General features: G+C 33.2%; 4 protein-coding genes across 4 annotated transcripts; 2 read left to right on the forward strand and 2 right to left on the reverse strand.

Annotated features, from left to right (window-relative positions):
• Nucleotides 1–45,081: 45,081 nt before the first annotated feature.
• Nucleotides 45,082–50,896, forward strand: LOC128206399 (uncharacterized). The gene is made up of 8 exons (XM_052908810.1): nucleotides 45,082–45,280; nucleotides 46,030–46,133; nucleotides 46,458–46,577; nucleotides 46,834–46,910; nucleotides 48,255–48,522; nucleotides 48,690–48,829; nucleotides 49,414–49,611; nucleotides 50,245–50,896. Exons 1-8 carry the CDS (start codon nucleotides 45,107–45,109, stop codon nucleotides 50,463–50,465), a joined length of 1,302 nt encoding a protein of 433 aa, XP_052764770.1. The 5' UTR covers nucleotides 45,082–45,106; the 3' UTR covers nucleotides 50,466–50,896.
• LOC128204897 (uncharacterized) lies at nucleotides 50,837–54,149 on the reverse strand. Its single transcript, XM_052906299.1, has 5 exons — nucleotides 53,990–54,149; nucleotides 53,204–53,341; nucleotides 52,779–52,927; nucleotides 52,216–52,322; nucleotides 50,837–51,794 (listed from the first exon to the last, which is right to left on the reverse strand). Exons 1-5 carry the CDS (start codon nucleotides 54,109–54,111, stop codon nucleotides 50,916–50,918), a joined length of 1,395 nt encoding a protein of 464 aa, XP_052762259.1. The 5' UTR covers nucleotides 54,112–54,149; the 3' UTR covers nucleotides 50,837–50,915.
• Nucleotides 54,150–58,440: 4,291 nt separating this feature from the next.
• LOC128204898 (uncharacterized) lies at nucleotides 58,441–65,089 on the reverse strand. Its single transcript, XM_052906300.1, has 2 exons — nucleotides 65,026–65,089; nucleotides 58,441–64,490 (listed from the first exon to the last, which is right to left on the reverse strand). Exon 2 carries the CDS (start codon nucleotides 64,402–64,404, stop codon nucleotides 58,441–58,443), a length of 5,964 nt encoding a protein of 1,987 aa, XP_052762260.1. The 5' UTR covers nucleotides 64,405–64,490; nucleotides 65,026–65,089.
• Nucleotides 65,090–90,247: 25,158 nt separating this feature from the next.
• Nucleotides 90,248–99,889, forward strand: LOC128206396 (melanocyte-stimulating hormone receptor-like). Its single transcript, XM_052908803.1, has 2 exons — nucleotides 90,248–90,349; nucleotides 95,612–99,889. The coding sequence occupies exon 2, from the start codon at nucleotides 96,141–96,143 to the stop codon at nucleotides 97,353–97,355; it is 1,215 nt and encodes a 404-aa protein (XP_052764763.1). The 5' UTR covers nucleotides 90,248–90,349; nucleotides 95,612–96,140; the 3' UTR covers nucleotides 97,356–99,889.
• Nucleotides 99,890–125,903: the final 26,014 nt, after the last annotated feature.

Genomic DNA, 125,903 nt, shown 5'->3' on the forward strand with positions numbered 1-125,903 from the left:
ATTGATACATTTATTATTTCTTGTTTTTACGTATCATGCAGAGGAAACCTAGTTGTATTATATATTGTCAATCATAAAGTGATAACAATTCAGGTGATCAACATATAAGTCGCGTTTAAGCCCCGGTGGTCGTTTTTCTCGTTTAATTCTTAGTCGGTAATATGTTGGTATTTAGTTGTTGTTTTTTTGCTGCTGTATATTGATGTGTATAATTTATATGGTCGTATATTTCATGTGTCCATGTTTCTACAGCTTCATACGCCTATAGTGGGGTATTTCATTCATCGTGCATATAAACAATACATCATTGCATAATATGAATATAAATACATAAACTATTCAAATCATGTATATAGTGATACTTTTAGTTATGATTCAACGAATGTATCTTCTTTTTAATTCTCGTATATTATATTGTTTATGCATTTCTAAAAAAGAAAATAAATAGTTTTCTGAATAAGGTCATTGAATCAAACAAATCATTTCAGTACAGTTTATAAACCCTCACCGTGTAAAGCAAATCAGAACTAGAACCACGTCAAGTTGTTGATCAAATGAGATGAGCTTGTTATTGAGATATACCCTTCTTCTTTCACCTCACCAGGGTAAAAAACCCTCTTGATTTTAAACGTAAATATGTTTACTGTGTTAGTGTGTTATGATTCAAGACAAACCATAGCGGTAATAGTCCGGATATTATCTAAGTGGAGCCAGATGACAACCGGATATGAAATCCATACATTTAAGTTAAAAGCACATAATCAACATAGAGATACTTATCTTGGTTTGTGTTCACTTTGTATTTTTTTCTCATATCAGATGCCATCGTGCAATAAGTAGCAAACATATAAATAACAACGATATGTCAATATACGCACGCTACTAATTGCCATGTAAGCTTGATGGTGAACATAACTCGCGCTTTGAGCTCGTTGCGTATAATTTCAAACAATATGGTTTAATATAGTGGTTGATCGGGCTTAAATAGGAAGCAAAATATATTCCATCAAATTATATGAACTACGTGTAGTCAAGTATATTTATCCTATTTATATATTCATAATTCTTAGCCAGGACACTCATCGAAATGAGTTTTCCCGTCATTTGTCTTGAGATTGATATTAATTTTGAAGATAGTAGTGAAGCAATATGACGCTTGATCGTCGCATATTGATTGAAAACTTTTATGGAAGGTAAGTGCATCAAAATTAAATGTTGGCTATGAGGTGCAGACTATCTGTCATGTATCATGATTTTAAAATTGTGTTAAAATCCCGCTTAATAAAACATTAATAAGCATTATTATATACATATGCCAAAAGAACGTGCGCTTTTTGAACGCCTCTTTTAAAACATCTAACCTACAATAAGTAAACCCTGGCTGTTAGGGAGCATTTTATATAATAGACAGGGGCTTGTAAATGCAGCTGTTTTAAACATCGTCAAACGTCTTAAACTTTTTGTTCTCTATTCCTTTGTAAATATTCCAACTGTAATGCACATTATTTTGTGAACGCAAAAATCTGATATTCTCTTCTATTACTTACACCCTCAGCTAATCGTATTGTCTCAAGTATACTTGTTAATGTTTACAACACACACTCTAAGAATAAAAAGGTAATGATCAGACTCATAAATCATATTTTGCAGCCGCTTGGATGTCAAATGTTAATAGTGGAACGACCAATATTAGGGAAATCCGATAAGCATTTTGTTTTTCAGGACAGTCCTTTGTTGGCATACGAACAATTGAGAGAAAATACACGGTCTGCAGCTCCGAGTGTTAGCGAAACACAGGATTAGGAAAGTTATGAAGAGACCGTATAAAAGTAACGAACAAAAACATGTACCTGTCATTAAGAATGAGTGATGAAACGGAATCGAGAACGAGACAGCAATATAAATTAAAACGATTATTCAACAAAAGCAATGAGAAGGAAAAAGTGACAAACGAATAAGAAGGATAAGGTGAAAAATGAAAAGTTTAAGGATACAGTGATAATAAAAATAAGGAAGACAGGATGAGAACACAAACAGTCATTTTGACAAATGAAGTCACATAGCAGAGAAGAATAAACACATGAAATTGTAAAGTGACTTAATTGGTACTTTTGTTACAAAAGCTTGAGATATGACTATAAGACGGTAGTATCAAATACGACCAAGTTAATAGAGATAATGTAAATAAAATGGAATAATAAGTAAACAAGAATAACCGATGAAAAAACAAAAACGTTGAACACAAAAGCAATTGGGCAATTCAATGAAAAGTAATTATGTTTAATTCAACAACTACATTTCTGCAAATGGTGAATGTGACTAGTATAGAATATATAACCGAACACCATGGTTTCACGACTCCTTGCCACCGTGGTGAATATGAAGGCTATACGGAGCCAACAGAACGTCAAACTAATAACGATAGATTTGTTTTTTAAGCAAGTGTTTTCTCAATATTAACGTTCCTCGCGATCAATGATTACTCTGATATTTAATTAAGATTTATCAGATATCATGGTGATACGCTCGTGTGTATTTCACGGTGTTATTATGCTAACAAATAACCACCATTCGTGCAATCCAGTCTTGCGAAAGATGCTCCTCGATATCGCTCTGACGTTTTTAGTATTCAACCTTAAGTTAATGGCTGTATACCATTTTGTCGCCATTATGAAGGCCTTTAAATACGATTGCTTCTTCTCCAAGAAGAAAGTGAGCATCATCATTGCAGTTTTGTGGTTCACAAGTACTTTCTGCGGAGTGTTAGACTTGTTTGTACGTTTACCAAGCTTTCGACAAGAAGACACGACATATCTTGACCATGCAAATAATAAGAACAATACACTATTTAACTTCGAACTGGTCTCAATACTATTTATTGTCATTGTTCTACTTGGACTGTTAATCATCGACACCAGGATCTGTTACCAAATGAGGAAAGTTGTTCATGATGATACACTAAAATCCCCCACCGGGACAAGTGGCTATGTCTATGTTTATGTATATTGGAAGTTTGTACTATTTGTATTAGACGTGGTCATACTTTTTCGTACTACCGTGTTCATGGTCATTATTTGTAAGAAAGGTGTAGAGACATTCCTGTTAGAAATACAAACTTAGGCTTCACTAGGCTTACATTTTATATTTATTAAATATTGATATAGTGTGAGGTTATGACCTTATAAACTAGTTTAAACACAAAGTAGATTCGTGTTGCAGTGAACAAGTGTTCCACTGACAATTCCAAGGCCTTAGTCCCATCATTTGCATGTGTATGCCTTGAACCTCTTAACCACTTTATTTATTCTCTGAACGATTGCGTATTTAGTATTCGGAATGCAGCTACAACAATATTCCTCATCGATTACAAGCGTAATTGTTATGTTTATAATTGCACTTTATATTGTAATTGTAATATATACATTGTGTATCACTCGGTGAGTTTATATGATGTCATTTAACAAGGCCACAGTAATGTAATTGGCTAGTGGCCTGCTCTATTAGGATTCAATGTATCATCCCATATTTGAATTTAAGACATATCATCATAAAAAGTAATTAGTGGCTTTTTGTTTAATTTAAATTAACGGCAAGTAATTTATTTCAAATATGTTTGATTTTTTTCAAATTGCTGTTAGTGTCTGATTTTAATCGAATAATTGCTTCTAAGAACACAATATAAAATGTCCTTGTTCATTTCCTGCTGTAATATTGCTCTTATTCAATGAATTAATTCTGGAATATGAGATAAAATATTTTTGCAGGTGAATTTACGAAAAGGACAGACTACAAATAATTACTTAATAGTTGTTATTTGCATAAAAGATCGTTTGAATTATGAGCAAAACTGTTTCTGAAGAGTATTAGCAAACAGACATCCAATAACGCAGCGGTTTTTTATGCAAAGAACCGCACACGTTCAATGTTAACTATTCTGGCAGCCCCCACGCATAGATGACAGTATCATTTAAAGATGAGTATATTTTTATATACAATTGTGCACATAATTCGAACTTGATGTTTTGAAGCAATAAATTATTGTTATTGTCTCAAATGGGTTAATTGAACAAACATGTTCGTACAAACGTGTACACATACCTCGTGTATAAAGGTTAACGAGAAATATGACGTTTAAGGCTGTTTATTAAAAATGTTAATCCAATTAAAATGTTTGCTAACGTAGTAAAAATGTCCTCTATACGGTATGAAACATTATAAAATCAGGACTATGAATGAGCACGATTAACTATGAAATCACACTGATCAGTACTTACACAATATCCGCGTTGGTAATTATCAGTAAACCAGCAAATATACGTTTTAATGTTGATATAACACTTTACTTACCAGAAAATGACCTTATGAATCCGTCTATATACGCCTTTAGGTGTTGACTAGCGGATACTTTTAATGTCATAAGACCCTCAATGGTGCGTAATATTATATTTTAACATACCAAAAATATCTTATCATCAACCTAAAACTGGTTTTAATAATACAAGGTAAACTGCAGCTAAAACCTACTTAGTATATATGTTTGCGCTTGTTTACGGGCATTACAAAGTCAATAGCAAAATCATATGACCATCAGTGGTGTGTAATAGGTCTGACGTTTTGCCTTAACACCCTTAAACAGTCAACAGGTCCATATTATCAACGCACGTATCGATCGATCGCTTTTTCAAATTAATGTTTCTGGGTATTTCGAAAATAAAAGCTAACATGGACAGTTTAGGTGAAGTATATTGGATTTTGCCCTTATATTTTTTAATTTAATTTGTAACACAAAATACTCTCTAACCAAGATTCTTGACTTCACGATATGTAGTCGTAATTTCGTTGATAAGATGACCCCAATACACCCTATAGACAATCTCTTATAGGGATTAATTTTTACTTGGACTGCCTTCCTACTATAACGAACTATATACTATAGTTTTAAGTATGTTGTGTTTAATAGTTTGTTTTACAATTATAACACAACCAATGCCTAGTTTTGAAGATTGAACCATTATACTCTTGAATATAGTGTGCTAGATGCCTCTGTATCCACACAGAAAGTGTATGTGCATTTTCTAAAAAACAAACAATGACTGTAAAATCAAAAAGGTCGTCAACTTTTGATGAATTGAAGATATACATATATACTAAGGTCCTATATCAAGATTTTGCAATTTTTATTCGTTTTATATTCCTTTATTGATTAAGGTCTTGTCGTTTATCAATCATACACACTATTTTTAAATGAATTTGTTTGATACTTGCTATAAATTATTAACGCTTTATTTCTCCAATGTTTAATCGTATAAATAATAGGCGACCGTATTTATAATTAACCTAAATACTCCCTTTTAAGAAAGCTCATACAATAGGACATTTGATACCATGTCTGTCTAGCAACTCATTTATAATTCATGATTCAGCATTATTTTACAAAACGTTAGATAATATCACCATCTCAATGCATTTCAATGGTTTCCACAAATTTAAATTTCGGCAGCCGTCTATCGTTTTATATATTTTTGACGTATATTTCTTATAACAGTACATTATAAGACATATTTCATACAATGCACATCTTATTCACAATGTTGCCATATATGTGAAAAAAACACAATATAAATGACAAAACATAAACATGTGATAACATAACTCTTGATATCTCAATTTCAAAATCGGTGTTGTTTAGATAAAACAATATATCAAAATTGACATGCATACCAGTATCACTTTAAAAAAGCACAACAAATACCAAAAGAAAATAACGATGTATACATTCCATACAATCTAAACAGACAAGCGTATTATTATATATTGTATTATTCAGATGGATAAATTTAATAAAAGGCATTATAAAGCAGACAAGTAAACAATGCTTAATAATTTTATGGATATTGAATTTTTCATTTGATCACGATAACTGAACACTGGCAGCTAATGGCAGAGGTGTAAAAAAATGCTTAAATTGTGACAAGAAGGTCAAGGTTATTTCTGTAACTGAAGTGCAGAAATCAAAGAACAGACTAAAGCTTATACAGTTATTGAAAATATATTATCTTTTCTTTTTTTAAATTTTGGTTGAATGCTTCTTAATCGTATATCTTCGTAGAACCATTTCTTTGAAATGAATAGGGATTGCCCACTGACACTGTTGCAATGGATATATTTGTTTTATCTTTGGCAAATGAGCCTACTTCAAAAGATTGAAAAGTATGTTGTCGAACATTAGAAGCGTGGTCTTCTACATACCCCTAGATATTGCAAAATAAAATCCATGTGCTGTTTAGGCAACGATCTTCATAATAAATAAAAACACAAATTGTGATGCCAGCAATGAGATCTGCATGCGCAATCAATGTTCCAAGTTGATCAAAGAATCCGACTGGAATGATGTTTTTTTTTTATTTATTACATAACAACCACCGGGCCAATAAAATACGGACAAAATAAAAAGCATTTAATGAAAATTAATATAACTTTGTGTCGTGATATAGAAATGAATTAATGATTTGTAATAGATATGGTTTAAATATCAAGGACAAAATTGCTTATTAACTTTATATATTAGGATTTAATTTATCAAATGAATAGAAACACATTGCTCCATTATCCAGTGGATTTACTGTCATAAATATCGAAACTTTGCATTCAATTTTATCATACAGAGTGTTTGCCTTCAATCCAAACTTATACACACATATGGGGTTGATGATGAGAAGCTTAATATACTGTTTTTTTGTGATAAGGTTGACCATATACATGTACAACGTGTTTCCACAATGTAACGAGTTACATTTTTAAATACAAAATACAGGGAAAAGCCTAGTAGCCGAAAACTCATAACAAAATCCTATGTAGAGGCATAGGACAAGGACCCAAACGACAATGAACTGAAGACACAATCGTACAATTACCAGACACATTAAAACAAACAAACATCACAAACAGAACACACACGCATTAACAAAGCTTAACCGATACATGATGCGATAAACGCCCTGGATCGATCAGTTTTAAACACATTAAAAACATTTAGTCAAGTCATTCAAAAACAGTGAATATATCGATGGTTCTTACTACATAATACTCATTTAGCACCTTGTCCTATTGCTTTGGCCATAACCATGTAGTTTACTTCGTATTGTAATTCTATTATTGCATCGTCCTTTATTTGGCCGATAAACAATGCGGCATAGATCGGTAGTGATTCGATAAAAATACTTGCGACCCTTCCATGAATTCAGAGAGCAGGGAATGGGACGTTATTAAATTTCAACAGTAACTCTGCCCACTTACTTTAACATGATATCACTTTGACATGATATTTTCCTATCTGAACAAATGTGTGTATTTTGCTAGAAATTAAGGGCATATGGCATTCATATAAATTCAAAAATGAGATGATCGCAGACTTAACTGTTTATATATATATAAATGACTGCAATTTTGTTCAAAGGCATACACATCAAACATAACAAGCAATTCAACACACAAATATTTTGCTTCCATAGATTAGGCTGAATAGTGTAAGCGTTAAAAGATAAAAGAAACACACATATCGTTATCAACTATATCAACGTACAAACATATAAACTCGATGTTTTCAGTTTGTTTTCACTCAGACTGAATTTCTAATGTTTTTATGTGAAATGAAGTAGCCAGGATTATTTTGCTTTATTATGTAGGGAGTCGTCAACAGTTATTTCCCGCAGCTGTCACTTACACGAAGCATTAAAATGACACCATATGCCATTAAACGCTTGTAATAAATGTTATTGAAGGCATAACATGATGTTTTTTTTTGTTAATTGAATTTGAATAAACGCCTGATATGCATAAGCATAGTGTGGAAGTAAGTCACTCACAACCAAGAGAAAGGGAGCATCAAACATACAACCATCCACACCATCCTCACCACCACTACCAGCTACCTCAAGCATTACCAACATCATCGCCATCACTATCAGCTACCCCAAGCATTACAAACATCATCGCCATCACTATCAGCTACCCCAAGCATTACAAACATCATCGCCATCCCTATCAGCTACCTCATGCATTACAAACATAATCGCCATCCCTATCAGCTACCCCAAGCATTACAAACATCATTGCCTTCACTATCAGCTACCCCAAGCATTACCAACATCATCACCATCACTATCAGCTACCCAAAGCGTTACCAACATCATCGCCTTCCCTATCAGTTGCATCAAGCGTTACCAATATCATCGCCATCCCTATCAGCTACCCTAAGGATTACAAACATCATCGCCACCACTATCGTCATTGATATTACCGCAGTGGAACATAACATCAGAGCATTTTCTGTGCATTCAAAACGCCTTTTCATTTATACGTAGAGCTATACGAATGGAGAGGAGTAATCTATTACAAAAAAATGAACCTTTTAGGGTTTCTTCTAGAATCGATAATATCAAGGCAAAATTGTTAATGTTGTTAAACAATCAATTGTCAACCACTTTGTCACATATAAGGGTTTAATTTAAAGGGGACGTAATTCCTTGATATATTTTTTAATGCTAAGGCATTATAACTTGTAGCTTTATTGTTTGCATATTTTGTTTATTGTCGCGTTGTCGAGTCTTCTTTTTATATCTATTTTCTCGTAGCAATTTGGTTTCTATACTATCTAGACATCGGTACAGTAGAAACTACAGCACCCCATCGTTAGGCTTAACATATAAAATATCGGTATTAGAAACTCTTTGTTTGCAGGATTATGCTACTCGACTGGCGTTCAATGTTTCTATTTAAATTTTTAACATTTTAGAATGATTTCTGTAATGTTCTAGAGAGTGGTCAACTAGTATTTCTTAGCTATCAATCAGTTGAAACATTAAAACGAGACGATCTATATAATATTTCTTTATCATGAATATCATTCAATACATAATACCATGTCATTTATCTATTCAATTTAAGAAAAATACACCTGATCTGAATTGGTCTTGCGCCTTCGTATATCTGGACTTGTTCTGGTACAAATCTGAACGACATCTCGTAATGAAACTAAATGCATAAATAGCCAGCCCATCTGTGTGAAACATGCAATGAAGTTATTTGCATTTAATTATGTTTTGTAATAAATGAATGTAGCCCGATGTAATCAAGTACATCAACATGTGTTGCATAGCAGTATGCTATCAATCAATTATAATATGACCGACCTTCAATCAGCACTTAAACACGTCTCAGTTGATAATGCCGGACCTCAGCGTAGCATAGAGTACTATCGCTCACTATGAAATTAACAAGTATATCATCCCCGTCATCATCAATACCATCATCAGAAATGAATCACAACCACGGTCATCATCACCACCACAATCATCATCAACACCATCATTGGCACAACTTTCATCACAATTCCAATCAATAAAATTACCCTTAACGCCCCCACAATCATGGTTTCATCATCTTCACCAACAATATAATCACCCGCAATCATTATCACCACTGCTTCTATTACAACCACTAACATCATCACCACCATTATCGCGCCGTCATCATCACGTCCATACATAAACACCATCATTGCCTGCACCATCATTGCCATAACCATTACCATCACCATCATCGCCCGATGATCACCACCACAATCATCTCCCTAAGCATCATCTCCTCATTCATCATCGCCCCAACCGTCATCACCTCCATCATGATCACCAACATAAATATCGCCTCAACTATCATCGTCTGCACTATCATCAACTCCATCATGATCAACAACATGATCAATGCATCTATGTTCCAAAACAAACAGTAATTGCACGAATGTATTTTTAAATTTAAAACGTGCATGAACATATGATTAAATTACACCGGTCGCCATTTTCTGAATTACCAAATACGGATTCACATTGTCCATAGTTTTATACTTTGTTTTATGATACATGGGTATTCAATCACCCCTCCCTGTCATAGACCAATCTGATTCGCTTTAAGACGGGTCGTTTTCCAGATCAAGCATGAAAAGAAGGCTTGGTGGTTAACAAATTTCAAGGCGTTGTTCAGTGATTTGTTGTGTGAATTTTCCGAGAAGTTCGTAGTACAAAGTTATTTTTTTAAAAGATATTTGACAGACAAAATGTATTGCAGATGTTTTCGTCAGTTGTTGGTTTTAGTGATGAAATGTTCGAACAGTCAGCTACAAGAACACTTTTAATAACAGGATAACCATTTTTCTAATGAACTTCATTTCCAAAATATATCTGTAACGGAAATGGATGTTTCGGAAATATTGGATTCGGTGGAACTTAGGGATTGTTGGATAGTTATGGACTTATTGTATGTTTACGAACAATATAAAAGGAGTATATTTGAAGAGTAGAATAGTTTTTGGATTGAGTAAATATACATCATGACACTCTGTTAGAGTATTACCAAATTAAACGTGGTTGAATGTTAGACTGTTTTTCTCTTGTTTATTCTGCCCAGAATTTTAGGCGCTATATATCTTTATTTAAACATATACAACCTCTTTTTAATTTTAAACTATTATTTTTAGCAACATAGTCTGGTTTAAACGTGATGTGTTTAGATTTGAAAAAAGGGAAGTGGCTGCAATGGATTTAAATGTAGTTCTTAAAGTAAATATTTTCAATCATTAGTTTGCAGTGAAAATTTCTTTTTTCTCTGATGATATCTATCTGATACATTTCCATATTTCATCGAAAAGCATGAACGAAATACAATTCGATACCCTTACTAAAGTAATTCAGTTTCAACAGGTTTTCATTGTTTAGTAACAGTGACCTTGAACTTGACCCTAGGGATCCCAAACGCAATCCCATGAAAGGTATCAATGAACTCTCCCTATAGACCAAGGTTGGTCAAGATATGTCAACCCTTACTGAAATTATTCAGTTTTATAGCTGCGTTTGACGTCGCCCGGCCGCCCGGCCGCCCTGCCGCCCTGCCGCCTACCCGGCCGCCCGCCCAAACAACGACGTTCGTCATTCTAATAACCAGGTTACACTCTGTGAAAACCTGGTTAAAAACTACATATGTTTATCAAAGAGTGTTAGGTACCGCCTTGGAACGGTCAGTAAAATGTAAATTTATTGGAGCTTTAAACCTCTATCATATCCCAACAATCCTAAATAAAGAAAAAACGTAAAAGGGTAAATCTTATCATAATATACATTAACTAAAACCTTACATTCTATGGGAGGTAAGTGTATCAAAATTTAATATTGCATATTATCATATTAAGTGCAGAATGTCTGTTAAGTATCATAACTTAAGTATTACATTCAAATCCTGCTTAATAAGACATTTATCAGCATTATAAAACATAAATGCCAGAAGGACATGAGTGTCTTGAACACCTCTCTTAAAACAATAAACCCACAATAAGTAAACCCTGGCCTCAAGGGAGCACTGTAAATAATAAACAAATGTTCGAAAATACAACTGTTTTAAACATCGTCAACGGTCTTTTTGTTTCTCTATTTCTTTGTAAATTTGCCAAAATGTAATGCACTTTTATGTTGTGAATGCAAAACTCAGATTATGCCTATTTTCCTCTATTACTTTCATTTTCTGCTAATTATATTGTCTCAAGTATACTCGTTAATGTATTCAACAGACCCAGAATAAAAAGGTTATGTTCAGACTTATAAATCGTATTCTGCAGCTTGGATGTCAAATGTTAATATCAGAGCGACCAATATAAGGAAAATCCGATAAGCATTTTGTTTATTTCCTTGACAGTCCTTTGTTGGCATATGAACAACTGAGAGAGAATACACGGTGTGCAGCTCTGAGTGTTAGCGAAATACAGGATTAGAAAAGTTATGAATATTCCGTATAATAGTAACGTACAAAAACATATACCTGTCATATAGATCAAGTGATGAAACGGAATAGAGAATGAGACAGTAATATAAATTAAAATAAGTAATTCACAAAGGAAATGAGGAGGGAAAAGTGACAGTAAGAATAAGAAGAATAAAGGGAACATGAAAATAATACGAATGAATTGACAATAAATATAACAGAACAGGACGAGAACACATTTTAACGGATAATATTCCACAACAGAAAAAGGTAAACACATAACAGAAGTTTGAAGAGAAAAATATCGTATACAGTGACTTTATTGGTAAGAAGCTAGCTTAAAATAAAGTGGCATTAGAAATAAAAAAAAAGAATAACTGATGCAAGAGAACTAGTTGACCAGATAAGCAATTGGGCATTTTAATGAAAAGTAATTATGTACAATTCATCAACTACAGTTCTGTAATTATTAGATGTGACAGGTATAGAATATATAACCGAACACATTGGTTTCACGACCCCGTACCACCATTGTGGTGAATATCAAGGTTATAGTGCCCCGAACAGAGCTTTGAAAGCTAATATTGATGTTATTTGTTTTTTTCGCAAATTCTATTAATATTGGCTACGTTAAACGTTATTCGCGATCGATGGTCACCGTGTAACACTCTGATTATTAATTAAAGTGTATCAGACATTATGGTGATACGATCCTATGTGTTTAACGATGTTATTGTGCTATCAAATCACCACCATCCCTGCACTCCAGTCCTGTGAAAGATGTTCCTCAATATCGCTCTGACGTTTTCATTGTTCAACCTTGCCTTGATGGCTGTAGACCATTACGTCGCCATCATGCAGGCCCTGAATTACGACCGCTTCTTCTCCAAGAGCAAGAAGGAGGACTTCGTTTTCTAAGAACACACTCATTAAAAGCCACTTGATATTTTTGTGTTTAATTAATAATGATCTTGTGTGTGTCCGCAAAAAAATATGTCGCTGATTAATGCGCACAATGCAATACACACAAGATCATCAACTAAACAAACGTGTGCCATTTAAAACAATATATATATATTACCGGTAGGTGTCGTTGTTGTCGTCGGCGGTGGCAACGGTGCCTTCGTTGTCCGCTCGAGCAAACGCTAACCTAGACCAAAACCAAACAAAATCGAGATATTTTAATTATACTTGGTAATCACAAAACACACATGCATAGTAAGATCCATAAATATTGTAAATAGTAAACAACACAGTATTCAGGTATTCAATTGATACATTAAAATCCTCCACCGATATAAGTGGCTATTGTCATGTTTTTGTGTATTGTTAGTTTGAACTTTTTTCCTTAGATTTGGTCAAACTGTTTCACACTACCGTTTTTATGGTCATTATTTGTATGAAAGATGTAGAGACAGTCCTGTTAGAAATACAAACCTACTAGGTTTATCATAAGTTGTTTTTTAATGTTTGATATAATGTGAGGTTATGGCAATGTAAACTATTTAAAACACAAAGTAGATTCGTGTTGCAGTGAACTCGTGTTTCACTGACCATTCCAAGGCCTTAGTGCCATCATTTGTCGCTAAAACTGTTTTGATTGGCTGGTTGTCTGTTTGTGGTATTTGTATTTGAGTGTATGTAAACGCTTGAATGTCAAGTATATGCCTTGTACCTCTAGACAGATTATTTATTCTCTGAATTATTGTGTTTTTATGTATTCGGAATGCAGCTTTAGCGATAATCCTCATCGATTACAAGCGTTATTGTTGATATTTGTTTAAAATGCACTTAAAATTTACAAATTCTCAATGGATAATTAAACATTCAAGGTAAACTATGTGTTTATATTAAGATCTGCCCAAACAACATAAATATACAGTACGATTTATACAAATATTATTGTACTTTGGATCTCTTTTTCAATGGTTTGTCAGGCATCGACGATCCGTTAGCTCCGCCTAGTAATATAGGTTTGAGCCAGGTTTTAGAACAGACAGGTTGGTGCAGAAAAGCGGCAGCGTGCTTATGGTGAAAGAGACTCTTTTTTGGGTAGTTTTCATATACATATGTGAAAAACTGTGTTTAATTGAAGTAGTGCTAGGTTTCAACTGCCAGATATATTAAATATGTATGTAATTTAAATCAATTAATAAGCATAAAAACAAAACGAAGGAAACATTTGATTATCTTTTTAAATTAATTCTAAAAAAGGTCGAAGCGTGCCCATGCTATATGAGGGAAGTATGGGATAACACAAAACTGACAGGGTAAATCATGCTAATATAACTCTCAAACTAAAGTATTTAACATTACCCACGGGCTAAGAGCCATCACTTGGTTTGTGATTTTCCCATATAAATAATTCCAAATCAAATGGGATGAAGGCCGCACAATATGCATTCTTTCTATCATGCACTTCAATGTCGCATTGCGAGGTTAAATGCATTAACATATTTGAGGCCAGATTTATATACCACCTCCTAGATAAGTGACTCCTGAAAGCAAAACACTGCTTTAACAGCCGGTTCTATGGCTATGAGCATGAATATATCGACCTTTTCACATTGAAATTTATTATGATGTATGCCCGGTTATTTGTTTGTGTAAGCCATTATCTCCACTGAATATGGAATAAGGGGGCTGCATTAGTTCTTGAACAAAAATTGTTTTAATTTACCAAATACAGTGCGTTAAATGTCCTTCTTGTATAAATACCTTATTTTCTATCATTATATGTTAAAAAATGATGTGTTTTTTATTCCCCTAACAAACACAAGAGTAAGCAGCAAAATAAGGTTGTATCCTTCACCACGTTGAAAGTATGTACCTGTTATTAGTACGGCAAAGTACAATGAGAATTTGCTCATTTTTAAAAATACTTGGTAATTTCCGTGAATAACTGTTCAAATGATTGAGACAACAAAAGGCTTTGTTAATTTATTTACCATGATTCAAAGAAAATTCAGAAGAAAGAAATACAATCTAACGACTTAGTTTAAATCAGATGTTTTCAAGCTAGAGAATGGAAAAAAGAAATCATGGTCCCGTTTGTACCATTTCAAGGCAATAGCTGTAGAGTGAATAGTGCTTTCTGGCTTAAGATTGATCGAAGTCGATAAACTATGTGATATAGTTTGGTAGATATTGGATAACTATTGAATGAGTGACAAGGTTGATATTAAAGACACCACGGAAGACGACGACATCAGACAGCATATCTTTATATCTGCGATGCTGAACACATATTATAGTGTTTCAGAGAATAGTTGGAATATCATAATTATATGTTAGAATAGTAAGGTACTCCGTTCACCAGTATAATCTTTAGAGTATCCAGGGAAATGTTTTGCTCACAAGCACAAAATAATGTGTTTTCATGTTAATATGCCTGAATCTTTAGAGCCATTTTTGCTTAATTTGAATTAACGGAAAGTAAATCATTTTAAATATGGGTTTTCCAAATCGCCATTAGTGTCTGATTAAAATCGAATAATTGCTTATAAGAACACAGTATAAAATGTCCTTTTTCATTTTCTGCTGTAATATGGTTCATATTCAATGAATTAATTCTGGAATATTAGATAAAATATCATTGCATGTGAATATACGAAAAGTACAGACTACAAATACATACTTAATAGTTGTTATTTACATTTTATAACATTTGAATGGTGAGCAAAACTGTTTATGAAGAGTATTAACAAACGGGAATCCAATAACGTAGCCGTGTGTTGATGCGTACAACGTTAACTATTCTTGCTGCCCCCATGCATAGGTGACAACATTCATTGGAGATGAATATATCTTTAATATGCAAATGTGCACATTATTCGAACTTGATATTTTCACGAATAAAATACTGTTATTGTCTTAAATGGGTTGAATAAACTAACATGTTTGCACAAACGTGTAAAGGTAAACCAGCAAAATCACGTACACATATTGATATAAAACTTTATCCTACAAAAAAAAATTACCATCTGAATCTGTCTATATACACCGTTAGGGTTGACTAGCGGATCGTTATAATGTCATGAGACCCTCAGTGGTGCGTAGTATTATAGTTTAACAAACTGAAAATATATTAACATTAACCTAGTTTTAATAATAAAATATAGACTATAAATTAAACGTTTTTTAGTAAATAGGTACTCGTTTAAAGCCATTACAAAGTCAAATACCAAGATTATATGACCATCAATGGTATGTTATATTTCTTACGTTTTGCCTTACCATCCTTAAATAGTCAACAGGTCCATATTATCAACGCACGTATCGTACGATCGCTTTTTCGAAAAACAATTTCTGAGTATTTCGAAACCAAAAGCTTACATGGATTGTTTAAGCGAGTGTATTGGATTTTGCCTTTTAAATTGGTATGTAACGCAAAAGACTATCTCACCAGAAATTTTGATCTTATGATATTTTGAAATAATCTGATTGATAAAATGACCCCACTATACTTAATTGAAAATCCTTTACTAGGGATTGCGCTTTTGTCTTGGCCTGTCTTTCTTTTATAAGTATTAGGTATCTTAGTTTTTAGTTTTTTTGTTTAATCGTGTGATTGATAACTATAATATAACCAATTCCTCGTAGTTCTCTTAAACAAGAGGCTACCATATTTATTATTAACCTAGTTGCTCCCTTTTAAGAAAGCTAAAACAATAGGATATTCGATACCATGTCTGTCTCGCAACTCATTTATAATTCATAATGCAGCCTTATTTTACAAAACATTAGATCATATCACCATCTCAATGCATGCCAATGGTTTCCTCAAAGCAGAATCACAATACTATTCAGTAGATAGAGCCGTCCATCGGTTTGAGGTCTGATATCCGATACGTTTTAATGTCTTTTTTAACGGTAATTCGTTATTACGGTGCAACAAATATTTCATACAATACACATCTTCTTACAATGTCGCGATGTGTATAAAAACAATAAACATGACACTCAATGAAGACAATGCATAAATATGTGAAAACATTAGCAATGAAACCAAAACATACACATACTAACTGTGGATACTTAAATTTCTAAATCACTGTTGTTAAGTGAAAAATATATCAGATTGATAGTCATACCAGTATCTCTTAAACAAACAAACAAATACCGCCCGTAGGCATAATGCTATTAAGGTGAAATGGAATATGGTTGATAAGTTATGCCCATAATAGTGTGTACACATTATAATATTGAATGAGAGATGTTACTGAGATAATAGATAACATGCATTTGGCCAAATTGTCAATATCTAAGGGTTAATTCGAAACCCGTTATCCCAGGGACCCGTCAAAATACTTGGAGCTTCGTCAATATTGAGCGAAACGGGAATACTTACATAGAGTAAACTTCAGTCGGTCTTCAAGTTCGAACCAACAAGAAAATTGTGCCAAGCGATATCGAGCAAGTTCGACCGCCCAACAATGTAAAGCTTTAAAATCAGAGGAGATGCCAATATACAGTGTGACATAGTTCGGTAGCAAACGTATTAAAAACGCTTGTCACCCTTATATGAATTTAGGGAGAAGAAAATGTGACGTTTTTTTATTTCCACAGCCACAGTGCCCATTAATATCATCGTTTCTTAACTGAACCAATGTGCTTATTTTGCTTGAAATAAAGAACATACGGATGACATTTCAACAATGGGATGATTAATGGCTACACTGTTTAAATATCTTTGTCGTAGAACAATTGAAGGACTGTCCCCTTTTAAAGGCATATTAATCAAACATAAAAAGCAATACGACATAATATTAATTTGCTTTCATTGATTAGGCTGATTAGATTAAGCGTTTACAGATAACAGAAACACAAATACCGTGAAACTATATTTACTACATCAAACTATTAAAATTTAATCTCATTGTTTCAGGTTTGTTTCTAGTCAGCCGGAAAATGTTTGTTTTTCATGTGTAATAAAATAGGCTAGACTATTTTTTTTCGTTCTGTAGGGTGTCGTCAAGCGTTATTTTCCACAGCTGTCACTTACACGAAGCATTAGAATGACACCATCTTCCTCATAGTGATTATAATAAATGTTATTGAACACATAACATGTTGTCTTTTGATTGTTGAATTTGAATAAACGTCTGATAGGATGTATGATTTGAGCCCTTTCATATTTCAAATAATGCTGGTATAAGCCGCAGCTGAACGAAAGGTCATAATGAAAAATGATGAAATTTACCATATAATCATTTAAAATACTTTGACAGTGAAAATGTGTAAATAAAAAGAACAAATTTAAAAGCTTTTGTTTTTCAAAATTCTAGTATCTTGAATATTTTATTGGTCGTTTTACAGCCGGGGTAATATATTTACAATACAATACGATATACAAAACATACATTTTTACTACACTCAGGCCATGCATACATGATAACTTGAAGTCACACAAGATGAGACAACAGAGTCCAAAAAACAGTTAATATTACTTATACGAAGTAGAATGACTTTGTCTGGAGTGGCAGTTATTACATCTTTCATATATTTCTTTAAGTTGCACTCTCAAATTTACCGATTTTCCAACTTATTTTAATCCTTGAATGAGCATATTATTTGCGTAAATATCTACAATCCAGTGATAAAAAACCCTGACAAAAGATCCGCTTTAAAGACGTATTTATATATAAAATAGTTCTATAATATTGGAAAAGATAGATATTTGAAATAAATTTACAGAATAAATGGCTTTAAAAATGGACAATAACCTGTAGCTTGTACACAAATAACGTAACTATTTATGAAAACCAACGGTACGAGAAAACGCAACTTAATGGTGTCAATTAAACAAAATAAGAGGAATTTACACTGGTTGACTGACATTACATATTAAACGTATCACAAAAATAGATCAAATATATTTTATGCAATGGTAATATATCGCATTCGATAAACATTTATAGTACAATAATCATGATATATGTTTGTATAATAGTTGCCTATAAAATGACAAAACTCGACCAAAATAACAAACAATATAACTATGTCCAATGTCTAACCATCTTTCCAATCTTTACAAAATAATGTCCTACTATTAACTGATATAAAATTTCAACCTATATTAATACGCAACCTCATTACACTCTTCATGTGTGTGTTGCTTTCCTGAAATGATCAAAAGTAAAACACAACAACATTGTATTCGCCCTTGTATTTACGAGTAACAAAGTTTATTGACATAACATATCCCACACATTTGATATTGTATCTATCATATTGACCTTAAATGCGTACACATAAAATGGCACTCTAATATGGCTAAATGCTCTTTATAAACCAGCATAAACATGCCTGAAATGATTAAACAAAAAACACAGGTATTAGCACTTGATCAGAAGGAATAGTTTCTCGATATACGTATTTGCGTGAGATCGTAATTATGTCCAGTGTATTTGTGCTTATTAACGCATGGAAGGTTACATGATATGAATATTAAATATGTAAAATGACTGATTTTTTTGTTTAAGGTCAAAGTAAAACAAATAATTTTGCTTATAATAATAGGACAGACGCAGGAAAATTCATTCCAATGTGTAGATTCCCTGATTGAATAGTGACATACAAGCTACTTGTCAGAGTATTTGATTGACAAAAATAAGTTTACATAGAGTACCATTTTTGAAAAGTACAAAATAACACAATATATTAAATGTTGCAATCAAATCTCATATAATTCCACGACCTGTCAATAAAGAAGATATACTACCTCTGAAAAGTAGGCATCATATACACAAGATAAACATCAACTAATTAAATCACCCAGACATACTTGAAAACACTGCGCTGACACTTTTGCCTATCCCATATTTATCAATTCCAATAAAATTTGACTAAACTGTTTGAACATATATCACTTAGCATGTTCAATACATTTAATGCGATTTATAATGCCTATTATGAATTCAATACGTAATTTCAGAGATACTGTTTGTTCACTTTAATGACTAATGAAACATGTTTTGTTTAACCCGGAATATATAATGAATTGGAATGGAAACGCTGTCATTTAATAAATTTAATAAAATTTACTGACCGTTTCAAGGCGGTTATCCCAACATTTCTTCTGATGCCTGTGTGGTCTGTCTGATGTGTTTGTTTATGTGTATGTGGGGTTTATACGTTTGTGTCTGTATTTCGTAGTCGTTCGGTTCATTGTTTTTCATGTAGCTGTATCTGCTTTTTGTTTTGCATTTTGGGTGCGAAAATGTTGTTAATAAGTTATACACAGTAAACATTTACTTCATTGTTTTGCGGTGGTTTCGCAATTGTTGTCGTTTCACTGCGGGATTGGTTTTATAAAAGCTACAGATAAAGGGCTTCATTCAACTGTTTGCAGTTTCCAATACTGGTTCTCAATATATTGAATGACATATTGTATGTTTTACTTTGATTACATTTATAATTGGTGAAATGGTGGAATTCATTTGCTTCTGTTCTAAAGAAAAGTCCCAGTACTAGGTCGAGCATTTCAAAAGTGTTTCATGAATGGCCAATAAGCATGAACTTATCGGAAAATATTGTTTGTAGAACATAAATGTATGATACGTTCCGTCTTGTCATATACAAAATATATATATATATATATATATATATATATATATATATATATATACAATTGTAGATTGAAATCGGAATATACATTATATAAAATAACAAATATGTATTAGAAACCCATGAGTAGTTACGAGGTACATGGTTGACAAGTATTTCGTCAAATGTCATTGAATATGTATATAACATAGACTTATGTTGAGGTAATTAAGAATAATCATAGTATCGATTGAGGCCAAGAAAGATATATCGTTACCGTTATCACAAGCTAAAATTGACGTTGCTAATAATAGCAGTCTATTCGTGTGAGCAAGTTAAATAGTTGTTTAACATTTCCAAACTTTATGTTTTATTAAAAACATAGTGAAGCAAAACAATACAAATAAATACAACTATGATTAATACTATATTTAGTGTAAATATTTTTGCTAGTATTATTTTTCTAATATTATTAATGAACCATTATATAATACTTATTTACGAATTATAACGAACAGGCACGTGAATGAAAAAAATGCAAATATCCTTTGAACGCTGATTAGCATTAGCTTTAAAAATACACCTTTGTCAAAGGTTACAACTGGATTCCCTGATTCTAGTTTAAGGTCCATATATCCAAACCCGTGTTGTCGTTTTAAGGGGTTAATTGCAAAATACATATAATTTCACGCTTGAACGGTCACAAAGACCCTACCACCAACCTCCAGACCTAGACTATGTTTTGAGCTCCGTCAACGAGTGGTAGTGCGCTCTAAAACAATTAATAAAATACGACACTAAAAACTATACTATAAAACTCAGTGTCAGCAAAATAAACAACTAAGTTAAATACATGGAAATTGGTATATACAGGTTTAAAGGCTTGCATTGAAGTTTAAAATAGAAACTGTAAACTATTAATAATCATTCTGTCTTATTATAATAATGATTTTGTTCTCCACTTGTCCATTTAAATTAATACAATCAGATATAAATTACACAAGTCTATGTAACCGCTGTTTCAATTTTTCCTTATCGAAAAGCGCGATATCTACGAGCCAGCAATATAAATATGCAAAAAATTTAAACATAATTAATTTACTTCTCACAAACACTAATTGTTTCGATTATTCATGAACACCTCAGCTCCGATTTCCAAAACCTATGTTTATAAAATACCAGATGAATAGCAGCGGTGATCAATCCCAAACCAGCAGTCATCGCGCCAGGAGTTCAGAAGGTGCTTGTTATGTTTATAAAGTAGACGATATCTGATTGTGTTGGATATATTTGGTCGTGGTTCGTATCTTTTATATATACATACGATGTATAGTATGTTTTTAAATCAACAAATTACAAGTTTACATTAAGTTCAGTATATCAAAAACAAAAACATTAGGATATCAACATGGGCATCAGTGATTAGGAAAATAGAGCCGCTTCGCATACACAAATATGTTCCCAAATCTTATTTACCATCTCATTCTACAACCTTTCTATTATTCACATATAGTTTTCCATTGAAAATTAAAAAAAATACCTCTGTTTTGTGGAAGTTTATTCATGCTATGTTATATTGACTCATCATTCAATGTTTGTTTTTGTGTTGGGAATCGAAAATCAATCTTGAAAAAATAGTTTAATAACAGCAAACTAATGTCGTTCTACAATCAAAAGTCCGTTTTGTATAAATGTAAAATAATGTGGTTTAACTGTTTTTAAATATGCAATCGCTCGGAGAGTGCCTGCAGTACCTTTAACTTATCAACTCGATTTATTTATAAAAAACATGGTTACAGATGGCGATCAGTAACAAACGGACCACTGTTTTTGACAAACTAAGATATAGGTATGTTTCCATTGCTATCAGTTCTCTTTTACAACTTAATGTGGGATGAATAAAACGCCTAACTGACCGTAATAAAATTCTGATCATACCCGCGGAATGTTCATTAAATATAAAAAATCAATCATATTAAATGCATGAATACAGTTGCAAATGCTGTTAAAGTGATTAAGGTAGATAAATTGTTTCAAACCTTTTTCTTACCTCGGTTTTTATTTAATTTGAATCTGCATCATACTTAAAACTCGCTTCAATCATATTTGTATTTTTCATTACTATGCTTACTCAAACTAAACCAGTAAACGAACATTATTCAATTGTCCATTATAAATTTAGTTGATATTGTGTTCATATGGATTGAAGGGAAATTATGTCGAACAATCATTCTTCTTTATTTTAAACATATAAAAACAACAAATAGTTTTCGCTATTCGCTCGCTTTCGGGTTTAATAAAATTACAATATTGTAAAAACAGTTATCGTTAGCTTCAAAATCTTAAATTTAGACCCCACGATCACACATAGGGGAAAACATTTAACTAGGCACATTATTTAAACCATGTATTATGCCATGATCTTTTTGTATGACCCATAACTTGTTTACCGAAGGAAACTGGTACATGTTTCATGAATAATTGAAACATCTATAAACTGGTACAGATGTACATTTAAAATCCATTGCCAACAAACTTACTGCCTTCTCATTCATTTTGTATTTCAAGTCAGGCGTCTGTACAAATTGAAAATAAATTGATGAACACTAATCTGCCTGTAAAAGTGAATTTCTTAGACGGTATTGTAATACCTTCCGTGTACAAATAGTTGGGAATATGTAAACAATTTTTAAACAGTAAACAGTTAACCTATCTCAAACACATAAGTTTGAGAGTTTGTGACTAGTTTGAAAGGGAGTTATACATTTAGTTGTTGAAGGTTAAACCATATTTGATACATTATGCTCTCATCGGTATAACATCTATCCCTGCATCGGAAACATTGTCAAACACGGATCCATACTAGTAAACATATTTAACAACACAAAAGTTAATCAGATATATTTTGAAATTCAGACTATCATGATATCGAAAAGGTTTTCTTGCATACTTTTGACAGTTTTAAGACAATTGGTTCAGTCATTTTGCATAAAGTTAACAATGGAATATCCCTATCAAAATTGACGTTTAAGTGATTTTAAAACATACTTGCAAGTTTAATGAAGAGATGGTTTCTCGACAATGAAGACTTTTTAACTTTTTTTAAATGGTACAATAAGAAACGATATTGACAATATTACAAAGTAACCTTTTACAGCAATGGTTCCACAACGAAATCAAAATTTAACATTTCTTATACACGTATTACTACTTTATCTTAATTGTAAAGTGACTTTTTCAGAACTTTTCTTTCAAAACAAACTATTTTATTCACTTAAATACAAATATTACCAAATACTCCTCTGAACATACTTGCTGCTAAGTTAAGGTTCTATACCATTATGTAAAAGTTTTAACCCCTTTTGTCTTTTAAAGTGATCTTTCATATGTATTTTACAGTATACAGTTCGCAGTTTATACATACTTATTTAACAACGATTGTGAAACATGCTATTACAAAATCACTCTCGTAGGCACGATTTTACGCGAAAGTGTGGTCTTGTGTTTTGTGGGAAAGGGAGTACTGGGAGGAAAACCGAATTGTCCGGTTTGGTAACCACAAAACAAACCCAAAAGTGCCCAGGCCGGGAATCGAACCTGGGTCGCCTAGGATAGAAGCGAGTGCGCTAACCACTCCGCTAACCGGACAACCAAATACAGTTTTTATAATTACACCTCAAATAAAAGTTACTGCCGCTATTAACCAATAGCTTCGCATTGCTATCACAACTGAGCACATGACTTTGTTTATATGCACTTGATGTATCAACGACCAAAACATAACTTTAGGCACCTGTATGACTTAGTCCCTGAAGTATTCTTTGTATTATTATAAATTGGCCCTACCTGCTGGACCTTTCAATTGATACAGAGTTTACCTATCGGTATCGATTATGTATAAGTTTGATTAAGACTTTTGTCGATAACGTGTACAATCCACCCTGTCTGTTGTTTTGTATAGAAATGAGATCTGATCCCCATACTACAAAAATACTTATGTATCGTTTCAATTGAGAATCGTTGATAAGCTTTTGATCGACTAAACGACAGATGCTCTAAAATGAATCAGACAAATTGTGTTCGTTATAGATCACGAGTGGCTGGCAAATGTCCTACTTCTAGAAATCTAATTTAGAAAACAGTTGCAATTTAAATGTTTTACATTCATTAAACAGACACGAAATGCAAACATACGGCTGTTATTCAGGAATGGGTATTTTGTAACTGATGGACTATAACTATAATTAATTACATTATAATTAACTGCTGGGAAGGTTATTAACCTAAAGCTATTTTTATTGCACTGGTAATTAATTGATTTTTTCAGTTTAATCACATATACAGGTTTTGTCCAATACGCACTCTTTTTCAATTGTATTTTTTTTTTTACCTCTGAACAACAATATTAACGAGTTAATAACGGTCGGTGTTGGTTCAGACAAGGAATTTTTGATGACCCGAAAATCAATGTTGCAAACAACAAGCAACAAGAAACAAGAAACAAACAATACATCATCCAACAAAAAACATATAATACAACAAGCGAAAAGAAACATACAGTACTGAAATCAAGAAAAAGCCACAATACAACAATCGATAAGACGCACAAAATTAAAAAACACTTACAATCACACGATACAGCACACAACAAAAGCCACAGAAAAATCCATCAATAGAAACAAACAATATAACAATCATCAAGGAACACACAATACAACATGCAACAGTAAGCACATAACACTACAGGTAAAACACAAATAAACAAATACAAATTAGCAAAATATATAAATTTCGCTTTTAGGGACTCATTTACAGAGTTTATGATGGCAACACTTCTTTTAATTTGTTCAGATTTTACTGACTTTATGAACAAACAACAATCATTCACTGATAAATTTGTAATAGCGTAAACACTTTTTGGCAAAAACATATGTACTGTGACAGCTTATTTTTATATAATTGTTAACAACAGAGGTCTTCCTTAATTTTGTTGCGATGTTTTATCATATTGGCAATAATGTTGTAACTTATTCCATCACTTTATTACAATGCCTGACACTCTTTTTACTAGGAACGACTTTCTTTACTTTCAATAAATGTAACGCATAGGAACTGTCAGCGAAATAATATAAGCATGTGACCAAGAAATAGCTGCTTTTAGTCAAGATAAATTGAAATAATTAAAACGTTTTAATGATCATTAAAACAGAACATGAATAAGTTGGTCAGTGTGTTTGGAATACAACCTTCATTTTAAGGCAATAAAGGCTACGCTCACTCAGCCCATTCTTATTCATTACGAATTTACTTCATGTTATCTAACTATTACTTACTACAGGATAACTGCAATAGCAATATGTAGTAAAGTGTGTTACGTTCAAATCTATGAAGCTGAAGGTTATTTTTCTACTGTTTTATTTTCATATGTTTGTATAATTATTATTTACACTAGCACGTAGTATTAGAATGTCATCAACTACCCAACACATCCCATTGGTTTCTCTTGAATAATGTTTACCTTTCCGAATATTGAATAACGAGATCTGTCAAAGAAAATGTATCAAACGAACTTATTCTCTTTGGAAAGCATGGATTGAAGACATTTCTGGCTAATTTATTCTCATATTGAATTCTATTTTGTCTCAGTCAAATAAAAACAATAGACAGCAAAATAGACAAAATCAAACCAAACTTTTAACACGCAGGTTATAAACTGACAGCCATCAAGTTTGACATAAAAAGGTCAGACGCTACATCGTCATGGCAACTGTACGTTCCGTTAAGTGTTGTTTTGTTTTTTTAAATAACCAACATATATAATACAAAATTACATCCATGGTTCAGTGCGTAAAATCAGACCAACGCGAATGTATGCATTGTGAAAACATGAGCTACATTCATCAAACTCAAAATCAGATATTATAGCGAACAATAATAAACCTTAAAATGTATGAGAAATGGATGTGGAATGTTTTGTTGCAGCTTTATGTCGTGAACACAAAACTCAGTAACTGCCTTTTAAATTAATTATTCTATTACCCTAATCTTTCTTATTATTTTGTGGTTGTATATATATCAATAAACACTCTCAGAATTAAACGTTGATTTTCCGACTATTGAATTATATTTTGCAGCCGCTTGAATATCAAATATTCATTTTAGAAGAACCAATACTAGATAAATACATGTGTTTATTTTCAGGATAGAGCACGAACGATTATAGAAAACGTACCGGCAGCAATCAGAGCATTTACAAGATATTGGACTAGAAATGCAATGGATGTTCAGTAGAGTCATGAATAACCAAATATTTAATCGAGGAAGAAAGATCAAGTTACGTAAGGAATAAGAACATTAAACGCAATAGAAGTAAGAAATATAAAGTGACAGTGTAAATAAGAAGGAAAAAGTGACAGTGAAGAAAAACAGTAAAAGATGAGAACAAAAATTAAATAATAAAGTGACATGATAAGGAAGAACAAACAAGTAACTGTTTGAACGAAAAGAATAAAATGAATTAAGTCGTAAAGATATACACAAATGGTTCATACGAGTGGCTTATTAAATGCAATAAATTGTGTTGAACTACGCAAGGGTAAAAGGGCGTTGGAAAGTAAACCGGATCAATAAACAAGAGAGAACACGTTACCAGCAAAGTAAAACAATTTTGCACTAAGGAAAAAAAGGAATATGTACAATATAACAACTTCCATAATCCCCTTGGTGACTTTGACAGTTGTGAATAATGGAACAGAGAAATTTGATAACAAGACGTCTAGCAACAGTGGTGAATATCAAGGCTATAGAGAGCCCACGGAGATTATCAAGCTAATATTGATAGTTTTCGGATTTTTAGCAAATGTGTTCTCAATTGTGGCTACTTTGAATGTTCCTCGCGATCGATGGTCACCGTATAACACTCTAATAATTAACTTGGGAGTGTCTGATATCATGGTGATACTCTCCTGTGTTCTTCATGATATCCTCATGTTTACAAATCGATTTCACCCTTGCACGCCTGTTCTGAGACGGATGTTCCTCAATATTGCGCTGACGTCAACATTGTTCAACCTTGTCTTGATGGCTGTAGACCACTACGTCGCTATCATGCAGGCGTTGTATTACGATCGCTTCTTCTCCAAGAAGAAAGTGAGAATCATCATTGCAGCTTTGTGGGTGACAAGTATGTTCTGCGGAGTGTTGAATTTATTTGTAAGTTTACCTAGCTTTCGGAAAGAAGAAACAACATTTTGTGATCATGTTAATACTGTGAATAGAACAACATTTAACTACGAATTTGTCATTGTCTTATTCATTTTCATCGTTCTGGTCGGACTTTTGATCATCTACACACGGATCTGCTATCAAGTGAGGAAACTCGTTCGGGATGACCGCCATAATCGGTTAGAAAGCTCCCATTCATTGAAAGCCATTGTCACAACATTCCTTATAATTGGATCATTTGCACTGTGTTGGTGCCCAATAGGATTATACCACACCGTACTGTACATATTAAGACCCGACTTTTCCAAAATGACTAAAGCTTCTATCGACAAATTGCTCTTAGTTAACTCCATTCTGTTCCTGCTAGTCATATTAAACACACTCTGCGACCCTGTTATCTACGCCGTGAGAAGGTCCGAAGTGAAACTTGGCTATATGCGAGTTTACAATAGACTTCTACGAAAGAGAAGGAGTTCTTCATTTTATGAAAACGAAATGCACTCACAGTGCAGACGCAGAAATGATTCGCGTGATATTGAGAATGCCGACTATACGATTGTTACAAGACTGAGTATCTCCGACAAGACATGAACTTCACATTGCCCGTCGCCCATTGACAGCAGTGTGCAATCCAAATTTGGGTTTGAAAGGGACACTTGATCAGATCATTAACAGATGGCAATACTAATCTTTACTTGTTAAAATAATGTTTACTGAATCATAGTAATATTATAAAAAAACATATCATAATATGTGTCAAATAACGTAAATAACATTACGTCATATTTACATTAAAATATATTAACAAAGAAATGAGGAGAAGTTGGGGGGAATATGTGAAACTGTTATTACAGGTAACAAAAATAACGGAAAAAACATAATCATATCCATGTTTTGTATGTTTAAACCTGTGAGTCATTTATTTGGTGGTTATGCACATGCACTGACCGAAACTTTACCATTTTGTGTTATCGTCTGGGTTTTTTCGAAAAAAACAAGGTATTGTCATAGCCTTGTTGTCGTTGTCGACGATGGCTTATGCATCGGTTTGGTAGTTGACAGCATCCAAAACATCTTAATTGATCTTTAATATAATATTTTAAGAAATTCGAATTAATATTTGTACAATTGAAACACACATGCATAGCGGAAACTATAACTCTAGTTTTAATGAATGTCGAGAAATGTCCTTTCCTCCAAGTAAAAGAGGTTTGTTCGCGCTTGCTAAGCATTTTCTCTTCTTAACCATAATATAGCGATTATTATCAAATTATCGATGTTGATAAAAGTGTGAGGAAAGATTCTGGCTGATTTCAGAATATATTTAAGTTGGCATTGACTGATTATTCCATTTCATTAATACAATGCAAAACCTGTGAACGATTACACAATTTACACGTTTATTCATCGTTAAAAAAGGTTTTATTGCTGAACAGACCGGTGTTGTTAAAACTGTTGTGGCCCTTATATAATTATTATTAGCGTGTTTTCATGATTTGCAAAAGAAGTATTAGACCTATTAGTTTTTTTACTTCTCATCATTGTTAGACTATACAAAATAACTTATACTGCTATGTGTGTTATAATAGGACATTACTTATTTCAAACTCGACACAAAGATATTGTTTTACAAACTAGACCTCGTACTAATTATATGAAAGCATCGTTTACATATTACAGCAGAATTGTTTGGAATAATATACCTTTGGAAATACGAGAATCAAAAAACTTTAATACGTATAAAATAAAGGTCAAACAGTACCTCATAGGAAACTTGTGATTATACAAATTGTGATGTTTTATTCATAATTATATTTAACTGAGAGTATCTGTCTAATATTGATTCAACATCATCATCATGTCATCATATGCATCATTATCGTCAGCATCAACAGCATACTTATGATCATCATCATCATCGTCATCGTTGTTAGCATCGTCTTCATGTTTGTCTTATGATTATTTGCCATATTTTCATTCTGTTTCAGAGGGCCATATCGAAAATAAGATTCTGTAGTTTTGTACATGATCTTAATATGTCACCTTCTTAAAATAAAGATATTATTATTATTATTATTATTACACCTTAATGTGTGTAATAATACGGGCTAAATTCGATACATCTTTAAGAAATTATTATATTTACCCCACATTCAAATGCATTTAATTAAAAAGCATTTTAAATCCGACAAGGAAACAAGGCACACCAAACACGTTGCTACATTTAAATGTTTCACATTTAGAAAACACTATATCTCAGAATAATTGAAAATTATGTTTTTTCGGGCATTAAATTGTTTGCTTTCGGAACTTACTTTTGCAAAAGATACTTATTTATAATTTAACAGCGATCGTTTTAATTTTATATCAAATGTTACGACAAAACGCTTTGCACATGATGTTACTGTTGCTTATATCTACATATTGCAACGGGAAATGTCCTGAACCAAAAAACATAAACTGATAGACCACCTTTGGAAATAAAGACTCTATACAAAGCTTATGATAAAATCAATAATATTATGAGCCATTCTATAAGATTTTACTCGGTAATTATTTGTTATACGGTTTCACGAAAAAATAAATGTTCAAAAACACTAATTTTCATTGCGGATTTTATGCTATTACTTTTAAGCTATTTGTGTAGACTGCGACTCAAAATTCAAATTTAAATGCATTATGCATATTGTTTTATATTTCTGCTTGTATTGAACTATTGTATTTTCCACAATAAATATCGAAAACAGATGATTACAATTCTTTCACATCACAATCTTTCGTACAAACAAACATACAGTATTTTGAAATATACTGTGAAATGTAATCTTGACATTGCCTTATGTTTCAGGCCTGTTTTGAAATTTCTCTTTATGGACATTATTTTGATTAAAAAATAATTATGGGTAGAGCTGATTTGACTGCAGCTTTATACTAAACTATTCAACTGGATGAGTTTAATCATATAGTGTAGAGTTATGTAAGAGACGATGAAGCGACCTAGATTAGTAATTTCTATTGTTATATCTCAAAATGTATGCGAAAAGCCCCAGAAACAATCTCAGTAGCAAAAAGTTTAAAAGTTTAAACATAAACTCGGTTTAATGGCACGGGGTAAACACCAAAGACATAAAATCACAAACAAGAAACATGGAAGAACAGCACAAAACTCCACAAGCAGCACAGTGCATACATACTAAATATAAAAAACTAGGTATGTTTATCAAGGATTGTAAGGTACCGCCTTGGAACGGTCAGTAAAATGTAAATTTAAAGGCCATTATTTTAGAATTAATAGGGTAATCAGTCTGACATCTTTTTTATTTATTATGCAGATAAGCATTCGCACTATGTTTCGTTAATATATGCACAAGATAGGGAGAGGAAATGGTGAATAAAGCAGTGTTTTACAATGTTACGATTTTAACTCCATTTGCGAATAGTGTGAAATCTGGATGTAAATCAAATTTGGATCAGATGGTTTTCCCACAAAATGTTGATGAAGAGTGGAAACAAATGATATGATAGTAAGAAGAGAGCCGATAAAGTAAATTTGGTCACATTTAGGCATGCCAAAGGCCATAACTCTACAATATAACAGAGGGATCTGATTGTTTTTGATGTAACAATGCCATTATATTATGACAATTTGCATTATAAATGTATATGGTAAATATTGAGTTACACATGCTTACCATAGTAGAAAGTGTAATACCGCTGTCTGCTGTGTTGCATGCACATTGCAGGAAATGACAGTGTATACCCAACAGGGCGAAACACAGCAAATCCAAACAAAAAAGAAATCATATTTGTTTACGCACTTACCCACGTTAAGGTGTTTTATGCACCTCTGAAACTTTCATATTCTAATTGTTGAACATATCAAGTATTTCATATATGAAATAGTGTTCAAATAAACCTGAAATCTCACTCGAAATACCTTGACCTTTTTTCATACTTAGTATAGTATCGTTTTAATGCACAGTAAAAAAGTTGAAACTACGAGTTTATAAATGCTCAAGAAATAAAGAGAGATTTATTGTTCCGTTAAGGGTGAGTGAACACAAAAAGCTATATACGATATTTACCTTTGGTGTACACAGGGTGAAACGTATTGCCAACTTACACTGAAATATTTTGCGAGCATTGTCAATATAGAGTGAATCGGCCCCTGTGCCATTAAACAGGGTTTATGTTTAAACTTTTGGATACTGAAGTTGTTTCTTTAGTTTTTCATATAAATATTGATATTTACAGCATTGCTGTGAGTGCCGTGTGGAAGCTGTAAAATATCTCACCGCACTTCCATTTAATGTTGTCATAATTTCCAGTTTTACAGAGACTGAGAATGGAAGTCTTTAGTTTACATATTCGAACACTATGCCATTAAACGGGGTTTATGTTTAAACTTTCGGCTACTGAGCTTGTTTCTGTAGTTTTTCATATAAATATTAAATTGAAAATGCAAGCGCATTATTTTTATCAGATGCAACTATTATAAACAAGCGTATTAAAACACATATATTTTCATATAAGTGGCATGAACAATATACATGTACAGTATGCTTCGTGTCAAATGGCAAAATGTTTATACAAGGCCAAAAGTGTTCAAATGCAATTTTAAAGCCATTTAAAAACGTAATTATAGTAATTGTTGTTTAATATATATTTAACTGAATGCGTAAACAAAAAATAATCTGTATTTCCATTTACCCGACCGACCCTATTTTCTAGCTTGCGTAGCTACAAAATGAATGACACTATAAACAGAACAGGGACAAAAGAGAAAATCAAGACTAGAAATTAATAAATATGTTATCCATGTAAATGTCAAATATACCAGTTAGAAGCGCTTATAAATGGATTACAATTTAACGTCATATCTGTACACACATCTATCAACTAAACGAATTAAGAATACCACATGTGGCCTTTTCTTGTGTAAATAAACATTTGTATCGCAAGCGTTTGGCAAGTGGCGTTTTCCTTTTGTTTCTAATTTATTATCCAAATAAAGTATATTGAAAAAATGCAATGCCATCTGAAATGTGAAGTATTCATACACTAACTTACATTTTCATTATCTGTTGCTTGTCAGACGCATTTGTCTTTTTTAACAAAGATAAAATTTTCATGAGAATTTAAATTATTTGCTTTATTAGCAACCTGTTTAAACAGGTTTGATAAGAATTTATGTATTGGCAGTAGCCCTAGAAATGTATTGTTTATTTATAATTGTGTGAATAATTTCCTGAACTGAAATAAAGAAATACAATTTTCGCACCAACTCATTTAAATTATTATAGTTTATAAATACAAGATAAATACTATTTTAGAAAGTAGTCATGGTTTGATTGAGGCTGCTTATTGAGTCCAACAGGAATACTTTTATGGCCTTTAACAAAAGATATACGTACCGGTTTCTACACAGAAAGAAGAACCAAGTGTGATTTATATCATCATACAGCGGTCTGTATAATCGAGCTAAAACCAATTGATATGAAGCAACATAGCGGTCGTATATTTGAGCTGAAATCAATTAGTATAAACCAACACTGTCAACGCCAACAAGTATCGTGATCATTTCACTGTCGGAGAAATACATGACGACTGTTTATGACCTCAATACATCACAGTAAGCGATACATTTATTCGGGACCGCTGATCCATCGAAAGTACATATATCATTTAAATCAAACGAAAATAATTTTTGAAAAGCAAGATAAGTGCAATAGCGGTTTGCAGAGGACTGTTGTGAGGACTGAACAAATATGTCGTATAATACCGTGATAGAAGTATAGGGCAACTCTTTTACAGTAGCCGCACAGCAGTATTGATATATAAATGCCCGCAAAACCGACGCAAATAATTCAAAGATGAATGATTTGTATCTTTAGTTCGTACCTCCGTTTGCAACAAGATAGTAGAATGGTTCATAGACCATGATATTAGATGTCTGTCAACAAACATTCGAGGCCTATGGGGCATTTTAAATATTGATAAATAACTTTTTTGCTTTTGAATTATTTACTCTTTGCAATCCTTCAGTGTATATTTTTAGGATCTGAATTCAGCGTAGAAATACGAGAAACGGACCCAAAAGGAATTGTTTGCATAAAAGGCGCATTTTAAACAGTTATCATCACATGTAAAGCTTACAACAAATGCCTTTGAGCATTGCTATCTTAAAATACAAGTTCTGTTAAAACACTCATTAAATGTTCGCAGAATACAATGTTCGATTTATTTTTTGGATATCGGAAGATACTTGTTTCCATGTTTGTCTATCTTTACAACTAACTGCAAGACTAACGAACATCACATGCACGTAACAATTATACTAGTAATAAGAAACAAAAGAATAAGAAACCGACAATGTTGTGTATTGTACTAATATATATCGGTCGAGACAAGTATTGGTCAGATAAAATACGATACCTTTTGCTATATGACTCTACAGGAAAGCTGCCATTAATCTTGAAGTAAGATTGTTGCTGTAGATATTTTCATAGACATGGCAGCAGCTTTATTGTGTGATGTTTTTGAAATGCTTAAATTCTGGGAAATCATCTCGTTAAAATATCCATATTGCCCAGTACAACTTAAGTTATGTTGTAGTGTAGAAGTATCTCAAACAACATGTTTGTTCAGCTTAAAGAGAAAGGAATAAACACAAATTACAATTCCAATTTTATATGTATATGGCATTGTTGAACCCCTTTGATTTTAATAAAGGTCACACTTATTCCCTTCAGTATCCTTTCATTAACTTACAAGGTTTTAGTGTACAAAATAAAAAGAAGATTTATTCAAATGATATTTTTATGTGAATTATTGGTTAAAATGAATGTCAATAGGTCCTATGGCTACATAGTTCAATGACATTCCACGCGAACAGTACTATATGGAAGTAAGTATGAATACTATGACGGGAAATTAAATGTTGCAATTCAGAAAAATTGTCTCAACTGATATTTGCCATATGCCATTCACTTTTGAAAAATGCAATCCATATTTAACAACGAAGTCAAACTACAGTAGCAAAACCAAAAGCAAAACATAAGTGTCTCATGTTCCCCGTGAGTCCATGGATCAAGCAGGATAATGGGCATTTCATCGGTTTAGTGGACAGTGTGTTTTTCGAAAATAAAAGAATTCATTAACAATTGTCCCAGCGGGTTTTTGTCATATGCCCTTCACTTTTAATAGGTCAACAATACTTAATTTCAAATTTAAACAACAATAACAAGACCATAAGCAAAGATGCCAATTTTTGGACTAGAAAAAGTCAATATGTTTGTTGATCAGGACCTCTTAAACTCACCATCTTACGCGCCAATTTTGTGTGGCTTTTGCGGAGGGAGGCGTACGCCGTATGCTGCGCTCTTAAAATGCCCTTAAGTTTTTTTTTTCTGGATATGTCCCAGATTTGACTAATAATGATTATTAAGAAAAGTCGCCTTGTCTAATTGCGCTTGTAACGCACTCGTATATCTCAAAGAATGTTTTTACAAATCATCGACATGTCGTACTGAGATTATCTGCATTAATAACCGTCTGTAGAAAACATGCTATTGGTTTTTATTAAAACTAGTTCTAGTAATTGATTATTAAATAATTAATATTAAAAAAATAAAGATACTCAATATGCAGGGCAGTATGCCTTTAATTGATTTGCTTTTCCATCCACGCTTAGAAGCTTACACAGTACCACAGCGTAGCGTAGAGGACGAATGACTAAAAGGGCACATTGGCATCGTTCTAGTCACTACCTATTTTTGAAAAACAAAGGGTTAAAACAAAGGATTGAATGATGTTATATGTCTGTTAAATTAGATCATACGTGATTCAGATATAACCCACATACATTGTAACTAAGTTTGGTAAAGATTGGCTAAGAAATTTTCAGGCTTACGCCAATAATGTGAATTTTTATTATGTTCTTAAAATCGAGTTATCGGAAATAATCGGCATGATCAAACTTTGCTGTTTTAAGTATTTTAATGTCAGCGAACAAAATCCTACAATGCAGCTTCACAATCGTGTTCCTTAAAATAAATTTATCTACATTAGCCATTAAGGAAAGTCACAACAATCAAAGAACACGTAATACACAATTCAGTATAGTTTAATTTAATTTCTATGGCTTATCAGCATCACAGACACCATTCGATGTCATTGTTTATTTACTGAACAAGACACCTAATCTGAATGTGCATTCTGCTCCCTCGCGTGAATTAAATTATGTTGTTACAAACTGTATGAACATAAATACATTAATAGCCAGAGCATCTGTGTCAAACGTGTAACTCGTCTACGTTTAGTATTTCCTAATCAAGTAGTTGATATTAATCTGATGAAATAAAACAGATCAATTTAATGCAGAACAGTGTTCCTCTCAATAAAGAGTTCGATGAAGTTCAACGAACAAACGCAGCTATGTGCCCTTATTGATACCGATAGTATCGACTAAAGCAATAGTCAAAGTATCATAAGAATAAGATACGAGTTGTAAAGAATCGTTTAGAGGATAACTGTATGGTTTGGTTTAAAATCGAATAAATTTCCATTAATGATAATCAAAAGCTAAATTTTACGTGTGGCCTGATCAGAATGACGGTTTATCATAGGTTTCGAGAAAGACAGGCAAAAAAGTATACAAACGTAACGTCATCTCGGAAATGACGTCCTTTGTCCCGGCCCTGTGCGCGCTGAAGTGGTGTTTTGGCTTGAGAGCTGGCGTAAATTTCAAAGCAGTGTGAAAAGAGTGAAATGTCATTTTATATCACTAACAAACCACATGAAAGCATAATTATATATACATTGTTAAAAATATTGCAGCCTATGAAAGTTAAATATATCTAAATATATATATATATATTATATTTTAATATGTTATGTTGGAAAACATTAATCATTTTGAGGAAAGTGCATCAGGTTTTACACTCTAGCACATTAACAATTAAAATTTAATTCTGATTTCAGTTTTTTAAAATTACATGCTTGAGCGCTTTTTTATCAAATGCAATTATTATGAACAAGTGTGTCAAAGGAAACATAATTTTGTCATTGATGTGGCATTAAGGATAAACATGTAAAGATTTCGATGTAATTTTCGACATAGCCAATTATATTCTATTACAAATTTTATAACCATATAATTTGTTCCGTAATAAGAATTAATGTTGTTAGTATTAATGAACCTAGCACAAATCTTATTTTAACATCACATTGATCGCATTTGATAATCAATCATCAACTACTATAAATGATAATATCGTTCACAATTCTGAAAGAACTATCATTTCAAAGCAACGTAAGTATTATAATACAACAGTGTTACACTTGATTTATAGAGATATAGTGTAGAAGCATCAATTCTTGAATAACACCAAGGAAAAGTTATCAAACAAAACAGCAAATTGGATGTTCAATTTAAGAAATGATATCAGAGTAAGCATAACAAGCAAGCCAATAACATAATCGACAAGTCTTTTTCGGGTTCGCTTTCATTTTATATCCATTTTACTTTCACGTTCGCATTTGTTCCGTTGTGCAGGATGTATGCACGTAGGAAAATACATGCACATCTTATACATATGATATAAGTAAAATCACCTCCATTTACAATTCTTATCTTTCGTACTGAAAATGGAAGTAATTGTATTTCATATATACAAAAGGTTTGCCGTGGGTCAATTTCCTTGGGATTCAATGGCGCTTTTTATTCAAACTACCTTTTCCAACTTTCAAATGTATGGGGAAAATGTAAAAGGACGTTCGGTGATGTAAGTCATGTCTAATGCACTTGTTGAAAGCCGTGTTTGAAATACAAATCATTAATAAAAATGTTGATAAGTAATGCTGAACTATAAACCTGCTGGTTAGGTTAAGAAATAATTGTGTTTCATGCTTTACATTGTGTTTTCGAGATTGCCATTTTTCTTGTCATCTATAACAATCAAACACATGTAATTGAATATCATTATAACATTATACATTACAGGAAAGTAAAAAAATGAAAGTAGGCATTGTAATTAAATATACACAGATACAGACCAGTATTTGTAAGATTGATTGGCAGATAGATCTTACTTTCAGCCAAAGAAATATGTTGTCGTAATATCATGACCAAGTTCGATTAACTATAATTTCAATGTATACAATCAGGTATATAAGTTGTACATACTTTTATATCTGCAATCTAGATTTCCAATTTGGTTTCATTAATGCAAATAACACCAACATACCTATTTTCATACACAACAGTTGTTCGCAAGTATTAATGAACACCAACGATCCGCTCTACAAAATAAATGTGTTTCTAAGAGAACAGCTGAGCAGCAGCGCTGATCAATCGCCAACGAATGTCAGCGGGACAGGAACAATCTGTATTGCAGCACACATAAACCATATAGGATTGCAGAAGGTGCATGTTATATGCATGTAACAGAAACAGTCAACGGTGTTGGATACATTTGGTGGAGGTATATATTTTGTAAATATACATACGGCTCATATAATTTGATTTTATAAATCTCTGGTGTAAATGTCTTTTGAACCGCTTAAAACGTATTGCGTTCACAGAGGAAAAAATACATACAACTATGTAAGGAGAAGATAATGTTTCAAAAATGGGAGCATTGTGTGGTCTATCTACCTTAGTTCAGTGTCATGTCAGACTTATCGCTAGCAGTTTACAAACACGAGAAGTGTGGGCTATATGCCTTTCACAATCGCTTATTTAAAGCAAAGCAAAACCTCCTAAATACGCAAAAGCAAGCAATGTTCTTTAGGAATCCGGCTAACAAATAAGCCAGCGTTTGGATAGCCTCATTGATCTTAATGTTAAATGTTGTTGCCAGTTGACCATATATAATGTTGGTACCATTTAGAATGTATTTGATGCTTGAACACTATTATGTACATATTTGTTTTCAAACGTGTATGATATATGGAATATTGTGTATTTGCTCTTTTGTTTAACTGAAATCGGGCAAAAAATGACATATGTTGTGACCGATGAAGGTGAAAAAATTATTTCATAAACAAATTGTTTCGGACAAATATTTTCATCTTGATTTTCTTGGCACAATTCAACCATTTCAAATGACACAAAGATAGTAAGAGGTTGACAGGTATCTAAAATTCGCCTATTTGTTGGTAAGGACGCGAACAATATAAAAGCCAGCGTGCCAAGCGAGTTTTGTATGATTTGAATCTCGAGGATATTGTGTTGCTTATCGGGCAGTAAGGAGCGTGTATTTCAACATATTGTGGTATTTCATCAACATGCTGGTTACCGTATTGATATGAAAATTCATTCATAAAGGAAACAAACCAAGGAAACCACTCCAATATGGTTCAAATGTTAATGTTTTATTTAGTTCATATTGATATGCCTCACATCATTCCGTATGTTAACAATGTAGTCAAAATCTCATTTCTACTTTAAAAGCATGATCTTCAATGCAAATTTGGGCTACCCTTTCAAGTACTTTCTGGAGTAAGAAATATTACAAAGAAAAATCGTTCACGGATCGAAGTTGATGCTACCGTGACCCGCTTTTATGTTTATTTAATCGGCATGTGGACTAAAATAAACAAGACGAATGACGTTTGTAATAGATTACGATAGGCTAGCATATTTCCTACTTTTAGGTAATAATAATAATAATAATAGAGGGAACAGTTGCCAAGTGACACTTTTACATTCATAAACAGACAGCAAATGCTTTCATCTGAACGCTTCATTTCATTTGACATAGTAAGACAACAGGGAATATATCTCAATTGTACGGTACACAATCACGAATGTATTTAGGTTTCGGCGCGATGATTGAAGTAGGGTATACAGACGTACGTGTTATTTCGAATTGAAGTTAATTGAAATATTCAAATTCAACTAAAACTTTTTTTATAATGCCGAAAAGTTATTATAATAAGAATGAAGAAAGCAAAATTGTCCAATATTTCACAATATTTACAACACATGTGATAAACATAATAGTCATGATCACATATTCTGATTAAAAACCCCAAGTTTTCATGGTATTAATGTAACAAGTGAGCCCCATGCAGCTATGTGTCACTATCTCCGGGAAAAATGAAACGTCGGAAGTCTGTAAATATATAAGTCTTTTCCATAATGATCTGATATACTATGGAAGTATAAGCTCTAATGTTTCAGGAGTGTTTCTGCAAAGACTGATAAACATGACAGTACATGAACGTCTAGTCTATAGATCGGAAAAGTTTGCGGACGTCCAATTCCATCATATCCATATCTGAGTATCCGAAGTGATACGGGAAAATGTTTATGGTAAAATTACACTTATGACATGGATATCCTAAACCATACGAGAAATGTGGTTTTCGTAACAAATTGAATTTTATATGAAATACATCGCCATTATCTGTTGTTAAGGTTATTTAGATTAAGCTTATTATATTCCATTGCACTGGTTCATTATTTCATTGTTACAGTTTAAACGCACGCAGAAAGTCTGTTATTCACAATCCTCTTTTAAGTTAACTTTTATGTTATTTTTAAACACATCTGCTAGCTTTCTTTCAGACAAGGCCGTGTTACAAATAATAAAATCGCAAAACAGGGACAATATGTGTTTTGTCACCTTGTTTTAATGACTCAAGGTTTAAAGTGGCACAACATAGGTTGATATTAAACAAAATATTTAAGCTATACAGTCGATATTTTGGCGCTTTTCAACTCAGGAAAGTGTGACCACGTGGCTATGAATTAAAAATCCCAATTGATTTTAACGATAAACATATCTGTTTATGTATTGATTATTAATGACAATTCCGTTCATTAGAAATGCATTAAATTTAAAAAAGTGCATTAATTTCCTAATGCGTAAAATTGGACACGCATTCATTGGAAATACATATTTTACTTGTTTACACTCGAAACAAACAATTTAATGATATTTAAGCAAACAATAATATACAGCCACCTTTATAGAAGAAATGCTGCCTATTAGATAATTATACTCTTCTATTGTTCGCACCCTGTCGCAAACTCACTCGATATTTTCGACAGCCACTCTCAGAATAAAATGTAAATTGTCAGAATTATGAATCTATTTTGCAGGATCTTGGATATCAAATGTTCATACTGGAATGGCCAATACTTCAACAATCAGTCAAGAATTATGTTTATTTTCAGGATAGAATACGAACGATTAGAGAAAACTACCGTCTGGAATTCTGAGTTTTAGCGGGATACAGGACCAACCATGCTATGAATGTTCAGTACAATATTGAGGAATCAATAGTAACTCTTTGAAGAAAGAACAAATAACGTAAGGATTTTGAAAAAAAAATCGACAGTAGAAATACAAATGATAAAGTGACAGTAAAAATACAAAGGATAAAGTGACAGTGAAATACAAAAGATAAAGTGACAGTAGAAAAATGAGGGTAGAAATAAGAAATATACAGTGGCAGTGGAAATAAGAAGGATAAAGTGACAGTAAAAATAAGAAGTATAAGACGAAAACAGACTTAGAAGAATAAATCAACGCAAAAAAGGATTACAAACGACTGGCTTTTTGATATCAATTGGATACAATGAAACAAATTGCAATAATGAATAAGTGATAACAGCAGTATGATAAATAAATAAATAAATGTAGGAACGTGGCGTAATCAGCACTAAAATCAGTTTAGCAATTAAACGAAAAAAGAAACATGTACAATATAACAACTGCAATAATCCCCTTGGTGACTTTGACCGTTATGGAACATGTAACAGGGAACCATGGTAACACGACGGCTAAAGACAGTGGTGCATATCAATGGTTTACGCAGCCAACGGATGTTATTAAGCTATTATTGATAGTAATCGGATTTTTAGCAAATGTTTTCTCAATTGTGGCTACTTTAAACGTTCCTCGCGAGCGATGGTCACCGTATAACACCCTGATTATTAACTTATGTGTGTCTGATATCATGGTGATACTCTCCTGTGTGTTTTATGATATTCTCACCCTTAAACATCGCCGCCACCCTTGCACGCCTGTTCTGAGAAAAATGTTTCTTAATATCGCGCTGACATCAACATTATTTAACCTTGTTTTGATGGCTGTAGACCATTACGTCGCTATTATGAAGGCCTTGTATTACGAGCGCTTTTTCTCCAAACAAAAAGTGATAATCATTATTGCAGCTTTATGGACGACAAGCATGTTTTGCGGAGTGTTGGATTTATTTGTAAGTTTACCTAGCTTTCGAAAAGAAGAAGCAACATTTTGTGATCATGTTAATACTGTGAATAGAGCAACCTTTAACTACGAACTTGTCATTGTCATATTTATTTTCATCGTTCTAGTCGGACTTTTGATCATCTACACACGGATCTACTACCAAGTAAAGAAACTCGTTCGGGATGACCGCCATAAACAGTTAGAAAGTTCACATTCCATAAAAGCCATTGTCACAACATTCCTTATAATTGGGACATTTGCACTTTGTTGGTGCCCAATAGGATTATACCATACCGTACTGTACATATTGAGACCCGACTATTCCAAAATGACTGAAGCTACAATCGACCGACTGCTCCTAGTTAACTCCATTTTGTTCCTGTTCCTCATATTAAACACAGTATGCGATCCTGTAGTTTACGCCATGAGAAGATCAGAAGTGCAACAAGGCTATATTCGAGTATACAACAAATTTCTTCGAAAAAAGAAGAGGTCTTCGTTTTATGAGAACGAAATGCACTCATATGTCAGGCGCAGAAACGATTCGCTGGATACGGAAATGCCGACTTTACGATTGTTACAATACTGAGTATCTCCGACACGACAAACTTAACATGTGCTTCACATGGCACGTCGCCTAATGACATTAGTGTACACTCCACTGGATTTGAAAAGGGTATTTTGAAAGATTGTTAACATATTGCAATATATATTTTTTATTTGTAATAACAATCAATGTTTACTAATTGGAAGTAATATTATGAAACATATTACAATTTGTGTCGTATTACTATCTTGATTACATATTTAAAATGAAAGCTTTTAATTGACTACTTGGAATTTTTTTGATAACATGTATCAACAAGAAACTACAATATATTTATATCAATGGTGTTGTGTGTGTAAATCTGTTGATACTTAATGTGGTGGGCAAGTACTTATTGGTTTGTTCCTAATCGGCGTGCAACCCCTCTATAATTAACTTTATATATAAATGTTCCCGAAATTTAAATGAATATTTTAACACACAGCACAGGCATTCATAGCAGAACCTAGAATAGGCGTCAATGTTGAGTTATGCTCCTTTCCTCCATAAAACAGACGAGCACTGGAGTCGCTCTTGTTCAGTATAACAAGAAGACTATTATCAAACTCAACGTATTGAATAATGTGTGTGTGAGTTAACTGTCTATCTATAAAAATAATGTATTAAATTCGGTCTTTACAGAGAATTTGATTTAAGCCTAAAAAGACTGAGCATAATACGCATTAATTCGTTGGTAAAAATATTTATGTAAGAAATAATTGCTTACGAATAAATACATTCAAAACAGGAGAGCTTCGTAAAATGTATTTTTCTGCGTTTTGTATGACTTTTTTAGACTATTTTTATCATTCGCATTGAAATACTAACTAAATAATGTTTTTTCCACTTCTACTCATTGTAAAGCTATACGAAATCAATTATACTGCTGGATGTGTTGAACTAAGACATTACTTAGATCAAACCAAATAGACAAAGTGTGGGGTCGAAATATAACAATTTGTGAAAGCTATGACATATTTGACATCTTGAAATCTTACTCAGACAGATGCATTATGTAACATTACAAAAACATAACAAAGCTGACAATGAAACAATGCTTTATAATGAAGTATGGATGTGGCCTGTTTTCATGGTAACTTAACACTTGCAGGCTTCTATGATCATGTCAACCGTATCAATTGTACATTTATTTAGAGCTTAAGAAAGTCATACTGATTTCTGTTGATAGTGTGAACAAAATGGATTTACAGATTCAGCTCATAACTATTAAAGAAAAATGATGATTTTATTTTGGTTTGATGCATTGATTTGAATCACTTTATTATGTCTTGCATATTGTCGTTGAAAGTTTTGCTTTAAATAATGCTTAGTTTAAACAAAATCCTGATAAAAATAAAATAACAAGAAATTGTGAATTAAGCTCAACACCTATACACCAAACAGTTTGTAACATAATTAAGTCAAATAAACTGATTCCCAACTTTAAAATGTATGGCCTTCTCCACTCATTTTAGTTTTGTCTGTAAAAACATGATCTTTATCACACATACTTTTAAAGCGTATTTTAAAACGTCCTGCATGTTATTTTTACTTTTATACCAAAAATACGTTATTTTCTACCAAAAGTATTATTATTCAAGAGTACAACTTGAATTATGTTGTATTGTTTTCGTCTGAATTGAATGTACATAACGACCTGAATGTAAACAATAAATTAATATTGTATACAAAATGCGTCGTGATATCAGAATATACCCTATAATTTAGAAATCAAGGACTACATGGAGTATTGTTCTAATACGCAAACAATTGTAATCTTTTAAATTGTGGGTTGTATACTGGCAAAAACGTTTATAACTTTATGCTATGCGAATTGCAAAACTATTTTTACTCACGGTTTTGGATGCATTCGTTCTTTGTAAAACAGGCCTACTCTATCAGGTTATTATTATTGAAAGTGTCGAAACAAGTGCGAGGTAATGGCCAAAGAAACTGGTTTAAGCTCCCAGAAGACTTGTGTTTAAGTTAAGTCTTGTTTCACTGACATTTCCAAGGCGCTAATCCTATCATTTATCGGTTAAGCTATGTTGATGCGTGTCTGGTCTGCTCGTGGTGTTATACGTTTGTGTCTCTAGTTCATTATCATTTGGGCAATTGTCAATTTGTCAATTGCATCTAAACAGGAACATTTTTTTTTCATCTACTTGGCTTGTTGCTGTAGTTTTCATTGTATTTTTGTTACTTGATTTTTATGAAAAATACACCATTTGACTATGCTAAGACATCGGTTGAAATGCTTGTCCTCTTGTAATCTAACGTAATATAATTTCCTTAAATAGAAAGGCTGTATATTGTCGTTAATATGGGATTGTTTAAACATATAAGTTCTGGTTTTAACGGGTGAAGCGATAAGATTGTGATGGTAATTGACCAGGAGCATGATCGCAATTATATATTCAGTCGTCAATTGATATAATATTTTTTATCAAATTATAGCACATATTTCTATTATCCGATTGCACACCTGGAATAATACGAAAAACAAAATATATCTGGAATATTATATATTTATTATTATTATAAGTTAATGCTTTTTTATCTTGGATAAGGATATTCTTTTTTCTCCTAATAATTTGAAAGGCATTTATCGTACAACGGCTAAAGAAAAATCCTTTGAGTAATAGGGCATGTAAGTCACGTCATGTGACCTCCGAGAATTAACGAGAGTTTGCACTTCCGGGTACAAACAAACTACAACATGGCGCTGTCAATTTTGTACTGGTCGAGATACGTCGACGGCCATGTGAAGCTTACAAGAAAAAGTGAAGCAGCGGTAGAAAGCGGGAGAGTATTACGATTTTCCATCGATGAACTGAGAGTGATACAGGCAAATGTTCAGGCATCCATGAGAGATACGTCGTATTCTGTCCAGGTAAAAAAACATCATTTTGTGTATTACGCATTACTGTACAGTCAACAAAAAATCGATTCAATCCGGTTCATAGTGCCTGCTGCCTTGATTAATATCCCGTAACTGTTACTTTCAAACAAAAATGTGTGGAGAACTACGTTTTAAATAATAACAAGTATTTATTGATGACTATAGTGATGTACTACATATCTTCTCTTCTGTCCATCTTAGGGTTGAAAACGTTGAGTTTGTGGGTGAAGTACACCTGTCCATTCATGTATATATATGATTACCCTTATGCATCTATAAAATATTGTGTATTTATCAAATATTTACTTTTTTATTGTTCATCGACATATTTAAATATAGATGAAAACATATTTGACAGATGTCAGACAAAACCACAGGGGGCAGAAGCAAACTATTTGTAAGCTTTCCTATCCAATATGTATATATAGAGAGTAAATGTATATAATCTCGCTCTCCCTCACTCTCTCTCTCTAATGTATAAAAAAGTAATATACATATATATATATATAGGCTAGGAAAACTTAAAAAAAAAGTTGCTTCTGCCCCCTGTGGATAAAACATGTATAATGTTGTACATGTATCCTAATGATTTATATTGTACTTGATGTTATGGTTGCAAAGCTCACTTTTTTTGTAAATTTGTAGACTTTATTTTTTGGTTTTCACTGTTTTCATTTAGTAATGCTAAATATATAGTATGTATTACATTTATAGTAGGCTCTTCTGTGTTTTTCCCCCAGATATTCCTAGAGCAAGAAAACAATGGTGCAGTGCAGTCTACACGTTGCCAATGCCCTATGGCTGAGTATAAATGCCATCATGTAGCAACAGTCTTGTTGTTTGGGTAAATATTTTAATCACTTTTGTCCAGTTGTGATATATATTTTGAATATAATTAAATTTTTATCCGAAATATCCATATGTACACATAAAAAGCTCTTAACTTTCAATGATATTATTATTTGCTATAGCTGGGACAAATACAGATTATTTTACTCTAAGGCTATATGAACATTACTAGTTGAGACTAAAAATACATTTTTACTGTTTAACGGAAATCATAGCAGTGATTTATCATTTTGAAGTACAATAATATGTCTCCAATAGTAAAATAACTGCTTCTTAAATGTTGTTCAAATGTGGTCATCATTTGTACATTTGTTTGCAGGTACAAGAGAGCTAGCAAAACAGATATAAAATGCAGTTGGCTCAAACATCCGAAGTCAGCACCTCCAAAGACTACAGTTACAATGACTGACTTATATCCCCCAAGGCAACAAGAGTACAGGTAAAAATATTATAATTACATTATTAATATGAAATGCTAACATAAATTTTATTGATTAACTAGAACAATTAAGATTAAATACCACGATTTGCAGATACTGCCTGACCCATCAGTCATGTTTGGTATGATTTGAGCACGACTGGTAAAAAACTTGCCTAATTTACAACAGCAAAGAACCAAGTTGACAAAAAAAATCTTTGGTCTGGTAAAAGCTTGAAGTCTGGATCGATGTCTGTTGAAAAATATTTTTATCCAGGGCTCTTAAGAGGACTGTCACAGCAGACGACAGATCATTTCTATATAACTGCCTAGGGCAGTTAGGGCGTTTCACAGGTTGCGAAATTGTTGGAGTTAAATGTTGATTTTTGTTACTGTTTTACAGTTGGGATTGAATAATATGTCTGTTCATTGACGTTGTCATTTTTAGCTCCAATGGCCGAAGGCCATGGAGCTTATGTCGTCACAGATTGTCCGTCGTGAGTGCGTGCGTGCGTGCGTGCGTGCGTAAACTTTTACTTTAAACGACATCTCCTCTGAAACTGATAAGCGGATTTTGACAAAACTTCACAGGAATGTTCCTTTGGTGGTCCTTTACCAAAATTGCTCAAATGGTTCCGGTCCATTGCACAATATGGCCGCCAGAGCTAAAAATAGCAAAATCTTTAAACGACATCTCCTCTGAAACGGTTCGGCAGATTTTGATGAAACTTGACAGTAATGTTCCTTGGGTGGTCCTTTATTAAAATTGCTCAAATGGTTCTGGTCCATTGCACAATATGGCCGCCACAGCTAAAAATAGCAAAATCTTTAAACGACATCTCCTCTGAAACGGATAGGCAGATTTTGATGAAACTTGACAGAATTGTTCCTTGGGTGGTCCTTAACCAAAATTGCTCAAATGGTTCCGGTCCGCTGCACAACATGGCTGCCAGGGCAAAAAAATAGAAAAACCTTTAAAGAACATCTTCTCAGAAACCGATGATCAGATTTTGATGAAACTTAACAGAAATGTTCCTTGGATGGTCATTAACCAAAATTTGTTAAATGGTTCCAGTCCACTGCACACCATGGCTGCCAGAGCTAAAAAATAAAAAAAACTTTATACGACTTGTCGTTGAAACCGATGACCTTTTTTCGATAAAACTTGACAGAAATGTTTGTTTGGTGCTCCTTTACTCAAATTGCCCAAATCATTTCGGTCCACTGCACAACATGGCAGCCAGAGCTATTAAAGTAAAAAATTTTTTTAAATAACTTCTCCTCAAAAATTGATGATTGTATTTCTATGAAACTTGACGAAAATGTTCGTTAGGTGGTCTTTGCTTGAACCTTTTGGCCAGTGGAGCACAGGCACTGATGTGCCTCTTGTTATTTTTTACCATAATTTGATACTTTCATTTGTTTCTTCTGATAAAAAATGTTCTGCATTCAAAATATTTGGTCTGAACTTTGATAAAATTTTCTAAAATTGCAAATGACAAATTCTGAAATTGCAAATGACAAAATAATAATGTTTAGTATAATAATTAAATTAATATTGATAAACAAGGATCTTGTAAAATAATGATGTATACCTATTCACACGATTGTGCATTGTATGCATGTTATTTATGTAATAGTTAACTTTTGCAATTTTCCTTTAATTAATGAAATTTATTATTTACTATCTACTTGTAGCTTTACACTGGATTCTGTTGGAGGAACCCAAGCCGCCACAACTTCCATTACCACTGATTGAAGATGTGTTATTAAGCCCAGGATACCTTTCATCACAAGATCCACGCACATATTTTAGGCGATCACTTGTTCTGTCCCAGGAAAAGATAACCCAGATAGCCTTCATGACAACCGGGCAGAGGGAAAACTCCCTTTGGGCAGCCGCCAGAAAGCTCCAATTCACTGCCTCCAACTTTGGACAAATAATTGCTGCTTCCAAACGCAATCGGTAAAGCTATGGATGATAAACTAAGCAATATGTCTCTTGTAAAACTATCTTTATTATTATTTTTCCCTTTTATCCAAGCATTATGATAGCAATATACTTTGTATTCAGTTATATACAACTGTTAATAACATGTGTGATGTCACTTTAGTATGATAATGTATTTACATATTATGTGCATCCCTGAAGAAACGGCTACTGAGCGCCTACAATCTTCAGAAGAGGGCGCCTATCCAGTGGGGAATAACTCAAGAGAAAAATGGGTTAGATGCATATTGCAGAACTGGAGGGGTGACATTGGTACAAACTGGTAAATATTTTAAATGTCTTTTTTTCTGATTCATGAAAAATATCCAATGATACTTATTATTGAAAATGCTTAATGCTGAAAGGTACCATAAAGTTTTGTACATTTTAATGTGATTTGGTACCTAATGACATCAACCAGTTACTGCATGTTAATATATTACACAATGCACAAATGATAATGTGATATGAATAATTAATTTCAAAATTGGATTCATCTTCATCTGTGTTACAAAGCTCATGTCAATGTACATTTTAAGTTCCCACCACTTTTCATTGACCTTTATGTATATTACATTTGTATTGAGATGAAAATGATTATAATACTGTAAATGGTGTTTGCTATATTCAAGAATCACTAGTCTATGTATTATTGCCGAGAATGTTTGATTGTAAAGTATTGAAGTGAAATATTTGTAACTTGCTGATAAATAAACAAGTAGAGATTTAGCTCTCTGTGTAATGCATCAACCTTGTTATCAAGAGGTTTGTGATTTGAGCCCCAGTATGGGTACATTCATTAATTGACCAGTGTCGTTAAACCATATTGTAGCTGATGACTGTTTACGTGTATCTAATATTGTACAGGCATTTGGCTTCATGAATCAGGCATCCTTGTGGCTTCACCTGACGGGTTTGTTCAAGGAGATTATTGTGGCCGCGTTCACCTCCAAGATAAGGAACAGCCAGTAATGTCACCAGACATCATCGAGGTGAAGTGCCCTTTCTCTGCCAAGGACATGACTATTACGGAGGCATGCCATTCAAACAAAGACTTCTACCTAGGTATTTTCACTCATTTTATTCTATAAGATGATTTTCAATATAAGTGAAAAATAATAATTTTATCTCTGGATTGTTGACACAGAAAAAGGTGGACATAAACTGTAAACACATATCACAAACTGTAAACTTGATTTATGGATGGAATATGGTGATGCTGCTTGCTTATACCATTATGTTTCAGTTAACTATCAACTACTATTATTTATTTAACTTAAAGCTGCTCTGTCACAGATTGATTTTTTGAATTATTTTAGTTTTGTCTTGGAATGAGCCAATTTTTGCATAAATGCCAGGAAACGAGTGATGTAAGACTGCTGCCAAAAGAGCTGATCGCAGTTTTCATATTTATGTTTTCAAAATTAATGTACTATGGCTAAAAGCATTAAAATTGCTCGAAGAGAAACGAAATTTTTGGCAGTTTTCCATCCAATTGAGATCTGTTCTATAGTGAGTTACCTCTTATGACTGAATTGAAGGCATGGATTCCAAAATCAGCTGATTCTGAGACCAAAATAGAGGTCAAAACTGTCAGTCTGTGAGAGTGCAGCTTTAAGTGATCAATTTAAATGAAAATGAAACAAGCATGTTTTGTTCATAAGACATGATCAAAAGACGACTTTGTTTTTTTTCCAGACCTATCACCAGATGGCAGGATGTGCTTGAAACGCTCACATGACTACTGGCACCAAATTCAGGGACAGCTTCATATTACTGGCACTCAGTGTTGTGATTTGGTTGTTTGGACAACGAAAGACATGCAAATTGTTAGAATATTAAAAGACAATTCTTGGGCAATTAATATGTCTTCTATGATTGATTTTTACATGTTGACATTTTTACCATCTCTTAAATGAAGATATACTTTATTGAGTTTATTTTCTTCATGAAAATGATGAATGTACTAATGTAATAGCTGACACTGAAAATGGACCATTGTCAGAGTTTGACACTGCCATTATAAAAGATTTAGTAGTCTGTATCACATTCAATGTTAACTATCAAACAGTGCTTTAACAAACTTCTGTCATCTTTGAAAACTATTTTAAAGTTTGAAAATTTGTTAATTGAATCAATTATTTTAAACAAAAGGGAAGTCCTGCGATCATTACAGAAACTCTTTTTATATAAAAAAAGCTGGATCACATGGCGTATGCACAATTAACCTCAATTCTCGTTTTAAATTTGACCTTATGCACAGAAATTTGGTGTGTTATTTTAAATTTCATACAGGTGGTGTTTGATTATCATGCACAGGACACAAACTGAAGTAAAAGAAAGATCTTTTCATTTAGTTGTTTACTGTTTCACTCCAAAATCTCATATTTATCAGCAATTTCCTTCAATAATGGTGCCTGAAGGTTAACCAAACAGCAACATAGTTGAAATATTTTGGTTGACAAATGTCTATACTGAGCAGGAATATGATTTAAAATATCATAATTTTTTATTCTTTCGTTTGCTCTTTCAACATGGATTCTACTTCTTCCTATTTTGAAACACAATTCAGCCTCTTCCTTAGTAAAATGTCCTTTACTGGATAAAAATGGTGGAATATTTAATGAAACACCAGCTGGAAGTTTATCAAATATATTAAATCCTTTGTCTGCTAGAATTAGATCTCCAGGCTGAAGCTGGTCTAGAACATGACAATGTTCGACAATTGCAGCATCGGATGTGGAACCTGGGTATAAATCTGAACTGTAAACAAGTGCACCATTTGGAGCAACACAGGTTACAGCCTTCACAGTGTGTCTGCTTTTGTAGCTGCTGTAAGACAGCGACTGACTGTTCATATCTGATGGCACATCTTGTATGATTTCTGTAGCATCCATAGCGATTCTAGCAGAGGTGAAATCTTCAAATGATTTTGGCATGGAGCCTTTGCATTTCAGCTGGCTTGGAATTCCTACTGCCTTTAAAACACCATCATGTAGTATTTCATGCAATACAGATATGTAGGTGTTTATAACGTTAGACACAGTTGCCCTGCTGGTATTGAACCGGACAGCTAAATCTAGGTCCTTACAATTCAACCTTAGTTTCATCAAAGCCATCAGAAGTTGATCCTGAATGCTAAAGCATGTGACTGTCCAACCAGCATAATAGTTGAATGGGGCCATCCTCTGAACCATGCTCGCCAGCACTTGAAAAATATCTGTTGGGAATGACGTGTACAACAGCATCTGCAAAACAGTGAAACAATACTGTCAGTTAATTCCACGCGACTGTTGTATATTATGTTACGATAAATGATCTTGTGAATTCAGTAGACATATCAATATATGAAATCTGAGTATCTGTCATAAAGTGAAAATGCTTATCACCAATGTAAACAACACAATTGTTTTGACAATAAGAGGTATTTTAAGTACTTTAAAGGCAATATATGTATTCATACTATTTATATATTTATCACTTGGTAAATGTCCTTTTGACCATATGATAAAAACAATTGTTTTGTTTCATCAAGATATCAATCTTAATTCATATTGTCAACACAAACATTTCCCATTTTCACTTGTGAAAATATTACTTAAGATGTTCACTTGATTAAATAAATTCAATATGTCACTGAACAAATCCTCTGGAAGTAAACAAACTTACTTTATCTGTATCATGAATTATATCTTGCAGCGTCAGTCTTGGTTTCGACAGTTTAAGAGTTTTGATTTCATTCTCTAACTCTGTAATCTGCTCCTCCAGCTGTGGAACTGAAACATTTTGTATGACAAAAGTAACTAAAACTGCCTATGACACCTGGGAGTAAAATGTTTTTTGTCCAATATGCCCCTGGAATGGCAAGAAATAAGAAAAACGAATATTAATTACAAATTGGAACATTCTTATAAAACAAATTCATTAAAATATACTTGTAAATGGTGGACAAAGTAAAGGGCAACATAGAAGTAAAACAATGCAGGGATTGATCTTTGACTTTTGTTGTGACATTTCACATGAAATAATATATTCAGCAAAAATAAGTTTGTCTTCATGTATGTTCAAATGGTTCAGCACATAGTACTGGTCAGAGAGTATGAAACTTATTGAGCTCAGTTAGCTCAGTTTGTAAGAGCATCTGTATTGCAAGGGGATCTTTGGTTTGATCTCTGGATTGACCGCGTTCTTTTTTGTGTCTATAATTTTTGTATGAATACTAAAAAATGTACCAGATGTTGAACACGCTGTAGAACCTTCCATATCATCCATTTCTGACAATGGCTGCTTTATGTAGCTATGGTCATGGTTGCTGCCAGTGGCTGTATCAGGGACGTCAATTTCTGGTTCCACAGCCTCTTCCACCTTGCGTTTTTTACGTCTGGATAAAAATAAATAAAGAATGAAAATGTATAAATATCATTTCAAATAACAATTACAGACCTTGTTGCAGTTTAGTAACTGTAGTCTAATTATTTTAATCATACTAAAACTACTAAAGAGCACATTATGATTGTGATATTAATCACAGTGACTATGATTTTATAAGGATATTGGACAACAAATAGTGTTATTATCGTACGAGGAAGTTCTATCTAGCATAAGCTGTGAAAAGTTTTAAAACAATAACACTACACAACATATTCATTAAATTTACCTTGTTGGGGTTGGTAGGTCTGGAAAGCTGCCAACATCTTTACTGAAGCTGAAGATGGTTGGACCATTCTCCTTCTTCCCATCAACAAAATGACAGCTACATATCCGGTCGTTGCTGTTATATGGCCTGTCTGCCCGTCTGAAATATTGTCATGAATACGTTTATAATCATACTATTGAAAATACTGGGACAATCCAAGCAGTTGAACATTTAAACAGTGATAAGGCGTACTTGTAAGAACAATTATTTAAATATGTAGATATACAATAGTAAGACATAAACTGCTCAGGTTATACAACTCAACCAGTACTGTCACTACATCAATACAGTACATGACGTGTGGAGTTTATGCCATACACATTTAGGTACAATTGGGTATCTCACTTCTGTCAGTAACTTTTTAATGTTTGTTAATACAATTAAGTATAGTAACTGAATCAAGTAACAAAATGTACTTTTCAATGAAAATTTATAAAATCTTGCCACCATACTGTACATTACAAATATATGAACGTGTCTCTTTAATTGAGATGGGTGGGGTAATGATATAATAGATAGACGACGGTTCTGTTAATTTAGTTTTACCTTCGATATCTCGTAGTATTCACACCATTGGTGAATCAGCATGGAAAAAGTACACAACATATCGTGTATCTTAAATTCAACTGTTGATGAACAGTGATAAATAGCAAAGGTCATTTATGTCAGCAACATCGTCTGATCGACTGACAAAATGAACATTATTTAGTCACAATTAGTATTTGTAGACTAAAATGTTGCAATTACCTGCATCTGTCAATCCATTTCTTTCTGTCCTTGTCATTAGTCGGAAACCTGTAGAGTCCACAAGCCTGTCTGCCCCCTGTGCGATGCGTACAGCCAAAAGCATAACAATATACCATTTTCATAAATGGCGGTGATGTACCCGGAAGTCCGAAACCGAAAGTGAAAGTAAAACGAGACTTACGCGCCCTATATACATCATAGTAGCATTTAATTGCTCACACATTAAATCTACTGTGAAAAATGAAAAACACCTTATAGATGCACTATTACTTCCAAACAAGATCTAACAGATTTAACACAATTGTTTTAATATACCAAAAAGGATGGACAAATTTATAAACAATGATGCTTATGAAGAATATCGAGTTTGATTGAAAAGAAATGTGCAGCAAACACGGTATTGCTACCTTATGAGACCATAGTAGATCGCAGTAAATCTTTTAGCATTCACCAATCATTTAACTTTTATTGCGTTATCAGCTATTAATTACACGGTGATGATATTGTTAAGAGTATTTTTTTTCCATAAATGCATTATTTAGTAAGTAGTTTAGCGTGTATTACTCAAAATATATGTTTGATTTATATGTGTATGTATTGATTTTAAATAAGAGTGTCACTTTAAACAAAATAATTATACGATTTGTTGTTTATACTCTCTATTGTATATATACTTCATATTTCCCAAATAAACATTACACTCCTTGATATTATTACGTATGCTACCATCTTACTGTATAGTAAATAAGGTAGGTTTTTGTGTCTTTTAGGCGTCAAACCGCCGTTTTCTGCGATTTTAATTATCTATAAAAGATTATTGGCTTTCGAAAGGCATATTGCAATAACATACTACGCGTTAGGTTTGTCGGAACTTTAATTGTCCTTTGTCAGTTTCATGCGATTTTCTATAATTATAAATACTTACGGGATTTCGAAGTGCCAAAAAAAAAACCTCCTAACATGATGACATATAAGTATTTGTATATTACATATTTTTTCAAGTTAAAAAGGCCTTTTTCTGATAACCAGAAAAATGTGCAAACGTGTAAAGTCCCTTTCTTTGACTGTTGCAATGAGCCCAGGCACACCCTGGAAGACACACTTTTCAGAACAAAAAAGACTCCACAGAAACCTTCGCGAAATAAAAGGATCAAATTTATTACACCCATCGCAAAGCTGAAAGCACCTTCTAAGTTATTGTTCCAAATATGCAAAACATCTTATGCAGTACTGCAAGGGTATCACATGATAACTTCTCTTTGCACTTTAAACCCAACATTTCGACATTCCTGGCTTAGTTTTGTGGATTTAGTGCCTAAAAGAGGCAATTCTATGGTAAAATAAAACGGAAAATAGCTTATTGTTTTCGGTTAGTTTTCACTTTGGTTAAGGTATTTCGCATAGGCCATTGTGTACACGACAGATAAGCAACATAGGCATAACAATGTATGATAAAATGGCAGGTGACCTATTGTATTCCTTATAAAGGCATTAAATCCTACCCGCTATTTAGTCATCCGCATTCAGCCCAAATCATACTCGACAGCGCCACCAATATTTATGTGAACAACTACAGAAACTAGCTCAGTAGACAAAAGTTTTAACATAAAGCCCGTTTAATGGCACAGGATAAACGCCAAAGACATAGAGCACAACAACAAATACTCCACAGCATCACCAATAAGGCAAAGGCGCCAAAACTGTTATGCATATATGACGATTACCAACGAAACATTTATCTCTGAAGGTACATGCACTTATCGTAATTCTGATTGGTCATTATATCTAGTAATGAGCGCAACAAATTTCAAATCCTCCTCATGAGACAGGTCACCAGAATGCGGAGCTTTAGATTATTTGGTTAAACATTGCTTGTTTCTACATTCTTGAAGAATTTAATAACATTCTAAATTTACTCATTTTTTTTATTTTATTAAGGTGTGTTTTGTCACAAATATAAAGTATTCTAAAATTATCACTGTGTCCAAAATTCAGTTAGGAAGAGAAATATTGTTTTTGAAACCCCAAAACAACATTGATTTCAATATTCTGCACATCCAATAATTAGATACTCCATGTTTGTATTCATATTATTGCTTTATATATAAAATCGTACATAGATAAAGTATTGAGCTTGCGATAAGGTCGACCGTTCTTTTGTATTTCGTTGTTTTATTGTTTTACAGTCGTTTTTAACAGTTGATATTACTTTGCAATTCCTGAAACCATTTCACTGCTTTAACAGATGATACTACGGCTTGGATCATAACAATATCGTTTTATTCATGTTTCAAGTCTATCTTGGCTAGGTCCGTTGTTCGTTGTAAAAGGATTCCCCTCTCTTAATTTGAAATCATACATTTATCCCTGGGGGTCTGCAGTGGTTAATCAAACAGGCATTGTTTAAAACAAATCAGTTTTTGTGGCCAATAATAATGTACTGAATGCTCATTATGTATAAATAATTAGTATAACTGTTTGGTATAAAATGATGTAAAAGGAATATTGGTTTATTCAGAAATGTTATGGATTCAATTAATATGTCATTCCAGACAAATATGATTTCATTCATTATAACTGTATGTCTATCGCCTTGCAACAATGGTTCATATATTATAATCATTATGCTTTAAATAATTATTTGTATTCCTTTTGAAGATCGGCGGCTACAATCCATGTCTGATTTGAAATAAATAATTAATTTCCTTTATAAAATAATGTAAACGGATTCGCAGTTATTGTTTTCAGTTTTTATCAACTGTTTTACACTGGTAAGGGATCGCTTTTCGCTAGGTGTAACCGGACGAGGAATGTGAAGGCAAGACTGTGGTTGGTCCGATGTTTATTGTCGTAAAGCTTAAAATAGAAAAAAGGGCGCATTTACTATAATGCCCGATAACTTATTCAGGACACACAATCAGGGCGCATAATCCCAAATGCCCGAAGCTTAATACAATCAGTAATAATCCAATTAAAGTTTAATAAATTGTGCAAAAACATATAACATGACTAAATATGTCAAATAAATAGAGGTATAGATCTATTGATAATGTGAAATGCAATATCAATAGATCTATAGATATGTTATCTGGACTAGAAAGTTACAAATTATAATCAATTTACATTAAATAGCCAAGTAACCCACTGTGATATACGTTTAACACAATAGTACGAAAGGCATCTAGGACGAATCGACAAAAAATGAATCCCGAACGAAAAGCCGGGGATACGAATATTACATTCTGTTACGAAACATACTAGGACGAATCTAATTTCAAGCAAGCAGCAAAAATACAACAAGAACTGCAAATTTCCGTGTCTACCCATAAAGAAACATATAAATTTACATCATATTCATATATATTGGATTGCAAATCAAAGAAATGCTTACATTTATGGCCTTTTAAAGTATCGCAAAAGTTTGGCGTGGTTGAATAACTCTAAATTTTACCTTCACAAAGAAGAGTATTCAAACAAGATAAAACGTCCCATTCTGTTTCGTAACACTCCCCACCTGGTATGAAATACCACTACAATACCTAGATGTACATGTACATATATACTACATATACCTAATAAATCTCTTCAAACAATATGTAGTTTCCTTTCATAAGTCTTTCCTCTGAATAGGATCAAAATATATTGTAATCGCTTTTCGAAATAACTATGTAGTTATTTCAATGATGATCACAACATAGAGTAGGCTAAACTAGATTTATAGAGTATGAAACAGTATTCCCATTTAAAAAAATGTTAACAACTGGTTTATGATATTGATACACCCCCAATGTTCACAGTCATATAAGCTCGATTGTAAAGTCTAACACAGACTCCAACTATAAAAGCGTGACAACAAGCAACTGATGCAATTTTCACAGCAGAACGTCTTAGGTAGCTTTAGCACGGCATGGTCAGGAAAAGGCGACATATCTGGATGCGTTGCTCCATCGCCAACGCAGGCGGTTTAGTTCTGTCGTTGACTTGTATGCGTAGAATCTTGCGATAACACATTGAATTAAACTGAACACTCGAAAAAGAAGTGTTAACTCTCTGCGATATAACAACAGATTCTCAAGATACTGAAAGCTGTAGGAAACATGTTGGACCCAGACTAGATCCCCTATAATATTGGATCCAATCTGAAATCCCAAATTGTTTGGACACAGCCTACATTAAATTTCTTAGAAAACTTAATGCTATAAGGGTATAATTAGCATGAAACAAACAATAAAATGCAAATAAGAGAATCAAGCTTATGTAAAGAGTTAAACACTGACACTAAAGCACTTAGGTAGCACTGACACTGATGACTGGACTTATCACTTCACTGAATAGAATCACCATTTCGGACGCGTATATGTGGCGCACTTGCCAGTTTGCACTCGCGAAATCTGCATCCGGAACATTTCTATCGCTCACCCTCTTAACCGCGTTGGAGATCGGCCTAACATTTAGCACTGGTCTTCACACTCGATGAGTGTCACAAGTTTATTCACAGGCCTCACAAAGGATCTAAGTTCTGAGTCGCCAGGGCGACTGACTTTGACCATCACTTTTCTAATGTGTCCGTCTTGGCTCGGAAATAGTTCTGTGATAACACCCATTGGCCAGTTATTTCGCTGAGAGTCATCTTCAATCATTAAAACAACATCACCAACGCGTAGATCTCTCTGTTTCGTAGGCCACCTTTTACGCTGTTGAAGTGTCTGGAGAAACTCAGTTCTCCAACGTTTCCAAAACATATCAGACAAACACTGAACTCGACGCCATTGTGCTTTATACATGTCTTTCACACTGATTTCACTAAGATTTTGTCCTTCTTCTGCGGGCTTCTGTGTAAGAAGCATTGCTGGACTTAACACTGTTGGACATTCTGGATCAGCGGACACTGCGACTAGCGGACGCGAATTAACAATGGAAGAGACTTCGGCCATAAATGTTGTCAGCACTTCATGAGTAATATCGCCGCGAATATCTGCAAACATGGACTCTAGGATTCGACGTACAACTCCAATAAGTCTTTCCCACACCCCACCCATGTGAGATGAGTGTGGCGAGTTGAACAGCCACACAGTTCGGTTAGAATCCATAAACTTCTTAGCGGTTGCATCCTCCACATTGATCGCGTCAATTTTCATACAGTCAGTTGCCCCGACAAAGTTTGTTCCTCTGTCAGAGCGGAATAAGCGCACTGGTCCCCTAAGCGCGATGAACCGACGCGTCGCGTTTATAAACGATGAAGTGCTGAGCTCTTCTATCACCTCTATATGTATTGCTCGTGTAGTCAAACAAGTGTACAGTAAGGCCCATCGTTTGTTATGAGCCATTCCACCACGAGAACGTCGCGCAATGACGTTCCATGGCCCGAACACGTCAACTCCTACGGATGAGAAAGGTGCACCTGGAGATAGTCTATCCACTGGTAAATCTGACATGATCTGAGACTCTGCTTTGCCGCGAAGTTTCTTGCACTTAAAACACTCAGCAATGATACTACGCACTAGCCGCTTTACACCGATTACCCAGAAGCCTCCAGATCTGATAGCACCTTCGGTGAAGTTGCATCCTTGGTGTAGAACCTTTCCATGGTAGTTCAAGGCGACCAGTCTGCTCACAAAATGTCCTTTTGGCAGAATAACTGGATGCTTCTCACTTGTACTAAGCTCACTGGCATGTTGCAGTCTACCACCAACTCTTAATAAACCATGTTTATCTATGAAGGGATTGAGCTTCTGTATAGCACTGATTCTGGGTAGCTTCTGACTTGAAGCTATGCACTCCAGCTCGGGGAAAAACGCTTCCCTCTGTACTTCTCTGAGAATTATCCTTTCCGATTCCAAGAGTAAATCAGCTCGACTAATGTCCGACTCGTTCTTTCGACAGCGTGCCTTGCCTTTGAGTAAAGCGATCACTTTGATCATGAGTTCCCAGCTCTTGACGCCTTCAAATCGGTTTAGGCCAAGACTCTGAATTGTGCTTGTTTCTGTCTTCATGCACTGCACTAGTGGTCTAATTTCTCGGTCTTCTTCTTCAGCTTGTAGCTCATATGTATCTGTGTTGATCTGTAGCTCTGAACTTTTTAGAAATTCTGGGCCATGTATCCACTTGCTGTGCTGTAGCTGATCAGTCGGAATAGGTCGTGTTCCTTGATCGGCTGGATTGTCATCCGTGGAAACATAGTGCCATTGTTCTCGAGCTGTTGACTTGAGTATTCGGGAAATGCGATTCTGCACGTATATGTAGAACCGTCTTACCTTGTTGTTAAGATAACCAAGTACAACACGACTATCTGTGTAAAACTTCATCTTCTCTATGACAACGCCAATCTGCTCGGATACTGTCTCAGCTATTTCCACAGCCATCACGGCAGCACAAAGCTCAAGCCTAGGTATAGTATGTCCGGACTGTGGAGCAACCTTACATTTACCCAAAACGAAACCGACTTGAACCACACCTTTGGCGTTCTCATCTCTTAAGTAGGCAACAGAAGATATTGCTTTCTCTGATGCATCAGAGAAAACATAAATTTCTTGTCTCCCAGGTGGCGTTAAGACTGGTATACACATACGTGGGATATTGAGCTGTTCTAGCTCCGTCAATGATCTTCTCCAATTATCCCATTGCTGCATGTTCACTTCCAACAGGGGCTTGTCCCAGTCTAATGTCTCTTGTATCAGGTCTCGCATCAGCAATCTCCCCTGGTTGACAACTGGAGCCACGAAACCTAAGGGATCAAACAGCGAGTTCACCGCTGACAGCACTCCTCTGCGGGTTAATGACTTTTCATCTTTTGACACACTATATGTGAAAGAATCTGTCTCCAATTTCCAATTCATACCTAGGCTTCTCTGGGTAGGTAGAGTGTCTGACCCTATGCTTATGTCTTGAAGTTCTTTAGCCAAGTCAGCCTTTGGAAATGCTTTCATCACATCTTTGTTGTTTGAAGCAATCTTATGCAGACGGAGATTGCCTCCCTCTTGAAGAGCCCTTTGAGTCCGGGTTACCAGGTCTACCGCTGTTGTAGCATCAGGAAAAGAGGATAGCCCGTCATCTACATAAAAGTCTCTCTCCACGAATTCTCTTACGTCTGTACCATAAACAGGTTCCATCTCTATTGCAGTCTTTTTCAAGCCATACGCTGCTATAGCCGGGGAAGGTGAATTGCCAAAGACGTGTGAGCACATTCGGTACTCTACCAGTTCTTGGTCCGGATCGTTGTCTTTAAACCATATGAAGCGCAGGTAGTTTCTGTGCGTCTCATGCACGCGGAATTGGAAAAACATCTGGCGTATATCAGCAGTAACTGCAACGGGGTGTCGTCTAAATCTCATTAAAACTCCCAAAAGGCTATATATCAGATTTGGTCCTTGAATAAGTACTGAGTTCAATGAAGCCCCTTGGTATTGTGCAGCTGAATAAAAAACTACTCGAATTTGGTCTTTTTTCTTAGCATTATACACGCCGAAAATGGGCAGGTACCAGCATTCTTCTTTAGGCTGTAACGGAGGAGCTGGCTCAGCATAGCTGTTTTCGAAAATCCCTGCCATGAACTCGAGGAAGTGTTTCTGCTTCTTTGGGTCTCTTTTCAATGATGCTTGTAAGGAATGCGTCCTCTTCAAAGCTTGGTTTCTGTTATTTGGAAGTCTTTGTCTCGGGTTACGGAATGGAAGAGGGGCTGACCAACCCTCTGGCAACTTCTTTAAGTCTTTTTTCATGATTTCGAGAAACTCCTCATCCTCGGCAGAAAGACCTAATCTGTCATCATCAGGGGTACGGGCAAAAATGTCATTCAGAATGTCTGAAGATTGATCTGTTAGACGGTCTTTAAGCAAGAGACTATTTTCACATGTAGGAAATATAGATGCTCTGTTTGGTTTACGAATGTAAGTCTTGTTTACACACACCATTTTCGGAACATGCACTTTCCCGAGGCACGTTTCACCGATGATGACCCAACCGAAACTGAGCTCTTGCGCGAATGGGCACCCATTTGGTCCAAGTCTCTGTTTAAGGACGTGATGCGCTTCTGCTAAATCTCTTCCAATGAGCATCAGAATAGGCGCTTGATCATCAAGTTCTGGGATTTCTTCGGCCAAATCTTCTAAATGCGGATAGGCTCTTGCTACCTCAGGTGTTGGTATTTCAGCTCGAATGTCGGGAATTTGAGTGCATTCTGTAAGTGGTGGAAGCTCAAAGCACCTCGTTCCGTCTAGGTTTTCTACTATGAAGCCACTAGCTCTGCGACCACTTGTGTTAACAGTACCGGAACATGAAGTTAAGGAGTAAGCCATCTCTTCAAAGCTCCCTGGGAAAATGTCAAAGAATTCTGGTCTTACTAATGACCGGTTACTCTGGTCGTCTATTACAGCATACATCTTCTTTCTGTTCTCTTCACCATTTCTGTGTACATTCACGCAGACGATCTTCGCGCAAGAGCGCCCGCTTCTGTCTTGGCCGCAAACCTGAGCACATGCAGTGCGTATTTCCGTTGTTCTTTTAGGAGCTTTCTCCCCACCATGCATCTCTGTCTTTTCAGCATGGGTATTATCATGACCAGAAGCAATGTCAAAATGTAAGGCTGTTGCATGGGCACCTTTGCACCGATTACACTGCACCTTCTTCTTGCAGTCCCGCGCAAGATGAGAGCTCTCTAAACAGCACTTGAAACAAATATTCTTGTCGCGTATAAACTTTCTTCTAACCACAATTGGCTTTCCCTGAAATGTACGACAAGAATTTAAGGTGTGACCTTCCACGTGGTGAAATGGGCATTGAATAGGGGTAGACTCTTGGGCTGCCGCTCCCTGCGATCTGTTTTCAGCTGTTGATGAATATACCTCTGTCTTATATGCAGCCATTTTGTTTCTTTGTTGCGGAGGGTTGACAGGTTTGGTGTAACTTTCGTACATGAATCCCGGATCATTTCGCACTTTACTTATTTCACGTACATAGTTGACGAAGTATGAGAAGGGCGGAAAGGGAACATTTCGGTCCGGCTTGTACTTTGCTGCTCTGGAAGTCCATCGTTCCTGCAAATTATGTGGCAGTTTGTTTACTATCGGTATGACGCCGCGTGAAGTGTTCATATATGATAGCAAATCTGTGTATGTTGGATTTTTCATGTGATTCTGAATTTCGTCCAAAATATCCACAAGTTCGAAGAGCTTCTTAGAGTCTTTTACACCTAACCTCGGAAAGTTCTGTAGCTTGTTTCTTAGTGAAGCTTCTACGATTTCAGGTGCCCCATACCTTTCGTCAAGTCTGTCCCACAGTTTTATTACACCACTTTCGGGGCACGAAGAGCTAGATGCTCGAGCACTAACAGCATATTTCACTGAATCGGTACCTAGCCATTTGACTAACAAATCTAGTTCTTCTCTCACACCAACACCAAGTTCTTCTATGACACTCTGAAATGTGGTCTTCCAGACAGGGTAGTTTTCTGGTTTATCATCAAATTTGGTAAGTCGAGAGAAAAGCAAATCTTTCCGCAGAAGGAAACGCGAAAGTTCTGATGCGACATCTTTATTTGAAACTTGAGGCACAAACTCTTTGGCCTTTGCATTTAATTCATTTGTGACGGATTTCTCTGAATGTTGGGACACACTTTGATGTTCAGCAAGTGATTCAACATATTGTCTTGTTATATCTTTCTTTGTACTTTTTGGAAGCTCATTAGGAATGTCTCGATGTGAGCTGAGCAATTCATCACAAATTGTTTCTTGTTCATATACTTCAAGTTCTGCTTCAGCGACTTTCACTATTTCATCCTCTTTTAACGCTTTAATTTCACCTTCAATGTCCACTCTTTTCTTGAGCAAGGCCGTTTCCTTTTCTATCATTGATTTTCTTGCTAAGGTTGCGCTCGCTTTAGCTTTCGCTTGAGTAGTTAGTGAAACGTTGGAACTTCTTGAAGAATTTGTTCTGTGACTTGACCCCGATTTTTCACTTCTTTTAGAATTGTTGCTTTTTACCGAGAATGAAGCTGTTTCATTGAAATGTTTAATCTGTCCATCTGTTTGCTTAAGAACTGTGTTGACTTTATCGTCACGATGCCTGTCTGTCACAATCTGTGTTTCTAACAACATAATACTGTCAGGAGTATGGACACTATCTAAATAGTCACAATAGTGTCTTGTGGACACTCGATATTCACCGTATAGCATGCATAAATTTCTCTGATATTGTTTAAGTTCACTGAGTGAACGAGCATTAACATACTCTTTAAGAGCCACATCTACACTGTCCCAAGTGGCTACAAGTCTATGTTCGTAATCATCGATTTTCTGATGGTATATATCAAGAGCCTTCTCAGTAAGTCTTCTAACTCTCCTCCCATCTATCTGTTCATATTCACCGTCACCATTCTCTGCTGGACCGTTGTCTATATGCCTGCTCCCAGGGTCCGAAGCCATGATACGAAGTGCCTAAATCTTTACTGTAACCGGACGAGGAATGTGAAGGCAAGACTGTGGTTGGTCCGATGTTTATTGTCGTAAAGCTTAAAATAGAAAAAAGGGCGCATTTACTATAATGCCCGATAACTTATTCAAGACACACAATCAGGGCGCATAATCCCAAATGCCCGAAGCTTAATACAATCAGTAATAATCCAATTAAAGTTTAATAAATTGTGCAAAAACATATAACATGACTAAATATGTCAAATAAATAGAGGTATAGATCTATTGATAATGTGAAATGCAATATCAATAGATCTATAGATCTGTTATCTGGACTAGAAAGTTACAAATTATAATCAAATTACATTAAATAGCCAAGTAACCCACTGTGATATACGTTTAACACAATAGTACGAAAGGCATCTAGGACGAATCGACAAAAAATGAATCCCGAACGAAAAGCCGGGGATGCGAATATTACATTCTGTTACGAAACATACTAGGACGAATCTAATTTCAAGCAAGCAGCAAAAATACAACAAGAACTGCAAATTTCCGTGTCTACCCATAAAGAAACATATAAATTTACATCATATTCATATATATTGGATTGCAAATCAAAGAAATGCTTACATTTATGGCCTTTTAAAGTATCGCAAAAGTTTGGCGTGGTTGAATAACTCTAAATTTTACCTTCACAAAGAAGAGTATTCAAACAAGATAAAACGTCCCATTCTGTTTCGTAACACTAGGAAATGGATGTTTTTTCTTCAATATCTCCTGACACAACTGAATACTTTCGATCTAAATATCAGTGATGCTTTTCTTAAGAGCGAATTCATGTGCTACTTTTTTAAATATCTTAATGAATACTCCAGATTTATAACAATATATTTTCTGTATTTCTATTTCTCATCAATGTGAACATGTTGCTCTGTTTGAACGAGTATTGTAGGGTGATTTCTTTATACTGAGTTGAGCGGAAAAAATCAAAAATCCCCCACTGGAAGATCTACGGCGCAACCTTGTGCAATTTCAATATTGATGCATCTGACGTCTGCGTTAAATAAACAACAAAGAATTGTATAAAATATACCATTATTATTATTATGTATGCCAAAATAAAATGCTTTGAATGCTGTATTTGGAATACAAAATACTAACTTCCGTTGTGCAGTATTGCAAATTTTACTCTTCCAAGTTTCTTAAACAGTACGTATTTACATTAGATTGTGTTTTGTCAGAATGATATTTTCAGAGTAGAAACAACACGACGAGGATGAACATTTCTAGGTTTTATTGGCATAAATGATCAGCATAAATGATCAGTGAGATATGTGCCTCTAAGGCGTAAACACAATTACAAATCTCAAGATATTATCAAGATATTAATAAATATAGTACTTTAAGTAAAATATCAATGCTAACATAACATGTAGTATATCTACAGTTGATATTACAACTTAGAAAGAATTGCAAATATCTCTCCGATTGTTTTGGTTATTGTAATAGCAGTGATCATGGCATTGATGACGTAGAATGAGTGAATTAAATACATAGTCAGTATGATAAATATTGGCAATTGGTAACTGATTATATTGCAATTGCTAGATTCAGATCCAGATACCAAGAACCACATTGTCGGTTATGATTGATTAACATCATTCGTCAAAGAGTAAACTTGTTCTGTACAAGTTTTTGTTCATCAAACATTATCGATTAATATTTACACTCATGTACGTTTCAATTTCAAGAGCATTGTCTAAAACAGCTAAATACGCCAAATGAACGATTGTTCGGTACCAAGTTCAGTTAAGGAATGAATTGCGGGGTTGATGTCATTATCCGAAGGACTCCACGCGTACTTTGACCAGCCCAAACGCCATTAAACGGGATTTATGTTTACAATTTTAGCTACCGAGCTTGTAACTGTAGTTTTTCACATAAGTATGAATATGAATGTTTATTGGAAAGTTCTTTTATACATCATATTGCAGTCATACAGTTATGTTGTTTTTCACAACTACAGGAGCCATAGTCAACCTTGAAACTAGTTTTGCATTTACATGTTTTTGATATTGCATGAATTGTGTTCAAACATTAGTTTTCATTTTAATAATTGCACATGCCCTAAAATCATATCCATGTCTTATCATACTGAAATTTCAAAAATAAAAAAAATATTTTGCAAAATTACCTCAACAATTGTGTACACATGTTGCCTAGATAAGCCTTTTCGAAATCAACATCAAGCTTGAATATCTAACTTTCAAAGTCTATATACTATTCAGCAGTTTTAATTGCAAAACAATAATAAATATTTCTTCCCAATTACACTGTGAGATATAGAGGGTAATTGTTTGATTAAGGGTAAGATCGCAATATATTTCAAGAGTAAACTAATTGCTGTGGTGTTCTCGAGGTGAAATATATTACTTATATAACACAAATTTCTGTCTTCTTCTCAACACTGTGTAAGTTCGCGTTAGGTTTTCATACTGAAACATTCTAAAGTAAAAGAAGCGCTAAAATGATGTGTCTGTTTCCTCTGTTTGAAATGATCAATTACTTATGATATAATCAATCGTCACTTGAAATGCATGAGATAACACCGAAATGCATGAGATAAACTGAATGAAAACGTTCTGGAAAAGAAAACAAAAACAATATTACCTACAACTTGTGAAATAAACATTAACTGTTGCAACGTCTATCAACATCCTCTTACATGATACTGTTTCAAAATAATAAATCGTTATAAAAAACCTATTCGATCATCAATGTATTTTGTAGACATCATTGAACACGTGATTGAAGGAAGTTGTTTCTATTATTTTGCTTTTCATAGAGATACCGTTGTTATCGGCATACATCCGTGTATGAAAGGATTTCCGATGCCACAGTTTAAAGGAAAATGTGTGTATTGCATCGATTATATAAAATCATCTCCAACAAATGAATGTTCCAATACTTTTACTCCCAAATAGTTACAATTTTGTGAATGTCTACATTTCAAAAACTAGGTAGCGTTTTTATGTGGAAGTTATTTGTATCATCTAACATTGACGAGATATATGGTGTGCATCAGTTACCAAATTCTACAGAAGCTACAACAAAATGAATACCAAGCCATCGAACGTGTTGGCAATGGTTTGGAAAAGTGCATATGTATCAATTTTTAGATAATTCCAGTTATTAATGAAACAAAACATCAGTTTTGATATGTGAACAATTTTGACGTCATACAAATAAAATCAAGGTAAATGGACTATACGCATTATTTGAAACATTGTGTTTCTAAACAAAATGAATGACAAGCCATTGAAGTTGTTGCCAATGGTTTTAGATTGAAAACCTGTATCAATTTATAAAACGTATACCAACTTCGATTTGTGAACGTTATTCGCACAGAGTCAGGGTCAGTTGACTGGTAACATGTTAATACCTTGTCTTCTAAACATGGGCATCGTTAAATATTGAGGTATAGGGTTTGTACTTGGAGTTTTGATTTTGAAAGTATTTAAAACATCACTCATTACGTATGCGTTGAAATTTCTTTGGCATACATAAAAGCCATCTCAAACAGCAGGATGAATGACATTTTTCGCAGAACCATTCCTTCCACTCTTTAAAAGCAGTTTTTTTTTAAAGTTGGTGTACGGTATTTGTATTTAGTGCACATTAACATCATCTTGCAACTTAAAAAAATAGTCAAAACGTTTGTACTACTTTTAAAGCATAGCTGTTTGTGTCAAAATAGCACTCTTCTTTTCAAGATGTTTCTTTAGTTAGAACAGTGAAAAGACAACGATATTTCATAGACAGAAGTTAGTTTGCCTGACAAAGCTTTATACGCACACTTTTTGGCTTCTTATAAAATAGATACGGCAAACGTTGATTATATCTCCATTTTGATAACTAAGGTTTATCAAATTCATTATTGTAAATATTAATCTTGATATGATACGAAACTTGTACTATATTGTACAAGATAATACATGGAATAAAGTGCAAACTTTAAAAAAACATGTTAACGAAGTCGAATTCCATATTTTATGGTATTTTGTTTTGAAACAAATTTTAATTTAAACGAAATTTAATTATGAACATTTAAGTACTCTTATAACAGCTGGTGTACTTTAGATTAAATTTGATGTAAGTACATAAGTAATTTGTGTATAGTCGAAAAGTTCAATGCCTTTTAGGCACTAGGCTTGGCGCTATTGCTAGTAATAATTACATATGTTATAATATTTGATTGTGGTTGAGGCAAAAAGATAAAAAATCAAACATACATATTGAATACATCATGATCTGTAGAAACTTGATTCAGTAGATTTGATTTGCAGGATTTAAAATCTCAAAAAATACTCATTATTATTTTTTTTGACAAAAATCAAATTAAGCATGTGATTAAAATAATCATTGTTATAATTTCTTTAAAAAGTAGAAAACAGCCCTGTTAATTTTGTGTAATCACAATACGTCGAACCGACTCCAATAGCAGGTACATTTTTCATAATAACCTGAAATAGCTTCGTTTCTTAAAAACAACTCACTTTAAAGGGATTGTACGTTAATATATTTATATACGTTATCGTACATACCGTTGCTTTGTCTACTACTTTAAAGATGGCGCCAGAGATATGACTTCCGATGATAATACTACAATATAAATAGCCGAGCGCGTTTCGATTGTAGAAATTCTTCCATTCGGGAGTGAAGTATTGTTTTCACGTAGACCACAGGGAAAATATAATTTCAATAAATATAACATTTGCATTGACTGATTTAACAATTTTCGTGTTATGGAATAGCATTTAATCTAAAACGTTGTTATACTTTATTTCGAAAAACATCAGAAATTGATAAATGTATCATTTCAGTTTGTGCATATCACACAGAAGAAACCTAGTTGTATTATAAATTGTCAATTTTGGAATGTTTACAAGTATTGTGATCAACATATTATAAGTCGTGTATAATCCCCCAGTGATCTTTGTTTTCGCATTACGTTATTAGTCAGTAGCTGTTTATATGCTTGTTTTATCATATTTTCAGCTAAAATATATTGAAATGTAGAATTTATATGGTCGTACATTTAATGTTTCATGCGTCTTACGGTGTGTTTGAAATCACAGTATGACATTGCATACTATGAACATAAATACCAACGATGAGATCGGAAAATAAAGGCTAATGTTGTATCGCGAAAGTTCTTAGGTTTTGAAACTACAGTTGATTATTCAAATCATTTATATTATAACACTTATACTAAGACTCAAACGCAAAATTAAGTTCAGTTCAGATTTTGATATTTTGTTTCAACATATTTTAAAAACTTTAAGGATATAAATAATATTCTCAATAAGTTCAACATTTTTTAAGAATACATTTCAGTTCAATGTATAACCCCGAGTTATTACTCGAAGACATTTTTGAAATTCTTATTCTTTAGAATTACGACCATTTATTAATACCAATCTACCATATAAGAGAGTTTCTCCTCACTGTGTAAAACAAATCAGAATTAGATACATATCAAGCTTTTGACTGTTCAAATAAGATTAGCTTGAATAAGATTAGCTTGTTATTGCAAACATCCCATTCTTCTTTTACTTCGTCAGGGCGTAAATCCTCTTAATTACCAATGTAAATATGCATACTGTGCTTACTGTGTAAGTGTGTTATGACGTCAGGGCGTAAAACCTCTTAATTACACACGTAAATATGCATACTGTGCTTACTGTGTAAGTGTGTTATGACGTCAGGGCGTAAAACCTCTTAATTACACACGTAAATATGCATACTGTGCATACTGTGTAAGTGTGTTATGACGTCAGGGCGTAAAACCTCTTAATTACACACGTAAATATGCATACTGTGCATACTGTGTAAGTGTGTTATGACGTCAGGGCGTAAAACCTCTTAATTACACACGTAAATATGCATACTGTGCATACTGTGTAAGTGTGTTATGACGTCAGGGCGTAAAACCTCTTAATTACACACGTAAATATGCATACTGTGCATACTGTGTAAGTGTGTTATGACGTCAGGGCGTAAAACCTCTTAATTACACACGTAAATATGCATACTGTGCATACTGTGTAAGTGTGTTACGATTCAATATTTATATATAAAACTACAGAAACAAGCTAGGTAGCCAAACGATTAAACATAAACCCCGTTGCATGGCACAGGGTAATCGCCAAAGAATTAGAACACAAAAACAAAACATCATATACATATACGCACGTCATTAATATTAATGTAAGCGTGATGGTGAACAAAACTCACGCTTTGAGATTGTGCGTGTAATTTCCAAAACGTATATGATTTGGCTTAAAGAGGGAATAAATCCCGTTCCAAGAAAATATATGAACGACGGGTAGTGAAGTATAATTAACATTTTGAAATGTTAATAATTCTTTGACTCGGCAGTCACCGAAATAAAAGAAATTCATACAGATGATCGTAAATGCAGCTGTTTTAAATTGTCAACGGTCATAAAAAATTTCTTTCTATATTTCTTTGTAAATATGACAAACTGTAATGCAATTTTATATTATAAACGCAGAACTCGAATTCTGCTTATTTAATGTTACCTTCTATAACTCTAACAATCTGCTTATCACATTGTCTAAAAGGTAATCGTTTATGTATTCAACAGACAGTCTCGGAATAAAAAAGTGTTCAGACTCATTAATCATGTTTTGCTGCCGCTAGGATATCAAAGGCTTATATTGGAACGACCAATACAAGAGAAATCAGACAAGCATTTTGTTTATTTTCAGGACGGATCGTTATTGGCTTACCAACATTTGAGAGAAAACATTCGGTCTGCAGCTTTGAGTGTTAACGCGTTACAGGACTAGGAATGTTATGAATGGTCAGTTTAATAGTAACCAACGAAAAACATGTTCCAATCAAACAGATGACAGTGATGAAAGAAAGAAGAAACTAAAACAGCAATATGAAAGAAAATAATTGACAGTAGCAATGAGAAGAAAAGTGAAAAAAAATAAGGGAGATTGGATGAGAAGAGAGAAGACCTTTTTAAAGGAAAAAGTTAAACAGAACAACAAACAAATGACAGTTTGTGCAAAAGGTTAAAAACAATTTAAATAGTGTACAGGGACTTAATTGGTATTTCATTACAAACGTTAAAATATGACTATAAGAAGGTAGCATTAAATACGATCAAGTTTATCTCAAGTAGAGATTCGGGAAAAAGTGATAAATGTAATAAATATCAATAACCGATGAAAGAGATCACCTTGAAGACAAAGCGATTTGACAATTATCTGAAAAGTAGTTATGTACAATTCAACAACTACAGCTCTGCGACTTATAATTGTCACCGTTATAGAACATGTCCCCAACCTCATGGTAACACGACCTCTTACGACCGTGGTGAATTTCAAGGCTATAAGGAGCCAATAGAGCTTATAAGGCTAATATTGATGGTGTTTGGGTTTTTAGCAAATGTGTTATCAATAGTGGCAACTTTAAACGTTCCTCGCGATTGATGGTTACCATATAACACTCTGATCATTAATTTGAGTGTGTCAGATATTATGGTAATACTCTCCTGTGTGTTTAATGATGTTATCATGTTAACAAAGCACCACCAACCTTGCACTCAAGTCAAGATGTTCCTTAATATCGCTCTGACATCAACATTGATCAACCTTGTCTTTATGGCTGTAGACCATTACGTCGCCATTATGCAGGCCTTGTATTACTACCGCCTCTACTCCAAGAAAAAAGTAAGAATCATCATTGCACTTTTGTGGTTCACAAATATTTTTTGCGGAGTGTCAGACTTGCTTGTAAGTTTATCAACCTTTCGCAAAGAAGACAAATAATTTTGTGACCATGTTAATAATGTGAACAATACAATATTTAACTACGAACTAGTCATTAGTATATTTATTTTCATCGTTCTACTTGGACTTTTAATAATCTACATAAGGATCTGCTACCAAGTGAGGAAACTCGTTCTTGATGACCGCCATAATCGGTTAGAAAGTTCCCATTCTGTGAAAGCCATTACCACAACATTCCTCATAATTGTAACATTTGCACTGTGTTGGTGCCTAATAGGATTATACCATACCGTTCATTACATATTGGGACCCGACTATTCAAAAATGACTAAAGCTGCTTACGACAAACTACTCCTAGTTAACTCTATTATGTTCATGTTTGTCATATTAAACACAATTTTCGATCCTGTTATTTACGCCGTGAGAAGATCAGAAGTTAAACTTGGCTATAGTCTTCGTTTTATGAGAACATAGAACTTAAAGTGTGTATGTCCAATCGCCGAATCAAAGTGATGGATACAGAAAATGCCGAAAATACGATTGTCACAAAATTCAGTTTTTCCGGCAAGAAGAACTTAACATGTGCTTCCCCATTTCATTTCGCCAACTGACATCAAAGTACTCTCTTATTTCGGATTTTAAAATATTTTATTTTAGATCGTTAACGGATGGCTATCTTTGATGATAAACCAGATGACAGTAATACAGTGAAAAAAGGTCATACATGTAATATGTTTTGAATCTCGATATTTAACACACCCATAAGTAATATATATATTTCCCTTTTTGTCATGAAAACTTGGCGCATTATGTTTTATTAATAGTAAAAACATCACAATGTTGGTATCATTTGAAACACACTCATTTAAAGGCATTTTATAATGACATGTTTTAATGAATGCTTTTGTGTGTAATGCTGTGTGCGCCTTTATCAGCGACATTAACATTTGGCGGATTCATAATAACCAAACGGGTGTCATTTTTACGAAACAAAACAGTCCCGGTAATGTCATTGGTATCTTCGGTGTCCGCGTGAAAAGACGCTTACCTTACCATAACTTAAATTGAGATATTCAATCATACTTGGTACACAATAAACACAAAGTGCCATTATTATGGCTTCTATAAATGTCAAATCATTCCGCTTCTTCGACAAAAAAAACAACAATATTCAAGCTATAGCGTTTCCTTAGCGTCGTCCTTGTAACTATTAAAATGCAATTATTATCAAATTAAAGGATTTGATAAAAGACTGCATGGGGTTGTTGTCTACTTGCAACAATGTCATAATGATTAATACCTTCTTTGTATTAAATTTAATTCAATCATATTGAAACATTGAAAGAACGGTAGATTGATACCCAAAACTATACGTTAAATCAAGTGTCAAGTAATTATGTTATCTATAAGGAAAGCATATTGATTAGTTATTTAAAATCAACTTAGTATACATTCAACATTTGTATGCGTGTTTTCATTGTTTGCACACAAATACTTAATACCTGATAATATTGAACGTTTACTTAATTTTAGACCATACGAAAAAAGTGACTGTTAAATTAGTACATTTACTTCAATACAAAAAATGCATTTTATCTTACAGACAGATGAAATTTATTAATATTATAAATACGACAGTGAAACAATGCCTTATACATGGTTATTGATTATATAAATATTTATTTGTATGTATGTCAGTGGATTACAAGTGCACGCTATTAAGGACGAAAGCAAAGTTCAATTTGAGTAATATTGATAACGTGCTCAATTACAATTACAATCATATAACTTTTAAATATAAATGATGTTGGTGAATTTTGGGATTTGATGCGTTTTCAATCTAACTTTTCATTTTTCACAAATAGTGCACTAACTATTCTTGAAGAATGTCTTCAATTTAAAACGGACTTTTAACAAAACTGTTATGAATCATTCTTGGTAAAACATTCGTATGTACAAGAACATACTGCAGCGGATATCATTGGTAATAAAGTTTTCGATCCTTGAACATTTGACAATCCCCGCTAATTTTGATGTGATTGTGAAGGAGCCCAAATTGGTTTTGAGCACCGGTCATTTTAAATAGTGAACAAAACTGATTGCGAAGAGTATTAACAAACAAAAATCCAATAACGTAGCCGTTTATTGATGCAAAGCACCGCATATGTTTAATACTAATTATTCTGGAAGCCCCCACGCATAGGTGGCAGTATCCATCAGAGCTGAGTATCTTTTAAAAAAAAGAATTGTGCACATTTTAGCAAGCAATACATTGTAGTAATTATCTTAAATAAATCAAATGAAAAGAAAAATGTTTTGCAAACACGTGTAAACCAATCTCATAGTTAAAGGTTGACGAGTTTTATGACGTTTTAGGCTGTTTATAAAAAAAAATTGTCAAAAAATGGTGGAAAACGTAGTGAAATGCCTTCTATATAGTATAAAACATTATTAAACCAGGACTTGCATACTATGAATGGAAACGATTAACTATGAAATCACACTGATCAATGCTTACACTGAATGCGAGTTCGAAATAAACTTTAACTAACCAGGAAACCAGCAAGAACAAGTTAACATTTTAATATAACTCTTTACCTCAATTACTGTATTAAATTTAACTAAACACTTCTCCCTTGTCTTTATTCTTAAACCTTCAATAAAAGAGATCCTACATCATAAGTAATGACTGCCTGAAATGTACATTTAAACCTCATGCATCGGTCTATATACACCTTTTGGCCCTTATTATGTCATATGGCTCTCAGTGGTGCGTAATATTGTAACCTGAAACTGGTCTTAATAATAAAAGAATAACTGCAACTAAAACGCACTTAGTATTTAAGTTTTCGCTTGTTTACTTGCGTTTAAAAGTCAAATCAAAAAACCAAAATCATATGACAACCAGTTGTCTGTTATATTTTTTTTTTATTTTTTGCCTTACCATTCCTAAGAAGACAACAGGTCTAATGTATTAACGCACGTATTGTACGATCGCTTTTTCGAATAAGAATTTCTGAATACTTTGAATCTAAAAGCTTACATGGACAGTTATTGCAAAGTTAATTATATTATTTATTTTTTTTTAATTTTGTATGTAACACAAATACTCTCTTACCAAAATACTCTCTAACCAAAATACTCTCGCACCAAAATACTCTCGCACCAAAAGTCCTGATCTTACGATATGTTGTCGTAATCTCGTCGAATAAACTCGTTGTCGTAATCTCGCTGTCGTAATATCGTTGAATAATATCGTTGTCGTAATCTCGCTGAATAATCTCGTCGTCGTAATATCATAGAATAATCTCAATGTCGTAATCTCGTTGAACTATCTCATTGTCGTATTCTTGTTAAATAATCTCGTTGTCGTAATCTCGTTGATTTTTACCCTTATACTCTTTATTGAAAATCCCTCATAGGAATTGCGCTTTAAGTACTATATATCTTAGTTTTAATACGTTATGTTTCGTCGTTTGTTGATATTTTAACCATAGCCAACGCCTAGTTATGTAAATTGAACGATTACACTATTGAATAAAGTGTTGTAGATGCCTCTGTATCCACAGAAAAGGTTGATGTCCGTAATTCAAATACTTCAAATACATTAAAAACTATAAAAACAAAAGCGTCGTCAACAAAGGCTTTGATTTATGAGGATATATATACCTAGGTCTTATTTAAGAATTTGTAATATTTATACGTTTTTCTGTTCTTCAACTCACTAGGGTCTTATAGATTATTAATCGAACAAACTTTTTTAAATGAATGTGTTTTATTTCTCCAATGTATAAATCTCATACACAAAAGGCAACCATATCTTTGATTAATCTAAGTGCTCCCTTTTAAGAAAGCTCATACAATAGGATATTCGATATCATGCCTGTCTAGGGAGTCATTTATAATTCATAATTTAACAATATTAAATGTTCAAGACACAGCAGCCCGTATTATAACGAGGACTTCCCGTTACAATCACATCACTCCCGTGCTCAAAGAACTTCATTGGCTACCTGTGCACTACATAGTTCAGTACAAAACACTCTCTATTACATACAAAGCCTTGCATGGCCAATCACCGGAATATATCAAAAGCATGTTTGAGGTATATAGACCCCTACGAGACCTAAGATCAAGCAATAACTATATAACACTACGAGTACCAAGAAGTCGGACTGCTATGTATGGTGACAGAAGTTACATGACGGCTGTCTCAAAGCTGTGGATTTCTCTTCCAAGAGGAATAAGGGACTGTGACACGTATGCTTCTTTTAAAAGAGCCCTGAAGACACACGTCTTTATTGAAATCTATTGGAACTTATTGTCTTTATACACAGTTATCTTTAACTTGTCATTTTTCACGTTTGTTTATTTTTTATTATTTTGTCTGTAGTTATTCTAGTACCACTGTTTCGTTTGTCCATTTTACTGGTTGTATTAATCTTGCGTTAAGTTTAATTCCACTGGTTTTGTAAATTACTGTATTAAATTTAACTAAACACTTCTCCCTTGTCTTTATCCTCAAACCTTCAATAAAAGAGATCCTACATCATAAATAATGACTGCCTGTAATGTACATTTAAACCTCATGCATCGGTCTATATACACTTTTTGGCCCTTATTATGTCATATGGCTCTCAGTGGTGCGTAATATTGTAACCTGAAACTGGTCTTAATAATAAAAGAATAACTGCAACTAAAACGCACTTAGTATTTAAGTTTTCGCTTGTTTACTTGCGTTTAAAAGTCAAATACCAAAATCATATGACAACCAGTGGTCTGTTATATTTCTTACTTTTTGCCTTACCATTCCTAAATAGACAACAGGTCTAATGTATGAACGCACGTATTGTACGATCGCTTTTTCGAATAAGAATTTCTGAATACTTTGAATCTAAAAGCTTACATGGACAGTTATTGCAAAGTTAATTATATTATTTATTTATTTTTTAATTTTGTATGTAACACAAATACTCTCTTACCAAAATACTCTCTAACCAAAATACTCTCGCACCAAAATACTCTAGCGCACTCGCTTCTCACCTAGGCGACCCGGGACCAAATCCCGGCTTGGGCGCATGTGAGTTTGGTATATGGTCACCAAGCCGGACAAGTGGGGTTCCCCCACAACACAAGACCACACTCTCGCGTACAATCGTGCCAATGAAAGTGATCAATGTCATTTGAGAGTGATAATTATAATGTTGTAATAACGTGTTTCACAATAGTTGTAAAATAAATATGTTTTAACTAACAGTCTATCTTAAGACATATTTCATACAATACATATTATTTTTGCATTTTACAATTTGGCTATGTATATCAAAAAATATATTTAAAATATCAATAAATGAATATATTATATAAACACGTGATAACATTAACAATATACCAATAATGTGCATACTTACCGTTGATCCATCACTTTCAAAATCGATGTTGTTTAGTGCAAAATATATATCAAAGATTGACAATCATAACTATATCACTTTAGTAAACAAACAAATAGCGGCAGTAGGTATTATGTTATAATGGTGATAATGTATGATTGTTTTATTTTCTAGACTATATGTATAGAAAAATACACATGATGAATTGATATCTAGCTGAGTAATTGTATTTTTACTGTTTAATGTCCATTATAAAAAGATGAAACCAAAAAGCAAACATTTCTGATTGATCTAAAAAAACGGTATACGAAAGTAAGGTAAGGAATACGTTTTTCTGTTCTTCAACTCACTAGGGTCTTATAGATTATTAATCGAAAGGAATGGTTTGTACACCAAATACTTTGTTGTCCAGTTTCCGATTATAATTAACACAATTAAACATCGTTTAAGAACCACTAGTCACCAACAACCTTATTCAATATTGTTTCACCACTAGAAACATGCTACTAATTCAATTGCTATCATATAACCTGTTGTTTGAAATTATTCATTTAAACCAATGCTCCAGTTTCCTAAACGTGTAATTATATAAAACGGTTTGAGTAGCAGCGCTGATCAGTTCCAAATTATCAGTCATTTTGCCAGGAACTCTCTTACTGAAAACACATACAGATTCAGAAGTTTTATGTTCTATTATGTTGTGTTTGAAAAATTATCGAACAATTTTGAATATTTTTCTTTGCTTGTCTCATATCTTCATAGTGCTCCTTCCCACATACGTTATATTAAATTCGAGTAAATTGTCAACAGTGTGACTAGTTCATGGTTTATCTACCTATATTCAGAAGGTCACATTAATTTCCAGCAGAATACAAGCAGTATGAAGAATCAGACTTATAATTCTGCAAAGATGTTTGAAAACCATTTTGTGAAATAAGGTCAAAATTAGGTCAAAATTTTCTATTACTTTCAAAAAAATACAGAACTCTCAAGCGGTTATAAACTAAACTAAGTATGAATGTTGATTCGACGCATTTAATGCATCAAATGATAAACAAATGTCATTACAGATGTGTGTCAAAACTCCTTTGACAGCTAAGTTCAATCATCAATTCAAAGCAATTCAAGCTACAATGGCAAGACCAAATTAAAAACAGTAGTGTACCATTTCTCCCATGTGTACAGGGTCGGAGCAGAATTCTGATAATTATATCGTTTCTTTTTTAAATGGTCATCAAACCTCATTTCTATGCTAAACCAGATCCAATTGATATTATAAGCTACCATGTTGGGGAGTTAATATGTTTGCTTTATTTTTGTGAATAACTTTTTCGTAATAGAAGCAACCGAACAGGAATTAGGAAAAAGGAATAATTTAAGCAATACTATAATTCTCACAAATTACCTAATGCACGTTAATCTTGACTAATTCAGAGCTCATGCCACGCGTTGAAGGAGTATAATTTTAATAACTATTGTAGTAATTGCGTAAATATAGCCTTAGAATACATGTTTACAAGGATTTATGTTGCTGAAATAAATACACTTATTGATAAAAGTCCTAGACAAGTATGTAAGCTGTATGATTGTAAATGTATTTGCACACTAGTAACGTGTATTTTCGTCCCAACCCAAATATTCAATATATTGCAAATATCATAAGCAAGACTTTTTCTCAGCTATTTTCACAGGCAACTTCACAATACAAAACAACAACACGCATTAGGAACATGACTTGTTATTGGCAGCAAATATACATGTCAATTTGAAATGTTTTATTCTATGCGCTTAAGGCCAATGTGATCGCATTTTAACACGTCAATATCAACTCAAAACATAAAAGACCTTTTAAAAGTGCATAAACATTGATCAGTCACCAAACATTATCTGATGGTATAATAAATATTCCGCTGGTCAATTGTTAATTAATTTCTTAATCCTATTAATTGTTGGTAAAGCTATTTTGATGAGTGTGTAGTTTCTTTGTGGTATTGGTATTTTTGTATGTGGTGTCCATAGTCGTATGTCAAGTGTATGTAGTGTGCCTCTAAACAGGGTTTATTTTACGTATGAATAATTGCTTATTAAGTATTCGGAATGCATTTTAAACAATAATGCACTTTTCTCCGTTAATTACAAATGTTAATGTTGATATTTTTTGTTTAATTGCATTTTACATGTTCTCAATAAATAATCGCTTTCATTTGTTAGGCATCGAGTATACCTTGGATTGCCTAGTAAATTGGGTTTTAATATGATTTAAAAAACACAGGGTGATGCAGAAAAGGGACAGGGTGCTAAGGCTGACAAAGGCACATAGTTTTGGTATGTGCATACTTTGAAATACTAAAATGTTTGAAAGAAGGTTTAGGTTTCAACTGCCAGCTATATTAAGTTTTTATTAAACTATAGTCATTAAATAAGCGTTAAACAAAATAGAGGAACCAGTTGGTTATCTATTCTAAAAACAGACAGACCACTGTCCATAATGTTCTTCACAAGGGCAGAAGGGTGTTACAGAAGCAGGTCGCATAACCCTACTTTAAATTTCAAGCCAAAAAATTATAATATTAGCCCATAAAAGTAAAGTCCCATATAAAGTATTCCTAAACAGTTTAAAAACAAATGGGAAGAATGTCGAATAAAAATAATGCCTTTAGAAGTTTTCAAGTTAGTCACAGTGACACAGTCTGGATTCGAAATGCATAAGTTAGAGAGACGACATGAACGTTTGTCTCCGCTGACGACGGCGACCACAGAACACATCACTCTATTTCTGCGATGCAACGCAGATAATAACAAACAGTGTTTCAGTGAACAGTTAAAAATCGGAATAAGAGGCAAAGTCAATGGCATATACAAACTGGTGGATATGTAATGGTGAACTGTTATCATTCAAGCATACAATAAAACGTTAAGTATTACTACCGATGTAAAGTTATTTGTCAATGTTAACATATTACAGTAGATAAATGTTTACATTAGCTTATCTATACAGGGCATATAAATTTGGCATATACTTCAAACGTGTCTTACCCTTGAAGAATTCAATCGATGTTTGCCGGGTGCTCGGGTCGCAAAAACAAACAATTGAGTATCAAGAGAGAAGGGGTGCTTACACGGCGCCCATAACCTAATTCCTACTAAATTATCAATAAACGTTCCATTGTATCATTATACATTTTAATTTTAGACATAACGTCATAAAAGTAATTATTGGCATCAACTTGATTAAAATAAACGAAAAAAAACATCCTTTTAAATATCAAAATTTAATATTGTCTTTAGGGTCTAAATTGAATCGCATATTTATTTATGAAAATAATATTTAATGACTCTCAGCGGTGCGTAATAAAGTTTCTATTACACACCAAAAATATCTTATCCTTAACCTTAAACTTGTGCACTTTTCTTTCCAATTAAACACGGTATCCTTATAGACATAGAACACAAAACAAAAAAATAACAGCACAAAACTCCACAAACAGCACATTACATATACACTATATAAACAAATTAGGTGTGTTTATCAAGGATTGTTAGGTACTGCCTTGGAACCATTGGTTTTGATTTGTTCATCCTTTTCAGGATATTAAAACATTTGTATTAATTGTGGTACTGCTTTTTCGGGAGTAGCTGTGCATCTTTATGGACTTTTCAATATTCCATATACGTGTGAGTTATCTTTAATTCACCAGGGTCTTATATATTATCAGCCAAACAAAAATTGTTCTAATAAATGCGATTGGTACCTGCTTTTTTATTATCAACTCTCCATTTTTCCAACGTATAAATCTCATTAACAATAGGCAACACATTTATAATTAACCTAAATGCTCCATTTTAAGAAAGCTCATGATATGAATATTCGATACCATACATGTCTAGCAACTGATTTATGATTCATAATTCATCATTATTTTACAAAACGTTAGATAATATCACCGTCTCTATGCATGTCAATGGTTTTCCACAAAGAAGAATCACAATAATATTCAGATGATAGATTAAAGCTTCGCCAGCATGTCTATCGGTTTGAGGTTTGTTTTTCGCGACTCTTTAATATCTTTTTCGACGTTTATATCTGAAAATAGTACATTTTGAGATATATTTCATACTATACACGTCTTGTTTACAATGTTGCCAAATATATGAAAAACATACATGATCAATTTATGAAGACAATACATATAGACATGATGTTATTACCAATATGATAATAACATTTTCAAACTAACTGTAGATAACTCAAATTCAAAATCGGTGTTGTTCAGTGAAAGAAATATATCACAGATTGACATTCATACCAATATCACTTTAACAAACAAACAAATAGCGGCCGTACAAAGAAAAACCCGATGTTACATTCCAGATAATCTAAACAAACCAGTGTATTTTATTGTATCGAATGAAAAACTTAACACCTGGTATTATTTTACAATTTATTTGCTTAATAAGTTTGATCATTTCATTGTACAACATGTTTCCACAATGTTGCGAGTTAATTGAAATAATCCAATGAAAACTACAGGGAAAAGCCCAGTAGTCGAATATGAAAAACAAAATCCTAAGAGGCATAGGGGAAGGGCTCAAACGACCATGTACCAGAGAGACAGTCGTACTACATAAATACAATGCCACAAACAATCCATACACGCATCCAAATTGCTTAACCGATAAATGACGGCACAGACAGTGTGAAACTCGAGTATACTGGAGCACGAGTCTACTGGTGGCTTTGACTGGTTTGTATTTCGATAAGATCACTCTTGCCCAACATTTAATCAAGTTATTCAGAAACAGTTAATATTTCGATAATACTTAAAAACATAACACTCATTAAGCACCTTTATCTGTGGTTTTGGTCATAACATTTAGTTTCGTTCATATTGTAATTCTATAAAGGCCCTTTGTTTGGTGTAAACCAATATTCCTACATTATCTTAAATGTAGTTTAAATACGGGCAACTGCAGTACCTCTTCTTTAACACAGATCACTATTTACATTTAATGTGGCCAAATACAATGTGTTAAATGTGTTGTATAAATAATTCACATTCGTTTCCGTTCAAAAACAATGCCAATTACAATATTGAAAACAAAACTTTAATTTATAAATAATATTAGAGTGATCCTCCTGGAGAAAAACTATACCTAAAGTATAACCATCATTTCAGTTGAATTGACATAAATAATATGTTACACGTAAAAGGCTTAGTTTATAATCATTTAAAATAAACTAGGCATCATACTGTAAAAGTGGCATATATTGAATCATGTATCTCACACTTTTCTTTTTGAAAATGTTACATGCAGCAGTTGTTATATATCTCCTATTTGTTATTTGTTATCATCACGTACAAATGTACATCGTATGAGGCTTCTTGCAATAAAGTAAATTTGAAAACAAAATCGACTATCCTAATAGCATATTCTGCATGCTTGGACGACCCATTTTTAAATTTTAACTAATTAGGAATTAAACATATTAACACAAAAACAAATTTTGATAAGCACTGGAAAAGAAATGCTTATTTCTATGAACCGACAAAAGGAATATAAATCACGTTGCTTCGATAACTTAATGGAAAATAATAGTGCAATCTAGCTGTAAATATACTATGCTTAAAATCATATAAAAGTCCAATACAAATTTATACATGTATATTTAAATTGTTGAATATTAAGAAAAAAATCGGCAATAATTGCTCAGTGAAAAAGGGACGGACTGAATATAATCAAATTTAGCGATATCTCCGGTGTGAATCGTTCAATGTTGAAGTTAATCGAACCTGTTTGAGATGTTATTTCCATAACAGTGGGTACATATTTGATTTGACTGGATGAGATATGTCACTAAAAGAGCAGACAAATGAATATGGCAAAATTGTTAATATTTAAGGTATATAACAGTTTGAATATATCAGGATTTTGGTTTAACTCAGTGGAGATGCTTGGAAACTTTAGGACATTGTTCGGTAGCGATTGGATTGAAAATGCTTGCCACCCTTTCATAAAATTAGAGATAAGAGAGTGTGAAGTTTTTGGATTTCAACATCCACGTTGCCCATTTACTTTAACATCATCATTTCTTATCTAAACCAGGCTTTATTTTTCTAGTAATAAAGACCAAACGGCACTCAGATAAATTTCAATAATGGGATGATCCATTGCTGTGTACTGTATAAATGTCTTTGTCGTAGAACAATTGAATGACTGTCCTTTGTATAAGGAAAAATTGATCAAACACAACAAACAATAAGAAAACAATAATTTGCTATTTTTGATTAGGCTGATTAACGTCAGGGTTCAAAGATTCCAGAAACATAAATATTGTGAAACTGTATCAACGTATCAAAACAATAATCTGGTTCTTTTCAGGGCTGTTTCTATTCAGTCTCAAAATTATTTGTTTTTATGCGTATAATACTAGGCTAGACTATTTTGTTCGGGTTATTTCCAACAGCTGTCACTTACACCAAGCATTAAAATGACACCTTCTGCCCAAAAGTGCTTATAATAAATGCTATTGAACACATAACATGATTTATTTTGTTTATTGAGTTTAGATAAATGCCTGATAGGGGCATGGAATGCACGCTTACGTATCTCAAAGTATGCAAATCGCATCTGAGCTACAGGGCGTGATGAAAAATGACGAATTAACAATATGTTGGAAGCTTGAAATGAACTTACTTTTTATTGCTCGTAATTGTGAAATTGATTGAAACATGATGCAATAAAAAAAACACTAAATGCATAGCAAAATGCGTTTTAATCAATTAAGATATTGCAGCCCTTACATGAAGCATATGACAAACTCAGTACTTACGCAGAGCGTGGAAGAAAATCGCTCACAGCCAATAGAAAGGGAGCATCACACATAAAACCATCAACACCATCCTCACCAACAGTATCGGCACCACAACCATTTCCACCATCATCGCCGTCACTATCGTCATGTTACCGCATTTGAACATAACATCAGTACACTTACTTGTTCCTTCAAGATGTATTTTCATTTATACGTAGAGCTATACGGTCACGGAGGAGTAAATACGACTATAAAATAATTACAAAGAATGAACATTTTCAGGTCCCTTCTGGAATCGATAATATCAATGCAGAGTTGTTTATGTTGTCAAACAATCAATTGCCAACCACTGTATCACGTATTGTGGCTTAAGGGACTATAATATTTATATGTTTGTTAGTGCTTATGCATTTAACCCTGTAATATGTTTGTTAGTGCTTATGCATTTGACCCTGTAATGTTATTTTGCATGAGGAATTGTTCGTCCATATGATTCATATTTTGTTTTTTTTTCGCGTTGTCAATACCTGTTTTCTGCGTATAAATATGGTTTCTATACAATTTGGACACCAGTACAGTTAAAACTTTAGGGCACAAACCAGGGACGTTACTTCATTGTTCGCTTTTTCCAAATCATAATTAATTAAATTTCGTCTCAATCATATAAAAAACCGCTATTATATATTCTTCGTTTGCAGGATTATACTACTCGGCTCGCGTTCAGTGTTTGCATTTAAAATGTAGTTGTCCAGAATGATTGATTTTATGTTCTAGAGAATGGTAAACTGGTGTTTCTCAGCTGTCACTCATTTGAAACCTTTAATTGAGACGACCTCTATCATATTAATTTATTATAATTATTATTCAATACATAATACAATAGCATTTATCTATCCAATTTCAAAAATACGTCTGATCTGAATGAGCGTGTTGCACCGTATATCTCGGCCTGATCTGGTACAAATTGAATCTGAACGACATCTCGTAGTTAATCTTAATCCATAAATAGCCAGATTATATGTGTGAAACTTGTAATAAAGTTATTTTTATAAACTCATGTTTAAAAAAATGTAACTCGATGAAATATAATACATCAACATGTGTTGCATAGCAGTGTGCTTTAAATTAATTATATTTTGACCAACATTTAATCAGCGCTTACACGCGTCTGTATGGTTCAGAAGTATCGTTCACAATGAAAATAACGAAAGTGTGATCCCCGTCATCATCGAAACTATCATCACAACCACTGGAATCACCACCAAGGTCATCACAACCACCACAATCAACACCAACAACATTATTGGCACATATTTTATCTCCATTCTCACCATCAAAACTACCATTAAAGCCCCAACAATCATCGTTGCATCATCATCACCGCCAATATCATCACCTGTAATTATTATCACCCCTTCTTTCATCACAAATACTATCTTCATCACCAAAAGTATCACTCCCTTTAACATCACACACACAATCATCGCCTGCACCATCATCAACTCCAATGTGATCAACACAACCATCATCATTATCACCATCATCGCCCGAAACATTTTTTAATATACCATTATCACCACCAAGTTTATCGCCTCAACCATGATCGCCTGCATTCTCATCAATTACATCATGATCTCCTTCAACATCGTCGGCGCAACAATCATCGCCCGTACCAGCAAAAACTCAATCATGATCACCAACACCATCATTTTGGTTCTTGTCGCTACTACCTGTAGCTTGCTCAGCATCAGTATCCACACAGTAATGATTTATTTGAACATGTTTTAGGACAATCAGACGGATAATAAAGTCATTAATAATATTTTTTTGCAGTGAAAAAGATACATTTGGATCTTCAAAAAATTAAGCCTACTTTCTTTTTGTCATAATTATTATTACAGACTGTTCAACCATTTAGGATTATATTTTGTTTAATAACAAAATATGAACCGTATGTAAAGCTTATAAGGTGTTGTACCACCTATAGTATTATCAATCAGCAAATCAAATGTTACGCATTTGTATGAAAAACAAAACAAAAAGTGTTTTGTGATTTATCGTAAAATTAGAACGTATATATCTGTCGTTTTTATACACATACTAATGTATAAACTGGCTCAATATTTACAAGAAATAATATAAATGTAATACCAGAATGACTTTTTTATCTACGAGACCTATGCAATCTTTGAAAGGGGTGGGGCTTAATGACAAACTACTACAACGATATGAAATGGTAATGTTACTTCCCTGTTCAATTCCGAAAGCGGAACTTACTCAAAAAAGTGCATGTATAAGTTTTTTACTCTAAATGTGTTTATATTATTGATGTATATAATAAGCTACCTAAATTTCCCTCTGACTTATATTTTTAAGGTGCGCAAAAAAAGAAAATATGTTTTGAAACGCAGTAGTAAATGTTTCTAAACCAAATTTCAAAAACAAATAAATGGATCAATCACTTGGTAAGGTTTGTACGCCGAAACTTTTTAAGGAGATAATTTACGTACATCCATGTTTTACAAAGCTATATGCATTTTCAGTTTCATCCGGGTAATAAGTCCATCCCTGCTAATATATATCCGGACTTACGTAGAAAAAACGTTCTGCAAAGTTACGGTAAGTTAAATGCAAATGATGATATATAAGAACGTTGCCCTAACTTTTAGACTCATTTGTTTCAAACTGTTATCACGGTTATATAGGTATATCTCTTATTTCTTTTGTAAAGTGACTTCTCTTAGTTCTATTCCAGCCGAAGTCTTCAAAATCGCGTTGCAGCCGTTTTGAATAAAACTGATTAGTCTACCTACGTCGCTGTGACATCGCGAGAAACATAGAACATGTCAACGTTCATATGTATTGGTTTTCTCTTTTCTTCGTAGAGTCTGGTCGATCTAAATGATAAAAATAGTATGTTGTATTCCTGATATCAAGGACATGGCCCAATATATGGTTTCTGAAGTAATCTCTTATTTAATCCTACACATAGTGTTCTGGTGTAACTTTATTGTTGCCTATATAGCATGGCTTGCATTAAGGGATCTAGTTATCGTTGTCTGAAGAGTCTCATATAAATGTCGAAATTTCATTAATGAATATGATTTATGATTATTGCCTATAAAATGACAAAACTCGACCAAATTAGCTGTTTCGCTGACTAACCCTCTTTTTAATCCTTACCAAATGTGTTCAAACTATTAACTGGCATAATGACTAATTTTAATAGGCAACCTCATTACACTCTTCAGTCATATGTTACGTTCCGTATATGATCAAAATTGAACAAATTTTCCATCGTTTACTTCATTGTATTTGCAAAATCTGTAGCAATCTTTATAGACATTACATTTCCCACGCATTTGATATCTTGTCGGATTGCAACATTCACGTTTAAAGTATTGGCCTTAATATGACCCACCAATAAGGCTAAATGACCATTAAAGATCGGCATTCGACCTTTGAGACCAGTGTTATGTTTCAAATGGACGTACGTCTGACACACATGAACATAAAGCATAAAGTTTTAAAACTTAATCAGAGTGAATAGTAACACGTAATGCGTATTGTTTCAGTTCCAAATTATTTCCAATGTATTTGTGTTCATTAATACAAAGGCGATTACTTGTTATAAATATTAAATATTAAATGAACAAAGTATTTGTTTTAAGTCAATGATACAACTAGCCTCAGAAACGGTAATTCGGTAGCTCTAACCCATCAGAAGCATAATAGTTAGGTAGACGCACGAAAATTTTTCCAATGTCTATAACCCCGATTTGAGGACTAGTTACACACTAGCTACTTATCAGAATTAGTGACAAACAGAAATGAGTTAAAATTAGGTCACAATCGTGCTATGTGCATGTTAATATAATATTCCAATTGTTAGATACACATGTCATATAATTCCCCGACCTGTAAAACTTCACGATTTTAAACATTAAATAAACAAGATAAAAATCAACAAGTTTAATCACCCAAATATACTTTACGACACACCGGTATCTTTATTTCAATTATTACGCACAATTATCAATTACAATAACTGTTAATATACTGATTGATCGATTATCATTTTGCAAATAAATGCATGTCTATGCCATTAAACACAATACTTAATTGCAGAGATACTGTATAGTTAAAATAACTAAAGAAATTTTGTTTATAACCTGACAAATACTGCATTAAAATGGAAACATAGTCATTTAATATCATGACATATATAATTGTTTCACTGTTTTACTGCCAGTTCCATGGTGGTGATCCTATCATTTATAGTGTGTCTCTAATACATTGTCACTGGGCTATTGTCCGCTATGCAGCATGTCTCTGCATTTTGTTTTTGTATTTTGTGGGCGAAATGGTAAATCAACTTTTACAGACTAAGCAATTATTTTACTGTTTTGCGGTAGATTTACAGTTGTTGTAGTTTCGCTGCGTGATTTCCTTATACAAAATGCAAATAAAAAGGTTTCCAATCAAACTCTTTGCACTAATGGTTCGCATTTTATTGAATGATATATTGATTATTTTATATTGTTTACATTAATTATTGGTACAATGAATTTGCTACTGTTCAAAAGAAAAGTCCATGTATTAGCTCGACCGTGATAAAAAAAATTCTAAAGACCGTTTAGCATGAAATCATCGGCAAACCATGTTTGAAGAACAGAAATGTAATGATACGTTAATTTTTTGTATATAAATTGTGAAATGAAACTGGAAATTAAATTAAATAAAATAACAAATATGAAACAGGAACACGTGAGCTATAACAGTAGGTACATAGGTCACAGGTATTTTCGTAAAAAGTCATTTTATATGTTTATGACATAAAATTATGCCGTAGTTATTGAAAATAATTTTATTTTCGATCGAGGCCAAGATAGATATATCGTTACCGTTATCAAATGCTATATTGGACGTTGCTTATCATAGCAGCATATTCGTTTGAGCAAGTAAAACTGTTGTAAAACACAATGAAGCAAACCGATGCAAATGAATAACTATGATTACTTAGTTTAATTATTATCGCTACTTTATGTTTAGTTCAATGCGTTTGACCCTATGTTGCTTTCAAAGGTAACAAATGGACTTACATAAAATCGACTGTTATATGGTTGTTCTCTAACCCGATATAAGGACTTATATATCACAGAACAGTTCTGAGGTTTAAGGGGGATACATTTACACCGCAATGCTTACCACAAAACTGAATATTTACTCTGGCGTCAATCTCCAGAGGATACCCAGTCTTGGTTATGATCACCGAGAAAACAAGGCCTTATTTAATATTTAATCCAGTGCGCTCTACGATAAAATATACTGTAAGGAAGCATACATTTATACCTCAAACCTACCCTATAAACTCTCAACGACCGTCTCCATCCCCCCAAAAATAATAAAACAACAACAAAACAAAAAACAAAAACAATAACAGTTCAATTAAACAACAAAATATACGTCTATGTTAAAAAAAATAATTGATGTATATAGTGGTAAAGCATTGAAGGTTAATTGTTAATCATTATTCTGTTTCATAATAGTCATGATTTTTTTCTTCACTTTGCGATTTGAATGAATACAATCAGTTATAAATTAATTAAGGTGAACGAATGGCTGGAACCACTGTTTCAAATTTGTCAGGATAAAACTCAACGACGCGTCTACAAGCCAGTTTATTGACTGTGCGAATAATTTAAACAATATCCAATTGCTATTCACAAACATTAATTGTTTCCATTATTCATGAACTACTAAGCTCCGGTTTCCTAAACCTGTGTTTATAAAATAACAGTTGAAGAGCAGAACTGATCAATCAATCCCGCACGAGCAGTCATCGCGCCAGGATTTCAGAAGACGCGTGTTGTGTTCATAAAATAAACGACAGCAGTTGGTGTTGGATTTAATTGGTCGTGGTACGTATCATTTAAATATACGTACAATGTATGATATGTGTTTCGTTTGTACATCAACTCATTACAAGTTTACATTTAGCGCTTAATATAAAAACAAAAGCAGTTGGATATCAACATGGATACAAGGATAAAGGAGCTGCTTTATAGAGGAAAAAACTTAAATTTTGTCTTCCATTTTTTTTCTTCAACCTTTTCACTATTCAAAAACAGTTTTCAATTGAAACTTCTTTCTTTCTGAAGAAAAGATATGTGTATTGTGAAAGATTTTTTTTTGCTATTTAATATTATTTTAAACATAATACACTTTACAAAGATTGTGATATGATAACTTGTACTAAACCACTTTCGTTGGCGCGATAATGCGCAAGAGTGTGGCCGTGTGTTGTTGGGAAAATCGGAGTACCTGGAGAAAGCTCACTTGTCCGGCTTGGTGACCACTTACCAAACTCACCTGCGCCCAGGCTGGGAATCGAGCCCAGGTCGCCTAGATGAGAAGAGAATGCGCTAACTACTGCGCTAACAAGACACCCTATTTATTATTGAAACATAATTCAATGTTAGTTGGTATGTTGTGCTTTTTTAATTATCTTGCAAAGTTGACTAAACGTATATCATAGCTCTTAAAGTAATGGCAAAATCAATGTCGTTCAACTTTCATCAGCTCGTTTTGTAAAATTGCAATCCCTCAATTGTTTGATTAATAGGCCGAATTAAGCAAAGATGAATATATGAACGTTCGTGATTGATCATGCTTTTTTTGTTTTCACTTATGCGAATAAGTCAACAAGTCGTAATAGCACATTGTTAAATAATTTGGCCAATATAAATTAAATTCAATTTTTTGTGTTTAACAATCTTTATTCTTTATATTGATTATCAGAGAGATTTTTGTCGCTCTTTGCTCTCTTTGGGTTTGGTGATAAGTGACACACTTGTCCGTTTCTTTTCATTCATTCGCTCCATTTATTTTTCGCAAATCCCAATGCAGTTCCTAGGATCAAATCTAACAGACTAAATTAAATGATTGCCCTGTTAAGAGGCACTCTATTCAAACTATTTCATAGTCAATATTCTCTTGCTCTATATGTATGACCAAAACATGTATAGAGATCGAAATTGGTACATGTTTATTGAATTATTGAAATTATTTTTACACACAGACGCATTCCAATCCACTGCCAACAATCTTACTGACTTTTCATTGATTTTGTTTTCAAGTCAGGCGTCTGTACAAATTGAAATTTGATGCACACCACACTGCCTCTCAAGGTTAATTTCTTAGATGATATTCAAAGTATTTTTTTTAGATAATATTGTCAATATTATACTTGTGCAAATAGTTAAGAATATTTAAACAGTATTCTTTTAATAATTCTTAAATAAATAAGTTGAAGAGTCGGTGACTTGGTTGATTAAACAATATTTCATACATTCATGCTCTCATCAGTACAACATCTTTCTCTTCATCGGAAACATTGTCGAACACGGATCCATACTAGCATGTGCCGTGGCCGATAACAAAGTGATCAAAGTGACAAAATTAACAACACAACGGCAAATTCGTGCAACAGGATGTTTACAAAACCCACACTGGTGATATCATTTAAAAGTTTATTAATAATTCATAGTTTAGAAAATATCTCCAGTAAGATTATGTTGTTTTATACACCATTTATTCGGATATTACAATTTGTGCACAACTTGTGCATAAGCAGAAAATAATTGATATGGGTAACATTATATGAAAAATAGACAAGATATATACAAACACAAACTAATAAAAATACTGAATAGAGAAGAACCCTTAGAGGCTTGAGATTATGTTGATGTCACAGATCTCAGAAACCTGTTGGGTTTTTCACAAATTGTCTATAAAGGTGTTTGGTTGGTTTTATGTATTATTTTATTTCAAACTCAAACTTCAGGTTATCTTAAATACTTTTAAATTAAGATTATCATGCAAATTGTTGATATCGAAAAGGGGTTTTCCAACACTTTTGATAGTTTTAAGAAAATTGGGTGGTCATTTCGCAAAACTTTTTCAACGTGATATTCCTATCGAATTTCACGTTCAAGTGATTTTACAACATACTTTATTTTTATTTTTTTTATTTTCAATAAGAAACGATACTGACAACGGTATTACCAATTTTCAAAGTAACTTTAAACAACAATTGTTCCAAAAGTATGTTATTTAGGAAATCAAATTAACAACTAACTCATACACGTATGACTGGTTCATTCTTATTGTATACGTATGACTACGATTTATCCAAATCGAATTGTTTTTTCCACTTAAATACAAATATTACTTTATACAATTGTCAAATTCTCGTTGAAACATACTTTCTGTTCAATTTTATGTTCTTTTCAATTTTTGTAAAAGCGCTTTAACCCCATTTTGTTTCTTTTTTGAGATTTTCTTCCCGATGCCAATTGTCATATACAGTTGTTATAGTTACATAACAACAAAAGTTGCTTCCGCTATTAACCAACAAACCTCACATTGCTGCCCCAACTGAGCACATGATTATGTTTATGAGCACTTGATGTAGCAAAGACTATAACATAATCCCCTATTTTAGGCATTGTATTATAATAAAATGGACATAACTGGTGTACCTGTCAATTAATACAGACTGGAACACTCGGTCTAGTGTACACCGATGAATATGCACGTTTAATTATGACTACTCTCGATAACGTGTACTCTTAAATGTGTCTGTTAGTTTGTATAGAAATGAGTACTGATCCCCGAAATACGAAAGTATTTATGTATCGTCTCAACTTGAATAATTGATAATTTGATCGACTAATTGACAGGTGCAAAAAATAAATGAGCCAAATTGTGTTCGCAATAGAGTGACAGGCATCTGTCCTACTTTTTATAATCAAATTTAGATAGCACTTGCAATTTGAATGTTTTACATTCATAAAAAAGGCTTTAAATGCATAAAATGATAAAATCTGGCTGATATTTCTTGTTTGTAATGAGCGGGCTAGAGCATTACTATCGGAATGATGATGATGATAATAATAATGATAATACTAATACTAATAATAATAATAATAATAATAATAATAATAATAATAATAATAATAATAATAAAAGTAATAATAATAATAATAATAAAATATAATCCATATGTAATATCCCGTGATTGTTTTTTTTTGTAACTTATGAACTATATGTATATTGCACTACCATTAACTGTTGTGGAGGTTCAAAATTAAGCTAATTCTTCTTCATGGCACGTGTATCTTACTGATTTTTTTCAGTTTAAATTTATGTAGAAGTTTGGCCTTATACCAACTTTTTCCATTGCACTTTTATGTTGTTTTACTTCTAAGGAATAACATCAATAATTAATGTCGATTTATATTTGTTCAAACAAGGAATACTGAACATATGTAAATAATATAATGACAACAACAGGGATGATCAGGTTGCATTTTTTTTAATGAACATAAAATCAAGGTTTTATATAAAGTGAGATAATCAACAAGAAATACACAATACAACAAAAACAACAAATGCTACACGAAACACGTAAAACAACAAGCAACAAAAACACACAATACCAACAAGGAATAAAACCACGCAATACAACTAGCATCAAAAACACGTGATACAACAATCGAAAAGAAACGCACTACAGCAATCAACAAAAAGCACACAATACAACAATCAAGAAGACACACACAATAAAACGAAAAACACACACACAATATGACAACAAGCAACACACACAACAAAGATTACAAACTAAATCAAAAATCAATCATCAAGAAACACAACGCAACAATCATCAAGGAACACACAATACAATATATAACAATGAAGTTCGTTTATAGGGACTCATCTACAGTGTTCCTGTAAACAACACATCTATTTCATTTGTTTAGATTTTACTTACTTTTATAAACGAACAATAAACATTCACTTATAGATTTCAATAGCGTTACTAAGGCTTTTTGGCAAACAGTTTGTCTTGTGACAGCTTTTTATATAATTGTTAACAGAGGTCTTTCTTAAACTTGTTGCGATGTGTTATCATATTGGCAATAATGTTGTTACTTATTCCATCACAGTACTTTATAAGAATGTCTGGCACTGTTAATACAAGGAACGATTATCTTTACTATAAATAAATATAACCACATAGGAACTGTCAGCTGAATAATATAAGCATGTGACAAAAAAGCTGTTATTAGTCCAGTAAATTTATGGAAATGATTAAAACAGTTTTATATTTATTAAAACAATACATAAATAAGTAGATCAGTACTGTCCGATAATGACCGATATTTACAAGTGAACTGTGACCTTTTTAATTATCATTATAATCATTTCTGACCGTAAATAATACTTGTCTCTTTAGGATTACGGTAAAAGCAATGTGTAGCAAAGTGGGTTACATTCAAAGCAATGAAGCTGAATGGTATTCTTCAGGTTTTTTGATTAGATATGTTTGTTGATTTTTAAGATATATTATCACGTAGGATAAGTATGTCATAAATTACCCAATACATTCCCGTTGTTTCTCTTGAATAATGTTAACCGTACAGAATACTGCATATCAGGATTTTCCAAGTTGTCTAAAGGTAAATTTAATAAACAAACTAACTCTCTTTGGCGCGAATGAAATCAATACCCTGTTTTATTTTTTTCACAGATTTGATGCGTTTTTGTCTAAATTAAATAAAAACAAAAAATAGCAAAATAAACTAATCAAACTAACACTTAAATACGCAGGTTTTAACCTGACAGCCATCAAGTAAGATGATTACATGCCAGACGTAACAACGACACGGAGACGGTACCTTACGTTTCATACGTAAAACTGGTTTTGAGATATAAAAACAGGATTACATTCATGGTTGAATGCATTAAATCAGGTTAACACGAATCAATGCGTTGTGAAAACATGTGCTTCATTCATCAAACTCAAAATCAGATATTTCAACAAGCAATAATAAACAGACACCCTAAAAGGTTGAAGTAACGGAAGTAGACTTTTTATTGCACATATATATGTTGTGAACGAATAACCCAGTTATTGCCATTCAAATACGTTCGTCAATCACGCTTACCTTGCACATCATATTGTCATAGTTGCAAATGTTCTCCTAGATATATTCAACAGACACGCTCAGAATTAAACGTTGATTTTCCTGAATAATAATATGTTGCAGCCACATTGATATCAAATATTCATTTGGAAGAACCAATTCTAGTAAAATGCCTTTGTTTATTTTCAGGATGGCATACGAACGATTAGAGAAATTTACCGTCAGGAATCTGAGTATAAACAAAGTGCAGGACATAAAATGCACTGAATGTTCAGTAGAATCATGATGAACCAAATATCTATTCGAGGAATAAAGATCAAGTGACGAAAGAAATAAGACAATTGAACGACAGTAGAAATACATAATGTAAAATGACAGTAGAAATAAGAAATATAGAGTGACTTTGGAAATAAGAAGGATAAGGTTACAGTATCAATAAAAACGTATAAGATGAGACCATGATAATACAATGCCAAAATAATGAAGTGATAAAGTAACATGATAAGGATGTACAAAACAGGCAGCAGTTTGAACTAAAAGAAAACAATAAAATTAGTTCAACAATAGGTTACCAGAAAGGTTCATAAGAGTATCTTCATAAAAACAATAAAGTAGGTAAAAATATGGATGATTAAAACGAAATTATGAATAAAAACGGATAAATAAACACGTTGACAACAAAGCAAAGCAATTTTGCTTTAAGAAAGTAAGACTAAATATGTACAATACAACAACTTTAATAACCACCTTGGTGACAATGACCGTAATGGATAATGTGACAGAGAACCATGATAACAGAACGTCAAGCAACAGCGGTGAATATCAAGGCTATAGAGAGCCCACGCAGCTTTTTAAGCTAATATTGATAGTTTTTGGATTTTTAGCAAATGTGTTCTCAATACTGGCTACTTTAAACGTTCCTCGTGAGCGATGGTCACCGTATAACACTTTAATAATTAACTTGGGAGTGTCTGATATCATGGTGATACTCTCCTGTGTTCTTCATGATATCCTTATGCTTATAAATCGCCGCCTCCCGTGCACGCCTGTTCTGAATCGGATGTTCCTCAATATTGCGCTGACGTCAACATTGTTCAACCTTGTCTTGATGGCTATAGACCATTACGTCGCCATCATGCAGGCCTTGTATTACGATCGCTTCTTCTCCAAGCAGAAAGTGAGAGTCATCATTGCAGCTTTGTGGGTGACAAGTATATTCTTAGGATCGTTGGATTTATTTGTAAGTTTACCAAGCTTTCGGAAAGCAGACACAACATTTTGTGATCATGTTAATACTGTGAATAGAACAACATTTAACTACGAACTTGTCATTGTCATATTTATTTTCATTGTTCTACTGGGCCTTTTGATCATCTACACAAGGATCTGCTATCAAGTGAGGAAACTCGTTCGGGATGACCGCCATAATCGGTTGGAAAGTTCCCATTCCATGAAAGCCATTGTCACAACATTCCTTATAATTGGGACATTTGCACTTTGTTGGTGCCCAATAGGATTATACCACACCGTTCTGTACATATGGAATCCAGCTTATTCCGAAATGAATAAAGCTGCTCTTGACAGTCTGCGGCTAGTCAACTCGATTTTGTTCCTGTTCGTCGTATTAAACACAATATGCGATCCTGTTATATACGCCGTGAGAAGATCCGAAGTGAAACTTGGCTATATTAGAGTGTACAATAAACTTCTACGAAAGAGAAGGAGATCTTCTTTTTATGAGAATGAAATGCACTCACAATTTAGACGCAGAAATGATTCGCGTGATACGGGAAATGCCGACAATACGATTGTTACAAGACTAAGTATCTCCGACAAGAGAAACTCGACATGTACTTCAACTTGCACGTCGCCCACTGACAGCAGTGAACACTCAAAATTTGGGCTCGAAAGGGACAATTTATCAGATCATTGACATATAACAACAGACAATACTATTATTTGCATTGTTAGAGTTAATGATTAAGGATATTTATATTATGAACACATATGTTTCGAATCACTATCAGTATGTCATATTTGAAATGAACTTTTATTAATTTTTAATGACGAGTTTTAGCGTACATACGTTTAATAACAGTAGACAATAAGAAAGTCAATCATGTTTACATTTATGTTGTTGTATAAATTAACCTATGTATATTGTATCAGGTGGGTATTTACATGTTATAACCGAAATTGCACCATCATATGTTATCGTCTGTATTCGAAGAAAAACATCAATTTTTTGTTATGACCCTGTCGTTGTTGTCAACGATTGTTTATGCATCGATATGGTATTTGACGGCATCCAACGCATTTTAATTGATATTTTGTATAAATGTTCAACATATTTAAATGAATATTTATACACAAAAAAACGCACATTCACTTACTGAAAGTCGAGAAATGCCCTTTCCTCGATAGAAACGAGGATCATTGGCATTCACTAAGATTTGCCTTTCTTAGATATTACATTCGACTGTTATTTTACCAACGTGTTGGTTGATGTCTTTCTCATTGAAACAACAATTTAACATTGCCAAAGTATTCCATTTGATTAATACAATGCCAGATCTTTGAAACATTAAATAATTTACACGCTAGTTTATTGGCAATTAAATTTTTATTGCTAATTTTACAGACGGATGTTTATAAAAGTTTGATGGTGCCCTGTTATAATAATGCTTAGCGTGTTTTGCTGAAATAGTAAACATAATACTTGTTTTTACTTCTGATCATTGTTAGACTACAGGTAGGAAATAAACTAAATTGTTATGCGTGTATAATAGGCCATAACTTATTTCAAACCCGACACAATAGTATGCGCTAAATTTGACATATCTTAAGTATTATTTTATCGCACAGACAGATGTATTTAATGAAGAAGCACTAAAAAGCCGACAATTATACAATGAACAACAAACACCTTGCTAGATTAAAATGTTTGTTTTTTATTTGGAAAACAGCTGTTTCGTAACATAAATGAAATTTTCGTTTTTCGAACTTTGAATTGCCAGGCCTTCCAAACTCGCTGTTGCGTTGTATACTCCAGACATAGTTAAATAAAACGTGTGGACGATTGGAAATGAGATTTTAAACAAAGATTATGTTAAAATCAATACTAATTTGCGTTGTTATATCAAAATGTAATCGGTAATTATATTTATACAGTACTAAGGACAAAGTAGATGAAAGTTCTAAAACACATTTTAATAGCTGATTTATACTGGTAAACATCCTAATGTTAAACTTTTTGCGTAGGCCGAGCCGCACAGCTTAAAATGTAATAATACAATGGAAAATACAAAACAAGCACTTAAGTCGAAAGTTCAAAAGGTAAATCCTGTTTAGGGGCACAAAGCAAGGGTTAAACGACAATGAACTACATACATATTAACATCACATACACACACACAAAAACCCAAAACAAACTAACATCGCATACAGAAATACAAACACCACACACAAACCATACCCTTATCCTTGTTACTATACGGTTTTATGATGGGATTACCGTCTTAGAACGGTCAGTGAACAATAAAATCACTGGAACTTGAGTCTACTGGGGGCTTAATACGGTCAGTGAACTATAAGATCACTGGAACTCGAGTCTACTGAGTCTTTAAATAATAAGCAAGGTCATAATCTCGAACGTGTCCCATAATTTAACAATCAACCTAAAAACATTGAAGCATTAAGCAAAAAATATCATATAATTGATACTGAATAGTTAATTTCAAATACTTAACGAACGGATACCAACATCACTTGTAAGCGAAGGAATAATACTCTGTTGATTTACTTTGTAAAATAACTTCAATGGTTTTGGCTCAAATTTCGGCTTGTAACGTAATTGACATGACTTTTTAGTTGTTTTCGCTCGTCAAATTCGTTCTGTTACTCCATTTCAAAGCTGAGATAAGTGTCAATACGTGCTTGTTAATATTGTTTTATTGTAAGTTACCCTTTTAACGATTTTAACGATTTAATTTTGTTCGTTTCTTTACCATTTGTCAGTTATCAATTCATAATTCAGTTGACAAATAACTTAAGCTTATATTGTAAATAGATGTTACTATGAATGTTTATTTTCAAACGGATAAATTAAAAAACCTCCATACATTGCAATACATTTGTATTTTGGTTTTGTTAGTTTGTACTTTTTGTCGTAGATAGATGTTGTTTTTTAACTACTTTTTATATAGATACAAATTGTACAAAACAGACTAAATAGTGCTTGGTATAGAATAAGGCTAATCATTACATGCTAATTCGCTCGTATGAATGTTTTATTCATTAATTGTCAACAAAATGTTTCTTTACGTGTTTCTTTACCTATAAGTGATAAAAACATATTAATCATTGTTTTGCTGATTTGTTTCAGAAGGCAAATGTCGGAAATTACATTTTTCTCCATTTATTACACGTTTTATTGTTCACTATTTCCTACTTTTATTGAACTTTTGTATTTTCCACAATAAATCTCGTAATACTTTGTTAACTTTGTTTTCACGTTCCAATATATCGTACAAACAGGCATGCATTCATTTTAGATATAATGTGAAATGTTATGTTGACCTTGTTTTCTGTTTTCGCCTGCTTGGAACTTTCTACATTCTCTTCACGGGAAAGACTATGACTAAACAAATATTGATTATGAGTTAGACTGATATGATTGCAGCGTTAAGTTTAACTAATACACGTGATGAACTAAGTTTAATCATATGGTGAAGAGTTATGTTTAGTGATGGTGCATGCTGAAAATTCAAGGGGCAAAAATAATAATACAGTATGACAGGCTTTCAAAGGTTTTCAAAATATTTCGTTTACAGAATTAGAATACGGGACAATACAGCGTAATGTGTGTCAATGTTTCTAGTATACGTTATAAGACACGCTTCAGTTCGAGAAAGGGCAAAAATAATTTTATGAAAAGAATAATGCAATCTAAAGCATGTTGATGAAACTTTGTCGAGTTATTTCGCTCAATGCGCTTTGTAAGTAAGCTTGGTAAATATTGAATCACAAATGTGCAAGTGAGAGATCTGTCTTTTTTAGTGCAATCCTATTGTCAAACTCGAAAGCCATCACATCAGAATGAATAGGGCGATCAGTATGATGATTAACCTTTTTGTTGAATTATTATGCAAATAAGCATTCTAATTAGGTGTAGTAAATCCGTGCACCAGATAGAGAGAGGAAAACACGAAAAAAGCTATGATTTACAATTTAAAGTGCGCAATTCAATTGCCAATATTGCGATCTGGATGTTGTTCAATTTTCGATCGGATGGTACTCCAACAAACTTTTAATAGAGATTTGATGAAGTCATATCAAGTAAGAGAACCGAATAAATGAATATGATCACGATTAGGCATGCCAAATTCCATAACTATACATTGTAATAGCGCGATCTGAGTTTTGATCTGACTATGTAAATATAATATTACATTTACCAATATGTATGTTAAGATTAAATTACAAAGCAACGTATCAATTAGAGAGCTAATATAAAAGTGTAACACCGCTGTTTACTGTGTTGCATACACTTAGCCGAAATGCCAGCATTGTTTAATATGTGTGCAAACCGAAAAACAATTATACGAAGGAAGAATACAATGTAATTGTTGAATAAACTGTTTTAATCATGTTGTCAGGGACATTGTTCAATTACTAGCATGCTGATTTCGGTGAATCGAGGCATGTCTTATCTGCAAAATAATTATTACACGGTTAAGCTTCGCCTTATTTTACCTTTACATATTGTGGTAAATATAGAGCCGAACGCAAGGAAAACAATATTCTGCATGACAATATATGAAAATGTCAGGTTTTGAGCTCCTGTGTAGTATTGCTAAGTTTGAAATGCAGTTCTTACAAGATTCAACTGTTGTTTGAAATTTATTTGCCATGTGTTCAGATTTTAATACTCAAAGGTCGGAAAGTGGCAATCTTCAACGGCCGTTATATCATCACAGATAATTAGTCGGCGAAAAATTGCAGAATAATGAACAGCGGTTATTTTGAAGAAATAGTAGAGGCAAACGTAACTTTTCTATCATAAACATATTTTACGTTACATATTCCCATTCCAATGTAAACAGCATTCTATTTACCTTCTATAACCAAGCAAAATGTACTTAGTACATCCTAGCATGGTGGTTTTTAGAATAGTATACTGCCGGTGCTTAAGCGTTTTACATAACAATTTCGATTTATTCATATGTGAATAATTTCAATTTGTCTCATTCCGTTGCTTGTATAAATTAATGTCCCAACTGATATAATATCTCTACCAACGTGGTGCATTAATGATTCAATACGAACTGTTTAAAACAAATTTGTGATCTGTGTGGCTGAATAGAATGCGTTGAATGCTATTTTAAAATAAATAATTCATTGTTAACAATTTCTGTTGCAAAGTAATGCAAATGTATTCTATTCAATTCAAAACCATTATGTATTTACCGCACAAATCTCCTGAAAGTGCCAATATTCTAGAGAAAATATTACAAGTTTGAAATTTATTGTAACAGTTTATCGGACAAAAATTAATAGTGCTTATTTGGCGATATAGTATGGTCACTGTTCAGTCGTTGCATTCGTTAAAGTTAAGCGATAAACTGTCCGAAATCCATGTCGAAACATGGAAAATTGACATAGAAATGTATTAAATCTCAATATGTTTTTACTTTGTTTAGACTGTCTTTAATGGGAAATATTATTATGAATTTGGAAATATTCCTTTATATCAAGGACCATTACACTATAATTCAAACTCTTATCGAGATCTTTATCGACCTAATCGACATATTATGCCAAACACTGGTTTACGAACTAAAGTTTAACAGGTTTTCGACGTTTTCGAGTGAAAAACCAAAATTTGAGGCCAATACAAAGCTGGCATATTGCCTTGAGCAAATTCGCTATAATTGTTTTAAACATTACTTAGAGGTTAATACACGGCGTAGCCGGGCCGTTGAGTGATAATTGGCCCGAGTGACTCATAATGGCCCGAGACGTAGTCGAGGGACATTATGAGCACGACGGCAAATTTTTAAAACATATGTATGATTTTCTTATTTGTTAGTCTACAGTTTGCTTTTTAAAGTTTACCTGCTATCTAATTGTGCTTATTTTGCTCTCGCTTGACAACCATGAGTAACTCACTCTCAAATTAAATTTACTTTTATTTCGTTTTTGAGAGTGAGCCAAACAGGCAAATAGCAATTTGTTGTCACTTTTATGTTCCCAATTCAATTTCAATTGATCACTTTTAACAGTCTATCCGATTTTTTCTGTACGAATCACTGACATCTTTCTGTTCATGGTCTGAATAACTGAATTCAATTCAATAAACATGAACACCTAGCAAGTAGAACGATAACATTGTTTGTACTTAGATAAACCAATACCTCGTATTAATGATGTCAACATGTATGAACAGTTGCTGTTATTCAAGTAAATTCAATTTTGCCGCTGCCTTTTTTTTGTTTTTTATACGTCAACGCAGAATGAAAAACGCCACCCTAACGGTTAACACTGGTTATCAAACACTAGCATATCTTCCTAAACTGCGTTCGCGTTTGCCTCCCTTTAAGATTTTAACACTAAATATATTCAAGCAGATCAATAAATTTTTATTATTTAGTCAAGACATTATTTCACAGTCGCCAAAATTCATTTTATGGCGAAAATTGAATTCAAGTGCGAACGTTCTACGGGCTGCAAAATGATAATCGATAATCGGCCAAGGCCGAAAATCTGATAATCGCTGAGTCATGCAAGTAATCGCGAAATCCCTGTACAAATGTGTTACTATATATAGTAACATATGTATTAAACAGTAATACATATATTATCACTATTGTTGTAATAGTACAACAAATTCAACTTGTTTCCATGAGAAAATGTGTTTAATAAAAATTAATGTTAAATGTGTACCATGTGGGTTTTTTTGGCATAGAGAAGGTCATTTTTTCAGTTTATTTTATGTATATACCATGTGCATTAAATAAAAAAAAGTATTCCGTATTTCGTGGTCAATTTACCAACTGACTGTAAATAAACACCACGTGGTCAACTCCACAAATAAAGCAACACTTACTTGGTACCTTGATATTCGTGCGAATTGTATGAGATGGACTGGATGATTCAGGGAATTGGTTATGTTTTAACAAATTTAGAGTTCTAGATTTCCAAAACCACATTGCCAATATCATTTTATAATTTGGTTTATTATTGAAGCAAATACGCATAATCAAAATATGTTATGTTCTATGAATAAATTTAAAACATTTTTGTTGCTGAAATAAATCCTACAATACAGCTTCATTATAACTGGCATTTTTTTATAAACGCACACTTATTCAATTTTACTATCAATTAAAGACACCACAAACAAATAAGATTTATTACATTATAGTTAATGTTTTGCTTTGTTAAAACAGGCTGATATGGGTAACATACAACGGGAAGGAAAAACACTATAAAGAGAAAACAGGCTCTTAAAACAAATCTTGGTTTCAAAACTACAATCTCGATATTTGCAAGGTTTTTAGTTTAAACGTTATATATTTTACAAAGATTGTGAAGAAAGCTATGATAGCTAATACTAAGTCAGTCTTGTTGACACGATGTTGCGCGAGAATGTAGTCTTGTGTTGTGGGGGAAACCGGAGTACCCGGAAAACACCCACTTGTCCGGCTTGGTGACCATTTACCAAACTCACATGCGCCAAGGCCGGGAATCGAACCAGGGTCGCCTTGGTGAGAAGCGAGTGCACTACCACTGCGCTAACTGGACAACCATGCAGAGTTTTGTTTAATCCTGCTCGCGTTTACTTGGAATATATTAACATAATTTATAAATTATATTCTGCAACTTAATGTAAAATCTGAACATGACATGGTGTCTATTGGTTTTGCTTATAATAATATGGCACAACAAATTAACATGTTTTGTCGATTTATATCCAATGCAACGCCTAGTCTAATTACGCCCTCACATAGCTTATAATTAGTTAATACAAATTTTATTTGAACGTATGGTGGCATATAACTGCCGTAAGATATCCTGTTAACGTTCGTGTATTGTTTCGTGTTAGCCATTTCATGTTTAGCGATACTTATCTAGCAATCTAGTTAATACCGCTAAACGTTTTTGGTAAGACAAATTTGATCAGACTTAAAACTGGCTTGAAAAATGCCCAGAACTGCCACCTTGTTAGCTGGTAATTTTATTATTGGAGAAAATTGACCGGTGTCTACGATCTTAATATCGAGTGGTATAAGATAAATTAGTAAATAGCATAAATTTGATATTCATCGAAAGAAAACAAGTTTTGAAAGCAAAGAGAAGTACAATAGCGGTAGGCATTATATTGTGATCACTGTAAAACAATGTCGAATGATACCGTGAAAGAAGTATAGGAAAGCTATTTTACAGTAGGCGCACAGCTACATTGATATATCAACCGCATAGCAGTCGCAAATAGTTGAGATTTTCAACAGACAAACAAATCAAAGAATGATTTGTATTTTAATACTTCAAAGCCCTGTTTGTAACAAACTAGTAAAATGTTTCATAGAATACGAAAATAAATGCATGTAAACCAACTACCGAGGCCGATGGGACATTTGAAGTGTTGACAAATAGGTTCCGCTTTTGAATTAATTATTCTTTGCTACTCTTTAGTATATAATTTTTGGGATCTACGTTTAACATAGATATTTGAGAAACGTTACCAAACATAATTATTTGAAAAAAGGCGCATTTTGAACACGTTATCATCACATTTAGTTAACAAAACACATGCCATTGAGTAATGGTATCTTGAAACACAAGTTCTAATAAATACTCCGAGGATCCGATCCGTATTTTTGTTTAACTATGTTGATACTTTGTTTCCATATGCATCCAAATTTACAACCAATTGCCAGCCAAAGGGACATCTCTAAATCTGTTCACAACGGAATTATTATCCTTGTAAAAAGAAACAAATCGATAAGAAACCGACGGTGTTGTGCAATGTAAAATCTCTATCGGTAGAGTCAAGTCTTTGATGAATAAATATCGACATTTTTTCTTAAATAACTTGATAAAAAATCTCAGAAGGCAGTATTTCTCTAGTGGGCCAATACAGTTATTTCAGCAAATCAGCAATTCGCCGTGATTGGTTTCAATGTGAGTACATACTATCAATCTTTAGTCAATTCTTAAATTAAATTATTTATCAGTCACCAATTAAAAATTACATTTTGCAAAGAGCAATTGGCGGTGGTTTTCCAGCTATTTTATTTGATAATGCAACCATCAGCATTTGCTTAACAAAATTTATTATTGATAAACTATTGTTTTTGATAGACTACGGACGACTGGAAAGTTGAAAATTGTATGCAACAAATTGATCACACGTGGTATTTAATTTTATGCTGTATAATCATCATTATCACGTGATAACTTAACATTTATAAATATGTTATAGTAATTGAATGAAGTTTTATAATATAGTACTACTGTACCCAAAGCTTAAGTAGGAAAAAGATAATGCATGCTGATCGAGGAAATGGAAACAAATAACATATAAGCAAATTGTTCATGGGAAAGTATCACTATTCCTTATTACCAGATTAAGAGCACATGTTTGAGTATTCCTGGGTAGCTTGGGGCCTCTACCACTTACGTTGGTTATCATGAATATCCTTAAATATGTAACCTGTTATCATGTATTTCTTAATTCAATAAAGACGCCTGTTCTAAATGCGCGTGTAACGTCCCCGTATATCTCACATTTTGATACTACGAATGTAACGGTATGGCTTAGTTAAACACTCTACAATTATAGCCAGATCATCGGTGTGAAACTTTCTTGCTCTATTCTAATAATTGACTGTCATACGATGCAATTAATTGCATAATATATATAATGCAGTGCAGTTCGCCTTTAATTGATTAAGTTAAGGCAGCTCTTTCATGGTAGCGTCAACGCGTACACTGTATATGTACCTCAGCGTGGCGTAGAAAAGATGTGGCTAACAATGCTCATTTGAACTACTTGCATTACTGTTCACAGAGCAATATATTCCATTGTTTTGAGTTTTAAACAAGGTTTAAGTTTATGCACGACGAGGAAGCGATCGACGGCAACACCAGGGCCATGACAATACTTTGATTTAATGTTCAATTTGATAAACAGACAAGGAAAAATACAAATATACTCGTGCATGCTTACTTTCACTGCAACGGCTGCTACAGAAAATGGTCGTCGGGGGGCATACTATGTAGACATTATATATGATTTTTTTTTTATTTTGTAGATAAAGGTTTAGTAAAACATCGATATCAGTATTACACAGTACACTCTTCTGCGTATATGTATATTTTTTATACACTTGCAATACGTACATGTTCAATTCGTTTGACATTGTATAGGGACCTCTCGCCGGACCCGCTAGTGTTCAAATACTCACTCGATCTACACTGGTCTGAGCTATTCCGATGTATAGCTTAGAAAAAATATTTAAATCAAAACACCGTAACTTGTCATAAGGACTTAATACATCAATGATTTAGCATAGCTGCAAAAAGAAGAACAAATCAAGGTTTTACTTATAAAACATACATTTCCACTTCCATAATAACAGAATGTGACCATGAGGGTTTTCAATTGAAGTATTGTGTCATTTAGGATTCATATTCGTAAGAATTGCCATTTCAAGTATTTCAATTTCAATTTTTAACTGAAATAAAGGATATTACATCAACTAAAATGGTTAACTAAAAGACATTCATGCAAAAATGTGGAAGTAATTCATTAGATGGGTCAGTTGACGGTTTTGTTCGGCACACTATTAATACATGCTTTTTGATGTTCGACAGTAATTGTATCTTTGTCGATTTAAACGCATTAAATTCTCCAGATAGTTTAATTGATGGTGTTTATATTTTCACACTTATAATGATACTTTATGTATGTATAACCAGTTGAGCAGCAGCGCTCATCAGGCTCAAACGAATAGTCATCGCGCCATGAACACTCTGTATTGAACAGAAAATTGCTTTCCAAACGTGCGGGTTGTTTTCTTAGAAAGGGCAGCAGCTGTATTGTGTTTAGTGTAAAAGTATTTCAATCAACATGTGTGCTCAGCTTTTAGAGCATGAAAGAAACACATTTACAATTCGAATTTTATTTGTTAAGAATTTGTGTTTGGCATTGTTGATCCTCCTAGTTTCAAATAAAGGTCACAATTAACCCCAACAGTATCCTGTCATTAGCACCTTCTAGTATAAAGACTAAAACGGAGATAAATTCAAATGCCATTTACGGCCAAATAATTTGTTAAAATTTATGCCATATGCTATATATTTCAATACAATTCCACGCATATACAGAATGGAATATAAATTTAAAAAAGTAAATTAACAATATTCATAGCAAATTTAAATCACAATAGCAAGACCAAAAGCAAAATTTTAATTCCTAATGATTCATATTGGTGCACGGGTCGAACAGTACTAAGGGCATTGTTTTGTTTCCTCCTTAAAATGGGCACCAGTTCTTATGCATACGCACAAATGAAGCTCATCGGATATTTTGAATTAATGTCAATATTCACAGTGATAAAAAAAGAAACGTATGAATTTAATAAGCTTAACAATTCCGTAACAATTGTTAACTTGACCACACACAGAAGAGCATAAATACCTGGGAAATATATTATTTACCGCTATAAGGACAATGTTTCATTTTCAAATTGCCAGAATCGTGTTAAAATCCTTTTAGACATAAGTGGCTTTGTACTTGAATTTTCAGAATAAAGTTGATTTAACAAAAAAATAATACAATGATACATTTGGAAGGAAAACATATGAAAATATTTCGATCTTTCACGGAAACAAACAGCTATCCTCTATATCATTAAAATATTCAATGGATAAATTGAAACCCCCACAAGTAACCGCGACAGGTTTTTATAATTATTTATATGGATATTGCAAGTTTAAACTATAAGTAATTTTACATATTTACAATTATCTTGTCTCTAGTCATTAATGGTACGGAAGCAAAAGAGATGTCCATTATACAAAATACGCTTAGAATTACATGTTAAGGCGCACGTAAGACTTGCTTTTATACAAATTAGAAACAAAATGTTTTATACAAAGATTTTATCTTAGGCCTTTACATACGTATCAAGTATTAAAACATGTTATTCATTGGTTTGCTGATTTAGGTTTCAGATATTTTTACAAGTTTTCTTGTATAATGTTTTCTATCATTTATGTCTTTCTTCGCCTGTAAAACAATTATTTATTTTGAGTAGGAAGTTGATAAAATTTGGATCAGATAGTATTCCTAAAAAGTTAAATATTGGACAAGAAGTAATCAAGTCTATTCAGAGGGCCTATAATGTGCATTGTGCATTGTGCACATGTAGGCACGTCAAAGGTCATAACTCAAGAGTTATTTTATAAAAGTGTTATCTGACTATTGATCAAACTTTGTCAAGATACTGGGACAGTAAGCACGCTGGTAAAAAGTTGAACCGCAAATGCTTATAAAAATAGAGATCGAATATGAAACTGTCATGTTGTTGACTGCCGCGTTTAGAATGAAGCATAACAACGTTTTTTGTCTTTTGGCAAATAATGAATACATCAGAATTTGAAGTTTATGTAGATACGAAATAGCAGAAATAATCTCAGAGGGTTATTTATCAATGATTACGTTACACAGAAGCAATGCTTACATACAGTTCTTCAAATACCAGTTATCACGGGTCAATGATATAGATGGTATTTTATTTTACTCGTGGTCATAAACAATGATTTATTCACGTGTGGCGCAGCCTGTTTAGAACATATCATTTGTCAATAAGATAATATCTTGCTCTGGAATCAACAAAAATCCTTTTTATTTCATGCATTCCTCGCGCGTACTTTATTTATGTTGCCGTTATTGACATTCTTGTTTGATAGCAGACCCTCCGCAGAAAGAAATAACTACTGCTTGGAGGTTATTTCAAAATGTCCGAGCAGTAGATACTGCCAAATAAAATACTCTGACGCTCACTGAAAGTTTATGTTTCCAAATAGTTTTAAGATAAATTGTATTATATATTTCAATTGAATAACATTCCACACAATTAGCGGATTCATTCATTTCCTAGTTTGTCTGTCACGAACTTTGTTTTTTTACAAGAAATATCAATTTCTCTGTCATTGTTAGGCAGATATCAGAATGTCAAAAACAAAGGTATTCAGTTTTGAAACAAACTTATTTTGTTTCCGCAGTCACAAACTCATTTTATAATGTGTTTTCAAAGCAAATTTGACAAATTTTGAAAAAAGTGGTTCACCTCGAGCAAATGCGATATTGATCAAATATTATCATTTCAATCCAGCCAGAGTAAAATATTTAAGTTGTAATTTTCCTCCATTTCGGCTATACGCATGAAATAAAACGTTCGCTTAGTGTTATGAATGTACAGTAAAGGATATTATTCTGGGCTATTGATAAGTCTTCAAATTCCCGATTCCTATATTTCAACAGCCACATTAATTAAATAATTCAATAACACCTCTTTTTATCTGATTCAATGTGTCTATTTTGATAACAACGGTTAAAACCACGCGCGAACATGAATTCAGAGGAACGGCAGTCCCCACAAGTTCGTATTAAAGGGGTCCAGATATCTATGCATTACAAAATTCATCCTTTCCATGCAACAAAAGTTCGCTTATATCATCGACATTTGACAACGGAACGTGCGGAAGAAATAAATTCAGGAATTATTTGAAAGCATGTTTATTACTTCTTATCTTCAACGAAAATTTTAATCGTTGAATTACGTTTATTCATGTTCAAATGAATGAATGATTTCAATAGTTTAACAGACATCACAATGTTGAAATATTTGAACCAACCGCATTTGGTGTTCAAATGAAAAACACGAACAGGTTTTCAACTTTTGTTTTGTATGGATAAATCTCACTTTTTCAGATTTTCAAACTTTAAGGTCGATAAGAAGTTATCTTCAATGGTCGAAATTGTCATTTGTTATTATTGTCAAAATTTACTAAGCTATATCCTGAGTTTTCGGTAAAAAGCCGCTATTTTATTTTGTCGAGAGGGTGAAGCGCGACAAATTACTTCAAGTAGCAGCGAATGCTTTTGTACAGGTATGTGCATTTCTTTAGACCTTGCGGTCAAGGATAACCCGTCAAAGTGCATGCACTTATTTCCAACGGGGTCCTTTACTGTTTCTGAAGGAACGACACTCGGAAGAGACACTGGTGGGATGCAAGCAAGTAAGGGTTCGATACCCTAACTCTTTCGAAGAGACCCCATGATTCGGTTATGTGTTTGGTATTAAACCTCTCTGAGAACTCCACTTTTCCAAGAACTTCCCTTCAAATGCCGAAAATCAGGCAAGGCTTGTTCAGTCTTTTAACTACTAAATTTTAACGTATTTTAGTATGGCGCGGCTAGGGAGCAGACCCACGCTCCGTTGGCGGACGCCTAGACCACTAGGTAATAGAGACTGTATGCCAATTTTTAAAAATCAATCCCACATACGTAATAGGACGTGATGTCGATCACATGAATCTTAATTAACAAGCTAGTCGTCGGAAATAACGTACGTGACGTCTGTGCTGGGAACATATTGTTTTGTGGCGTAGGCAATATAACACTATTCTAAAGAAAAATTCAGGACGATATTTACCAACAACAAATAGTTAATCACTTACAAACTGGTGTTACCGATGAATATTTTGTGGGTGTTTTTACTACAAAAATGCTATATTCACCTCAATTTAGGAATTAAAGTACCGAAGCGATATTATGGTGCAATATGGCAGTTGTTGAAATTTGAAAAGGTTTTGGAATATACATTCTTACTTTAGTCAAACTGACTCAAATAAATGGCCATAACTAAAGGGTGAGATCTGGCTGTAGATACTAATTCGCTTAAATATTATGCCCATAAACAATGTTGACAAGATAACATTGATAACAATAAAATAAATTAAAACTGATCAAAATAAAACGCAGAACAGTATTCCTTCAATAAATAGAACGCATCTTGATGCCAATGTTAATAAAAATAGTATCACCTTAAAGTAATAGTCAAATCACTTCCTGTTCGCAAATTATTTCCCAAAAACTTGAATTACATAATATTATTTCAATTTAATAAAACAATATTATTTGCTCCGGTGTATCTCGTATGAACTTTGTTTGGTTACAAGTATTGTTATTTTTTGTCCGCGTAAGGCAGATATAAGAAAGTTTAAATAAAAATGTTTTAAGTATTGAAGCGCATTGTTTTATTTTTTCGCAGCTACAAACTCATTTAAAAATGAGTTTTCAACCCAAATTCGACAATTTTAGTAAAAGTGGTTCTCCTCACGCCAATTCGATATATATCAGACAATATTATTTCACTCAAGCCAGAGTGAATTTATTTGACATGTCTTGAGGCTAACATCCAAGTTAATTTAACTTACAATGCTACTTATCATTAATAATTCAAGATTTTTGAAATATCAATCATTTCAACTATATGTATTTTGTTCAGTTGTCATTGCATATTTGAGCATGTTTCTCAATTCATTTAACTTTTCTGAAATATGAGATTTATTATCACGTCAGTCAAGCATAACCAACGCACACTAAATAAATAATTGATTGTTAATAGCATATTCCGAATAGTTTAGAAACGTTTGACAAACATAAATACAATAATTAAGCCTTAAATGCATAGGACCGGAAATATGCAATAAAGAACGAACGCAAATAGCTAACGTTGCAACGTAATGACAGGCATATTTAACAAATTATGGACAATAAAGCTCATTCAAACTTAACTTATTCAATAGGAACGGTTTTCATGTGAACATTTTACCAACCAGAAAATATAGCGGTAAGAGATGGTATTTGATTATTTGTGTCTTCCAGTAGTTTCTGTTATATTATTCAAAGTCTTTTGAAAAATGAAACGTTGGGTTTCATCAAGCATCTGATATAATCATATTCTTTTGTTGGACAGAAGTTGGTGTTTCTTCAAACAAACACAGACTTTATAAGCACGTAATATTGTTTTTATTCAGTGAATAAAAATGTAAAAACTTTTTACTTTAAGTTAAGCAGTAAATGCATGAATAATGCATGTTTTAGACACGGCTATGTTAATATTGCCATGGATCTAATGATTTGAAAATTTAGTTAGAATTTGATCATCAGCCATCAACTACTCTAGATAATAACATCGTGTACAATTCTGGAAGAACGATGATATAACATCAATGTTTATTCTAAAAAAGACAGTGTTAGACTTGGTTTATAGATACTAATTATAGAAGCATCAGTTAGCCCAAGAAAAGGTAACAAAACCAAGCTATCATAACAATTTTAGAAATGATATCACTTTACGCATGCCATGCCTGTCAATACTAATGTCGATAGGAACTTTTCGAATTTAATCTCATTTCATTTTATTTACATGTTATTAAGTCAAATAAATATTGTTTGTACTGTAAGCATTATAATTATGTTTGCCTCTGAATACAAACAACAGACAAAAGCAATCCCAATAAAACGTATACATGCAATATATAGGGATATCGTATGAACAAACACATAAAACATGAAACATTCTTGTCCGTTATTATACGGCGGACATTTCAATGCACAACATGCGCCAACATCCACGAAATAGAACAAAGTGCCTTTGCGGTTGCTTTCGCTAATACCTGTAAATTATGAACATTCATTATAAACGCAAATGACATTTGTGACATGTAATGCCATTATATAGCTTTTAATTTCAATCTACCATCCTGTGTTATACTCCGTCCTTAATGGTATAATTGCAAAGGCAGATATCACAAATCTTCGCCTGATACGTCGTGCTCTTTCAAATATGACATCAAGTTATATTACCCTGTTTCTTATTCAGCAAAATAAATGTATATCACAGAAGTTTGTACATTGGTTCCCAATTGTGCTTCCTCAGGGAGACAAAAATCCATAACCCGGCCGCTTGTATTAGTGTTCCGTACCCCTGTGTCCAGTATTTTGCACTGGACATGTCCCCTACCCCAGCAAACGTACGTTCGGCATGTGTTTAATGAATAATTTATTTTTACATTCTCCTACGTTTTATAAAGACAAATGTGCTTCCTTTGCCTAGAGGAGACAATTGATAGTGGTCGTAGCAATGTTTTATTATGTAAATTATCCGTAACATATAAACGTAATGAAATAAAACAAAACGCGCTTTACCTTATTTTAAATAAATGTAATAAATAATGAAATAATACCAATCAAAAACTAGTTGCACATGTCTAGTTGTGCTGGATGAATGCCATTAGATTGACCATGCACATTTTACCAAAACGACTTTACAGATCATAATAACAAATTAACGAAACATGCGACTAAATTTAAATACATTAACATGTTGTAAATGAAACTATTTTAAATAGTCCCTCATGGAAACTCTGTTGTGTTTTCCAACACGATTTTCTTGGGTTTCCATTTCGCTTTCAAAACGAACTACCTTTTCTAACAAATCTTCCACATATTATTCATTGTGCAAATAAATTGTGAAACAATAAGGCATCTGAATCATTTATACCATATGCGAAAACTAACACTTTGTTTCTGATCAATTAACCAATGCATTGAAAACTACAAGGACAAGCCAAATAGTCAAAAAGTCCAAAATTCATCCTGCTTATGGACACAGGGCATGGGCTTAAGTAGCAATTATATAAAGAAACACACAAAAACAGTCAATATTGTGTTATAACGATATTTACGTGCAAATGTATCGGTAAACATTGTTTTTTTGTGGTTAATCTGAAAAATATAAAATTGTTTATAAATTATTAGCCGTGTTTCAAAGGCAAACCATTAATAAAACGTGTTAAAGAGAAACATTTGCCGAAATACATACAGTGTTATGGTTTGGTTATCGGAAACAAATATTTGTGTTTCATGCTTAACATTGTGTTTTCAAAATTGTCATTGTGCTTTTTATCAGTAACAATGCAAAAAATAAATATTCATCTACAGGTTTCAATTTCTTCACTGAAACCTCGCAGGAAAGTTCGCAATTGAAATTAGAATTTAAGTTTTATGATACTCTTCTTTGAAAATGTGTGTCCTCTGGTAGGCGGGACACCGTTGGTGTCGAACGATGATGCTTTAGTTGTGGCCATAATATCATGATATATGCTATAGTTCAATCAAATTTACATTATGGAGTGTTTCTGTAAAACAAGTTAAAAGCATTCTGTGTCATTGCTCCGATGGTTATGTTCTCCATATTTTGATTCATTATATACGATCAGGATTGTTTTTTTAAGACACTCATATATCTGTAATTGACGTCTGCAATTCGTTTTTATTCCTGCAAAAAAATATCAACATATCTAACATTTTGTATAAGAAAGTGATCATGATTCCGACGATATTCAATAACTAGTAATACGCAACTATTGTTTTCATTTAGTTATGAATATTGACTATTCGGTTTCCAAATTATTGGTTTATAAGACACGAGTTGAGCAGCAGCGCTTATCAATCGCCAATGAAAAGGAACAGGAACATTCTGTATTGCAATACAAATATATGATTGCAGTAATTGCATGTGCATTTTTTGTTACAGGGCTCACTATGTAACAAAATAATCGGATATCCACGTCGACGTAAGTGGTCAAAAACAAGATGCTTCTTACTATTTTTCGAAAACAGTGTTTTTTCTTTTTATTTCTACAACCATTTGCCTATTCAGTTAGAGATTGACATTATCAATCATTTTTGTATGAACATCTGTGTTTTGTGAATATGTTATTTCAGCACATATTTATGAAAATGTTAAGGTTGTGTTTAAAATAATATATCAATGTTGAAATAAGGGTTATCTAACTTTGTGAAAAAATCAGAATAATCAGTAATAATGGCATGCAAATCTATAGAATGCGTTCAACTTTTAAATATCTCCGATCTTAAAGTATTTTGAACAGCTAAATACGTTATCAGTTCAATGAGAAAGAAACAAACATATACCTTTATAAGAATAAGTTTATTTTCCAAAAATGTGAGCACTGCGTAGTTTATCTACCCGAACTCAGATGAAAGTAAGACTTATCCCTGGCAGTTACGATTGGCTGCCATCCTTCTTACTTTTAGGTAATAATAATAATAGAGAGAAAGCTTGCCAAATGACAGTTGAACATTTATAAAACAGACAGCAAATGCTTTCATCTGAACGCTACATCTCATTGCAACTAGTTAGACAACAGGAAATTTATCTCAATTGTACACAATTACATAACGAATGTATTTTGGTTTCAGCGCAATGCTTGATGTAGGGTATTCAGACGTACGTGCTATTTTTAAATAAAGTAAATCGAAATATCCAAATTCAACCAAATACATTGAATTTTAATTCCTATAAGTCCGACAAGTATGTTTAATTATAATTAGAATGAACGAAGCATATTTGTCCAATATTCTTCATATACTATAGCTGCATGTACTTTTGAGCGCCATTATGTCGAAAAGTTTGCCATGCTTTGTCTTTATCATTTATTGTTGATTTTGTCACTGAAGTTTTCATGGTAGTTATGCAACAAGTGAGCCCCATGCAGATATGTGTTAATACATTTTCAAAAAATAACATTGAGAGACTTTCAAAATATAAATTTCTGAGTTTTTGGAAAGACAATGTAGAGGTATCAGCGCCTACGTTACAGGGATATTTCTGCAAAGACTGATATTTCATTGTGTTAATTCCTAAAAGTCTCGTTTAAAGAACGGAAAAAAATAAAAGACGTCCAATATCACCGTATCGATATATAATTATCCGAAATAAGATGATTTCGACCTCGTTTTAATGAGCATTAAAATTAAAAAGGACACTCATTTTCCAATGCGCAAAAACAGACTTAAGTATACGCATTCATTGCAAAGACATATGTTGCATGTATACTGTGTAACACTTGAAACAAACACTTTGATGATATTCTAGCAAACAATAATAAACAGCCACTTTTATAGAAGAAATGCTGCGTATTAAATACAATCGACTATTGTCCTCAGATTGTCGCAAACGCTCCGTTGATATTTTATTACAGCCACTCTCAGAATAAAACACAAAATTGTTAGAATTATGAACCATATTTTGCAGCAGCTTGGGTATCTAATGTTCATATTGGAATGGCCAATACTACCGAAATCAGTCAAGCATTATGTTTCTTTTCAGGATAGAATACGAACGATTTGAGAAAACTACCGTCTGGAATTCTGAGTGTTAGCGAGATACCGAACCGGCCATGATATGCATGTTCAGTACAATATTGAGGAATCAATAGTAACTATTTAAGGAAAGATCAAGTAACGTAAGGAATTTGATAAAACAAATCGACAGTACAAATTCATAGGATAAAGTAACCGTTAAAATACAAAGGATAAAGTGACAGCAGAAATAAGAAGGATAAAAGGGCAGTGAAAATAAGAAGGGTGAAGTGACAGTAGAAATAAGAAGCATTTAAATAAGACAAAAACAGAATTATAGATTATTAAAGTAACGTATTCAATTCGGTCTTTGCGGAGAATCTCCTTTAAGCCTGAAATGGCTTTAAGAAATTAATTACTCTACTTGGCTTGTTGAAATAAGACATTATTAGTCCAAACCAGACAGTGATGAGTGAAAGAAATTAAACAATCTGTATGAAATTAAACATATTTGACATACTTTTATTTTTAAATTACTCAGACGGATACATTTTATCACATAATCATTACAAAGCCGACAGTGAAACAATGTATTATAATGAAAAATGAACGTGTCCTGTTATCATGGTAATTAAACACTGCAAGGCTGCTCTGATCATGACAAAATAGTACAAAGTATGATCAAATAACCGTATTAATTGTACACTTTATTAAGAGCTTTGGGAATTGCATACTGATTTCTGTTGATAACGTGAACAAATTGCATTGGAACAGACTGTAGCTCATAATTATTCACGATAAATGATAGTTTTTGTCGGTTGGATGCGTTCAATTCAATCATATTTAATTGTCTCGCATATTGTCGAAGAACGTTGTTTTTTAATTAAAGCTTAATTTAAACTAACACCTGATTAAAGTAATGAATAAATAAATAATAAAATAATAAGGAAGTGTTAATCAAGCTGAACACTCTAAACACCGACCACTTTGTAACTCATGTATGTGTAACGTTTGGAAAAGGACGGTACCTCACATCAAACTAATAATTTACCTCCAATGTTTGGCCTCCCCCATTGAATTCATTATCGCCAATAAGAACATGATCTTTATCACTTATATTTTAAAGCGAACAAGACAACAACCCGCACGGAATTTCTAATTCCAATAGTTTCATTAAAGAGTACAACGTGAACTACGTTGTATTGTTTTCATCTTATGTCATGTACATAACGACCTGACAATGATGACAGTAAATAAAGCTTACAATACAAAATGCGTAGTAACAGAATATACGCTTTATCTGAAGTACTAGAGACAAAATGTTAGAACAGGTATAAAGGTTGATTATTTTTTTAAAGGTTGTGATTATTGATAAATGTCGGGACAAGTATGGGGTTATGGCCACACAAGCTAGTTTAGAAAACTCAAGACCGTTTCAAGGCGATACTTTCATCATTATTCTATATAGCTATGATGCTGCGTTTATGCTCTGTTTGTGGCCCGTGCCTTGACTCTTAACAGTGTTTATCAATTCTCATTTTAGCCTACTGGGTTTGTTTCTGTAGTATTCATTGTTTTGTTGCTAATCTATAGTCATGACCACATACACCATATGACATTGCTAAGCTATCGTTGTATTCGCTGGTCCTTTTCAATACGTCACTTGATATCGTTTTCTTATAAAAACAAGAGCTATTGTTAAAATGTGCTATTCAATACAGATTTATTTAATTCTAGTTTAACGAGTGTAAAGATTCAATTTGTGTTAATAATTGACCAGGCGCCTGTTGTTAAGTTTACAAATATCATGAAAAATTTATATTTTGTGAATAAATAATAGCAGATAGGTCAATCATCCAAATAAATATCAAGCAAATTGGAAAAATTGAAAACCAAAATCTTTTTTGATAATTGGAATTGATACTTTTTATCGTAGATGTTGTTTTACATTTTCTTATTACCGCTTGAGGGGCATATATTGCACATAGGCTAAGGAGAAATCCCCAGAGCTATATGCATCATCACGGCATTAAGTTTCTGACAAATAAATTGTAATGTTAAAAAAATTAAAACATCTTTTAGAAATTAATGAAAGTTTTGTTTTAATGATTTCATATTCAAACACGATATTTCAATATTCTATGTATGTTGGATGTTGGATGTTGGTTCTGTTAGATTTAACCGGGACGTTTTTATCACAGGCTTTCCATTGCAAGGTTAAAAATCCTGTACTTGAAACCAAAAAACACCATTTTAAAAAAAAAATATCATACACATTCAATAACTAGATGTTCAATATTAGTGGCCACACCATTGCTTTATGTAAATAACCGTTTTATTGAACATGAGAAGTATTGACCTCTGCGATAAGGTCGACCATTCTTACGTTTTCATTGTTTTATCGTTTTATATAGTAATTCTGATTCAGTTAATATTGATTGGTGATTATAGGACACAAACGACTGCTTTACCAGATGCTGCTACGGCATGGGTAGCAGTTTTATCACTGTATTCATATTTCAATTATATCTTGGCTTGGATCTTTGTTTGCTATATACGGATTCCTCATTAATTTTAATTTGAAATCATGCATCTATTTCTGGGTCTCTGCAGTAGTAAAACAAAAGGCATTGTTTAAAACAAATAAAATGCATTGAATGTTCAATCTAGATATACACACATAGTATTACTTTTTGTTATAAAAGGATACAAAGGGGGTATTGATATAGTCTGAAATGTAATTAATTTAACAAAAAGGTAATTTTTAACAAATATAAATTCACTCTTACACCAGTATGAATATCGCGTTACAACAATGGTTCAGTTATTACAATCATTATGCTTTCAATCATTATTTGCATTCCTTGTGATGATCGTTGGGTACAATCCATGTCTGATTTGAAATAAATAATTAAATTCCGTTATAAAATTATGTAAACTATCGCAGATAAATCAATTTTGAAAAAATCAAACCATTTATTTACTTTTTTTAATTGATTGTTTACCGTTTTACACTACGTAACCATTTTAGGAATCTTAGAGGAATTAAAATACTAAGCAAATATTACCTTTCTGATTCCACACTTCAAATGAATATTTGTAGCAATGCATACACCATTAAATCAATCAATATTTTAAATTGAAAATCATGATGTATCTTGGGTTACAAACTCGTTATATGTATAAAGTAAGATTGTATTCATGTGTAAAAGGTACATATTTATTTTGTTCGAAGATCATCTGCTGTATATATAATCAGGGTATACACTACGAAAGCATCATAATTTAAATTGTCACCTATTCGTCAATTGGAAATCACTTACTAGCAAAGAGATTTGCTAAATGCATAATTTCAAATTAAAATAGAAATCATAAGGGTTTTTTTCAAATGTAAACGAAGAAACTAATTTGCTTTTGTACAACAATCGTTAAAGCTGTACTTACTATAAAATGAACTTCTGAAATAGTGTTTAGTTGTTTTTATCCAGTAATACGACAGCTGTCCAAAAGGTCGTTGTATTTATTTATAATTATTCCAATGGATGAATGACGCCGAATTTATGAATCTTTGAACGGTTGTCATAAAGTGGCCGGATATGTACACTCCAGCGGTGGAAGCGAAATCGTTATAAGTGACATTAAATACAGAAGCAGATACAACCTTTTCGCTATAGCCTCTCGGATGTGTCTTAAATATAATGATTGTTCTTCTTTCTCTCCTAGATTCAACATTCAGGTCGTAGTTGAAGTCATTTATATTACCTCCTATCATCTCTACGTAGATTATAATTATACAAGTGGAACTAATATATGTTTAGAAACATAAGATGGTATCCGAAATAAATCCAATTTCTGCAAAAAGATAAACATATTTCCTTAGATATTTTTTTGATAAAAAACCCATAGCCACGGGTTTGTACTTTAATATACTTTCCACCAATGCACAAGTTTAAATTTGAGCGTAAAAGAACAATTATGTAAAAAGTCGAAATGCTGTCAATTGATCAAGAAATTGATAAACAATCAGCTGTTTACTATCTGACTAAATTTACTCAACCCATAATAATAGTAATAATAATAATGATGATCAGCCATTTTATCAAAGTAGTATGCTAGGTTTATGCTTTTATGCTAGGTAAAAGGCACTTTATTCTTGAAAATGTACTCTGTTTATCCGATTTTAGTTTACATCGACTGTACTGACAATCATAAAATGATTTTGCAAAATTAATGGGTCTTTCAAACGGGATTTCTGTGCATCATTAAACAACATTTAAATGAAAAGAAAGAGTATGATAAAGGTACGACATGCTGGGATAGAAATCTCAATATATTATCAAGATATTATCTGCATTAATGCTGTATTTTATGAAATATTTCAATGCTTTTATAATATAGGATACAGCTCCAAAGGAATTTACGAAGATTTTCAAGGTATCTTTCCGATGTATATGTTTTTTTCCAAATATCATTGGTAGTGTCATTGATAACGTATTGTAAACACATTATAAGTGTCAATACATTGTCAGTTTGATAACTCTATGCAATTTGATAGATACCAAACAGCCACATTGTCGCTAATGATTGATACACATCATATGTCAAGGAATTAACTTGTTCTGTACAAATTTATGTTCATTAAATATCATTAAATAATATTTACACGCAAGTACGTTTAACAGTAATGAACATTTTTTAAAATAGTTCAATACATCAAATGAAAAATTGTTTAGTACAGTTTTTGTTATTTATAATCAGCAGCCTATATTAGGAGAGAAAGCGAAGCAGAACTTAATTTTTAACAAGTGTTATGTTTGATGCAATGCATATAAGGCGTAGCGTAGTAGGTTGCCGTCTAATGGCCTTAAACAAATCACTAACTGTCTTTTGTTTGATATTTACATTGCTTCAAAGTTATTTTTTAAAAGTATATTTTAACATTCATGCGTTACGTTCACTTGAACGATCAGAACGCTAAGACAAATACTAACGCAGTTGTGTTTTAAAATCCCATTTGTAATGTAACTGCACATACATTAATGTGTAAGGTAATATATGTAGCTTAAATATTAACTAGAATGATTTACCATGTTTTTAATCATTTAATTCACAACAAAGCATCCGAGATTATAATCCAAGGTTGCTTTATCTTATTGCATTGATATTTTAGAACAATACTTTGCATTTCAGATAACATGATTTTATGAGCTTCTCTTTGCAGGTGTTATCAGTGTAATACAAGGGTTATTGGCGATATTTTCTTCTTGTATCGCAGTTATAAATTTTCTCGAATAAAAAACGTTTTTGTTTGTTTTGTTTTAATCTTAACTGTATTTTTATGTTGCAAAACTCCCATACGAACTAGAATCTGTTAAGCTTAATCAAGATATCGTTTTCAATTTATTTTGCGGTATCGATGATCTCTTTGATTGCCTAGTAGTATCAACCACGGATCATAAACGTTAAGCTTTCCAATTTCCAAAACATTGTTATATGTGAATAACCCAAAGTAATGCACCATCTTATAGCTTTGTATTTTTTGAACACATAGTACTGCTTCAACAGCTACATAACGATGATCATAAAAATTAGACTAATATCTACTGAAATTATTTATATGTTGCCCTGGTCATTTGTTTGGTGTAAACAATAACCCCTATTAAACAATGTCAATGTTAAATGTCACATGTTAGACATTTATTCCTACCAGGAAATAAAAAAAATCGTTTTCAGCAAATAATTATCATGTGTGGCCAAACGTTATGCATTGAATAATTTGTGCGAAGAAATAAATATTAGATCGTTTTTAAATGTACTGTTATGCAAACTTGGTCATTTTACTACCTTTCGAACCCTTTTGTTTTTACCATTCTGCAAGATTAATGCTCTTGACGTAGAAAATTCAAAATAGCTATGAATAATACTATCGATATGATTGACATAAATATTTCGTGACTATTAGATATAACACCAACATTTTTAGTTTCATCCGTTGCTATTATTCAAAATTGGAAAATGACTGTTAAAATGGATGTTTTTAAAACATCAATATGTCATGATATTGACACTGGAATTCACTGTTTCTGAACACTGCAGTTTCTGTATAGACCGTCTTAGCTAGAAAAAAAAAATCTTCTCTACTTTCTGTTATTTCGAAGCGGTTTGAAAAACTGCTAATGTCTCGCATAGAAAAAAGCAACATTATGTCAAAAATGAACACACTACAACATGGTTTCCAGAAACACAAAAACTGCAAAATGGCTCGTTTACCTCCAGGAAGCACGTGATTACTGTTGCGAGCGCGGAAGTGCGCTCAACATCAGCTACATGGACGCCAAGTCAGCCTTTGACATGGTCTGGATTGACGGGCTGCTGTACAAGCTTCATCATATTGATATCCGTGGGAAACCTTTGCGTATTATTCAGGATTGTTTTGCTCCCTTTTGTATACAGCAAGGGACGCGTCAAGGCAGGATATTCGCTCCGTTCTACTACATCGTGTACGTGAATGATTTACTTAACGAACTTCAAACCTCCCCACATGGGCTACAGATTGGAAATCTACAATTGAGCTCCCCAACACAGGCTGACGATATAGTCCTGCTTTCAATCTCCCGCCGTGGCTTAAACGAGCTACTCAACATATGCTATAGATACGCAAGCACATGGTGTTTTCTCTACAACTCGGCCAAATGCGCGGCAACCGTTTTTCGACGAAAGAAAGTCATTGGCTGCGACCCGCAACCGGCCGTATACGGAAAAAACAAGTATACCAGAGACGGACGTATATAAACACCTGGGAATCAAGGAACGGAAAACACCCATATGACATTGACGCTATAAAGTGTAAAATTCGGGGTACATTCCTATCAATAACAGGAAAGATGTCAGGTCATGCTGGACCGAATCCGGCCACGGCGTTGAAGCTCTACAACACATGTGTCTTACTACGCGCATTGTTCGGGTGCAAACTTTGGAACGGACTCACGCGAGGAGACATACACCAACTTGAATTGGCCCATCACTTTTGCCTAAAAAGAGCACAAACTCGTCCTCATCTAACAAGTTCAGATATGGTAACCGCTCTTGTAGGTGCCACCTCATTAAAGTCATACATCGACAAGCAGAAACTGGCGTTCTTTGGGCTACTGTGTAGGTCCTCAGCACAAAGCATCGTGAGACACTTACTACTACACAGACACTTCCAGTACAAATATTGTGCTACACAAAAACTAGGCTTTATGCCTGATATAACGCGAATTCTTGATAAATATGGCCTTTCACCTTATATATTAAACCTAGTCAAAGCGTCATTCCCAAACAAGTACATCTGGAAACGTGTCTGCAAAACAGCTGTCTACAACCACGAAGTGAATGCATGAAAAGCGAGAATGGACACAAGCTCTGAATTTGATCTGTTTAAACAGTTCCATCCGCATTTGTGCCTATCAAGTGTGTGGTCCGTCGCGAGAGCTCGTCCCGAGAGCCTCTCCCTCATGAAGCTGCTAGCATGTCTTTGCTGCCAGCGTCCCCCAGACCAGCCGATTGATTGCCGTTTATGCCATCGACAATGCAGCCATGAGCTCGAGCACTTGATGTTCGAGTGTTGTTCAAATAACAATAGCTATTCACGTCTTTTATTCCTGGAGGCGATTAAAAGTTTGAGTTGACCGATGTATGACTTACTTAGTACGATATCGAGACAGTCCTTCATTATATACACACTTGGCAAAATCGACGAACATTTGATAAAGGTACTCGATGTACAATTATACCCGGACTTCCTTATCAACTGTGCTAAATTATACAATGATTTGTTAAACTAAGACGCATTTGGATGCGTGCACTTCACCAATGACAATGCCACTCGACAAAATGAGCTAATCCTAAAACAGCTATTTCTATTTCGCTTTCGAAGAAATATTGCTTAAATCAATAGGAAACTGTCTATTGATTTTAGCCGATGCATTATCATTGTTCTTAATCGTTTGTAAGATCAGACTTGTATGCAGCGGCTAAATTATAAACGAGACCAACGTAATGCGTATAAAACAAACTTGTTGCAATTTATGTTACTGTGACTTTCTTTCATTACTATGTACTATCAAATTTGTATTGTGTTTGTAAATATTCATGCTTATGTATGTATTACCATATACCATGTACATCTCCAGAAAATGGGGAAAATAAAGCTATTTATATAGTAACTGAAAATGTTTTTTAACAACGTACATCAGTTCCTCAACCACTGTAGCAAATTGGGAACATCAACTTGAACCGCAAATGTTAATCCTTTGGACTGCTCTCCTCATCGAAAGAGATTGACAGACATCAATCATATTTTGTTTTGGGCTTATTTATCTTGATGATAACTATAAAAATAGTTCAACATATAAACATTATTAAGCAATGGTCGAATGAGAAAATTCGAGGTTCATCACTTCAAAATGACTGCTTCAATATAAAGGCATTTTTCATACTTTTTTACAACATAACATGCCGTTTAATATTGCAACTTTAATAACAAATGGATAAGTAAGTAATGAGTAATGTCTTGTTTAATGTGAAATTGGTCATATTCTGAAAATTACATAATTATAAAAATAGTAACACCTTATTTACAGGAAAACCAGTTTGTTTACTGAAACAAGTTGAGGAAATGGACCTAAAAGATAGTGATAAATTTTGGTTATACCCTGGTAAGAAGTGTTCAAAGTAGAGTCGACTAAAAGGCTATGCCGATTCAAATACCATAATTCAAAGAAGAGAATGGATAGAAATAAGACAATCTAGAAGTTTATCAAACTTGATCGACATGTTGCCGCTGTTACAATTGCTACAACACTTTGGTATATATTGAACAAAAATGCTAAAGAGAAGAAGAGTACAACGGGACTATGCAAATCAAACTTGGCTAAGAATGTATGTCCGTAAATTTATTAAAATTTCGATAAAGATTGACTTTTGATAAGTGCCCGGTTACTGTCCATGACGCAGTCCCTATATAACGGACTGAGACGGAAAAAAACAACAACATAAATATTTCTGGGATAAATATATTGTCTCGTGGATTATAACTTTGTTTACTCAAGTCCTAAAGCTAATGTGAATGGATTACATATCGGTGTCAAACTTAAAAGTGAGTACCTTTTCTTAGATGAAACTTGACATATCTCTTTTATTTCTTTGATTTGAACTGTTTGCTTTTTTACGAGGAACGTCTTAAGCAAA

Source organism: Mya arenaria, chromosome 10 (genome assembly GCF_026914265.1).
Source record: "Mya arenaria isolate MELC-2E11 chromosome 10, ASM2691426v1".
NCBI classification, from domain to species: Eukaryota; Metazoa; Mollusca; class Bivalvia; order Myida; family Myidae; genus Mya; species Mya arenaria.

Coding starts and splice junctions, on each gene's coding strand:
- LOC128206399 (XM_052908810.1), top strand. CDS start 45,107: ATGGCGCTGTCAATTTTGTACTGGTCGAGATACGTCGACGGCCATGTG. Junction 46,134..46,457: donor GCAACAGTCTTGTTGTTTGG/GTAAATATTTTA, acceptor ATTTGTTTGCAG/GTACAAGAGAGCTAGCAAAA. Junction 48,523..48,689: donor GCTGCTTCCAAACGCAATCG/GTAAAGCTATGG, acceptor ATGTATTTACAT/ATTATGTGCATCCCTGAAGA.
- LOC128204897 (XM_052906299.1), bottom strand. CDS start 54,111: ATGAAAATGGTATATTGTTATGCTTTTGGCTGTACGCATCGCACAGGG. Junction 53,342..53,989: donor AAATGGATTGACAGATGCAG/GTAATTGCAACA, acceptor ACAATATTTCAG/ACGGGCAGACAGGCCATATA. Junction 52,928..53,203: donor GACCTACCAACCCCAACAAG/GTAAATTTAATG, acceptor ATTTTTATCCAG/ACGTAAAAAACGCAAGGTGG.
- LOC128204898 (XM_052906300.1), bottom strand. CDS start 64,404: ATGGCTTCGGACCCTGGGAGCAGGCATATAGACAACGGTCCAGCAGAG.
- LOC128206396 (XM_052908803.1), top strand. CDS start 96,141: ATGTACAATACAACAACTTTAATAACCACCTTGGTGACAATGACCGTA.